Consider the following 135,678-nt stretch of genomic DNA (forward strand, 5'->3'; position numbering starts at 1 on the left):
TTCTTACTGTAACGGTAACGATAGCCGCGCTCCATTCAAGAGGTAGCGCACGTTGCTATGGTAATAGTCATTCCTTCTGTTAACCTTTCAGTTTCAACTACTACCAAAAATATTTTCCCACCAGATTCGACATTAAAACTAATATGAAACTCCTACCACATAACACGATACTGATCCTGTCATGGTTACAGCAGTTGGTGATTATCTGTGGGTTCATTTTTTTAACACCTTATCCACCAAGCATATTAAATACTAGATTTGTGGATATTTATATATTTTTAACAAACTAACGAGCAAGTCACATAGTCTGAAACATCCAACTTTGAAACATATAACTATATCTTATAGCAGAAGATCCAAGGTTATTTTTAAGAAGACTGAGCACACTGTTTAATAACGTTCTACCTACTTTACATTTGCCTTTTACTGACCCATTAATAACCCTCTTGACTTTCATAAATCATAAATCAGGTTTACTGCCACCAAGTGTATTAAAATACTCCACATTTGCTAACATAAATGTTTGTACAAGTTCTCTAAATTTAAGTATGGTTTATCAAACTGTGGCATTTATCAACAGTCGACTTGTTGAGATGATGATTGTGTAAAATCAGTTTAAAACTTTACTGTGTTAAACTAGAGTAACTACTGTTACTTATAAAACATCTTACTTTATTTTGCTATTGTGTCACAGTGGGGAAGTGAATGAATAATAAATATTCATGGATACATGAATCATCATATTCAAATATGGCCAAATTCATCTAGATTTTGCCTGCTTGTAAAATTGATGTGCTATTAGCATCACCATATTTTTTCTTTATTACATGAAAGTATTAGGTTGAGGAATAATTCGTGAGCGTTTTTAAATAATTTCATTCAAGCATTACATGCAAGACTATACAATACTTCAATGCATGAACACATTACACCCAAAACATTTATTATGATACTTTATTTCATGTAATACCTAGGTATATAGTATGCATTGTTTTAAACGAAATTGCAAGAAATTAAATTCGAAAAGCAGATGGTGTCGAAAATGCTCGATTTTGTCCACTTGACATTCCATTTAATGAGCTGAAAATGAAAGCAAAAGTTAAAGACATATGAAAATCAAACACACCACCTATTAGAGCAAAAAATTATCTACCAAATGATATGAAATAATTTGCGAAAGCGTTTCATTTATGAATATATTTTGTTAACTTGAAAAAATGCTCACGAATTATTCCTCAACCCAATAATTGCCATTAGAGATGATAAAATATCTAATATCTACTGTTTTATTTGGCTGTTGTTTTATGTATACTCTATTGTTTCTAGATAACAGTCAACTAGTTGCATTACTACTTATAATTTTATATTGTTTTTAAATCTAAATAAACAAGACACTTAGAAGTGTATAGATATATCTACCTGCTCAATCATTGTTATATTCCTTAAAATGTTAGGTGCTTTAATACATATGTAGGCCCAGCACAGCAAGGTGGTTATAACATTCAGTTGGTAATCTGAGGGTCATGGGCTTGAAAACCTGTTGCACCAAACATGCTTGCTCTTTCAGCCATAGGGATATTAAAATGTGATGGTCAATCCTACTATTCATTGGTAAAAGAGTAACCCAAGATTTGGTGGTGGTTGGTGATGACTAGCTCTCTTCCCTCTAGCCTTATACTGCTAAATTAGGGACAGCTAAACCAGAGAGCCCTCATATAGTTTTGTGTGAAATGAAAAAAAAATTAATACAAATGTAACTACATAGAATGGGAAAACATTAACATTTCATTTGAAATATTTTAGTAATAAGTTTTTCTTTTTAACCTTACAAATAGTACAGATTTTCATTATCAACTCTCTTTATTTCAATACAAACAAACAAGCTCTGTACAATCATGTACACAAAAACAAGTTGGCTTTCTCATATAGTTAAGGAATTACAAAGGAAAGTGTTTCATCTTTCAGCTTTTCCTACTTCAATTTTAACAGAGATGATTGTACAATAAAGAAATAGAGACAATGTAATGGAGAGATTAAAAATGTAATTTCTTGCTCTTTTTTTGTTGTTTTAGAAATATCAAAAATAGAAAGAAATTAAGCTAATTCTGACAGACTAAACTGGTTATTACACACATTCATATACAAAAGCAATGTACCAAGTCTATATTTGTATTTCCTTGGTCAATTAACTAAACAGAATAAGAAAATGTTGCTGCACAAATACATCAAAAGTGTCCACTATCAACATGGAAAAAGTTTCAGCTAAAAATACTTCTCGACTGTTGTTACTTATGAAAGTTTTAAAATACTTAGAAAAATTTAGTAACACTTTGCATGGGCTAAATTTGTGCAGAAAACAATGCAAGAATAAAACAAATTTTACAAGAAGGATAAAACATTTTCAGATTACAAACTTCTCTTGAGATAACCTCTGGTCCACAAAGCTCTAAGAAGAGGAACTTTATGTTCTATAATTACTAAAAATACTACGTTTATTGGCACAAGGAAAAGGCTGCATAGAATGGCTTACACCCACTTACAACACAAAAGTCACTTAGTTTTGGTAAGAAAAGTCCAATAATTCCTATATAATCTTTATACACACATTTTCACTTCAAACTACTGTTACTCGTGAACATATTTTGTTCCTCAGCTAATCTGGTAGTGCACTTGTATATCAAGTGCACACTAATGTCCTAGAGACCTTCTTTCTTTCAATATGTACATCACTTCTACCTGTTGCAAATCTATCACCAATGAATCATACTAGTGTACCATATTCGTGCAACAGAAAAGAATATCAAAGTTCAAAACCTATTACAGCCCTTGTACAGCAAAGTCCAAGAACAGTTACAGCCCTTGTACACAGATGTGGCACATATACATTTTACAATCTCAATAACTTAAATGATTCAGAGCCAAGGGCCTGCATCTCTTTCTATAACAAGAGAAGCATCATTACGATCCATGACTCTAAAGAAATTCATCAAATCTGTTAAAGCTGTAGCCTCTCGGTGTCTTGCTTCCCAGAGATCAAGAATGTGCTCTGTTGGGCTTGTTTTAGTTGCAAAGTAATTGATGTATCTAAAAATAGAGAAGTAATTTTATTTTTGGATAATTATAACAAAAAAATTCATATCTTTGAATCTGTTCATGTAAATTTTAACCCACCACTTACTTCACTGAAATTACCTGATGTGTAAACTGCCCAAAACAATATGGTTTCATTAATTAGATACAATGCATTTCTCTTAATATAAACTTTTTGTTCATGTATATTTACATGTAATATATTTTGATGTTTTTAGTATTACTGTAAATATATTTTTAAGCTGAATAGAGACATATTCAACAATGAAATAAAATCTTAAACACAGAATGATATGATGAATTACACTTGTAGTTCAGGAAACTTCAATAAATACTATCTAACTTGCTTTTCAATTTGTAGAAACAATTTACACTTGAACAGCATTATACATAAACTGCAGCTCCCAGGTGCATTCCTGAATGTCAGTTTTCCAGTAACTACTAACTCATTTAGTTCCCTCTGTATTTAGTTGCTTGAATAAAACAATTAAGTCATGCAAGGTATTTTGTTTAGTTTAATAGTGAGAGTACAGAAAATAAGTGTTATAATAAAACAGGAATAGTGGTGTTACACAAAAATGCTTGATTCCTTTGAAAGATCAGGAGGTGGGGAGATAAATAAGGTTAGAATTCTGAGCAAATTGTCTGTTTAAAGTTTGACTTTTAGAAAGTTTAGAACAAAAATAATGACTCAAATATACTGAAAATTATAGTTATATTTATAACTCAATATAGACTCGTTATTTGTTAGATGCAGAAGTCCCTAAATCACCATTTAAGTCTTTAAATCTTGGATAGATTTATTATTTGTCATACACAGAAGTTCCTTCCTGTGCAATGGTTCATCAAATAACACATTGTACTGTTGAGTGAGTGAGTTCATGCACATACACACATAAAAAAGTAATTTTTAAAATTTCATCACGGGAAGGGAAAATGTCTTTAAATAAGTACATATATTGGTTAAAAGTAAATGACTTCCTGTGGATACCACACTTTAATTATTCAAATATGAAACAATTATAATTACATGATTAACAGACCACTTCTTCTAGCTTTTTAACAATATTCCAATTCCATTCACCACAATTAAACTTCACAAAGTTTTTTCCCATTTAGAAACTTTCATCCACTTTCATTATTTTTTTTTAACATGTTAAATTAATAAAATATTTCAAGCTTATATATAAAACTAGTTCACCTATCAACACCCAGTTCTTGGGCAAGTCTTCTCCAATCATTTCCTTTAGTTGTGGGAGGATCAAGACAGGCACAGAGTTGCTTACGTACTTCTGAAGACAGCCTAAAAACAGATTATGGACATGAGATAGAGTAAAGGAATGTGAAATTTTTCAACTTGTTTCAAGGTTTACTTACTGTTTATACATGGAGTTGCAAAAAGCATTATTAGAGTAGCTTTTGCAACTGGTATGTATTTTAAGTAAAGAAAAAGTAACTTAAGACAAATGAACAAGAAATTATCTTTAAACAATACTGTGATGACCCATATCTGATGATTTATCAAAGCCTTTTAAGCCTAAAAGCATAACTGACACATCAATTATTTTTGGTAAGCCAATTTTTAAATGTTAACTCAAATTTCAAAAGTATTACTCAACATGTCATTCAAATCATTTAGATATGCACATGTTAATTAGAAAAACACTCAAGAAACTGCTGGTAATGTTACCACATTATATATGCATCAATTACAAGAACAGTCTCTGGAGGTTATTGCTAAATGGGCCACACTCTACATATGCTGACTGGAAAATGTCTATGAAGCCTGTTCCTTATGTTATCATATTAACATATGCAATTAACAAATTAGTCTTTGGAAACTGTGATTAATTTCAGTACATTCACCTGAACCCTTCTGCTGGAGGATCAATTGTCACTATACAGCTGTTTCCCATTCCTGAAGTTATGGTTGATCCCAGAGGAACAGAAAGGTTTACTGCCGGGCTTGGTGGTGGTTTCTGAGTAAACATAAGTCTGTTTTATAACACATGCACACAAATGGTATTTTAGAAATAACTAATAGATATTAAAGGCTGATCTGTATATTCATCCATAAATGATCACTTAACAATTATTCATCACAGTATTCTACATCTGATATTAGTATTAGCTCAGAGAAATGTATGAATTAACAACAACAAAAAAAATTTCCATGATGGTTCAAAAGAGCAGTTTAGTGTGTGTGTTTTATTATAGCAATACCACATTGGGCTATCTGCTATGTCCACCCAGGGGAATCAAACCCCTGATTTTAGCATTGTAAATCCATAGACTTACCATCAGGGGAAGTGCAATTTCCTCCTCAGTTTTTTACATCCATCTTCATTAACACATGGTTCAGAAATATGTGAATATGTTAAAATATTATGAAAAGTCTCTTCAATAAAAAATTACTTAAAATGTTTGATGTTCAACATAAAATCACAAACGATTGACAAATCATTGAAAATACGAATTGAAAATGCATACCTCTCGTAGATCAGTGTTGATGCGAAGAATCTGTCGATGGGCTTGAATTCCTCGTTGATACACAAGAACGTGAAAGCGAACAGTCTGTAGAGAGCGATCAACATGTTCGAGAGTGAAAGAACAGTGGAGATTGTTTTGTGTTGTACTCCAAACGTGTTGGAACGGTATTTCCTGGACGTAGTCAAAAAATTTAATTGGGAATAACTCTGATAAATAAAACTTAGCTCTTTAAATACCTTAATTAAAGAACCTCTGCCTCTCATTATACATACACATTTTTCTAATATATGCATGTACATCAAAAGTAAAAATAAACATTGATTCCGACTAAAATATTATACCTAATGGAAATTTCAAAATTTGTTATGCCATTAGTTTTCAGTGTATTTCATATGCCCTTTTATAAGAAAATATGCAAGTAGGAACAAAGTGGACAGATACATGTAAGATGCAATATTGGAGAGAGTGAATGAAAGAGACAAAACAATGCAAAATTATGGAGATGTTCCTGCTATATTGTATAAAAAAAAATTCACTTGAATACAATCATGAATGGATAGTTTACATTGTGAGTAGCTGCCACCTGACCAGTCACACAGTACAACACCAGCATAATACCTATAAAAGTACAGGCAGATACACTAATCCCAGTAACAGTATGTTAAAGGCACTCATGGTATCATAGTCTATAATGAAACATGTTGGATCACAAATATAAGATGTAGGCTGCATCTCACTGCTCTTCAGTCCAGACACATTATTATTCATCATGTCATTCCTGTTTGGTGCAATCATCTTTAAAGAAGACAATTATCCAAAGCATTTAGCATATGTAATGAAAGGATATAAAGAACTAAAAAAACAAGAGGAGGACTCAAACCAACACTCACAGCCATGGCCTAGTCTGCACAATGTCTTTACATTATAAATGCTGCAAAGGCTTATATGTGGGTATCCTCACCTGATGACTTAAGGCAGAAGGGTCTAAGAAATGTTTTAAGTTTGCCTGTTAGTCATAAGTAAGACTATTTATTAACACTTATAATTATTATTGTACTTTTATAAGCCCTATTGTGATTTTTTTCTTTGTTGTTAAGCACAAAGCTTCTATCATTGCTGTTCCCACTGCAGGTATCAAAACCCTGTTTTCATGATTACAAGTATTCTGATTTATTGCTAGGCCACTGCAGGGAAAGGTTAATGTACGGGAAACTGAGAAGGTTAAATAGTAACTAAGCAACGTGGCTGAGCTACAGAGAGTAATAGAGGACATATGGAACAGGATTTCACATTCATACACTGGTAAATGTAAGATATCTTAAAAACAAGATGAACTGATCTGTTTAAAGCAAATATAAAATATTAGAATGTTGTATAACTTATTTTTATTTTATATTTTCTGTAATAATGAATTGTACTAATGATAAATTTAACATGTTTTTGCAATTACTCATTGTTTGTCTCTTCTTTATCACATACATGTTTCAAAGATTATTTCCAATACTGTAATTTAAGTACTTAAGAAATCAAACAAGGTTATTACTGAACATAAGTTCCCTTTGAAAAAGTGTGCTAGCAAAAAACTGAGGCTACCGATTAGTCAGGTAAGCTCCAGCATGAATTTATTGTAAAGCTTACAGAGTTACTAGTCATGAAGCTCATATTTAAATATCAGTTTTTGGAGACATATCTCTAAAGGTTTTTCTCATATCAAACAGCACACATTATATAAAAACTGTTCTTTTATATTTTATCACAAAACAAATAATTGTTTCCAATAAAATGATTCATATTTCCAAAAAATATTACTCAGTGTACCAAATAAATATTTAGACAAGTTGAATATGATTCAACTACATAAACAAAATATAATTCTCACCTGGTAGTTGGCTCCAGGTTTGCAACGCCACCCTGGCCCAATATCCTCTAAACACAAACACAGGTTAGAGCCTCCATCTTGAAATGGCATTGATTTAGGGTTATCAATCAGTTTTCCTCCTAATTTTTTCTCTAGTTGAATCACACCCTAATCAATACCATAATTTTTAAATAAAACAATTTAAGCACTTGGATGAATTTAAGACAATAGATTTAAGCAAAAAAAAAAATTACATAACACTGAAACATCACAAAATTTTCATGTAGATGTTAAAAATGACCTGAATCATCTACAGCTACAAGCAAATCAATTTTGACATTAATATTGTCACAGAAAATGACAGTACAGTTGAAATTACCTTTATACAGCTACTCAAAAAATACTTAATACAAACAGTTTCCAAGTTCAATTTAGTAGTGCTACATTTTATATCATTACAATTTTTAATTATACTCTAAGAACTAAAGACTGCTGACAAGATCTTTCATCCAGTACAAGGACTCATCAGGCCAATTGAAGCACAACTATCCAGGGACAGTTTTAGTCATTCTGGAGCCTGGAGAGAGTTCAGTAAATGGGGTTTCATAGTCATAATAAAACTGAAAAATGAGAAGTAGACTAAAAGACATGGCAGTGGGGACCTTTACATGTGTGGGACCCCAGGCAAGCACTCAGTTTGCCCAGTGGGTAAGATAACCTATGCAAATATCATAGTTATATAATCAATTACATTAACAACAGTTGTCATGGTGCTAATGTATGTCTATAGTTACATGCAACATGTGATAAGTAAATATGTTTTCATGACAGTTATGAAGACACTGAGGTGTTTCTCAATGTAAATATCTGTCAGTTGTTCTTGTAATTACTTACTGAAGTTTGTCTGATAAATTTATTATTTTAACAAAGTTTCCAATAACCTCTTTCAAACCTAAACAAAACAATGTGGTCAATATTGTAAATCCATGATTGTTACAAGATCATGCTTTCAAAAATACTAGTGTAAACTATTTCAGAAAATTTGTAAAAAAAGATACTAAAAAGAGTAAAGTTTACAGCTTTTCTTAACTCTTAATTATTTATGATTATGTAATGGTACTAGGAATAGTCTAGAAATATTACTATGATGAAACATATCACATGTTTTTCTGATATTTCTATTCATTTTTGTGTCTTCAACAAGTCCAACTAATATAACCATCTGTTAGTGAGATGTCCAAGTTAAACTTTCTAGAAAATATATATGATGAAAAATGTTAAAATATAGTACAACATCTGCTAATAAACTGTTTATAGAAAAAATTATAAAATACAGTGTGTATAACACTTGCTTTAACTACTTTCTTAAAAATGGCAACTTTATGTTTTTCTATTGTCATGATTTTACAAATATATAAGTGCTTAAGTTTATGTTTCTCACTAAAATGTTTAAAATCAGCAAAAAATTGGTATATACACTGCTGGCCAAAATTTTCAGGCCAATGAACATACAGAAAAAATATGCATTTTGCATTGTTGGACTCAACCACTTGTTTGGGTACAGCTTTGAGAAATGAAAATAAGAAAAGGGAAAATAAAAATAAAAAACTTTTTCAGGATTTAATATGGAAAATGTGAACACTTTGAAATTATCCTAAATACTAGCTAGTCAAAAGTTTAAGACCATACCAAAAAGAAGTCCTAAACAGGGTAGAAAATGCCGTACAAGAGGTCTCAGTAGTGAGTTGCACAGCCATCACTGCGAATAACTGCAAACATTCGCTTTGGCATGGTCGATATAAACGTTTGCAAAGACTGGCTGGAATGTTAGTCCAAGTGGAGAAGATGGTTTCACAAAAATCATGCACTGTTTTGAATTGAAGTCCATTTCTATAGACTTCCTTTGCCATCCACCCTCAAACATTTTCAATGGGGTTCAGTTCGGTCGAACGTGCTGGATGGTCCAAAAGAATCACGTTATACGCCATGAAAAATCCTTTGTCCTGCAGGCATTGTGGATTGCAGCATTGTCCTGCTGAAAGATCCAGTCATTTCCACACAAGCGAGAGCCCTCAGTCAATAAGAATGCTCTCTCCAACATGCCAACATGTCTCCGGTGGGATATCCTTGTCGTGCCAGCAACGTTAGAAGCCATATGAACCATTCAGGTTAATTTTTTCTCACCAGAGAACAAAACCTTTGTCCACTTTTCTACATCCCATGTTTGGTGCTTCTCAGCAAAGTTTAACCGAACTGTTTCGTAGTGTGGAAGGAGGCGTGGCCTTTAAAGACGTTTACAGCTTTTAAAGCCTTTCTCTCGTAGATGCAGTCTTATTGTTCTTGAGCTGAATTCTGCGTCCGTAGAGGGCCTTAATCTGGTTTGACGATCGGCTGGTGTCTTGCTGGACAACCCATCGAATCATCCTGCTCAATGCCGGCGAAATTTTCTTGGGCCGACCACTTGAAATTATCTTTCCTTATCCCTCAGGGTCTTTTAAGAAATTTGCAACAGAAGTTTTACTGCGTCCAATCTCACCAGCGATTTCACGTTGAGAGAGACCTTGCTTTTGCAGCTCGACAATTCTGCCACGTTCAAACTCTGTCAACTTTTCAGGCTTTGCCATGTTTTTACCCAATGTAACACAGGAGATGTCAGTGGGGAGATGTTGACAACGCTAATGCTTGAACACAAATGACTAAATTTCGTTACGTGTTTACTGATTAACGCTTCGTTTCAGTATGGTCTTAATCTATTGACCAGCTAGTATTTAGGCTAATTTCAAAGTGTTCACATTTTCCCTATTAAATACTAAAAACAGTTTTTATTTTATTTTCATCTTTCGAAGCTCTACTCAAATAAGTAGTTGAGCCTAACAACGCAAAATGCATATTTTTCTTTATGTTCATTGGCCTTAAGATTTTGGCCAGCAGTGTGTATTAAAAAATATCCCCTCCGTCCCACTAATGGATACACTATAGTTTTTTTCATTTTCTGTAAAAAAAACCTACTAAGCAACTGGTGAATATGTTTTCAAGTAAATGATCAAAAATTTTTGTTTAAAATAAAGGGAAAAAGGGTTAATATTTATTAAAGTAAGATATAAAAATATTTCCCTTCCCTTCCTCAGGAAGACAGTTATCTTATGAAGTTTTTTGCCTTGGAAAAAACACTAACCAATGTTTGAGCAATCCCCAAACAGCTGGTAAGTGATATTAAATCTAATATATCAATACGATAACTCTAAATTTAATAACAGTTACTTTACTACAAAATTACAAGTCAACGCGAATGATGTTTATATACTAATATGGTGATGTTTGGTTTTATAGCAGATACTTACTGTAAAAAATACAAGTTAACAAAACCTTGTAACTACATAAAGAAGTATATTTTTGTTTCTTTACCTCCAGAGCTGCCCTGGTATTTTCCACGCAGTATAAACGAACATTATAATCCACAGAAGAATGCAGAGCTGGAGCAAAAGCTGCAAGTGCGAGGGACTTTAAAGCCTTATAGTTCGGACGAGATTCACCAACTAATACATATCTAACTAGCTGATCGGTCACCAGATGGCTTTGGCGAGCGTCTAGCTGGCAATAAAGAGGTGTATTGATGGTTTCCTCACTTAGTGTGACGATTTTCTGTAAACGAATAACGGTTCATTTCTACTGCCAGTTAAAACTCCGTAAATCAGAAACAACAACAACAAAAAACAAAAATAAGTTAATAATAATTTTGTCAAATACGGCAAATACTAGGGTAAAAATAAAACCATGCAACTTAACAATCAGGAAATATTTTGTAGGACAAACTGTATATGCAACTTAAATAATTTATTAGTTGTTTCTTTGTTTTTTTCAGCAAATGTGAGAAGTTCTAAATATATGTTGGTATTTCAGTCAAAAACCCATATTGCTAGCTAGTGCTTTGCATTTTTGTTTGTTTATATTTTACGGAAGGTTATTTTTGCTTGCTATATCACATACCAATTTTTATTTACATTTCTATAACTTAACAAAACTTACTCTCCCAAGCTGGGTTTTCTTCTTCTGTACTACTTTCACTACTATAAACGTGAACGTTCCAATTATCTGGATCAACAACAGCACAGTGTTGAAAGCTAATAATGACTGGTTTTTTCAAAGCGACACCTGGAGGCCCAATCTGAATCACTGGACTCAGTAGGGTTTGCTTATCTGAAAACAAAGGCTTGGTATTTTATATTTCTATAAGATAAGTATAATTTCAAACAGGTAATACTAATTTTATTTAAAACTTAAACTTACATTTATACGTACATTAAGCAATTAAAATAAATATCGACTATTGTGTGTAAGCTGTAAGGCGTCATTTTTGGTACAGAAATTACCTGTAAGCCTTGGCCGATCCTTGTCTTCTCTTAGTACTGCAACATAAATCTCTTCTTTAGCACCAGCTTTCATTGCTCGTTTTGGTATAGTTACAGTTATTCCTGAAAAAGTAAAATAAACCAGTTAAAACTTTCATCTCTAGATACACCAAAAGACCAATGATGGTTCCAAACCTTTCGGTATTTGTTATAAAAACAAAATTTAATTACCATCTAACTAGTAGTCAAACCAAAGATGGCCAAGTAATACATAATAATTTATATTTAACGTAATTATTTAAATGAATAATTCAATTGAAGCAAAACACTCATGACTGAGGTTATGTTTGTTTGCAGTTAAGGGCAAAACCACACAATTAGCACGGGTATCAAAACCCGGTTTTTGGTGTTATTATGGTCAGATATACCGTTCAGCCATTGGATGGGCTCATGACTGACACTTCCTTATTTCATGATTAAGATATAAAGAAAAACAAAACAAAACATGGTCTGACATAACACAGTTATGAAAACAATGTATCGGTACAGAAGAAGATAAAAGGATAAACACAGACCAGAGTCAGGAACAGTTATCCTTGCTCCAGCCTTAGTTACGATCTTCCATGCAATGCACTCAATATCGAGATTTGGTGGAAGTATTGCTGACGTCACAGAATTTCTTCCAGATGGAACTTCCGGTCCGAAAATTGAGTTTGCTCGTGAGCCTGAAACGACAGTTAGTACAAGTGGTTAGACACGTTTTAAGTTTTTCTTACAGGTTCAATTTCTCCTTATTTACTGAGTGTGTGTGTGTGTTTTTCTTATAGGAAAGTCACATCGGGCTATCTACTCAGCCCACCGAGGGGAATCGAGCCCTTGATTTTAGCGTTGTAATATTTACTTAGTAGCAGCGAATTTTGTTACACAAAGAACTATCTGTGCTCTGCCTACAACGGTAATCGAAACTCTGTTTCTAGCAGTAAGAGTCTGCAGAATTCCGCTATATCACTAGGGGATGTGATCTTTATTAAAACTGCTTAGATATTTACAACAACAATAAAAGCAATAAAACATAAATAACAGTTACACGACAATTTTTTTGCTGTTGGTTTTTCCTATGACGAAACTTTATTTACGTTCGTGCGACTAACGGTGTGACAGGAACACAATATAATATGCCTGGCGAAAACAGAATTTACTGTGACAACTCTATTGTAGCTTCAAAGAAATAGTAAAAAGTAAGATGAAAACTACAGTATCATTTATTAATCACCTATTTTTCAGTTTTTCTTCTAGAAGGCGTTGGTTTTTTAGGAATAAATTTCACAGTAAATAAGTTACATAAAACCGTTTACCTCATGGAGTCATACACGTTTTCAAATTATTTATTTTCAGAATGAATTCCACATAGTATATACCCTGTTCACAAACAATATTATTTATTTGTTACATCTTTAAAGGAAATCTCCTTTACATTTCTGGTCTTATCACTAATAAACACTCACTGAAGCTTTGCAAACATTGGTATACAACTAGGATTTATAATTTAGAGTTGAACTTATATTTTCCGTTATTTCATTGCAAAATGTTTCATATTATTAAGAATTATTTTGATTATCAACTTGCTCAAACAATATGTTTGTTTTGTTTGTTTGTTTGAATTTCGCGCAAAGCTGCACAAGAGCTAACTACACTACCCGTTCCTAATTTAGCAGTGTAAGACTAGAGGGAAGGCAACTAGTCATCACAACCCATCGCCAAGTCTTGGGCTACTCTTTTTACCAACGAATAGTGGGATTGGCCATCACATTATAACACCCCCACGGCTGAAAGGGCGAGCATGTTTGGTGCGACAGGGATTCGACCCCGCGACCCTCGGATTACGAGTCTAACGCCTTAACCCACCTGGCCATGCCGGGCCCAAACAATATGTAATGAAACCAGTTTTGTAAACATGCCAACAGATAAACATAGGCCTATGTGTCCATTTCTTAGCCACAGCAATTTCACATCACTTTCTCTAGATACCAAAGCAACATAAGCACCAAGGATAAACTGGATTCACTAACCCTCCTTATCTGATCACATCTTAAACCTTTTCTAGTTGGCTGAAACAGATATATATCGCCAATAATTAGCAAGATAACTTACTTGATAAAGAAGATGGTCCAGAAGCTGAGGACTCTGAGTGTGGTGGCTTTTCGACTGAGCTTGGAGTCTGCGACCGTTGCGTGTCCAGTAACGGAACACGACTTTGTGCCGGGCTTGGGGGTATGTTAGCAGGATACAGGTGAGGATAGGTCACGCATAATCCCGACTTTTCGTTGCTGTTTAAGTCACTACGACTTCCATGTCGAAGATGAGACTGATCGCTAAGGACGTTTTGTGTTAAATCTGGCTGGACAGGCACGACTTCTAGAAAAAAAATGCGTAATTTGGTGCGATCGCTCTTTTGTTAACCTTCGCTCACTTACCTGATTTAATGCGCAAAGAAAAGAAACAAAAATGACCACTATAAAATTGCGTAATCCCACATTGCGACCCAGTGTTTTGAATGTAGTAAATGTATTTATTTATATAACGAATTTATGACATAGCTACTAAGGCCATTTGCTGCCATCCCTAATTCTAAACAATCGACCAGAAGGAAGATGTCCAGTAAGCAGAACCCCACCATCCGCCATTCACGCTGAGTAATTAATTGTCACTCTTATAACGCATCTACAGTTTAAAGAGCGATGGATATTTTGTGATATCCCACGGATTCAATGTCTTCTCGCCACCCACGAAATCCATAGTTCTACCACACTACCAACCCTCACTTTCATATGTCTAAAAATATGTCTTAAAATCAAATAAACATATACACAAAATTTTTAAATATGTAAGTTGCATCTGCACACTCAAACGTAACCTTTATGATGCACAACCTTTTCAAAGTGGAAACTGTTCATATGTTGGTTTCAAAAAATGCGACACAACCTCCACATGCATAACAATCCAAACCGACAAACATGGTGTGATAACCACATAGATATTTTGCCATAAAGTAGTAAAATGTTAGAACAATGATGGATAAATAACACGTGTGTTCAATACAACCCGATTTAAGTTAATTCACCTATTGTTTGACAAACGTTTTAACTTTTAACAAAGTGACGGTTTATTTCGAATACAAGCCACTTTATCCCTAGTCTGCGATTAAAATATGGTTATTTAGCATTTTCAACTTGGAAAAGCAGTAAACAAAGGTCTAATGTCCACACCAATGTTTGTGAATGCTTAAACGAAATGACACAGTAAGCACATGAATACAACGATGTCTCTTGACACTGTGAAGTCTCCCGCTGGTACAGCGGTAAGTCTACGTATTTACAACGCTAAAATCATAGTTTCGATTCCCCTCGGTAGACTCAGTAGTTAGCCAGATGTGACTTTGCTATAAGAAAACACACACACTAGAAAACACTTTCTTGTAGTAAAGCTACACAATCTTTAGCAATCGAAAACGGTAACTACGTAAAAATCATTATTTTAGATTAAATGTATATCGGGATGTTAACTATTTTGTTAAATGTTTTAGCTCAAAGTCAGTTACAAAACTTGACGTAAGTGTGTAATAAACAGAGATGTAGGAGGCAAATTAAAATTGGGGGCGGGGCAAAATTTAGTTTACCTTGAGAAGCGAGGGAATATGTATCATAGCCTCACCCATTACAGCCCGAGTCCGAAGCTCGCATCAGGGACCTGCTAGCTTTTTGGATTCTGGGTTAAATTTTGTGCCTTCTCCTGCTTTTCTTGAGGGTTATTTTCCTAATTTTGATGCGTTTTCATGGTACAGGTTGAAAAGTGGGGGAATCCCACTTCCCACGCTGTTGTTAGATACACCAAAATATTTCTGTTTGCAAAACCAAAACAATAATGTAAATAAATCTGTGTATGGTGTTTGAACTTTTCCTACAAATGTTAAGGTTCATTAAAATGAAAACAACAAAGTTCTAAATCCGCTTTGATTATCTAGAAAAGTGGTTATAAAATTGGGGGAACATATTCTGGGGGTTCGTGAAGAAATTTAGCAGAAAAAGTTACGGCAAAGTACATATTTATTGCTAAGAATAAAGCAATTATGTTGAAAGCATATCCGACCAGAAAATGTTTTCAGTAAAGTGACAACTAAACGCGTTTGATGTATTTCTGTTTATTTAATGTTTATTTGTTATTGCTTTTTTTTTTTTTAATTTCGCGCAATGCTGCATGAGGGTTGTATGCGCTAGCCGTCCCTAATTTAGCAGTGTAAGACTAGAGGGAAGGCAGATAGTTATCACCATCCACCGCCAATTATTTTACAAACGAATAGTGGGATAGACCGTAACAGTATAACGCCCCAACGGCTGAAAGGGAGAGCATGTTTGGGGTTACGGGTATTGGAACCCCCGACCCTCAGATTATGAGCCGAGCGCCTTAATCACCTGGTCACGTCAAGCTGTATTACTTAATGTTTATCAAGCGGGGTTGGGGAAAAGTCCCTAAAAATGTTTTAAGAAATCTAATAAGCCTCAACCAACATTTAATTGAAATTTCTGTCTTCAACCATCTAAATTGTTATTATTATTATTATTTTGTCATTGCAAATTCTATGTCAGTATCTCAGAAACTAAGGCGCTCACTTCCCGGGTCAAAATGCCCGTTATTTATGCCAAATATGAAACGACAGTCACACTAGATCCCCTTTCGGTAGTTTTCCGTTCAATGTACCATTAGTCTGGACGTTTGGGTGTACTCCATTAAGGTGGAAGCTAATATCATTATCTTGAACGTAAGCCTGGCCTCTTCCGAGCACTTATCGTTAATACTAAAACCTTGCTTCTGTAAAACCAAGTTTCTGTGGCCTTCACAATCGAGCAGTTTCTAGAAAGTTTATATTTATATACGTAAAGTAACACGGCCAAATAAAAGTCGGTGCTCTGGAATGACAAATGACTCCAGTAATGTTTTTTATTATTATTATCAAGAAACAAATAAAATAACATTAACAACAAAAACACCAACAATAAAAAAATTATGGCCTACGTTATTGAATGCTAGGATTTTCCTATATTGTTATATTAACATAACGAACATGTGAACTGGTTCCGAAAAAACAAGACATGACCAAGTTTTGATCAAGTCAGTCTCATTTTAAATGTGATATCGATTATCTTCCACTGACGGGTCTGTAGTCATTATAGTCTAAACTGCGTCACAAATCTTTTAACTAAGTCTCATGATGCCAGCTAACTGCGCTGATATAGCTGCCTCAACTTTGTCATCTCGATCGCTACCAAACAGAATACGAATGATTCAGTAAAGAACGCAAAATTTGTTACAGAGGGAATACGGAAACGTAATAAACAACGCCCGATTATGTACGTTTACAACTATGGGAAAAGGGAGAGGTCATAGTAAACAACGCCTGGCAGTTTATTTGTTTACAACAATGACAATATGGTAAACATTGTTTGAACGTTTATAATACTGGAAGACAGCGGTATTCACTAGAGAACGCTGATTAAAGATAGTTTCTTACAATGGAAGGACAGGGATTTTGGTTAGCATCACGGGAACACGTATTGGAGATGTTTTACAGTAATAGGAGTTCGAAAGTATGAATTAATAACATAGGAAAACTATGGTAGAGAGGATAGGATTGTTGAGTAAAGACCATAAAATGATAACAGTAATAATATTAAATCATTTAAAACTGCACTGCAGTATAAATATATACACGTATAAGATGGCGGAGTTAGAGCAGTGAAACATGTAGGGTCTTTTCATGGCTGTTTTTAATCAATTGTTTTATAAATGAACTCCTTTTTAATTGTGTAACAATAACGTTGTCTTATGGTTTCTAACCTTAAAAACCTGACTTGTACGTGATTTTAATAAATATGATACAGATTTTAATTCACTTGTTTATTCTAGTTCACAGCATAATAACTGTTCATGATAACTGATTATAAATTTAGCGCCTAGACCACTACTTTGTTGTATTCCCACAGACCTGATAAACTCTAGTATTGGGTGAAAAGCCTCAATGATTCTGTGTATGTGCTGTGGTTGAGATTTTTATTATAACACATTCTCCTTTGCTCTCACCCATGGGCTTTTGAAATAAGAACACTTATTACCTCGATAAAACAGGAATAAACAACATAGGATAACAAGGTATTGTCCTCCATATCAAATAAACTTTCAGTAATAACTGTTAATTGGACCAAATTGTTATGTAATATGGATAAACCATATTTGTAATTTTACTTACAAGATAAGAAACAAAATAATAAGTAACGTCTGGCAGCTTACTATATTAGGAGCAAGCAACAAATTTAAATAGAGAACTTACAATCTTCACGAATAAATTTTCAGATAATTTTCCAAAGACACAAACAAAGAAACAGGATCAAAAATCAAAGGAAAAAAACGTAGGGGATTTGTAACATTTGTTCTGCATGCATGACTAACATTATTTTTTCTTCATTTGTACTCAATTTTTAATTCATTAATATTTCTATAAACCACCAATCTTTATAACTCCTATTTGGTTTGTAAAGAATTCAGGGTACATGTGGGTACATATAACTGAATTGCGATTTTTAAAGCCGTATAAATACGAGATACAAGGCCTACTTACTTATTTTGCATTGTTTATTCTTTTTTAATTTCACAAGTATAACGCAAGTGAGAAAACATGCACACGAAAGAAACAATAAAAACATGAGCATTAATTAATTCTTTCACTTTTGCAACAGCTATCATGACAACTCCAGTATCTTCTTCTAATTAAGGGCCTGTTTCTTCTTCAACAACTCATCTAAGCTGGGTTTGTTACTGAAAAACTCTCATTAAATAAAGAAACCTAAGCTGGATTTTCCAGTATTAAAAACTCTTTCAATCATTAGTTACGAAACACTTCATCAACTATTCATCTAAGTTGTTGTTGTTTTTCTTCCCATTAGGTTTTTCACCAGGAAACTTTACTTCAATTACTCATTTAAGCTGGATTCACCGCTATGAAACATTCTTTCAACCACTTATCTAAATTGGTTTTGCTACTACGAAACACTCTTTCAACCATCTGTTTAAACTGATTTTCCAAAATGAAACAATGCTTGCTCCTCATCCACCAAATTGTTTATCTTGAATGGCTTTACTGGTAATATTTTTAACGATCGTACTTTGTCCTACAAAAATGTCCCCTTGCATCCCAACAGCTCTAGATGTGACATACTTGGTACCCAAGTAGCACAGCACTTTTTACGAGATTTGATGTTGGGCATGCATGCGTCTGTTGAACATTCCCAAATGCTTTTTTGACATTTGGAAATTTTATAGTTTGTTTTCACAGAATATTAGTGCCCTTCACGATATCTAGACCTGTAATTATTGTTGTTTCCAGCTAATGGTATTAATCTATTTCCTCTGTAGCCACTTCTTATTTACATTACAATCCTCTTTCAACATTCGTTCACCTGTAAGAAAAGACCAATTGTAAATAGACTAACGGAGCAAATTCTCGTTATTCTATACTATCCAAGATTCATCATACTGTTCGAGTGATCACTTACTTCATTCATAATAACACTATCTGATTCATTCATTTCTGCAAAACATTCGTTATTTACATTACAATCCAGACACTACCAGATTACTCTCTGTCCACATAAGCAGTCTAGAGAAGACATGATTTAGTTAAAACTGTAATACCCTTACATAGATCTTGCTGATCATATGTGTTCTAAAGAATGGTTGAAAAGTTTGTAGTTGAAGATTTCTCAAGGTCTTTTTTATTCATTTTAAAGACAAATGTAGTGTAAAATTGACATGCATGACAAGTTAATATTTCTTTCTTTCTGAGCCACCAAAGTACATAACCAAGTAAGTGCCTATTTCAAAAATATTTGTATTCAAATGCAAATTCTTAACATCATGTTCCTGAATAATATAAAATTTAGTTCGGGTTTAAGAAATTCCTATGTAAGACTATCAAGTTCTGAATACAACATGGATATAATGAATGTTTCTTTTGTTTGATTTATTTTCAAGAGGGACCAGATGAACACAAAGAAACAATTAGCAATTTTCCTACACAATTTACTTCCAGATTACAAAGTCTTCTTTTAGTCTACTATACTCTTCAAATATACACTTGCCCATGCTCTGGAATCAGAGATAAAAACCAACACTAATCGTGACGTAAAAAGAAATGGTCGCACATTTCCAGAACAGCCTTTACATTTCAATAATTGTTGTATATTAGCAGAAGATAACTAAAGCCACTGAAACACATATATGTGAAAGCTTAAAGTTTATCTTCTAAACCATTGTTAATTGTATAAAGGTTGTAAGTTTTAAATGTAAATAACCACATTGATTTTTGAGTGTAGAGTTTGTTCGTTTATGTTTGTGAAATGATGTGGATCATCCGAGTATAACTAACACAGTATGAGGAAAGGATCTGATAGTTGAACAAGGAATATTGCACTGTAACAAAGAACGATCACATATTCTTGAATGTCTGACCGATATCACTGATGCACGTTTAACTCATTCTTAACATAATTTCTAGAAGCTCTCTCAGCAACAAAAGAATAGTGTTCATTGCTTTGATTGATATCATATACTAGCAGCTCCTTGTGGAAGCATAAATAATGACATGCGAAATATGATATGTATGATATTTTGCGGTTACCTAAATGATCAACACTCATAAAAGTATTACCAGTTTCATCATAAGCTAAAAAAAATCAGCCGATCGAATGACTCTCAATGGATGTAACACCACATCAGCGTAAGAATGTTTCTATAAAACACTGAATTTGCATTGTCCTCTAATGACCTCAGTCTTAATAGTGCACATGTTAAAAGGGCTCACTACGTTCTTTGGAACTGCATGAAAAGTATTTATTTCACATCACAAAGAAAGTCATCTTGTCAGCTCCATCCATCTTTAACACCATTATGAACGTTTCTGCCCATTTCCATCCGTTTCATTTAGCTATTGTGGTGAGACCTTGCTTTTCCTCTTGAGAGTATTTTTCTAAACATAAAGCACGTTCACTTGTCACGTTAAGAAGTAGATTGGACTAGTGAAAAAGAGGTCATTATTACATAGTATGGTTCAGGTATCAAACTGATAAACTGTAACTGATGCTCTATTTTTCTCTAAACACTCGTGTCGCTATCCCAAAATATTACATTTATTATATGTGGTGAGTATTTTAAAGTAGAAATTGGAGAAACTTGTTAAATATTACTTTCATTATTCGTTCCCACACGTGGTGTATCATGAAAGTTCTCATGACTACGTTGCTTGCAACTCTAAGCCTAATTCTTGATTTCAGTGAGTTAGAGCATATTGGATTTTTTATAGCTGGTTTAACCTTTCTAAGACATATTTTAATAATCAGTTCAACTTATGCCAGTTTGGAAAAACGAAATTATGATACTTACGAACATGCACATTTCAGGTTAAATGTTTATATAGAGAATACTTTATTATTTTTAAAGTAACAGTATAAGAGCTGTAACATGAAAAACATACAATGTAAAATGTTACATAATCAATGTCATTTTCATGGAGCCAATCAGGTGTTTCCTTCTATTAGACGTTAAAGCTTAATATCGTCTGTGCCAATATCAATTATAATGTTTATTTCTAAGACTGGAGGTTGTGGAAAAGTGCTGTCCTTACTTTTCTAGAATGGTCGTGGCAGCCTTAACACTAATTACAAAATCACGATTTAACTACAAATTCATTAGGACTTATTTCATTTGGTTTTCTGTTTGACATAAAGCAGAACGGGTGAAAAGCTGTCACTAAATCTATGAAAGGCTTGCTTAAAATAGATCGTCTGTTACACTTGGCAAAAGTGCGGAGTTCATCCCTTAAAGCTATCTTCAAAGATCCAATTCAACCAGAGACTAATCGCTTACACTCGTAAATGACACAGTTCACTGATTATCGACGAATGAGAAAGAACAAAAACCTTTCTTGTTTGTGTCAGTTCAGAATTTTCAATTCTAGCTTCCTTACATTATTAGGTCTAACATTTATTATAAAATTTTATAATAATTTACATGATCAAGTATCAGAATAGAATAGAAACGAAATGTAAGACTCTTTCAAGATTTTTAAACCGAAAACAGGTCAGGATATGCGCATTTTAGCCCGCCAATTAATATTTCTGTTCTTACAATGCTTTGCTTCTTCTTTGCGGGTATTTAGATTGTTTACTTTTTAAATACCCGGGAGGGTCAGGTACATAAGACCTCTTCCTCCATCCCTAGCTTTCATTTTCATGTCAGCTACTAATAAGAATTTGTTGTTGTTGTAGATTTTGGACCAGAGTATCCCACAGTACTCCGGTCCTTTTCAGGGCAATGTCCATGTATTGTTTTGATTTGCCCTTTTTTTTACTTCTATTACATTTTTATTTTTTTTATATTTCTATTCTTTTTTTTCCACTTATACACATATATATTCTTCCCTTTTTTCCATATATATTCATCGGAAAAATAAAATACTAATAATAAAATAAAAGAAAAAGAAAGGAAAGGAAAGAAAAAATAAATAATAGAAAAATAAAAATAAATAAAATAAAACTAGTTTTAAGCGTCTAGTGCGTGGTGGCCAACTTGTTTTATATTTTTTAAATATATATTTATAGGAGAGAGACACTTAGGACTATGTTCATCACGCACGTAGTATCTGTCAAGATCACACATTAAGTCATTTTTATTTAAGCCAATTCTTATTAAAATAATTTGGTGCATTATGCAAGAGTCTTACATTTCAGGCCATTTTATGAGGTAACTTGTGCATGAATGTGGATGAAGTACTACGTGGTACTTTATAGGCTGAAGTTAAAAGTGAGTTTTGTATTCTTTGTAGTTTGTGTAATTGTTTTTGTGTTATGTTTATCCAAGCAGGAGATGCGTATTCTATTATAGGTCTAATGTATGTTTTGTAGATTTTTATTATATTATTACACATGCTTAAAATTTGTTTCTTTGTTTTTGAATTTCGTGCAAAGCTAAACGAGGGCTATCTGCGCTAGCCGTCCCTAATTTAGCAGTGTGAGACTAGAGGGAAGGCAGCTAGTCATCACCACCCACCGTCAACTCTTGGGCTACTCTTTTATCAACGAATAGTGGGAGTGACCGTCACATTATATAACGCCCCCACGGCTGAAAGGGCGAGCATATTTGGTACGATGGGGATTCGAACCAACGACCCTCGGATTACAAATCGAACGCCTTAACCCCCCTGGCCATGCCGGGCCCATGCTTAAAGCTTTTAGATTTTATAAATCTTCATATATTTAAATAGTTTTCAGAATATTTGCACAAAGCTACACAAATAATTAATTGCGTATAGCCATCCCGTATTTTGAACTGACGAACTACAAAGGAAAGCAACGAGTCAACAGCACCCACCACCAAAATTTGAGCTACTCTTGTCTCATCAAATGGAGAGATCTGACCGTCTTTTTTGTGACACAACCACAGAACTAAGAAATGGAAGATCGTTTTACCAGCAAGGGACCACGAACCACGAACCATCTGATTCACTCTCCAGATTATACATTATAATGTATAATGGCCTTATACATTAGGCCACATCTGCCCCTTATTTGAAAAATATTTTTGTAGTTATGTTACAAGTGTGTTGTAAAACAGCAGTAGGGATATCACGTGCATCTTCCACGTTCCATAATCATTATGTTCAATTCGATACTGACTTTTTATAAACAAGACTTTAAGTATGACATGTAAACTTAATTAAAATTAAAGAACAAGAACTAATTAATTAACAGCTCCATTTTCTTTTCCCATGGCTTTTCCTTTAGTGCCTCTAACGCCAGGAATCATTTTAGTTCAAATTCTGCAGAAATTAAAGTGGCGATTAAGAGATTTGCTTCAAAACCGACTGCAGTACAATCGAGAAGTACATAATATATGTTGATATAAAAGGAATATTTCTTATTTTGCCACCTACTCTGCTAATGAGCGATCGATTCTCTCAGGAAGTGACTGCAATAAACTTGACTGTATGAGTGCCACAACTATACTGGTGTGTAGTACTGTCATTACAGTAGAGAAAGTTCACTAGAGCACAAGATTCAACACGAAACTAATCTCACAGGCATGTCCAACGAAAAGTACAAATCGCTTTACTTTACAATGCACTAGCTTGATATGTATACAACATGTAGAACAGCTCGTTGGATTGATCGCTTCTTCAAAAGAGAAGGCCCGAGAGGACTGAAGATGAAGGCACTCATCACTCACCATCATCTCTTCCTTCCGGACCAAGGGTCAGCAACGAATAGAAACTGCCTACTTCCGAACCCCTATGTCTGATTATAACTTTTACGACTTTATACTTTTACATTAGGATATAAAACCGAGCTGATGAAAGAGAGCTACTTCTGAACAGAGTCACCAACATCAAAGCTCTTTTCCAGAAAACGTCGGATAATCTGTAACTAAGATGTCTAACTCAGGTTTTTGATGATTGAAAAGAAGGATATTGACCTGAAGAAACAGGTAATAAACAATCACAAAACGCATTTATCATAATCAAATGTTACTGACCTGAATAAACAGGTAATAAAAAATCACAAAACGCATTTATCATAATCAAATGTTACTGACCTGAATAAACAGGTAATAAACAAGCATAAAACACAGTTATCGCAATCAAATGTTACTGACCTGAATAAACAGGTAATAAACAAACATAGTCAAATGTTATTGACCTCAATAAACAGTTAATAAACAAGCAACGCAGTTATCATAGTCAAATGTTATTGACCTGAAAAAACAGGTAATAAACAAACATAGTCAAATGTTATTGAACTGAAGAAACAGGTAATACACAAACATAGTCAAATGTTATTGACCTGAATAAACAGTTAATAAACAAGCATAAAACCCAGTTATCATAGTAGAATGTTATTGACCTGAAGAAACAGGTAATAAACAAACATAGTCAAATGTTATTGACTTGAAGAAACAGGTAATAAACAATCATAAAGTGCAGTTATCATAGTCAAATGTTATTTTCTGTTGTTGGAGTAATGTACTCTTTTTAAAATTCCACTTTTACTTCAGATAAGACGTTCCAGTTTTACACATCATAGTTCCAAGCTTCTATGTTTTGTTGTTATAGTTGTAATTAACAAAGGGATAACAGAGAGACAGGATATTTAACCATTCAACAAAGATTACTGACATAGACATCAGATTAACCGTTACTTTATTCAATTATTGCAAAGACGCAAAATACCATTGTGAAAATTCAAATTTATTTTAGTAGTTAACTCAGTTTTACAGCTCCCGTGATCCCAATAGTTGTATAATCTTATATGAATTTACAAACTTTGCAGTAATTTATTATATTACTTAACAGAAGAAAAAAGTTTTGTTTAAAGTACATCATGTTTCGCCTTTCTCGGAATAATACGACTAGTTGTTTACTATAATACTTAATATTTAAGTTATATATGGCAAAAAAAAGGCATTTAAACAAGCTCAACATACAGTGCACTGAGCTCTGGCTATCATTAACGGTGTATAGTGCCTTAAATTCGGAAAATAAAAGTACATTCTAGTGGCATAGCGGTAAGCCTGCGGACTAATAACCCTATAAAATGGGTTTCGATACCCATGGTAAGCACAGCAAAAATAGCCTATCGTGTGACTAAAAGTAGCACAAAATTTTCTTTACAAAAATATCTCTGACAGGGCCGCGTCATGATTACCTCTCGGTTCCTCAACTTCTCTTAAAAGTCATACAAATGACCTGTTTCTTAAAATTGATTTATAATAATATTTACACGTGTTTAATTGTTAGATATGTAATGATTAAACAAATCGTAGATTATTCTAAAATTCTTATTTTAGGCTAGTTTTAGTTTTTTTAATGTCGGAACAATAATTAGAGAATATTCATTGTACATTCTGAATGTTTTAGATATAAATAAAATATATCATTGTTAGAAGTGGGAAGGGCAGTTTTTAAAATCTGTATGTCTGTTTGTTGAAATTCACGCAAAACTGTTCATGGGCTATCAGTTCTAACTGTCCTTAATTTCGAAACGATAGATTAGAAAGATGTCAACAGCACCCAACGACATCTCTTGGGATAATATTTAGCAACGAGTAGTGGGATTGACGTCACTTTATAATATCCCTACCTCTCAAAAGATCGAGGATGTTCGGCGATGTATTTTGATCTCAGAATTCGCAGATTGTGATTTGAGGATCCAAACCATTAGATCGTGGCAGGCCCCAATTTTAAAATATAATATATATATACTTACATTAATTTTTTTCAAAATTTAATAAAGTAATGTTTCTCTAATGGAAATTACACGATACCTTTTTCGTTAGACCACAGCTTGACACGACTCGACACAGTAGCGCCCCCTATACCAGTTAGATTTACATTGTCTCCATCTTCTGTTTGTTTTGGATTTCGCTCAGAACTGCTCGAGGGCTATCTGCGCTAGCCATCCCTAATGCAGCAGTGAAAGACTAGAGGGAAGGCAGCTAGTCATCACCAACCACCGCCAACTCTTGGGCTACTCTTTTACCAATGAATAGTGGGATTGACCGTCACATTATAACGCCCCACGGTTGAAAGGGCGAGCATGTTTGGTGCGACCAGGATTCGAACTTGCGACTCTCGGATTACGAGTCGAGTGCCTTAACCACCTGGCTATGCCGGGCCCCCATCTTTTGACCTTAAATATTACATGCGATATTTCTGATCAGATACACACAAAAACAATTAAGTATAATCAATTCCGTTAATATAGACCAGCATTATCATATGAATTTAACATTTAAAATCGTTAACAGTAACAGTAAAAGCGATTGTTTACCAACTAATGAAATATTTTGAGACAATTAATAAAAGAAGAGACTAATAATATAAAAAAACCCATCAGTATATGAGCTAGAAAACATGTGATTACAACAGTCAGCTAACTTTTTTCTTTCAGAAATAACGCCACCTACCGGAACCATCACCGATGTGCATTGGTGGGTCCTGTTCTTTAATTCTTCGAACAACGAACACCATGCCTACAAGGACAGCTAGAAAAAATGCTATTGCTACGAACAGACCAATGTACAAGGCAATATTGGTGTCTGATTCGGCTGAATGAGCTGAAAATAAAACAAAAAAATTATGAAATTCAGAAAGAAAAAAATAATTATGAAAACAAATAGGCACACACAAAATTAAATGTCTAAAGCTTTGTTACAAACTAGCATTAAAATACATGGGTTCCACTGCGAGGCTCAAAGACCCTCCTATGATTTACGATACCCCAAACGTTAGAATGGCACAAGCTGTATTCTCCAGCGTTTAGTGCTGTGATTTCGTTTAAACTTCAGTTTGACGTAATATAACACAAAAAATAATACACCTGCATAACAACTTCCAAGTTGATTACTTCACTTAATATTTACAGAAAACACTTTCAAAACCAGGTTTATTTTGTAAGATTTGTAGCAGAGATTCTAAACACTTGTTCCAGCTACAAGATAGAGCATATAAAGTAACACCAGTAAAACTTCAAACGATGAGTGATTTTTTCTCGAGTGATTATAATTTCAATAAATACTCTGTAGAGGACGCTCGTATGATGTTTACTGATTTTAATGGGACAGAATAGTTTGTGCAATCAAAATCTCACTAAGTTACTGCTCAATGTTTGAACATATCGCTAACCAATCTAACTGTTTTGTCAATATCTTTTATACAGCCCCACCCACCTTCGCGAACGGCTTAGCGGCACGTCTGTGAACTTACACCATTAAAACCCGGGTTTCGATACTAGTGGACACAGAAAAACTTGCCCATCGTGTAGCTTTGCGCTTAATTAAAAAAAAACACAAAAGGTCGCAATAGACAAATCAAGAGCATTGTGGGAAAACATCGGTAGCTACTTTATTGGCCCGGCATTGTTGACTCGGAATTTGAGAGTCACGAGCTCGAATCCCCGTCTCACAAAAAGATGCTCGCCCTTTCAGCTTTGGGGTCGTTATAATAATAATACTATCAATCCCACTATTCGTTGATAAAAGAGTAATCTAAGACTTGGTGGTGGGTGATAATGCCTAGCTGTCTTTCACTGTTAAATTAGGGCCTGGCATGGCCAAGCGCGTAAGGCGTGCGACTCGTAATCCGAGGGTCGCGGTTTCGTGCCCGCGTCGCGCTAAACATGCTCGCCCTCCCAGCCGTGGGGGTGTATAATGTGACGGTCAATCCCACTATTCGTTGGTAAAAGAGTAGCCCAAGAGTTGGCGGTGGGTGGTGATGACTAGCTGCCTTCCCTCTAGTCTTACACTGCTAAATTAGGGACGGCTAGCACAGATAGCTCTCGAGTACCTTTGTGCGAAATTCCAAAACAAACAAACTGTTAAATTAGAGAAGGCTAGCGTAGATTGTCCTCGTGTAGCTTTGCGCGAAATTCAAAAAATAAACAAAGAACAAATACTTATACAGCTTATAACCACGAATTAAATTACTATATATAAAACCCAAAATGACTAGGTATGTAGTTAATCGTGAAATCGACGAACACGTTTCTAATCTAACAAGATTTAGAACAACGTAATGTTACACTTATGTACATAACGTATTGCCTACAGTACGACCTAAACACTAAATTATTTGCTCTACACATAAAAAGAGTGGTCGCAAGAACATTTTCAAAATATAAACCAGAAACAAGAGACAAATTGAGACTTTAAAACAAGAAAGTGACGAATATTTCCCACTTTTCTCTCCTTGACGTTAGGTGGTTTAAACACATCATTTCTCGGGTCATAACACTACAAATGTTGTGAATAAGGTTAGCTGTTCATTCATTACTATCCCTACATATCGGGTCATAACACTACGGATGTTAAGAATAAGGTTAGCTGTTCATTCATTACTATCCCCACATATCGGGTCATAACACTACGGATGTTGAGAATAAGGTTAGCTGTTCATTCATTACTATCCCCACATATCGGGTCATAACAATACGGATGTTGAGAATAAGGTTAGCTGTTCATTCATTACTATCCCCACATATCGGGTCATTACACTACGGATGTTGAGAATAAGGTTAGCTGTTCATTCATTACTATCCTCACATATCGGGTCATAACACTACAAATGTTGTGAATAAGGTTAGCTGTTCATTCATTACTATCCCTACATATCGGGTCATAACACTACGGATGTTAAGAATAAGGTTAGCTGTTCATTCATTACTATCCCCACATATCGGTTCATAACACTACGGATGTTAAGAATAAGGTTAGCTGTTCATTCATTACTATCCCCACATATCGGGTCATAACACTACGGATGTTGAGAATAAGGTTAGCTGTTCATTCATTACTATCCCCACATATCGGGTCATAACAATACGGATGTTGAGAATAAGGTTAGCTGTTCATTCATTACTATCCCCACATATCGGGTCATTACACTACGGATGTTGAGAATAAGGTTAGCTGTTCATTCATTACTATCCTCACATATCGGGTCATAACACTACAAATGTTGTGAATAAGGTTAGCTGTTCATTCATTACTATCCCTACATATCGGGTCATAACACTACAAATGTTGTGAATAAGGTTAGCTGTTCATTCATTACTATCCCTACATATCGGGTCATAACACTACGGATGTTAAGAATAAGGTTAGCTGTTCATTCATTACTATCCCCACATATCGGGTCATAACACTACGGATGTTGAGAATAAGGTTAGCTGTTCATTCATTACTATCCCCACATACCGGGTCATAACACTACGGATGTTGAGAAGAAGGTTAGCTGTTCATTCATTACTATCCCCACATATCGGGTCATAACACTACGGATGTTGAGAATAAGGTTAGCTGTTCATTCATTACTATCCCCACATATCGGGTCATAACACTACGGATGTTGAGAATAAGGTTAGCTGTTCATTCATTACTATCCCCACATATCGGGTCATAACACTACGGATGTTGAGAATAAGGTTAGCTGTTCATTCATTACTATCCCCACATATCGGGTCATAACACTACGGATGTTGAGAATAAGGTTAGCTGTTCATTCATTACTATCCCCACATATCGGGTCATAACACTACGGATGTTGAGAATAAGGTTAGCTGTTCATTCATTACTATCCCCACATATCGGGTCATAACACTACGGATGTTGAGAATAAGGTTAGCTGTTCATTCATTACTATCCCCACATATCGGGTCATAACACTACGGATGTTGAGAAGAAGGTTAGCCGTTCATTCATTACTATCCCCACATATCGGGTCATAACACTACGGATGTTGAGAATAAGGTTAGCTGTTCTTTCATTACTATCCCCACATATCGGGTCATAACACTACGGATGTTGAGAATAAGGTTAGCTGTTCTTTCATTACTATCCCCACATATCGGGTCATAACACTACGGATGTTGAGAATAAGGTTAGCTGTTCATTCATTACTATCCCCACATATCGGGTCATAACACTACGGATGTTGAGAATAAGGATAGCTGTTCATTCATTACAATCCCCATATATCGGGTCATAACACTACGGATGTTGAGAATAAGGTTAGCTGTTCATTCATTACTATCCCCACATATCGGGTCATAACACTACGGATGTTGAGAATAAGGTTAGCTGTTCATTCATTACTATCCCCACATATCGGGTCATAACACTACGGATGTTGAGAATAAGGTTAGCTGTTCATTCATTACTATCCCCACATATCGGGTCATAACACTACGGATGTTGAGAATAAGGTTAGCTGTTCTTTCATTACTATCCCCACATATCGGGTCATTACACTACGGATGTTGAGAATAACGTTAGCTGTTCATTCATTACTATCCCCACATATCGGGTCATAACACTACGGATGTTGAGAATAAGGTTAGCTGTTCATTCATTACTATCCTCACATATCGGGTCATAACACTACGGATGTTGAGAATAAGGTTAGCTGTTCATTCATTACTATCTCCACATATCGGGTCATAACACTACGGATGTTGAGAATAAGGTTAGCTGTTCATTCATTACTATCCCCACATATCGGGTCATAACACTACGGATGTTGAGAATAAGGTTAGCTGTTCATTCATTACAATCCCCACATATCGGGTCATAACACTACGGATGTTGAGAATAAGGTTAGCTGTTCATTCATTACTATCCCCACATATCGGGTCATAACACTACGGATGTTGAGAATAAGGTTAGCTGTTCTTTCATTACTATCCCCACATATCGGGTCATAACACTACGGATGTTGAGAATACGGTTAGCTGTTCTTTTATTACACTCACTATTTTCGGGTTTGTGTGAAAGTCACTGAAGATCATACTTGTCTACATGATGAGTGGGTGTTAAATACATAAACCCATTTTATTTTAAGCAGTATATTTAATTGGTTGATTTGTTTTAAAGGACACGCATTTTATTCACTGACACCAATATCACGCTCCCCCCCCCTCAACGTGCCTTCTCTGCACTTGGTTTTCTACTGAATGAAATAGCGAGGATAATTTAATTTTTGACTTGATTACGGGACTGGTAACGGCTAGACAAAAGTAACGTGTAAATTATCTCGGAACAGATCTGCTCACCCTGGCTCTGAGCGACTTGACTCACAATTGATTCGTTTGTTACAGGAAGAAGAGAAAACTTATGTATTCAGATGTATTATATTAAACATGTATATACTGTGTGTCTATATACTGTGTACGTATGTGTGTATATATGTGTACGTATGTGTATATATATGTGTACGTGTGTGTGTATATATATGTGTACGTATGTGTGTATATATGTGTACGTATGTGTGTATAAAAGTCATCTCTGAAAAAAAAAGTAATTGGAGCAGAAAAACTAATAACTGAATTTTCTATCACAGAAAAATCGTTATCCCTAATAACAGAAGAATCGTTGAAAAAAAACTTATTTAACAAGACAATAAATGTTCTTCCGAGCCAAACGTAGAGAATGGAACATCACTTCCTCGTGCGTTCTTTTCAAAATTCGTATTTTTTGCTTACACATTGCGAGAGTCATTTCGATGGAGTTTTCTTGTTAGTTTCCATATATGTTTATTTAAACATGAGGTACCGAAACTGTAAACCAAATGGAAGTAGGTCCATTGTTCTTGTAACCCTCTTCTCAGATCAGAGCAGGATGTAAGAAAGATAAGCGTATAGAAATACATCTAATTACACCCAAGTAGTTGTATAGACTCGACAAAAGGTTGAGGTTCGACAGTTTATGTCTTTCTGCACAGACTACGTTCTATAGAAATACAGCTTTCTCACTTGATTAGTTTCAGGCTTTAAGTCAAATCTTTCTGTAGTAATACTGACGAACATTGTTTGCTTCATAGTGGTTGGGAAGGGTCAGTCCTATTCTTACTTCTACTTTCTACTCATTGGTAAGAAGGGAGTCACGATTGGATTCCATTATCTGAATCAATAACAACCGTCATAAATGTATTACTGTGATAAACGGTACAAATTGGACACTGGAAACTCTGCGTGAAAGCTGACTGCTCAAGTGGGAGGGTAAGGTGGGGGGAGGAAAGACAGAGAATGGTTGATGAAACGTCAGAGATAGGATATCCAAACTCCTACGTATTTTTTTCAAGATTAGACATTAAAGATGATGTTCTTTTAAACAATATTATATAAAGACTATCATAATGGAGGGATAAAAAAAGGAAGGGCTCTTGTTTTTAATCCCATATTGAGAGATCAGATTTCATACATGAAACATGTAATATATACATGAAGAGAAAAAGAAAAGAAATGAATGACAAATGGTGAGTATAAATGATCATTTAAATAAAAAAACTCAATTTTAAAGGAACATTTTGAATGCATAATTTGTTAGTAGGCTTAGGATAATGAAAATACGTGTACTTAAATGTATTGGTAGTTTGACATATTAAACCTTACTGTGCAAGTCGGACGTATGACAGATACATTTAATGGTCTATTGGATTTATTATTTTTTTTAATAGCCGAAAAGTTCGAAATAACAGTTGATAAGTTCACCACTATTTAAACTGATTGCTCTATCCGTGCGTTTAGAATGTCTTAGAGTTCAATCAAACGGCATCTATAAAAAAGATACAAAAAGTACAGCAATAAGTGCTTCGAAATGTATATACCAACATCGAAAAAAGTTGGTAATACACGGTTAGCTATATTTTTATACGAAATACAAAATCAATAGAACCTCAACAATTAAACTCAAGCATGCATTTTACTATGACGAAATAATATATGTAGACTGTTTCCTCGTGCAAGTTCCATTCGAAATTGAGAAAGCCTCAAAAACTTCTATCACCTAGATTATTACATTAGAAAATGGTCACCAATGCGAGAAAACGGGTTAGAATGTTCTCTTGATAAAAGACCCATTACATTGTTGTATCTTACATATAAACAGGACGGGCTGCTGCTTGACACAAATTCGATTGTAGCCGAGCATGCTTAATCTGTTTAGAAAGAAGTATCACCAGGAAACCGAATTAAAACGCTTTCACAACAGGTTATGAGCAACTCTGTAAATATTTCCTTACCTAATGCTGTCTCAATGGAAATCTGGGTTTTTACATTGGATCCGTTAGTGACGACGTTTAGACAATGACTAATACGTTCAAATGAAATACATTTGTCCTTGTTTGAGTATTGTAGTGTTCAGTGTAATTTATTTTAATTTTCAAAATGCTTTAATGTAATACAGAGTGCGCGTGCGTCAATCACATCACCAATAAGCACGTGCAGTCTATATACTGTAGAATATACAGTTAGAACAAAAATTACTCTGTTGACTATAATATACTTTGAACTCTACTAAATCTAAAACGGGAGTGATTGATTTGATGTTCACTAGAGTTTCCGGTTCTTCGTAATAGTCAAAGAACCACAGTAACATTTCGATACATGAACCTAAAGGAATCAATCGGATATTTGATTAACATGTTAACATCCACAATGTTTCAAACTCAACTCATTTGGACTACAAAAGTCTTTAGGCATGTGATGCTTCATCAGGTTATTTTTGATCTCGTGTTTTTAGATTGTCATCACCTCGCACAAAGATGAATTTAAGTATAAGAGGAATGACTGGAAAACATCGCTAAAAAGCCGGTTGCATCTTGTCTATGAAGTTATGTATGTCTTCTCAGAGATGAGTCACTCTTCTCAGTTCTGAACGGATCATCAACAACGCTATATATTTCCACGATTGCTCTACCCCCCATCATTATCTTTTCCCCTTCTTCCCCATTTTCTGCATCCCAAGTCCCGCTTTAATGACAGTAGTTTCTACTTCGAACCTTGTCTCAGTAGGACAACTGCAAGCGTTGGGCTTTCCCTTCTTACATAGTTGAAAGTGTGGGATGCACAGCAACTTCCTTCGGCCTGGTAGGAGATCCTGTTATTGACGGACGATAAACTGTTGTTATTGATGCAGGACAGTACTTTACTGTCAGTACTTTCCTTAATTTAGTCTGTAAGGGCAATTCGTATGGATTATATTATTCAGTTCGTAAGCCTAATTTCAACATCAATAAAGAACTTGTAATACATTTCATTATCTCAAAAGTGACAAAATTTTGGAGGTTCCGATCTGATTTCGTAATTTTTTTGGGAACCCGTTTGTTTACCTTCGACTTCATCGAATATTTTAATATGACTTCGATCTTGTGATAGGTATGATCTAAAATCATGTTATTTGACCGCATTATTTCAATAGCCTTGTGACCTGTAAGGTATAACAAACAATATGCCTTTTTATCACCAAACCGGTATGATTTAACACCATAAGGATATCTGACAATATCTCGATAAACTTCAGTTTGGGACTGATAACTCTTAATAACATGCTCTTTGTACACGCCTTAGTGACCTGTTCTTTGTGACGTGTGAGACCTAACACAAGGGTTTTTCACTCTATTTGATCTTGTTATTTTTTTGTAATCGTAAAATGTAACGCCAGGGCTGATAAATGTATGTTAGTGACATGTGCACTGTGAACGGTAAAATCTGAGTTCTCTAAAATTTTAACACCATATAAAGAATGAAGCATACAAAACCTAGTATATAAATAATTACATCGAAAAACTCCAACATAATCGTAAGTAAGCACGTTAGACTGAACAATAACAGACAAATGAGGATAATGGACAGTTGAAACATAACTATTATTTTTCATAGATCTTATGAAAACTCCAACATCATCGTAAGTAAACACGTAAGACTGAAATATCTTAATTTTCTTCCATTTGATTTAAGAAAGCATTCTTATTTTGAAAATAAGTTTTTATCATGTGATTTATTACAGCTAAGAATGAACGACTCTTGAATTTCAACTAGATTTGGTCGTTTAGATATTTTTCAATGTACGGTCGAACTGAACAGTCAGGGGATTTTAAGTCATAACCAAGACAGAGTTAGGTCGAGGTTAATTACAATCCCTTTATAACCACCCATAGTAACCATCATTAAGCCGATGATGAATATACAAACAGACTCATCTTCCAGTTTCCAAGTCGTTAAAAATTGAATAGAATCAATAAAGACCTCGACTTCTTACCCAACGACGTTGGCATTCCACTAAAAATTCTTGTTAGCCACAAATATCAGCACAAGAAATTATGAAATGTTGAGAGAAAACCGGAGCTTTTTATGGGGAACAACTAGCAGTGAAAGTTTTATTAAAATCGTATTTAAGCATCGAAGTGATAAGCTCAGCTGCATCCGTTGGCTGTGCACCAGATCAAACAGATAAAATATTTGATGTGAATTATTTGGCATACTAAAATAATAGGGGGTATCATAAATTTTAAAGAAATGGCATGACTTTTACGTTTATGCTGAATGGTTATCGAACCTTGGGAATGATATAAGCTATACCTAGAAATCGTTGGATTTAATAGGTAAGTCTATATATATATATATATATATATATATCCGTTTAACTGAGAAAATAAATGCTTTGTTTAAAGAATATATAAGATTAGATAAATGATGGTGAGCCTATATAATTCAACTTTTTATAAGAAACGTTTTAAAACAGTCAAATGTTTTCATCAAGTTTCTGATTGGGCAAATGAAACAATAATTTTATATTGCTACACAGCTTGTATGTGGAATCGATTACTTAATTTTTTCTAACAAAAGTCGATATATGGAACCTTTACAAAATTAGACGGAACGATTAATTAGAAATATAAATATCTTCATTCCATAAAATTGAGGGCAGTTTAGCTGATCAGATCAGTATTCTGAAACACAAATCCACAAAATTGATGTTGTTTTAGCAGGAAGCTAAACAGTAAGTTATTTGCATCTGTCCATTAATGGAAATCGAACCACAGATTTTAGGGCTGTAACTCTATAAATTTACTGGTGATTTACTGGGGGTAGGGATCTCCATAGAACATATCTGTGTTATATAGATCGAGGACAAAAAATGCAAAATAGAAACTGCAATTATTTATTAACATTATTAATTACATTTTCGTACATAACATGTTATTTGCCCCCTTCAAATAAAAGGTTATGCATTTTTATACCAATTTAACTGGCTATATATAATAATATCGAAATCAGCAGAAAATTAGTAACAGAGGGTGGAAACGGAATTAGCATAATACTGTTTATTTAGTCCTAAGTTTTGTATAAACTGTTTTTGATCCCTGATTCCAGCGTACACGAGATATTGTAAAATATTATCAAGACCTTCCTGTATAACATTATCATAAAGCATTTAGTATGTAGTTTATTTCATGTGTGTGGTAAGACTTTATGGAATTAGTTTATTTCTTTAGGATATGCGCGCAAAACTAAACAAGAACTACCCCTCCATAGTTTTGAAACGATAGTCTAGGGGAATGGCCACTAGTCAACAGCACTCGTCGCCAACTTCTGGGCTACCTTAGTTGATTAGAGATTTTACTGTAGCTTTTATAATGAACCGAAGGTCCTAAAATTCCAAGTGCGATTTTGTGACAACCACTAGGCCACGCCCAGCTACGAGGCATTGAACGTGAAATGAAGAGCGAGGTGGTATTTTACTTTACAAAATACTCGACTATTCAGATTTCTTAAAATTTATTTGGTTGAAATTTAATGGTCATCCTACACCAGTTTATTAGGCCTAATTAACTTATGAGATCTTGCTATAAACTTAGACATCATAGCTCTAACAGCAATCAATATCTTCTTTTCTTAGAATATATATTTCCCACTGCTTTCTCAAAATAAACCATTGCGAATTAATGTAAATTTACTTATATAAAATAACACAACAAATTAATCTATTAATTACATGGCTCAAGTGCCCCAAATGATCGAAATGTTTTTGTTTCGATTTTTTTTTTTTTGCGTAATGAAAATAAGAAGACAACGCTGAGATGCAAAATGCTTGGTTAAATATTGTAGATCAGATAGCAGGAATAAGAAATTCCATTTTGTTTCACTCTGGGAATATAAGTAAAACTAATTCTGCATCTTATCTGTTTTCACAGTAGCAAAAAAAGGAAGAAACGCTTTGTTCCGTATAGCAAGAACATAACTGTACGAAGTTTAGATTGGCTGTACGTTGTTGGAAATTCCCGGACCTACAAGGGATTGGAATTCAGTCTCTAATGAAGTACAAGTCACCCCTCTATCAAGATGATATCTTGACACTGAGGTTTCCGCTAGAATAACTGTATATACCACTAACAAATGCACAGATTTTATCGGTAAGTCGGGGTAAAATCCCAAATGGCTGTTTACTTTGATATAACTAGAAGATTGTTCTACAGAAATTCTCCTAGGAATTTCACATGGTTGAGCAACGAGTAACAAGATTCGGCTTAACATATTTTTCTCCCTAACAGTTTCTACGAATAGAAAGTTGTCCACTGATATGTACCCATCCAAATGTAATAAACAGTACTTTTGTGTGAATACTTTAACTCGTTATGTCGCAGCTGTCCGTTGTTCCGATCTCTGTCAAATGTGTTTAGTTGACGAAAAACATGACGTCAGTGATCGGTTACATTCACTACAATGATGCGGTTCTAACTAATTAAAATCAGCTCTTTAACATTATTAGGTTTCAGAATTACGAAGAAACCTATATTTTAATAAAATCTTAATTATGTTACATAAAATTATGTTCCTTTTTATAGTATAAAGTATACACTAAAACCTTGTGCATGTCTGAGTTACAAGATCTAAATTTTTTAAAACATCCTAATACCTCATTTGTGATTTCTATGGAAGCCTTAGATAAATTTTCTGTTTTCATAAAATTACAGTATATCTTTGATTGTATCAAAATTCGAGGATTTTGATGGAAAACAACAAATCATCATTTATCTTCGTCTCATTCAGCAAACATATGATTTCTAACTAATTTTTTGCTGACAAAAACACGAAAAACGTAGAAAATGCAGTGGTTTCAATATGTAAGGGAAGAACAATAAAAAGAAATGAAGTAAAAACACGACACAAATCGGCCAACTTTAGATTATTCGTATAATTCAATTACGTAAAATTGTTTTGAAGAAATTAATTCTTCTAATAGATTATCACGTGCATAATGTTAAGATCCAACAAAATACGCAAGGCCAAAAAAAAAAATGTAATAAAACGTTATAGAGGCTAAGGAAGCCTAACGGTACACCGTAAGATTTATCTTCAAATGAAAGTTTATGGGAGGCTGTATTTTATCCTCTGGGGTAATTCATGACATAACATGATAAACGAAAATAGTTTTCTGCTTACTTGATGTTTTTGTTTCCTTTTACTTCACTATGAAAATTGATAATAAATCTAGAGACATGAAATTAACGTTCTTTTTACTACTGAAATTTTGATAAGCAGCTAGAATTTTTTCAGAAAAAAGCTGGTGTTCTGTAATGTAGAAACCGTTGATAATAAAAAAGGTCAAATCAAAAGTCAAAGAATACAATAGTAACTTTATAAGTAATGCCATTACCATAATTTCATACATGAGAACGCGAAGAAGATTTAATGGTTATTCTGAAACTGTGGCATCAGACATTATTCATAAAAAGTTCGTCGTAGCAATTCAAGAAATTACATGTGCCTTTTTAGCACACGTCGTATTTGAGGAAAATTATTACACCATGTAAGTAAATCTCAATATCACACCAACGGATGAGGACTGCTTTCGACCACAACTAACAGCATGCAGAACAAGAAAACGTTTCCAGCTTCTAGGATAAAGCTGCTAATGTTCATAAAATCACGGAATCTGTTTCACAGCTTTCCGCGCAAATCCACACAAGGATTTTCTTGGCAAAAGCCGTCCTCAGTTTTGAACTGTATTATAGGAATGATAGCCAGCGAACAACACCCACACCAAACTATTGGGATACTCTTATCTGAATTAATGGTAGAATTTGACGTTCACTCTTACGAAGAACCCATTAGCTCAAAGTGTGGGGCACGCTTCTAAGGCAGCGGAATAATAACCACGGGTCTTCGGGTTCATAGATCAGACACGCTAAAAACAGACCGCACATTCCCGAATATTTTCAAGGACAGCAACTTGAGTGTGCATATCTATCTTCTTAAAAACATGCCACCTCTCCAGAGAGCTTAGACCTCTTTTGGGGAAATAATTGAAACTCATTATAAATTGTTATAAAAGCAATGCTAAAAAAAGTCCAAGATAGATAGATATACATATTATGCATTTACTTTAACGCACTGGTACATTAAACTTATATTTGTTATATCGTAGTAAATAAATAAATTAGATACATACGAAACGTAACATTTTCACGTAACAACGAAAGTATATCAAAATTTCAAGTTTTCTCTTTTAAATATCTTCGTTGATATAGAAAAACACAGTTTTGAAATTAAACTTTGAGCTGTCTAATAAAACTGGAAGTTGAAGATACGAAAAAGTAATATAATAACAACAATGAAATTAACATATTCATGGAAGATTCTTCTAGTTTTTGGGTAAGAAATGTTTTTATCATTACAAAATATTCATATTAACAAATTGGATAAGTTTAACAAGAACCCTATAAAGCCACCATTATTTCATTCTCCTCTCACGTTATTCCACAGGCAAAATATATATATATTATGTAATTTAGTTATTTTTCAAGCAGTAGTAATATCATGAGCCAGCTGTTGTTTTACACTAGGATGACAATGCGTTACAGATTTCTGGGGACAATGATAGGATGAAAAATGTGTGTTTGTTTGTGCGTTTTCTTATAACAAAGCCACATCGGGCTATCTGCTGAGCCCACTGAGGAGAATCGAATACCTAATTTTAGCGTTGTAAATCCGTAGACTTACTGCCGTACTAACGGGGGACAGGATGAAAAGTATTGCCCTTGAAGATCTCCCGAATTAAAAAAAAAAAAATTCGTTTCTTATATTTATTATGAAGTCTGCAACAGAAATACATGAGGACTAAACATTCAGTTATTTTTATTACCAATATTAGTTTAGATTATCATTAAGTGACAACCTAAAATTTTTCATAACACATCTCTGTGTTGTTGTTTTATATGCCATTTCCGCCTTCCCATTTTATAACGTACCGTACGTCCCACTAAATTATTTTCTGATTTACCTTAATTGGCTTAACATGAAAAAGATTTTTCGTCCAAAATGATTGACTTGGTTCGTTATAGATTTCGCGTAAAGCTGACACGAGGACTTTCTACACTAGCTGTCCCTAACGTAGCATTGAAAGGCTAGAGGGAAGAGAGTCCCTAACGTAGTATTGAAAGTCATCACCACCCACCACCAACTCTTGGGCTACTCTTTTACCAAGGAATATTAGGATTGATCGGCTGAAAGGACGAGCACATTTGGGGGGATAGAGATTCGAACCCAGGACCTTCAGATTGCGAGTGGAGCGTCCTAACCGCTTGGTCGAGTCCGAGACCCATCCAAAAGGAACAGGAATCTTGTGTTGTTATTGCTAACATTCGGATATAAAGTAAGCATACAATTCATACAGCTTTCAGATGTTTGACTTCACCATTCAGTCAGGGCTAACATTTTTTTAAGACAGGTGTTTATAAAACTATGTGACGTTTTTTTCAGGACCTACCTTCTTCAGCTCGGCTACTTCCATACACCATGACGTCATCACGATCACGAACGGCTACACAAAAGACAGTTTAATACTTTAACACAAAAACTGTTATATATGTGTTATATCAAGTAGTTTCTTCGTAAATCATGTATTATTTGCATACTAGCCAATAAGGCAATGAAAATATTCAGAACAGTTTCACCGAAGGCATATTTAAAAATTTCATAACCAGTTTACCAGAAATTGCTTCTGGCGCCGCTCAGTCTGGAAGAAATACATTGATTTATTTTTTTCGTGATTTCATCCAGAAATCGTCTGGCGCCTCGTAAAGTGCAGAGTTCTATGTTCAGTGTTTGGCGTTTTATTCGGATCATATTTACCTAAACAACAAATACATTTAAAATGATGAAAAAGTAGTTTAATATAGGAAGAAACGTTTACCACATAAACAAGATTAGTGTAATAGAAAAGAATGTTTTCCTATAAAAATTCATCGAGATTACATTATGCATGCACTGCCAGTGGACGATAATACCACAGTAACTTAATTCTGTCGCGATGCAATAAATAAAAAATACGTAAAACAGGATAAAATAAAAACTGACTACACGATACATTTTACTACTTATAAAAACGTTTGTGAATACTAATAAAAAAAAGTCTGTAATTATAGGGGATAACATTATATGTAATTCTAAAATACGGGGAATTTGGGCCAAAATCTTTGTCTTCTTTTCGTTTAATGTTTAGATAAGTTGAAACCAATATCGTGATTATTGTAGAAAATTTGTGTTTAAATTTAAGACGTATCTGATAGCGGAAGAAGACCGTCTATCCCTGGAAGGGTGAACGGGTTGCATGTACATAATTGAAAGTCACTCTTGCGTAGGCATACAATGTACTGTCTTCTTTAAAAAGCTTAACGCGTATTGATATACGTTTGAAAATTCTCAAACCAACTGAATTACTGAATCGTTCCAATTCCCATCAGCAAATTTCAACATTCGAACAGTAATCTGTCTTTCAGTTTGGAATATCGCACGTGTAGCAAACAGTTCAAAGAATGACAAACGTCTTACAACCCGTTTTGTAAATCTGTAGGTATTACTTGTGTGAAATAACAATGACTTAATTTTACCCTAAGTGTTACAATAAAGTCTTTCTCTCATTATAATCTGTATTTCAAACATCTCGAACAACAAATATCAATACATTATTTCTATGATTATTTTTATTAAACCTTCGTTTGTTTAAAGTGAATATTTTTCTGCTATTTTTAGCATACCTAAGTTTCGTTGTCTACACACTTTTGTTTCATTACATGAAAGGATGATAAATAGACTGCTTATTGACCTGTAATATAAAGTAAATAACTTTTCTCACCCACGTGATACAAAAACAGCTATAGTGTTTCTCTCTCTCACACACACACACACACATTATCATATATCTGTCCTTCATGACAACTCGACAAGAACACCAAAACTAGTAGTGTTCTAATGAAATTAAGAGAGGTTCCGAGCCATACTGATGTGAAAATTAAAACCTAAGAATACACCGACATCTTAAAAAGAAATCAAAAAGGACACACAGGTACACAGAAGAAGAAAAACAACAACAACAAGATGGTTAATTTCCTTTAACAAAAGGAACATAGGATTAATGGAACAAAAGGGGTAGATAATTTATCTTATATTTATGTCTTCTCGAAACATGAACTTCAAGTCGTTTCTAAATATTTTGTCTCATCCTAAATAAAGATAATATCGTTTCATTATATTAGTGATGAATCGTATCATGTTTAAAACGGCAAACATTAATTATTGCTACAATATCAACGCTTCATTTCCAATAATTGAATCAACTGCAGGGGCGTAGATGTAAACATGCAGTCACAGAGTAATCTTGTTGCCACAATACTTGGATGTATACTTAGGCCTACTGACTATAACTTAGATCGAAAAGCTCAGAAGCACGCCTATATTAAAGATGTACATTTCGGCTACTGAAAAAGCCTACACCTAGGCCTAATTATGTAATTCGATTGGTAAGAACACGAGAATCACAAGAACAAATACACAATTTGTAGGCCTGTGATGCAATAAAACAATTCAACAGACCAAACTGTAGGGGGGATGATTGTATGCACCATACCCCTCACCTAACGAAGGGGGGATGTATACCCTCTATCCCCCCAGGATCTACGCCCCTGATCAACTGTATAACAACCTAAAACTTTCTTTTAAAATAAACATGTGGATAACTGCATCAGAAAACCACATGATATTTTCCAAACAAACATGACGCTGTTAGTTCTTGTTGTTAGGAAATCAGACAGTATGGCGGTATAATCCAATATGCGCGATGTTTTGTTGTTTTTATTGTTTGTTGTTAAAAGCTATGCTGTTCAACGTGTGTTTGTGTAACAGTTTTGTTTGTTTGTTATTATTTTGTATAGTTATGTAAGTTTTCTGAACCGAAACAGCTCATAAGTGTGTTTAAGTGCGCTTTTATTTATTTGGTTTATGTATTCACGTGTTTGTTTTGTTTTTTTTATTTTATGAATTCTCAACATCCATGTTTGTTTCTAACATCAATACATGTGTAATTTGTACATGAATACACGTGTAATTTTAACACTAAATGTTTATGTTTAACACTAAAAGCTCATGCTATGTGGTTGGCTGCAGTTTATATTAGTTATATCATTTAGAAAAAAATGAATAAACAGACAAGTTTTATTAGTCGTATGATTCAGGAAATAAACAGAAATATAGGTGTGTACTATTTTAAAATACTTCAATTTCAATTAACGTTTCTAGTAAATTTTTGGTTTTCATAATTCTTAAGAGTGGCCATTTTTGTCTACAGTTTTCTCTTTACAATCTTTGAACAATGAATTTTATTTAACATTTTCTTTACTGCATAAGTAGTTTAGGAATTCTAAGCATATAGTTTTCAGGTTAGGAAAAGCAATTAATTCTTATTAACTTTGGTTTTCAAGTTGCAAGCTGAAAAAACGTATTTTAGAGGCACTCCGACGACTAGTATTTCCAACACGAATATCCTGTCAAATGCGATCTGGTATGTATATGTAGCATTACAGGTTTATCTGGAAGTTTTTTTTAACGTGCCAACACTATCTATAAGTGTTATCTGGCTTCTATATATGTAGCATTGGGTTACTCAGCTTCTAGAACGTGAACGTTATCCATAACTGTGATTTGGGTGTAAATGTAGCATATCATCACTATTAGTGTGGTCCTCTTTCATCTAGAGTTAAATAAAGACAGCTTCTAGAACGCGAACGACATCCATAAATGTGATTTGGGTGTAAATGTAACATTGGGTTACTTTTAGTGTGGTCCTCTTTGTTCTAGAGATCAATAAAAGAGAGCTTCTAGAATGTTATCCATCAAGTGCGAATTTAAAAAAAATATATATATTAAAACATCATAAGGATGAGCTATAAAATATTATGGAAACGAAGAAAACGGTCTTTCATTCAACCAGAATGATTTACCAACACATATTTTTCAAATTGCGATAACTGACCATCAAACCAGGACATCCCGAAAGATCAGGAGAGTCGTTGAAAAGCTATTGTTGAAGAAACAAACCTCTTCATAAAAATAGATGTGGATAACTTAGTATACATGTACGTGTAGATAAACACTATATTTGGACATAAAAGAGTGATGTACTTTAAAAATAAAAACTTTCTGTATTCTCAAGATGGCTAGTATGGGTATAAAAACTTTAATTATAATAATGTACAGAATAGCTTTCAGATTAACCTTAAGATGACCTAAGAAGTTCGAAACGTTATTCTGTACTTTATTCTAATTAAAGTTTCAATATCCATACCAGCTACCTTGAGAATACATTTTTACTTCAAGTGGGTTTCTCGTCATCACGAATAAAAACTTTCTGTAATCTGTAAAAATCTATCTTGCTCACTTTTGTAACTCATTGACAATTCGTAATTATTCCGTAAATTCGTCATACATTTTCACATTTTGCATTATTTTATAACCGAGGCCATGTTTTATTACGTTCTGTGCATATGTTATTGAAATATTTCTTTTGTTGTAAACATTACACTTTCTTGCTCGTACTATTTTAAGGTAAACAACTGACAGTTCACAATGTAGGGCCTACTTACTATTCATGCTTTACTAATATATTTCAAGGTTTATTAAGTTTTAGTTTGTGTGCTTCCAGATGTCAACAATGAAGATCATACCTCTGCACATGCCTCCGGTACAGTTGCCAGTTGCCAAATCTTTGCCATTACAGTAACGTCCGCCATTTACAGGTTTGGGGTTAGAACAAGATCTCCTGCGATGGTGTTTACAATCCAGTCCACAGGTTGACCAAGATGACCAGGAAGTCCATCGCCCATCTACAGCTGAAAAACAAAAATACCATAGATATATTTCTAGTCTAAACTAAACTGAAAATTTTCATGAATGACTCGTCAGGAAAATAAGCCCATAATTTTTTATTAAATTAAGGCAAAAATAACGAATAAATATTGTGTGTTTATAAAGAAGAGAACATGTATTTTTTTTAGGGAAGGGTGGATAAGCAAATAAAATATGACTAGTTTATAATGATGTTTTGAACTTTCTCTCAGTGGGTCTTAAGCATTTCGAATAGCCAGAAACTTTTTGTACCAGCTTATACCGTATAAACCATTATATTCATTCGTTATTTCTGGTTGAGATGCATGTCACCTATTTTTGGAAAAATTAAACAAACATCCCATTAGTGTAGAAAAACTCTATCCGCCACAAAAAGTTGTCCTGTCGATTATAGAAATATTCAAATAATCAAGCATAACTATCAAACTGCCAAATTATAAAACATATTTCAAACTGAAGTTAGGCTTAACGCGTAGTCACAAAATCACAAAAAATGACATAAAACTGAATGGCTGTGAATCTATTAGAAGATATAAGAAAATAACTTAATACTAAATTATGAAATAGCTATAAATATATTAGAATACATCAGAAAGAAACAAAATGCTATATTAGTCCGTAATTATGAATTTACAAGAATACCTTAGAAAGTTTGTTTTGTTTGTTTCTGAATTTCGCACAAAGCTACTCGAGGGTTTCTGTGCTAGCCGTCCCTAATTTAGCAGTGAAAGACAAGAGGGAAGGTAGCTAGTCATCACCACCCACCTCCGACTCTTAGGCTACTCTTTTACCAACGAATAGTGGGATTGATCGAAACATTATAACGCCCCCACGGCTGAAAGGGCGAGCATGTTTAACGCGACGGGGATGCGAACCCGCGACCCTCAGATTACGAGTCGCACGCCTTAATGCGCTTGGCCATGCCGGGCCACCTTAGAAAGGAATGCAATAATATACGAATAATTAATTTGGAATCTATTAGTTACATTACAAAGGAACAAATACTTCATTACTGAATAATTGCAAATTAATTAGGAAAGATCGTAATAGTATATTACGAAACAACTAAGAATATATGAGAAGACTTTGAAAAGGAACATTATACTATGTTATATTACTACATAGGAGGGGATCTATTAGAAGGCCTTTGGAAGAAACACAATAACAAAATAAATAAGTAAAATAGGAAGAAGGAATAAAAACATAAAAAGTAGGGAAACAAGACAGAAATGGACAGGTTAACATTGCAACACTTGATGGTTTTTGACAAATCCAACCACTAAGTGGGTGTTGCATCATTCCGTCCATTCTTATTTCATCTGTGTTTAGTAACTTAGTAATTGTTCAAACTAAATGAAAAGTGTATCTAATTAAATTTGTGTGCTGTAAAATTTGTTTCCTTACTTTTTAGTACTTCCATTCCTATCTTCCTAACTTTTTATTTAATTGTTTTTACATTTGTCTCATAGCTTTTCCGACACTAAGTTTTGTGTGTGACTGGACTCTAGGCCTATCCTTTTCTTAGTACTAAATCTCAAGAATGACTTGGCTCTAGGCCTATCCTTCTCTTAGCTTCTATTACAACTATCTCTCTTTATTTGGGTTTTGTTAGTATATTTGCCATAGTTGTTTTATCATCTAGCCAGGTTGGCAGCCTTTTTTTTGGCTGAATTAATAGCTAAAGCTTGCTTCACTTATTTAGTGTACTGTTTATGACCTTATCTCTATTCTTGAAATAATAGTCTCTCAGTTGAGACAAACACCTTTTAAAACTATCAACATAAGATTTTCCTTTTCTCTCGTTTTGTTTTCTTGAAAGACATATTTTAAAAATCATCCTGTGTCAAAAGACAACCTTGGATGTCAATAGGCCACCATTAGTTTGAAAACAATGCATAGATAAATTATACTACTTATTGTTCTTGTCTTCAGAGAAGAACGCTCGAACAAAAGTGTGTCAATTTCGGAAGTGGAAGCATTAATCCTCATATTGAAAACTCATGTCTTAGGCACTGACTGCTAGGATTGCATTGTTTTGTACAACACTGTACCCTAGAGTCAGATGTATATAACTGAAAACTTCACTTTCGGAGTTTAAATCAGAAATAGAACTAAAATCTAGAAAATCCACGTTTTATCTAGCTTATATAGCTGCCAACTGATCACGTAGCGTGTGTGCATATGCAACCGTGATACGAGGGCGGATTGTTACTTGGAAACTCATAGATCATGCTTTAAATCATAGAATATGACTACCAGTATATTGTTAACTCGTTAGTAGTGTTACAAAGTGGTTGTTTTTATTGCTTGCTATTACCAATGTTACGAATAAAACTGAAAAAAATCGCGTTTAGCCAAGAGAGCGCAATTCAGTGATATGTATTGACATTTCAATAAGGTGAAGACTGAAAAGATCTATGCCTTTCCAACAACTTTAGCCAGTCATTTTGACAAATTTGTAGCTTTGTGAAATTTTAGTTTTTAATCTACGGACTTTCTCAATTACTTTGATGACTTATTACTCTGCAGTTGTTTATTTATTACTCAATAGTCTGTGTAAAGTACTTACAAAGATTTGTTTACAAAGTTGTTTGCAGTGTGTTTAAGATCTTCATTTGTATTGCACATCTGGACCAGTTTTGCTGTATGTACAACCATACTTATGATATTACTGAACAACAGAGAATCTATTAAAATATCTTTGAAAGGAATACAATAATAGACTGTTGAATAAATAAGAATTTATTAAAATGACTTGCAAAAGAACACAGTAATAGACTACTGAGTAAATGATAATCTATTGAAATACCTTAGAAAGGAACACTCTACTAGATTACAGTACAAATGTGAAAGAAAACGTGCACCATATATTGCTGAATAACATCGAAGGGACAACGAAAATAGAAAAAAGTAACAAAATAACTTATTAATCAATCGATAACTTACTCTGTACGTCCTGGAAATATTGTATATCGTTATCAAAAATATACATACACATACAAATTGACGCGCAATAAAATCATAATATAACCAATAAACTCATCATTACGGGAGAGGTATGTGTGTATGTGTGTTAGTCATATCACTTAGAGCACCGAAATAATTTCTGAGTGAGTTGGTAGACAGTTTAAGGCTTCGAAGTCCTTGACAGAATAATCAGTGGACAGTACCCGCCCTTAAAACTCATGAACAGCAAACTGGCTGCTCGTTCAAAGAATGACTAACACCATATAAAAACTGGAGAATAAAGTATGACGTCAGCGTTTAAAACGAGGTTGAATATAATTGTTAAAAAAAAAGAGAAAGAAAGCAGCAGTTAAAGGATGCACTGAAATGTTTCATTCTCTGGTAAACTGATTCTCCTCACATGGTTAGAAATACACAGATAGCACAGATGCAGCTGAAATTGAGTTACAATTGATTGTCATTACTTCCCGTTTATTAAGCTTTTCCAAATATCATTATCCGAAAGCTTCGAGATAACTGTCGTCGATATCCAAACAAACAGTAGTCTAATCAATTTTCACTGTCTGTCTGTCACTTTTATTGCCACATGATACTACTAAAGAGTGTGTGTGTATGTATGTTACCTTATAGCAAACTGCTGAGTCCACTAAGAGGAATCGAACCATGAATTTTATAGTTGTAAATCCGTAGACTTACCGCTGTACCAGCGGAGGACCACTACTGAAGAACACATGTAGAATGTTCTGGACTTGAAAAAAACAGTGTTTTATTTATAGCGTTATCTACTGGAACACCTCACAGTGTTAATTATAACTTTATGAATCTGAACAACATAATATCGTATCTGTGACGTTATAGATTTGAACAACAGATTGTTTTCTCATTTTACTTTCCAGAAATAAGACCTTTTTGTCATAATAAAGTGAAATAAGTTAAATGTGGCAACTGAAACCACTTACATATAATACGTTATCTTTTTTTTAGCTATTTTTGTTTGTAGTAAAAAAAAATGTTTGAAACTGCAACTTCGATCCAAAACTTGGGTTAATTAGTGAGTAATTCGAATAACCCGTGAGTGAAAGCAAAGAATAATGTGTTTTGACATAGTTCATAAATGTGATTTTCACTCGCCATGTTTGGGAATTGTTACCCAATACAGACAAATACAGACATAGTAGATCGTTACATTATTATTTCGTTATCTGTTAAGAAGAAGAAATAGTCGTACAAAACGGAAAAAATTCTCATAAAAATATTAAGCCTTAGCTTATAAAAAATACACTTCTAACAGTATTATGAAAAAAATGTTAAAATTTTTAATATGAGTGGTTTAAAAAATTAGTTCACTTTTAGTTAAGAGTACTATATATTTAGCGAAAGATGTTTTAGATTGGTGGCCCTCCAACTAGTTTGTAGTTTCAAATTAATGTTGTATGTAAAGTATTTTTAGTTTTCTTTTACTCACCACTGTGAGCCTATATTTATATAAAATTAGAACAATACGTAATATTAAAGCTACTAGTTTATTCTCTTAAATATTCAGTACACGAGATGTTTAATATACTAAAAATAAAAACTTTCACCTTTAAGTAACTCTTGTCAATAGTAAATTTCATCTTAAGCTAACTCGAGCAAATTATTTGCTCCTTGAGCATTTTCTAGCTTGCAGTCACCATCGGCTTTATCTGCCCTAAAACAACAACTTTGGGCCTAACTTCGTCAACAGTGGCTTTAACCTGAGCCACTCCAAGCCAACAGATGTACCATACACAATATTTACTTTCATCTTTGACCAACTCTAGTCAGCAATGGCTTTTGTTTATGGCAATGTTTTGCTATTTTTAGCTGTTGATTTCTATTAACTTTAACTTTCCTCGATAATAAGTTAACAGTGAATAAAGAAGAAAATAATATTTAAAGATTAACAATAAATTATTTTAACCGAAAATGAAAAACACGAGCTCTGTAAAGGTACATTACTACTTTGAAACCAATGCAATGAAAGAAAACTGTAAAATTGCTGTGTCTTTGAAAAGCAACAAAATATGAACTAATTTCTAATTACGGAATTTCTTGTTAGCAGAATAGTTTCTGAAAACAGTACAATACTTAAAGTTACTCACTAAATAGTAGTTATCAGACAATACACTATCCCAAGTAACTGATAAAAATTACGCTTCACTGACGTAATTTAGTTTACATCGTAACAGCTGTTACATGTAATTTAATAATATAAATAGCCTCTCTAATACCATAGTGTCTGTTGTATCCCAGCTGTCCTGATGAGGCAAGATTGTTGGGTAAAAGGCTTAATTGGCACTAGATGTAGATATAGTATAGTTGATATATTGTAATATGACTGAAATTAAAGAATTATGTGACTTGTTCGAAACTTACTACCCGCTCAAGCAACCCACGAACCAAAGTAACTATCTTACCCGTTCATGCAACCAACAAACCAAAGTAACTGTCTAGCTCCTTCAAATAACACCTTCTAATATGTTCAAGCAACACTTAACCAGAGTATTCAGCCCCTTTATACAATACCTAAACAAAGTACAGTGGAGCGCCTTTAAGCCGCGGATCAGTAAACCGCGAAATCGCTTAAGCCGCTGTAGCAAGTCTTGTGAGCGATGTGAGCGAGGATTATCGCGGCTCACCGCTAACTTAAGAACATGTAAAAACGCGGCTTATGAATTTAATCCTGGCTTTATAACTTCAAGGGGATATTTTAAAAGGATTTGCTTTAACTTAGGAAATAAATAAAATATATTACAATAGAAATCGACCGTTAATCTACCTTATACGCTCTCTATGTCAGTTTTATGGAGGCCGCCATACATTAAAGTTAATCCGTGGTAAATCTGTGAAAAAAGTGATCAATAATTAAAGTATAATTTTTAATTCGATAATCCGATATAATGATCACGCAATGGCCCGGATGAGGCTCCTCGGCGGAGCTGTTGGCGACTTCGGCTTTTCAGTCACAAAGGTTTAAGCCGCGGTTAAGCAGGTTGACCCCCAAATACCGCGGCTTAACGGCGCTCCACTGTAATATTTTAACCAAATTATCCAACCTTTTCAAACAATACATCGAACAACGTGACCATTCACCGCGCTCACGCCTAAATGTAATAGGTCGTAAACAAAAGGTCCACGCTTCTGAAATAAAATATACAAATATTAGCATATGACTTGCTGAATTGGATTTGTTTTGTTGTTTCTTAACAGTAATTTGCTCATGTTTTCCAAAGTCTTCATTATTAACGATCAGTTTAGCGACTCCACAGGGAAGTTTTTAAATAAAAAGAGAGAGAGAGAGAGAGAAATTGAAACAAGTTAATTATTAAAATCCTTAACTTGAAAGTTTTGGTTCAACAATGAATCTTTACCCACACAACAAGTTAATATTCAAAGACAAAGACACGTGTTTAGGCCATCCACATTACGTTGCGTGAGACTGACTCCCCATGAATATCTAGTCAGACTAATCGTTTTAATAAAGCAAATTAATCAGAAGATAGTCCTTATAAAATGACTCCCAGCTATAGTCAGTACAATGATACGGTGGAAGAGACACCCTGGTGGTACAAACATGTATTTATATAACGTACAAATAACTTTAACGACTAGGACGTGATAAAAACCACCAAAGTCTGCACATTCCCAGGCTTCTCACGTGCACGAGAAGGTCAATTTGGACTAAGTACCGGAACGCATAGCAGAGTTAATTCTCTGCAAGGCTTCTTAAACCTATGCGGAATGCATGAATTACAGCGTCAAAACATTCATATGACTCTTTATGAGAGTTTTCCAGCTCACAGTTTGAGCGAGGTTTGGTTCGTCTCGAATTCATGCTGCGCTACTTGATTTAAGACGGTTTATTATTCAGTTTTTAATCTCTTATCAAACTTCAATCTTTGAAAGTGAAAAGACATAGAACCATCTTTCCAAAGAGAGTTAAAAGGGGCTATAAAGCAAGCATCCTGTATAACTTGAAATGCCGAATAATGCCTCCTGGATTTATCTTGAAGTGAAGATATTATTTATTTATAAGAGTTGGCAGTGATACCTCACTCTTATAAAGAAATAATATCCGCATTTCAAGAGGTATTACTACCAATTAGAAAAATATAGCAGTTATTTCACTATATTAAATTGTAATGAATTAAATTATAATATTTTAATATATAACAGCATATAAGATTGATATAATGACAACATACGCAGCATTAATAGCCGGAACTACTTTGAGAAAAAAAAAAACAATGCGGATGAAATAAAACAGTGGTACAAAGTCTGGATATTACAATTGGTACAAATAATATATTTATGGATTTTGTCATATGGGATTATCTAAAGTCGAAAGTTTATTCTGTAAGAGTTGTAAACATGCATTATTTTAAACACCAAACTATATCTATAGCTGCATCTATCAATGCTAACGTGTTGGAAAATATTTAGAGAAACATCATGTATTTTTTACTAACATGTTTTGAAGTTATCGGTGGCCATTTTGAACAGTTATTTTAACATAAATGTGTGTGTTGTCTTACAGCAAAGCCACAGTGGGCTGTCTGCTGAGTCCACAGAGAGGAATCACATATATATATCGCCATGTGAAATAAATTGTCTAAATGCAAACCTGCAAAATGGGCTATCTGCGCTAAGCCCTTCTTAAGGTTCGAACCTCCAGTTTTAGTGTTACAGGTATTTAAGATCTATCGCTGAACTATCTGAAGTGAGTAGTACACGATAAATATCTTTATTTATACCAGTTATGAATAACGTGACTATAACTACAGAGTGTGGGTTTTGTTGTTCTTTTGTATCTGTGCTGTGCCCATGTGGCGTATCGAAACCCGTTTCTTAGCGTTATAAGCCTTCAGAGGATATTACAGCGTGTAGTGAAATAGGATAACCAATAAATGCCAAAATGATTAGGATTTCAGCAAAATAAAAGAATAAATTTTCATAATTTTTTATGCTGATTTGGTTTCATAATATGGCTGATACACACATAACAGAATATGCTTTGGGTCAGCATTTATTTTTATTTCACTAAAAACACTCACTCCAATAAAAAGATATATGTCTGTGTGTTCAACATAGATGTGTCTAATAATATTCTACTACATTCAACACTAAAAGTTCGCTTTACATAAAACTTTATTTAGCTACTTAGCATTTTGCATTACCAATAAACAGATTTGGAACCAGTTTTATTGTTGTCACCCATTCTCGCAGGGTTTAATTACAGAAAATTTCGACTCGAAATTATCTTATCTCTTGATTATAAAGTGACTCCATGAACAAGATGAACATTAAATGTTTGAATAGCATCGTTTCAGCAGGGAGAAAATACTTCTTTTCCAGATCAGCTACCAGTTGCGCACCAGATGTAGGCAAAATATGTGTCAGACTTGTTGCTGAAAGTCACTCCAGAACACGAGTGGTCCATTGTAGCTGAAACAGGTAATTTCATTAAAACATTGTTGTAATCCAACAGTGTACAAAACGATATAGAACTATTGCCACAGGTTTCTCCTCCAGAACATAATCAAGCAGAAGACATACTTTCGAAAGTCGTACGAAAGGTCTGTAGCATGAAACAAGAAAAATTTGTCGTCAAGTTGAAAGAATGACATGTCATGTTAGGTGTCTGTAAAAGTCGGACAATTTATTGTCATTTCGCTAGTGATACAAGTAATGGTATAAAGTAGGTCGTAAAGATATTTCCAAAAGATTTATACTGGTTTCGACTTATAGTTTTAATGTCTATTTAAGTGTCCACTGGCTCTGCATAGTGACTTATCAATCTAATGTCCTGATAACACTGTATTGCAAGAAAATATCATCTTTGTACAGCACCGATGCTAATAACAAATGGAGCTGTACATTAGTGACATCCCTCAGGAAAAAAAAACATTCTGTCACATATCCAAATGAATATCATCTTTGTACAGTACAGATGCTAATAACGAGTGAAACCATAATTTACTGAAGTGTTTTCCAAACCTTAAGCCACAACAAACGCCAGACAGGAGGATAGTCACATAGTCGTTGTTGTTTTGAATTAAGAACAAAGCTACTTAATGGGCTATCTGTGCTCTGGCCAACACGGTTTTTGTAAGTCCGCAGACATACCGCTGAGCCACTGGGGGTCCGTCACATAGTCAGTGTAATAATACACATAATGTACAGAAAAAGATGCACAGGATCTTATGGATTTTATTAATATTGTCCATTAAGCATAATTGTACAGCAATAATTAAATTTTGGGTCCGGCATGGCCAGGTGATAAAAGCGTTTGACTCGTAATTTGAGAGTTGCGGATTGAATCCCCTCACAACAAATGTGTTCGCCCTTTCAACCAATCTCACTATTCGTTGGTAAAAGAGTAGCAGAAGAGTTGGCGGTGAGCGGTAATGACTAGCTACCTTCCCTCTAGTATTACACTGCTAAATTAGGGATGGGTAGCTGAGATACCCCTCATGTAGCTTTGTGGAAAATTCAAAACAAACAAACGCTCAAATTTGCATATGTACCTGGAAATAAACAAGTTCATGATTGTTCAATATGAGGGATTGAACTGCTTGTGACCACACAGTTGGTCAGGGATGTCCAGCTCGATGTTGGTGAGCTTAATACGAAGATGAGACTCCACGTTAATAAGTCGATTTCAGGGGTAGGAGCCAATACTTCTTAAAGCGGGGATTCCCTTTTGTTTTCTGCCTTTTTCGAGGGCCACCGGTGGTACATGTACCAGATACATGTGTTATTAGCATCCATTAAAGTAAAACATCATTCTTCACATCCACGTGGACCCACACGTTCCTCGGCAAGATTAAAATAAAAATTCATGCTGTAACATTCACAGACATCTCTTCCCATAGATCTCTGCGCCTCTGGGCTGCTTCCCATGACTCTCGGAAGTCATCGCCAGTTCACGGTTGAAAGACTTTTGAAAGCGCGTAAAGAGGAGAGGGTGCAAAATGAAAGGCACTGGTTGTTAACAATTGAATTAAGTTACACATGAAGAATACATAAAAAAACATGAAAAATTACTATACAATCCAGTGAAAGCATCCTCCATAAAACCCACTCATTATGTTGAACGGATGAGTACAAAAAATACAAATAAAATTTAGATTAATTTGCAAGTTACAAATTGAATTTTATGGTCGTGTATTTCTTATTACAATATTAAATAAAATAATTAACTTGGTTTTGATTTTCTAAATTAACAAAAGCGTCCGCTCAGCATATATTGTATAACAGAAAGGATTAAATTAAAAATGAGTAATTGGACAGCTATAGTTTGAACACAAGAACAAAAAATCGGCATACTATTAGGGCTAAGATTGGATAATGGAGTACATGCTGTTATCCTTATGCATATGGTTAATGAAGAATGCTATAATCACTTTAACTCTAGCTTCTTCAATAAATGTTTTAGTTTACTGATTTTAGAACATGTATTGTTTTATCCAAAACTGAAATATTTTCGGGAAAAAATATTTGGTGCTTTTATATTTAATTTTGAAGTCACGTTATCGAAACACGTGCTTCCATGAATGTTAAAGAAATTTTTTCTTGCGTGTGCATTTCTGCTGAATTCTGAAGTCGTATGTGTTTGTTTTAAAGCAAATTCGCTGTTGTCTTAATCTTGTAAGACCGTAAAGTTACTACTGCCCTACTGGGAGGCAATTTTGAAGTTACGTGTCGTATGTTTTAAAAAGATACTTTATCCGTAGATATATTCTGAAACTTAAACTTATTGCTACCTGTATAAACTCTTGGGTGGCACAAGGTTTAAAGCTACATTATATTGCCATGATCTTTCCATGGTGTAATAATTCTTCTGTGTACTATATGTATGTGTTTTTTTTTTTAACTGAACACAAAGCTACACAATGAGATATCTGTGTTCTGCCCCCCACGGGTATCGAAATACGGTTTCTAGCACTGCCAATCCGCAGATATGCCGCTGTGCCAGTGGGTGGGAGATATATGCATGTTTAAACTCTGTACTGAGTTAATTGGAGAATACAGTTACGCTGTAGTCTAGACAGTATCTCACGAGTTTGTCATCAGTGAATCACTTCACCAATTTATATATAACCTGTATTGCTTCTGTAAAACGAATCTCAGCTTGTGAGCAAGTTGTTCCTTCCATGACAAATGTCTCATCGAAATAATTCCTTCTCGCAAAGGAAAGCGAAAGTAACAAACTCATTTTACGTTGTGGCGGACAATAAACCTATCAACATCCGCGTTTCGTAAAAGTGAGGAGTCCGAAAACATCCTTAGAAAAACAGCTGAAATCCAACAGAGTAAAATTTATTCAACGAAGAAGAAAAACTGAAAAGAACACAACATATTATAAAGTGCATAATTCTGCATACAACGAAACAGACAGAACTTTTCATATCAAGCTCACTTACTTGTATAGGAGTCTAATCTGTTTATACCCTGTTTTTGATTGTCAATACGTGTTAATTACACACAGGCAGTCAGGCTTAGAAATCTCGCATGAAAAAACTAGATAACATAGAACACTAAAATTAAAAATAAAGCTTTAAAATCAAATCCAGGTCAGCGTTGCTGACATATCAGAAATTACTTCGTTTTCCATCAGCAATCAAATAAAGAAATTCAACAAATTCCAAGCATCCTTTCTCGGATCGGAGTTAAAAGAGTGTATATGGACAGAAACTCGTTGACGATGTTTATGAAGGTACTTTTTCACGTTTGACTACCGCAACGTCGCAAGATGAGTCACTTTAAGTGCTGGCTTTCTCCAGAGTTTCCGAGCCAACATATCCTGCCAAAGAAGAAAGCTTTCGACTTACGCCTACACTCGTGCGTAAGCAGCATTTAAACTGTCAATAAAGGAGGAAGGGGGAATGACAAGATCTGGGATCAAGAGTCACTATCATACTTAGCAATTCAAGTAATATCTCAGTGAATTACATACAAAAAATGTTGTTTTCATAAAATATATATATACATACACACATACAATAGCACTATCTTTATGCAAAGTGTAAATGTCCACCATTTTGTATGCGTTGATATTTAGCTGAAAATGTTGTCATAAAATTCAATGTCTAGAGGGATAATTCGTTATGTTAAAACGATTATAAATATACGCAAATGGATACGTCACGTAATCGCCACAACAAATGTAAAGTTGCGTTGGCTAAGAGCTACTTACATGTGTCGTGTTGACATTGGTCATAAAAATGTGGTTATTTTTGGTAAGAGTATCTGACAGATCTTCCATAAATAAATTATTCTTTCAATAAGATCATAAAGAAGTCTTCAGATTGGAATTTAGAATTTTCAATAAAATGAAATTTATTGCACTTGGTGGAAAACAAAGGAATATGGATAAACTTTAGAGTCTATACAGAAATATAATTACCGTAAGTCTTACCTTGCCGTTATACGCAAATTGCAGCTTCCTTCAGCCGGTGAGAGTCCACGAAACAAAAGGTCAGTGGTAAAACTGCCCAATTGCTCCAGGCAACAGCGTGCAACATAATTAAGAATGATCAATCTTTGGTATTGAGGCCAAAGAAAATGGGTTTATCAGGGTAATTATTGCAGTCATATCTCACGTCAACAGTCGCATATTTCAAGAGGCTGGAGAATGAAATGGGTGTTCATGATACTCCATATGGCGACATGTTGGTCAAGTTGCGGATTGCAGTGCTTATTAATTTCTTTGCGATAAGACTACTGAAACGGACGCTGGGAAACCGTCATCTTCGCACACAAAACAGATTATGGATAGTATGCAAGAGAGAATGAGGTGCTTTGGGCATGGCAGAATTACAATGAAACTTATTGCAATGGAAGTACTCTGTAAGGGCATTGCCAAGGTCGTCAGATAGCACAACTGGAGGTGACAACAGGGACTGTTACAACAAGAAAAGGCTACAGGATCATTTCAATATAACAAACTGAACCCTTTGTATTTCAATGAGATGCCACGAATAGTAATTATTCGTCCTATTATGAAATGACACTAACGTTGGTAAAGATAACAGTGGTGTACATACATACGCTAAACTTAAAAACATAAAAAAACAGCTTTTATCATTGTTTATGTATATAAAAAAAATCGTATAGCTTCCTTTCTACCTGTCTATTCATCCAAAACTACCCCTTAACAACTTCCTGGTTATTTGTCAAAAATTACATTATAATTTCCTGTCCACCTATCGAAACGTTTTCTATATCGCCATCCAAACATTCACACAATCTGATTTCCCATGTCGTTATCCAAAAATGCACAATCCATTTGTTTATTGATATTTCGCGCAAAGCTACACGATGATTATCTCTGCTAGACGTCCTTAATTTAGCAGTGCAAGACTAGAGGGAAGACAACTGGTCATTACGACCTTTACAACTCTTAGGATACTCCTTTATCAACGAAAGGGCACAAGAATGTTTGGTATGACGGAGATTCAAACTCGCAACCTTCACATTAAGGGTCGAACGCCCTAGTCACTTGGTCATGCTGGACCAACACACAAAGTGATACTTTCTTATGTAGCTATCCAAGCTTTCGTACAGCCTAGCAGTTTATCTTGACCTATCTGTTTATCTAAATATACATAGAGCTTGGAAGTTTCAAGCCTATTGAAACTTCGCAGATAAGCTGAGCATTTGATAAAGAAAATATACAAGTTGCAACATCAAGTACTGAAAATATACAATTTGCAACATCAAGTACTGAAAATATACAATTTGCAACATCAAGTACTGAAAATATACAATTTGCAACATCAAGTACTGAAAATATACAATTTGCAATATCAAGTACTTGAAGGGACAGTGTTTAAATGGCAGGTAATTAGGTCTCAAGGTTCGTGTTCAATTGTTATCCTTCCAACACAATGCCAACCAGGACTTACATGAGGAATAGAAATTCTGATATTTAGAGAAATATGTTTTATTTTAAGCGTTCAGCTTAAAACTATTCATTTTTGGCAAGTCAGAGAGAGAACGCTTTGATTAATTTTTGCAACCGGCATTATCAGAATTATTTCAACCAATATTTTAACACCTGTGATAAACTCCCATATATTACACCACGAGACATTATTGCCAATACCAATGCACCAGCCTCCCCAATGTCATAGCGGTATGTCTGCGGACTTACAATGCCAAAACCCGGGTTTCAATACCTGTGGTGAGCAAAGTGCAGATAACCCATTGGGAAGCTTTGTACTTAACTACAAACAAACAAACGAATGTTAAGAGTAAAAATTTATCATTATTGTATCAACAGCTTGTTTATTTGGGTTTTTATTCCTAAAAAATTGTTCCATTTGCAACAAAGAAAAACTTATGTTCTATATGGTTAAAAAAAACATTCTGAATGGTGATACTGATCATTTCTAGGGCGTTAATGCTTTGCTATTCCACAGTTTTGCTCATTAATCTGAAATTCCCGAGTAATTTATACAAAAGTACTGTTAGTGCTTTTAGTTCCTTGTATGTATAATACTGGTATGTTTTGCTCATCCTTATGATGTTTTTGGTGCTACTGTTTGAAAAGAAATTGAATTTTGTTAGCTAAGAGGCTTAACTGCCTTCAGTTTGTTGACCGATTTTAACTCGTACATTGTATATCTGTTTCGGTATTATCTAGCCAAATGTTATTTACCAATAAGTTTGGTCCCCTTGCAGGTCAACGGTAAGTCTACGATCTTACAACACCAAAACCAGGGTTCGATTCCCCGAGGTAGGCAGCGCAGATAGCTCACATGACTTTCTTTGATTTGTTTTGGAATTTCGCACAAAGCTACTCGAGGGCTATCTGTGCTAGCCGTCCCTAATTTAGCAGTGTAAGACTAGAGGGAAGGCAGCTAGTCACCACCATCCACCGCCAACTCTTGGGCTACTCTTTTACCAACGAATAGTGGGATTGACCGTCACATTATAACGCCCCCACGGCTGAAAGGGCGAGCATGTTTGGCGCGATGGGTATGCGAACCCGCGACCCTCAGATTACGAGTCGCACGCCTTAACGCGCTTGGCCATGCCGGGCCCAGTGTCTTTATACAGGTCACTGATACTTTTCTTCTGCGTTGAAAGAAAACTTATAAAACGTTTCACTGAAAATACTAATATAGACCCTGATACATGTAAAACAAATGTGCAAAAAGTTGCCTTACTGAAAATTTTTACAATTTTATCTGTAATAACATCACATTAGCATAAGTACATTTTTAAACACTACATTATCAATCTACTCCTTAAAAATGTTTATAAATTGGAAGAAATCTGTATAACAATAATAATATTCCAAACACACAATATTTGTCATACTCCGCCAACAACGCGTTTAGCTCAATTCAAAATTCTCCTGGTCGTCGACTTGGATACAACAGACACAGCAATGGTTGGAACAGTTTCTATAAGCCAGTAACAAACAGTTATTACAGTTAACTGGTATGTTATCTTTTACTTCCAATAGCTTTGTCTTAATTTAAATTCTTAATATATTTCGGGTTTTCCTATAAATATTAATCCAAAGAATTTGTTGTTTTTTTTTTTTGAAAAACGATGGGTCTTTTGTGCTCACCTCATCACGGTTATCAAAACCAGTATTTAGCATGATGACTCAAAAACCTGTAAACTTTCTGTTGAGAAAATGGAAGGCCAAACGATAGGAGGGGAATTGTCACTGGTATTAAAAAAGTTCACACAGCGTAAGTTCAACACAGCTACTTTCTTTAAGATACTAGATGTTATGAATGTCAGTATTTTATGTTGTACTGTAAAATTTACGTAATATTGCAGGAAATCGAGTTGCCGGTACTTTATCATAATGTTACAGTTGTTTTTTTCAGTCACGTTTTGTTTTCATAGACTATTTATTGGATTATCATTTCGAAAATCAGTCTTTTAATCGACTATGGATATTGAGGATATTTATGTCCTTGTTGGTTCATTAACATCAAGTTGTCTCACAAAATAAGCGCAGATAACCCTCCTGTAGCTATGCGCGAAGTTCAGAAACGAACTTACAAAATACGTTAATATACTGAGCAATAAAAATAATCTAGGGCAATACATAAGTTTCAGGATGAAAGCTCACTGCCAAAAAGACCTTTGGAAATATATTATTTTAGATTACTGAAAGTGCTAATTACAATTATGTAGAAAAAGTAAAATTTAGAATTAAAACTATTTCCATGTCGAATTTTCCCGTAAAACTACTCGAAAACTATCTGTGCTAGTCGTCCCTAAAATAACCTCCCAGTAGCACAGCAGTATGTCTGCCGACTCACACTGCTAAAAACCAGATTTCGATACCCGTGTTGGGCAGAGCACAATAGCCTTTGTGTAGCTATGTGCTTAATTCCAATCAAACAGAAAATTCAATTTAGAAATGTTAGACTAGAGTCTACACCACCAACCGCCAACTCTTAGGTTACGAGTTACCAATGGAAAGAGGGAATGGCCGTCACATTATAATGCCCTCATGGCTGAAAGGGTGAGCATGTTCGTAGGCGAGATTCAATCACACAGAAATAAAAATGCTAGTTTTGCAGTGTCCAAATATTTACCGGATGAAACTTTAAATCTCTTTCTCGTTGTATCACTAGAAAACAAACAGTTTGCTTATTACTTAGTGTAAAGATGCACACTTAGACATCAGCACTGGAGAAATCGAACCACTAATTTAACCGTTATAGCCTCTTTGGCTAAGATAAAAGGGGCGAGAGCGATCGGAAAACATGAAGACTAAGAAAACCTCATATTTTATACAAACAAAAATACAATGTATAATACTTTATACAAACAAAAATACAAACTATAATACTTTATACAAACAAAAATACAAACTATAATACTTTACACAAACAAAAATACAAAATATAATACTTTATACAAACAAAAATACAATGTATAATCAACTCGCCCACAACCGCATTCCCCTTCCCCCAAAAAAAATGATTAATACTTCGTAATTTTGTTTTGTAACGCAAAATTACACAACGGGATATCCTAGTTATACCCACAGTAAATATTGAACTCTTAATTATAAACCAACAAACTTACTACTGAGCCACCAGAGGGCATAGTAGGTTAATAAATACTCGAAATGCTTATGTATTAACGCTTTTTTAATTTACCTTTATAACATTGTTTCTTAGATATTTTTTATAACTCAAAATGTGCCCCAGTGGGACAGCGGTAATTTCATTGAGTTGAAAAACTAAAATCCGGAGTTGTATTTCCACACTTAGGTAAAGTGCAGATAGAAAGAATATTGTGTATATTTGCACTAAACACACACAGACACACAAACAAACACTATTCAAATTAATAAGAGTGAGATAACATTTCAAACAATAGATTCTTGAAAACAAACAAAATAAAAGGTCAAAAAATGAGAAAAATAAAACCAAGAATTTGTTTTAGGAAGATTTAGGTAATGTTTAGGATTCGGCCTGTAATCAACATCGGTCAGTGAACTCAAAAATTTATTCTAAATAGCGATGACAGTATTGAGTTATATATAGCGGAACGATCGAACTGATCTTACCACGAGACTGCAACGTACGTTATGAATATTCGCATTGGGATCTGCTTGCTCGCATGCTGCAGACAGAATGAACGAAACGTCACCATTAGATATTGATTCCTAGAAGTTTACGCTAAAGTTAGCCATAGAAATAGACTGGAATTAATTTACGATTACGCTAGTGATAGAGAATGGATCGGTTTGTAATGTAGTCAGTCATAGAAACAGACTGGAATTAATTTACGATTACGCTAGTGACATAGAGTGGATCAGTTTGCAATATAGTTAGCCACAGAAAGAGACTAGAATTAATTTACGATTACACTAGTGACAAAGAGTGGACCAGTTTGCAATATATTAGCCATAGAAAGAGACAAGAATTAATTTACGATTACGCTAGTGACAAAGAGTGGATCAGTTTGCCATATAGTTAGCCATAGAAAGAGACTGGAATTAATTTATGATTACGCTAGTGACAAAGAGTGGATCAGTTTGCAATATAGTTAGCCATAGAAACAGACTGGAATTATTTTACGATTGCGCTAGTGGTAGATTAATTTGTGTTGGAGATAGTGACAGAACAACTGGCAGACAAGAAACTGTCGGGAGTGACTGTCATCGTAGTTAATTATACTTAAAACATTTAACTAGGAGAAATAAAATGATGTAATAAAACAAACATTTCTTTTCTTTTCCAGCACAATAATCCTTAACATGCCCACTACAAGCCTCTTCTCATAATTGTGCACACAAAACGCCTCAACTAAAAGCGAAGACCTGCGTCAGGTACGAAGGCTGTGTCATTTGATTAAAGTTTACAAAGGACAAGTAACACTTGACAAGAACTATTTTTAAAACGTTATCCACAACTTAAGTTGTTTCCTTCTTGCTATTTTATGATTTCCAAACAAATACGAACATGCCACGCCTTCCTCCTCTTTTCGTTGTTGTTTTTTTAAATTCAGTTCGTGAATATGCTTAAAGAGTAAAAACTTATGATAAACATATAAAACTGTATCGACAGTTGTTAATACACGGTTGTAGCGTATCTATCATAAGACAATATAATAGTCAATTCTCTAGTTAAATTCACACCAGTTTATCAATGATATTACCACGTGTTTATCATTTGTTAATAGGATTTCAAAGACTCGCAAAACAAACAAGTAAAAACAAACGGTAAACTAAATATAAATTATGCTTAAACAACCACAGTTTCAAATACATCTAACATATGTAGTGGTACTGAATAAAATGATTCATTTTCTTGTCGTACCATAGATATCAATGTTACAGATAGAAGGTGCACGTTCAGATGCAACCAAGGCACTCAGTTGTCGTGGTCACATCATTACCACCCACTTACTTATAGTTCGTTTCAAAATCAACTGTATGGGGGTAAGAGGCATTAAACACATCTCAGAATATTTATGTTATTTCGTGCCAGTTAAATACCAAAAATGCTGAACCATTAATGTTCGTGTGGAAATTTACAAACTGAAGGTTCAATATTTAAATGGACACTATAAATTTTTAGTCTAATATCTCTATACACGCTACAACAGTTAAACCATTAATGTTTGTACGGACACATCAGATGTTGAGCCATTAGCACAAGGATATTAGTATATGCAGAGAAACAAATTCATTAAGTATAAAAGCAGAAGAAGAGTATGGCATCATACTTTAAGGTAGTACACGATAACAGTGAGTCAAGTCTATAAAATTATAGCTTAAAAACAAAGTATCTGCTGCTAAGTGTGTTCCTCACATAATGATAACTAGGTGACATTTTAATATTTATTCAGCTTTCCCCTACTTGACCGTAAAATCATTCAATTAAAGAGATGGTAGAACTATCTTATGTTACACTAATTTTAACTGAAGACGCAATAGGTTCAGCAGGGAGTTCCACTTGCGTGAAACATCCTTACCTTCAGTTACTGGAACCTTTCTTATATCTCATCCAGTGAACTGTAACTGTTCTTAATTATGTCATCTAATAAAATGTAACCTTTGTTAATTACACATCAAATCAAATGTAACCTTTGTTAAATATATCATCTAATAAAATGTAACCTTTTTCAGTTGCATTAACCAATAATCTGTAGCCTTACATAAAAATAATCACTTACCTTTATCGTCCTCCCTAACGTCTTTGTGCAGCATTAAATCAAAGAAACAATTTTATTTCAGAGATGACTGAAGTTCAAAGTTTAAGGCAGAAATCACATTATATATACGTGCAATATCAAGACAAACTTAGATACATTGTTTTGTTTCAATATAATGTAACATCTTTCAGTATGTTTCCATAATGCAGCGTGTTTTTGGAAGCTATGAATGAACATCTATCACAAGTTCTCTCGGAAAAGGTATTGGGTATAGAAACGTTTTTACCAATAGTTTTCAAGGGTAGCTTTCTATTGAAATTGGTTATTTTTACCTGTTACTGTACATAAAACAATATTATACATACAGCTTTATTTATTTTACTCGTTCTAAACTGTAAAAATCCACTAATTAAACACAACTTTATAAAAATAGCATTAAAGATTAATTAAGATGACAAAAATTATTTACGATAAACTATTAGTGTGTCTAAATAAGGTATACATGAAATTAACGTAACCGTAAATATATGGAAAAACGATCAAACTATAACAGTTGGGAGCGAACGAAATCTTTAAAAAATTAAAACACAGAAAAAAATATTAATGTAATAATTACGAGAATTATAAATATAAACTTTTTGAAATACAATATCCTATTAATTGTTGAAGTAAAAATGAGTAAAATTTGCAAGTAAATCTATACTACTTTCAATAACAAAGGAAAACATTGACTGCTCAGAAATGAAGAATATAACAGAGGAACCAGCAAGCCACATGACAAAAGTAAGTGTTACGACAACTATAGGAATGAACGTACCATATCATATAGATAAAAGGAACGACAACTGAAAGCGAGAACAATAATATGGGTAGAAGTTACCCAGAGTTAACTGAATAATATGACAGGAGTATGAACAGTACAACTGAAACTATCCAGCAATACCAGATAAGTAAGGTAGCGTCCACTTGGAACCATCATGTAATATGACGGTGGTAATACGGTGGAATGGTAAACTCGCCTGCAAACTAGCCAATCATGCATAATTATGAGATAACAGCCTTAATAAAAATCAAATAAAGAAAAATGTTAAAAATTATATTTGTGTATCCGAAAAAGTTTGTGTGTGTGTTTTCTTATAGAAAAGCCACATCGGGCTATCTACTAAGCCCACCGAAAGGAATCGAACCCCTGATTTTAGCGTTGTAAACCTGCATACTTACCTCTCTACTAGCGGGGAGCAAAAGTTTGTATTTACATGACCTTAAGTGATTTTTATGTACATTTCATACGACTTTAAAACAAGATAGTGTATTTTGTAGTTGGCACGAAAATGTCCGAAATTGAACTTCCGAAAGATGTATTTGTCTTAAAGAAGTGACATAAGTGATGTTTTCTAAATGTTTGATTTATTTATGTTGGAGCTGATTATCGTGATCAAGTCAGCATATAATAATATAACACTTTCAGTGATGTCGAGAAACCCACTTGTTGAGAAATTTATATGCAAAAACGGCTCGTTTGGGTTGAGAAAATATTTTACATAGAAGAGCGAACAACGTTTCGACCTTCTTCGGTCATCGTCAGGTTCACAAAGAAAGAGGTAACTGACCGGAAGCTGACCACATGTTTGAAAGGGGTTGTGTAACTGAGTGTCGGAATCATGTAAGACAGGATAAACAGAATATGTCAGAATGTTTGTGGTCAGCTTCCGGTCAGTTACCTCTTTCTTTGTGAACCTGACGATGACCGAAGAAGATCGAAACGTTGTTCGCTCTTCTATGTAAAATATTTTCTCAACCCAAACGAGCCGTTTTTGCATATAAATATAACACTTTATTCTTTTTACAAGAATCAACTCACGAAAACGAATATAATTAATATAACTAATTAATACAATATTCGTCTTTGGGTGGGTTGATTTATTGTATCACTGCTTGATTTAAAAAAAAAAAAGTAAAATAAAAAACAAAATTTAACAGGCCAGACTCGAGGTGGCGCTGTTGGATAGAAGTTTCTTAACGATCTCAGTTTCGCTCGGGATTTTTCTTTCATTGAAGCTTCAACCGCCATTTCCAAACACTGCGCGACGTTATTTGATGAAGAACAAAAAAAAAAGTAAATCCTTGTACAAGCAAAATTTCATTTTTTTTCTAATGTCATAATTCATTCATAATATTCGTACTATTATTGATATGTGTTTTATTAACCGAACTGCTTCAGTTCATAAATTTTCGCGGCATACAATATCATCCCGAATAGAAAAAAAAAAGTCAAAGAAGAAAAATAAATTATTCCTATCGTGTATTTACAGTTTATTTTAATAATATTGTTTTCAAACAATTAATGCCCTCAACAATGTCTAACGTAAACAAAACCTTTACGGCAAACCAAAATATGTTTGAATACTTCCCTGTTGTGGCCCAGATTAAGGTTAGTGGATTTTAAAGCTCACCAAACAACTTAATGCTTCAGAAGAAATTTACTTTTTGACTCGAGTATCTTTCTAAGTCTCACCTGTAATGAATCAGCTGCAGGACAGATTTTGATTTACGATTCATCCTTTAAACTCATGTGCCTTGTTCATGTTGTTTATTACTTTATGTGATTGCATTTCAGCGTTTTTTAGACCTATCTGCATTTCAAACGTAAACGCCCAGGCTGAACAGACGCCGAAAGCTCGAGTGAAATTGTTGGTATTACGGTGACGTATCCTTATTGTCTCTGACATGGTTTTAATCATTACAACTGTCCTGTCAGAATCTACGGTCATGACACAAACTCTGCTGAAAACAATTAGTTTGTGCGATATGATGTTAACTATCACCAGTGTGTTTGTCATGATTTAACGCTTTACTACTGTCCTGTACGTATCTGCGAGAATGACACAAACACTGTTAAAAATAGTTAAAAGGTCGCTACAAATTAAGTTAACTCTCACTACTGTCATTGCTGTAATTTAGCGCGTTACAATCATTTTGTCAGGGTCTTCAGTGATGACACAAACACTGCAACAAACAACTAGGTCGTGAAATATGAGGTTATCTGCGTGTGTAACCGCGATTTAAACCATATGCCCTATCAGTATCTGCAGCGATGACACAAACTCGGCTGAAAATAGCTAGTTCATGTCGCCAGTACTTCATTCCACCTGTACATAACGTTAGCATGCACGAGATGTCGACGAGCTGGCCTTTGAACTTCCCAGAGAACTAAGGAAAATCTGATAAGGAGATGACATATAATGCCGGTGGTCGCCTGGAACTGTTTGACTCTGTTCGTTCCCACAAACTCTGACCGTGCTTTCGAGATTAGTTAAGAAACAAAAAGGAAAATCGTGCTTAGACTGTACCATGAGAAGGGAAGGGGTCAAAACTAACATGAAAGAACTATCTGAGAAAAATAATACTCTCGCCATCGTTATAAAACCTGACACACTATTAAGATTATGAGGATCTTACTATAAGCCTTCGAGGGGGGGGGGGTAAAGGAAATCTGGCCTACGCGTCTGAATTCTGATCACTGCCCATTGCAAGGTTGTCTTTTCACACCGTCACTAGCGTCTCATAATTATACAGGGTGTTCGGAAAGTCACTGTGCACTTATATATTTATTATATATTTAACAGACATAGAATATAGAATACAGGAGGTAAATGTGAATGACAGTTATAAACAATGTTGAAAGTGACCCCCGTTGGCATCAATACAGGCTTGGATCCTTCTTATATTGTTTCTAAACACTGCTATCAGTTGCTGGCTTGAAATAGACTGAATAAAATATGATTACAAAACTGCACAGTGACTTTCCGAATACCCTGTATATGGCTCGTATTTAATAAGAGAACCTTAATCGGAACTTCTGCTTTTTTTAATTTTGCGTAAAGCTATACCAGGGCTATCTGCGTTAGCCGTTCCTAAATTAGTAGTATAACGATAGAGGGAAGGCAGCTAGTCATCACCACCCACCGCTAACTCTTGGGCTACTCTTTTACCAACAAACAGTGGGACTGACCGTAAATTATAACGCCCACACGGCTGACAGGTCGAGCATGTTTGGTGTGACGGAGATTCGAACCCGTGACCCTCAGATTACGAGTGAAACGCCCTATCCGAATGTCCAAGTAAAATGTTGTATGGAATGTTAAAACCCTAAACTGGATCATACAAATGTCCAAATTTAACATCATATTTAATGATAGAAACCTTAAATAGAATCATCCAAGTAACCAAATAAAATACCCTCTTTAATGTTGGAAGTTTAAATTAGATCTACTGAAATGTTATTTCACCAGAGGTGAAATTGAGTGTGTGTGTGTGTGTGTGTGTGTCTGCGTTTTCTTATAGCAAAGCCACATTGGACTATCTGCTGAGTCTACCGAACTCCTGATTTTATCGTTGTAAATCCGAAAACTTACTGCTGTACCAGCGGGGGACAGGAGAAATTGAATAAAGCCTCTATGACGTAAAAGCCTAATGCAGTCTTTGATTGTCCGTACCATTTGCTGTTGGTTGTAGTTTCGTCTATTAAAGGCTCATCAGCGCATCTTCGGTCAGCAAACCAAAGAAATACCATTAGGTCTCTTTATAATTGTGAAGTGTACATAATATCTGTATATAATTGATTTAGGTATTAATACGTGAATAACGTTATGTCATAACGCTATTAAGATGCCTGAAATAATTTAGGTTAGTATATATGGTGAAGTAAAACGAACTCGAAGCCTCATAGAGTTCGGATTTATGTAAATATTCGAATATAACCAATCCTTATGCATAATTATAACATAGTCAACAACGTGCACAAATATTCGATTAATTAAAGCCGTAGTGTAAAATCATTAATTACGAAAGTTGTTTAGAAGCAACTGATTATTGAGTGACGATGACATAGCAGCTAGTATTATCGATTAACAATATCCATTACTAAGTGTGGTTTCTTATCGCTCGAAATTGACCGCAGTTACAATGTTTCAATTAGAGGACATGTATTTGTGATCTGGTAAAAGCTGGAATAGGGATCACGTAACCTTATATCTGCTTATTTTTTGCTTAATAATTACGCTATTAAGAAGATAAGTACTGACATTTCAGTTATATAAATTCAGACGTAATGACTAATATTCAAAATGATCACCACCAGAATGAAGTTTCTAATGGCTCATTTATTACATGTAAAATTGAGTATATATTAATTCCATAATCTTTTCGGCATAAAATCCACATTGAAATCTGGAATAGTTTCGAAATATCGAATTACTATAGCAGTTTGTCCAGATTTCTTCTAATGTAACAAGATCCAGATCCGATCAGTTCGATAAACTAACTTTTCAAGACTGGCTTGTAATTTAACAAAACCCCAAGTGAATGTGTAGCTGTCCTTCCAGACTAACATTAGGTTTGATTAAATTATAGACAGTTTAAGAACAGCCTTGTTTTATGGTCGAATACAGTCTAACCAAGTAATATGAATCTTTTTTGTTCCGAAGTCCTGACACGAATACTATAGAAGAATGAGGTACACCTACCGGGACAAAGTGTGGTACAGTCAGTCTTCTGGACGCTTTCGCCAGCACATTGTTCTCCGTCATTCAGTGGAGCAGGGTTGGTACACAGTCGCTTTCGGGTTTGTGTTCCTCGGCCACATCGGTTACTACACTCGCTCCAAGGTGACCAGCTTGACCAACCGCCATTCACTAAAATTAGACGATGGTCTTAAGCAAGCAAGTAGAAATTATACTTAATTCTAAGAGATTACGAGTGAAAGCAAAGAAAACTGTGCAGTAGTATATGATCTAAACTACGTCTGCCATATACAATGCCGATGAGACCTTTCGTACAGAGTTCATCAGACAGATTAACCACCAGACACCAAATAAATATGCTTAAACTCACAGACGCCGAAAAAATTGTAAAAGTGTGTGTTATGGGGGTGTGCGACCATTTGGGATATCTGACAATGACGTGGTTTAATATTGCAAAATTTAACATATTTAACATAAGTGTACATTTTGTAAACCAAAACCGGGGACACATTTTTAAAAACTTTATAATTTATACCTTTAGATGCTACAATTCCAGATACAGACAGTATCGAAGAAATTTGCTGTATTAGTACCAGTTGAATTGTGGGACGAGTGTACGTGTTTTAGTTTTATGTTATAGTTTCGTATCATACAGATGATGAGGAATTTTCAGTACTTTGTTGTTTTGGTTTTTTTGCCTTCATTGGAAATTGTTGCAGAAACTCTTATTTGAACTTTGGTCAGTGTTCATGTCTCCTTCTTTTAAAAGATGGTGGGTGGTGTCTCCTTGGTTCTCTTCCCCACCGTCTCAGAAACCTATGCTTAAATTACAAAAGACTAAAATGAATTATCTAATAAAAGCTGAGGAATTAAACAGCTACTTATAAGCACGAGTTTGTTTGTTTTCAGAATTTCGCACAAAGCCAGCCGTCCCTAATTTTGAACTTTTTGGATACTGAAAAGACATGCATTCGTCATCACCCACTATCACCTCTTCTCAGAACGATTAATGGGAATTAATCGTCTCCCCTTATAACGCACCCCCGCCCCTAAGTGTGGTTTACTATCTAAACATATTGCAGTAACGGGACGCGAACATTGACCAAAAGATCGTAAGTCTAGCATGCTAATATCTGGGTCACACTGGGCAAATAGCAGCGGTCTCAAACTAAAGACAGTTAATATTACACAGAAACAAATATTCTAAATTTTACAGAAAAACGACCATGATGGACAATGTAATGTGATCAGAAAGACATCTGATACAGGGTTTGCGAAGACATTATGGATATAAAGGGACTGTATATATATCTACGGGAAGCTTTCATTCATTTTCGGGAGGGAGTTTAAGCAGATCAAGGGGAGGTCTGGAAGGTCTGTGATTGCCATGTTTTTCTTGTTATCTATTGTTGTTGGTTTTGTTTTTAATACTCACAAAGAACGTGAAATAACAGTATTTTATGTTTAATGAAAGTTTTCTTAAACTTTATGGCACTTCGAGAGATATTTAGATTGTCTTACACAACTCATAGTTTACTTTATAAATGTTCTACACATTCTCTAATAACTAAAACTAGTAACTTAATTTTTTTAATTAAAACGCTAACTTCTTAAAATTTTATGAAAAACAAACACTTTCGTAACATACCATATATCGATTTTTGCAAGACTACTAAGGACTTCTAAAAAAATCTCTTCTAATCGAAATCCTAATACTTCATTAACTGCATTTAATTAACATTTAGGAATGAACTACTAGCAGATTTATTGGTGTTAATATTACACAGAAACAAATATTCTAAATTTTTATCCTGAAGTAAATACTATTTAAAAGAAAAAACGACCATGCGATTAGTGCGTTCGACTCGCAATGTAAAGATTACGAATTCGAATTCCTCCCCAAATACGCTCTCTGTAGGAGCCGTGGGAGCGTTATGATGTTATAGTGAATTCCACTATTTGTTGGTAAAAGAGTAATCCAACAGTTGCTGGTGGGGGATGATGTGTAGCTGCTTTTTCTTTAGTGTTTCACTACTAAATTAGGGTCAGCTAGCATAGATGAACTTCATGTAGCTTTGCGTGGAATTCATAGCATATCAAACAAGAAAATTAACATTTATAGAACGACACGAAGGATCAGTTATTAAAGCAAGACCTATACAACATATTAAACATAACTGCACAAGCCTTATATAACCTACCTGAAATATATTAGCTGCTGAAAATGTTTACAATATCTGGGCTTGGATTATATACTTGCATATAGAGAAGTTTCGACTATGTACCCGTTTTCCCAGATAACATCTTTTGATTGATTTAAATCAAACTCGACATGCACCTTTAGGGCTACTCAGGGAGTGCTATAAAGCGGTAGGTGTTCATACTGTCCCCATGTCGTTGCCCCCGGTGACCTATCTGTTTGTGTGTCCGATGATTACAACGTTTGCCCAATCTCTGAATGCACTCTTGCGGTCTATGGTTTTTGGCCAATCTGAGAAAACCTTGGCATGTATCCTCCGGGAATTTGAGTGATAGAGTTTGGAACTGACCCATGTATTACCGCTAGGAGCTCCTATGTATTACCCTCTCCCTAACAAATTTCGAAGGTAATTTTAGGCCACCCCGAGATGATGACATGGGGTAAAAGCGTTCGGATCTGAACCCCATGCCACGCCTTCTGGGGCCCAATTTTTTTTCTCGAACTATTCTATTGATCTCTACCAAACTTAGAGCAGCTCTTTACTGAAAACGTATGTATGACGACCGGAATTAAAATGTGGCTTGCATTCGTCCTTTCCGTTCTTTGAACCGTTACGTCATCTAATTATATATATTATCTTTCAGGAAAGTTCAGGCTCAGATTCATTCGCGTATTATTTCACGTTTTTCACTTATTAGTATTTATTCGGGTGTTTCTAATCAATTTACTATCATTCAAAGTTGTATATGTTCTACTATCAAATTTCAGTGAGATGACTTTGTCAGTTCTTACATTTTCATACATGTTCCACAGTTAATTTAAATTTGTGTTTAATGTAAATAAATATTAAAGGTTTAATGTAATGTTTCTTTATTATATCGTTTCAGTTAAAAAATAAAAATAACAGATTGGTTTTTAATTACGAACTTGAAATTCAGTAATCGTTTCTAGTAGTTTTTAATGATGATAAGAAGACTCATAAAATAAACGTTAGTTGTATAATGGATGTTGCAGCTGTATTAGCAAAAACTCGTATTAATGAAGGACTAAGCTCCATTACAGACATCCAATATTTAATTTATTTTTGAAAACTGTTTTAATTTCAAGCATCAATAATATGTTTGCATTATAAATTAATATAAAAAATCGATTTACCTTCTTGTCAGATTTAAAATGTTTATGTGATTTTGTGTCTTCCACCTTCTTTAAACATACGTAAATAAAATCTCTGTGATAAGTGCTAGTGTTAGTGAATAGAAAACTTTAGGTGTAATATATAGGATAGGAGTAATATAATATTGCATAATTAAAAATTACAATGGTAATTAACTATCATTGCAAGACACGAATTAATTAAAATATGCCAATTTTTCATTGTGAAATTAAAAGGCAAGTGACGAATTTCAATGGATAAGTAACAGTTAAGTGGATGGTAACATTGTATAGTATGTTATAGATAACTGACAATGATTATGATTCACTATAAGAGCTAGCTGTACCAGTCGATGCTAATTTTAAACTGATAGACTAATAAAGAAGGCAGCTAGTTAGTCAACAGGATCCACCAACAACTTTAGGCTAGTCTAATCTAATAATGTGGTTTAACGCACCAAAAACATCAAAGTATATAGCAAATTTTGCGTTAAGGGGACGCGAGCCACGAATTCATAGGTTCACGGTCCGCCACGCTACTCACCAGGCCACGTCCGACAAGGATCACTTTTAAATCTCTAATATGCGTTTTGAGTTGCTTATGAGTCACTAAGCATTGATCACGCTCATAAATACTAGGAATATAAAAAGTAAAACTACAAAAAAGTGACTCCTATATCTATGTTTAGTCAACGAATGTTGGTTTTTTCCAAACCTTCAAAGTATGCTACATTATAGAGATTGTATGAAATAATTCAGTCGAAGCTTTAATTGCAAAAATACACCAAGATATTATTCAAAACTGAAAAGAGAAGAAAAACATCCCATTACGGTATCAAACTCTTTCATACTAAAAGTTGTCATTTACAAGTAAAACCTTATATCTTTTGCAAAACATATAACAGAGAAGAAAAGTGAATAACTTAACATTAAGACCCCTTCTTTGCTCAATGTAAAAATATATCTATCTCCTAGTGAAACCAATTCTGACAGTTGAGACACTGATGGTGATAAACAAGAATAACAAGCCTTCGAAACTTGTTTTGAATGTTAGTAGATCATAAAGAGACAGTTCCAATGAAAATGATGGTATTGAGAGAAAATAATGTAAGAAATAACAGTTATTATTTAATAAATATGACTATGCTCTTGCCCGAGATGGTTTCACATATATCTACAAACCATAGTTGATTATATTGAATCAGAAACAATACTTGAAATTAATAACCTAGAATCTGGGGGATATACATATAACTTAAAGTAACGCATTTTAATCATCAGCTTATTGTCTACAAAACCACTACAACAGCCAAGCAAAAATGCAACAGGTAAATATGAATATGCTGATGTGGAAACTAATAAAGATAGTGTTAGGAAATACAGTATATAATAATTCGACTACTTTCGAAAATTTGATTAGTGCAAGATAATGAGAGTTATGTATTTTGGAGTTACGATGTCCTTAAGATGCAACTTGAAGCCCAAAAACTCAGGCGTAGGATTAAACAAGCCTCCAAACAGTCTCTAAAGTGTAACTTTAGACCCAATAACCCAGGTGTAGGATGAAATACGACATCATTGTCTAACGAAAATATATTCGGCTTTTCAACTGAACCCCCCTTCACCAACGTCACAACGATGAGTCTACGGATTTATAAGGTTAAAAATCGAAGCTTTAATACTCATGGTAGGCATAAATATGCCTCTGTGTAGCTGTGTGTTTAACTGCAAACAAAACAAAGATTGTGAGTTGACATAAAATATATAGATGACCATACCAAAGGACAAAGCGTTGGCATACTTACAAAGCTTTAACCTATACCAGTCCGACAAACATGGATAGGATCTGATTTGACTCTTTGTCTGCTTATATCTAACGAGTTGAAAGCGATTTCTCCATGAACAGTCTGGTTTCATCAGGGTCAAAACTGTTGTGTCCGGTGAAGACCATTATTAAGACATTAAGTGCTCATCCTAGACAATTACATCTTTGCCCTCGGATTGTGCAACAGACGACTGATAAACATATTTGTAAAACGGATTCAACGTCAAGGTTTCCATCAATATATCTACGCTGGCAGAAGAACACATTCTTTAATTTCATTAGAAGAGACATCACCTGTCCTATCCGATATCAAGGTAAAAAGAAAAGCTTGGCAAGCATATTAACTACTTATAACATGTCTATAAGCAAACACAAGCACTACATAAATATAATTGTTTTCCCACTGCTTATGAAATTCCCGCTAGTGTTTGACTTCTCGCTGATAAATAGAGCTGTTGAGAAAATTAATGCGGCAAACTATTTGCTATGAGAAATATATTTTGATTGTTCGTTTTTTAATCTAGTGCAAAGCTACACGAGGGCTATCTGAGCTAGCCGTCCCTAATTTAGTAATGTAACACTAGAGGGAAGACAGCTGGTCATGAACACTCACCGCGAACAATAAGATAGAGCGTCACATTATAACGCCCCCACAGCTGAAAGGGCGTGGATGTTTGGTGTGACGGAGTTTCTAACCCACAACCCTCTGATTACTGGGCCAAGAGAAATGGATTATTAATCTAAGTGTTAAAAGCGTTTATAAGTAGTATTATTCGACAATTAAATGCGTATGAATAATAAAAGTATTGACTACAGCGTCTGTGGTCAGACTGTGAGGAAAGCGCACCACGTCCTACGTTCTGTGATTAAATGTAATTTAAGCAAACCACAAACATACATGTAAAGAATAAGAAATCTCTGATTGCACCTTCAATAATTTTAATTTACGCTGGCAAATATATCAGAGTGATGTGTATGCTATATCTTTATATGCCAATAAATAAGCAATTAATTGTTTTAATAAACCCTTCTAGACTTATATATAATATAAGTATAAAGTCCGATCTTACAAAATTGTAGTCCATAAGTATGTCGACACATGAAATGTTTTTTCTCGATATTCCTTTTCCTATTTTCTACTTTAGTGGAACTTTTCTACTGATTTCTAACATATACTATTTGTTATGTTCGTTAACAAAGCCGGTTACTAATTAGTATGTGTATATATATGTATGTGTGTTCTTATAACAAAGCCATATCGGGCTATCTGTTGAGTCAAGCGAAGGGAATCAAACCCCTCAGTTTAGCATTGTAAATCCCTAAACTTACCGCTGTACCAGCGGGGGGGCAATCTAATTAATACTCACTTAAATTTCACGCACAGGTTTTCTTCAATATATAGTACAGAGGCTTACGGTTAACTTTTAAATTAAAAGATTCGAAATAAATCATTCAAGCAACTCTTCCAAAAACAACCAAACTTAAATAATTCAAATAAATTAATTTTAACAGCTATTAAATGTTTTAGTAAATTGCTATATAATTTTTAATATCAAATGGGATAAAATTCTAACTTTTCTAAGTTAAAAAATACATAATTATTTATCAGGACTACCCAGCAATAACATAATCTCAAAAGTCTCAAATCCTCACAACGCCCAATGCGTTAATCTAAACAATAAATCCAGTCTGGGTAACAATGTTTCTAGTTTGTCGTTCTAAACTCAAACTAAGGAGCAGCTATATTCCTAAACTGTGGCTCCAAACACATTTGTACAGAGCAAAGGCTGTGATCCTCAATTCTACCCAACTCTAAAACTAAATAGGCAGTGCTCTAATGACAATGAGATAAAGTAAGGGGCTCCAAACACTCACCAGTTGTACCTAACGTAAAAGTGATAAGGTAAAAACTAACAGCTCAGACAAACCAGTAGTTTTAGTTCCTTTCCAATGTCGTCTCCAACTCTAAAACTGTACAAGTTGAGCCCTAACAACACACTCACCATAATGTTGATTAACAAAGACATTATTTTTACCTTTAGTCTCCTCTCCCTCTACATTTACTTACTGCGCATGTCTAAAGAGGAAAAAGAGGGAGAAAGCCCAACATTTTCAATTGCCTTATTTTCAATCCCTTCTCTACAGGCGGTCGCTTTGAATTACTCAAGGCAACCTACTATATCACCCTTAAATGAACCTAGTTAAATCACTAAACTTTTTCTTGGTTCTTTATGACTTTCACTAAAAAGACGTTTGTTTCAGTGCCGCTGTTTGAAGTCTAGCAAATAACACTTGCCTCCTCTGTCCTTAAGTCAAGATAACTTGATTTATTTGGTTCTATAGTTGTGCGTTTTGTGTTCTTAGCTAATGATTTTTATTTTTACCAAGTTCTCAATTCTCTCTATTTTAAACCAAATTCTGGTCGTGCGAAGCAAACACGTGATAAGCATCGTCACAATGTATTATTTTCTTCGTTTACTTTGAGTTACAGGGCTAAGCTATCTGTAAACTGTTTTATTTTTCTTCAGATATGCTGGATTCCTTCTACAAGATTAACGTGATGAAGTGACGTCGTAAAGTGTCCAGTAATAAAGTTTCGATCTCTCAACTCATTCTACTGCACGTGACCCAAGTAATCAAACTTGAAATAAAATAATTTACTCAAACATCAGCTTTCGTTCCATCCCATCCTTCTTAATTAACTACAGCCAAATCTCTGTCCAAAGTTTTAAAATATCTCCATCTAATTGCAGATCCAGTTTTGATAAACAAAAGTTAACAGTTTTCGTGTCAAAAACGACTTCAGAAATTGTATTTTTATTAAACTCATAAACTATTTTCTTTTTTGTTCTGATTCATACATAGCCAGATGGTTAAGGCACTCGACTCGTAATGTGAGGGTCGCGGATTCGAATCCCCGTCGCACCAAATATGCTTGTCCTTTCAGCCGTGGGGGCCTTATAATGTGACGGTCAATCCTACTGTTCGTTGGTAAAAGAGTAGCCCAAGAGTTGGCGGTGAGTGGTAATGACTACCCGCCTTCCCTCTAGTCTTACACTGCTAAATTAGGGGCGGCTAGCGCAGATAGCCCTCGTGTAGCTTTGCGCGAAATTCAAAAACAAAAAAATCTTTTGTTTGAAATGTTCAGGTTCATGAAAACATATTTTTAAGTTGAAAAATAAATAGTTTTCGTTAAAATTTTCCAACAAAAACTTTAGTTTTAGTAATTAACTTCTACGATACAATTACTTTTCTCAGCGCCAAGATTCAAAGAAATGCATTTTTGTTTTGAAATGACATCTGGATTTTAAGGTGTTTTTTTAATTTTTTAATATCATCGTGAATTTGATTTTGAAAAATAACGTAGAATGCGTGTTCGTTATTGTATTAAAAATATCACTATAAGCAGATGCTAATTTATTTCTGTCCCAAATCACAGTACATTAGATTTTGGAACATCATTACCCTTTAGAAACTTTGTGTATTATAGTACAACCAAGATGGTGCAGTCTGTTTGCAATTAACACGAACAATGGGTGCACTTAATCTGTTTGCTGTTTGTCATAAAAAGCACCCAGTATTCGTGTTTGTACAAAATTAGTTTTCCACATTTGTTAACCGTCGCTGAGCGTTTCAAATTAAACATGGCCAATTCACTGAAAGCGGGAAAACGGGAAGAAAGAAAATACCCCAACGGAGAACAGAAAAGCAGCTCGCAACGGAAACCGTACATGCTGTACTATGCGTATACATTCCTTTTTATAAACCACAAAGTTTTACATCAATGACAGGAAACTCATTAAGCCAGTACTTACTAAAGGTATGCAAACACACATCACTAAGGCACTAACTGGCTCACCCCCACTGTGCGATAGTCGAGCACTGTTTGGAGTTATGCTCCCCAGATTGTTGAACCCTCCAAAATAAACCCTTCTAATATTTATGTATTGCTCGAAACACTACAATATTAGTTACTACTGTTACTCCCTTACTTCACAGCTCTTGTTACTGCATGAACAAATCAACTGACGAAATTGCAAATATTCTCTTTTCACGTTATTTCCTCAGAGTTCTCTCAAGAAGATTTTTCCCTCACAAACTGAGTCTCACTTTCAATAAGTACACTAATATTGAATGTGAATTTTGCTGGAAACAATGACTGTAGTCAGTTATCATTTGTTTTTATGTTGCAATACGTAATGTAAAGTTACAGATCTTAAGAAACGAATATTGTCGCTGTCAGAATAACTTCTGCTTTTATAACAATAATTACTTATAAATATTATATGCACAGTTATTTCAGCTCGTGTTAATAATAATAACTTGTCGTTGACAGTTGTACAACTATATACAATCGTTATAACAATAATTACTTGTCTTTATCAGTTACGCAGTGTTATTATAACAATTACTATTTGTCATTATCGAGTTTATGTAAGTTGTGCTATCTAAGTAATATTGCTATCAGTCCTACAAAACAGCGAAAGAGCCACAATATTAAAGGTCTATATATGTACATAAAAAACAAAGACAGGTTACAAATGGTAAATTGTCAAAGGATTTCTACAGTAAAGAATATTCTGACTGTAATTTGTCTAACTGTTGACAAATTTATAGTTTAATGTACTTACAGGCCCGAATACAATTACTTAAAACTCCTATTAGAAATACCAAAACTTGGCTCAATAGTCACATGAGATCAACTAGATCTTTTAAACTGTAACGTAATATCTAACGAACAGTTTAACTGCATTGTAAAAACTACACGACGTTTTAACCGCCACATAAACTCTAGTGGGCCTATTTTAAAACTGTCATGTAAGATCTAACTTCATACAGAATGGCGAAAAACAACTTATTTGTGCTTACTAACATGGAAAAAGAATCTGCTATCTACGTCGTGGCTACCACAGTTATCAAATCTAGATTTTTAGTGTTGTAAAGCCCACAAGCGTACCTACCGGCAGGTAAGGGAGATTTGTTTGTTTAGAATTAACCACAAAACTACACAATGGGCTATCTTTGTTCTGCTCAGTATGGGTATTGAAACCTGGTTTCTAGCGTTGTTAGTCTGCAGACATACTGCTATGCCATTGGGGGCGAGGGAGGTAAACAAAAATGAGCGAGGTTGTTATATGGACAACATTGTACAAAACAATTTAATGTATATTTGTGGGTTCTGGTGTTTGAAGCGTTGACCGCTGCGCATAAGTAATATATTTTCAGGTAGAACTAATTAACTTTATTTGAATAAGCTGCGTTTCTGCTTTAACATTTTTATTGGTAACACCTTTCTTTTAGTACAATACGAGGATTAGGTGTGAAGGCGTCTCTGGTAATAAATACTAGTTGTTACGTTGCGAAAGAAAACTGTATAGTAGATGGGACCAGATGATAAAGCTGACTTACTGATGGCCATAAAACCAAGGTATGTAGAGAACCTGTCGTACGCACACTTATACTCAGGAAAGTGTACTGTTATTATTATTATTATGTGTGTGTGTGTGTGCGCGCGCGCATTTAGTTTCAAATTAAAATAACCGAACAGTTCATTTTGTTTTCTTTGCGTTAATTCCAAAGCTACAAAAAGAACAATCTAAAATATGCTCACTGCGAGTATCGAACCACAAATTTTAGCATTATACACACTAAGAAAGCTTGCCGCTGAGCCACGGGAGTCAGAAGTGGAATGATTTGAGGAAAATAATATAGAAATAGGTATATAGTAATCCACAGATAATTATTTTCGCCAATAAATTAATCCTGGGTAGAAGCGTCTTTGCAGTTTCAAACTACTCTTTGTACCCCATTAAGTAAATTTTAATATCTAAAAAAAATTTAAAAATAACACAATACAAAATTACCTTCTTATTTTAAACTGTTGTAAAAGTGGTAGGGTCCATATAACAGTGGCAAATTCACTGTATATAAGATGTAACCTATTTTCTAGAGCCTAATATGTAAAAACAAACATCAAACCTTAAACAATTAGGACCTAATAAAACTCCCTTTCGTGGTTACAGACAAGCAAGGGGAAAAGGCCGAAAATAAATACAAACGAATTAACCTTTTAAATTACCATTCGAAATATTATAACAATACTCACCTGTATAAACAGTGTAATAAAACCACTGTCAGAAGAATATAGTCCCTCTTTGGGTCAGCAGTAATTTACGGACGCATAACGCAAATGGTCGAGGTTTGAGTCACCGTGATGGATGAATGATACAGCAGATAGCTCAGTGGAGCTTTGCTCTAATTCAAATACCTATACCCAAAATACTATATATATGTAATGCCAATAGAGATTAAATATAACAGACTAAGCGTTTGTACCGCTTTGAGGGTCCATCTTCTAGATATCTCTTCCGCTAGGGTGAAATTTTACCTTTCACACATTGTATTCCGTACCTTATTTGGACTCGCTTTTCATTATATCTGCAACTGGATTTTAGTTTTTTTTTTTTTTTTTTAGTCCAGTTGTACGCAGATTTTATGGACAGATAATCTGAGGGTCGCGGGATAGAATCCCCGTCGCAACAAACATGCTCGCCCTTTCAGCCGTGGGTCCGTTATAATGTTATAATCAATCCCACTATTCGTTGGTAAAAGAGTAACCCAAAGTTGGTGGTGGGTGGTGATGACTAGCTGCCTTCCCTTTCACTACTTTCACTACTAAATTAGGGACGGCTAGCACAGATAGCCCTCGTGAAGCTTTACATGAAATTCAAAATAATAAAAAATAGTTAATAAACTGTATATTTAAGAAATCGTACACAATACCATTAATTGTAAGCTATTTCAATTTTATAAGATAAACGTGTCCAGTTAAATGTGCATGGTATTTTGTGTTTATATACACACACACACACACATACATATATATTATATTTTAACCACATTTTTTAGTTATAAATAACGTCAAACACTTTAAAAGTTTCTGTGTACGAAACCAGGTTACTGGAGTCGAGAGGATCTTGCATCTATGGGCATTTTGTAACCCTAAAAATCATGCGTGCGATTCAGTTCATCTGCACGGTCCTTCAGTTTAAACACACTTTATTACATTCGTAATAAAAACGCCCCAACTTGCTGTGTGAAAGGAAAGAAGATGAGTTTCAGTTACTAAACAAACAGAAATTTCGATCACGCGGATTCGAGTTAATATGAACAAAGGGGCTACGGGGAGAATAAAAGGGGTTCATTGAAAGAGCGTAGAACTTCAATTCAGTTGTTTTTATCTTATGCTGCTGGACATTATTCTTAAAACTAAACTTTTCCACGTCCACCATAAAAGCCACTTTTGCCGTTCTACAAAAACCGGTCGTTGTTAGTAACCTTTTAACACGGCAGCGAGGCACATTTTCTCGGGGCGTTCAGAACAGGCAGTCAGCCGGCGGGATTTGTTTAGGTTGATGGATGGTTTTCCGTCTACTTGACACAACAGCGGGGTGTCCGTTGTCGGAACAAAACTAACATTCAAACAGGATTGTACTTGAGGAAATTGGGGTATTTCGCGTATGTATGGGTAACAAGCTTAAACATAAGGTCTATTTTATCTTGAAGAATAGTATATCACTTTGCATATATATTAGGTAATAAGAATATGTTGATGATGTCATATCCCGTCATCATTCTAAGTATCTGAAAATATAACGTACAGGACTAAATAATGCAGTCGATAAAGCTTGGCGCAGGCACATATTGTTAAAAATACACAATACCTAGCCACAAAACATTAATTAAACTAGTAAACTTCACAGCCTTTTGTTTCTTTAAATATTCAGCATAACGACTAGTAACCATTAAAACAAAATCTGGGAGTCTTTGCCCTCAATCATGAAAAGTATTCCTAAATATTGCTTGTTTGTTTTGTTTTTTTAATTTTGTGCAAAGCTACAAAAAAGGACCATCTGCGCTAGGGACTAATTTAGCAATGTAAGACTAGAGGAAAGGCAGGTAGTCATCACCACCCACCGCCAACTCTTGGGCTACTCTTTTACCAACGAATAGTGGGGTTGACCGTCACATTATACACCCCCACGGCTGAAAGGGCGAGCATGTTTGCTGCGACGGGGGTTCGAACCCGCGACCCTCAGATAACTAGTCGAACACCTTAACCCACCTGGCCATAACGGACCATAAAAATATTAATTACATACGAAAACTGCAAGAAACATTTTTAGATATCGTACAAATTCGAAATCGCCTCATCAGCTTCAAAATTCAGAGTTCTTCAACAGAAAAAGTCTTCGGCGAGTCTAGGGTTCGAGATTCGAATTCCCTCTGTAGACAGAACCACTGAGTACCTTTTCGCTAAAACAAAGAAAAAAACACACGGAGCAGACCCACACCCTTTTGAATAGCTTTCTTTACTTATGAATTAAGACGCGTGATTCAATAAATTATTTCTGAAATTCTGAACTGTGAAATAATGGCATTTATTAATAAATGTCCTTATGAACATTTACGTGATCAACTTATGGGATTAGAGGGTTATTTAAGGGTTTGTTTATCGAAAATATAATCATATCAGTGTCGCACTTTAATGAAACCTAGGGTCAAAAAATAGGGCAAGTCACACTGAAATTGGTACTTACGCGAAAAATCATGTCGTAAACAAAATTAGATTTTCAATACATAACACCTTATCTTCAGGGTAATCTAAATGATGTACATTTGTTTTGAACATTCAATAAACACTTCAGAAAATTATTTGAAAAACACATCTTGTAAGCTAATAAGGATTTTTTTTCGGAATATTTGATTTATTGTGAGGCTAATGAAACAAGTTTGTCTGAGCATTTTACTCGCTAGAAATATATTTAATTAACTGAAATTATGTTAGTTTCACGTAGCTGTGTTTGTATTTTACAAACTTCTTGTGCACAGTAAGTTACAAAATAAAATATTATTAATACAAGAAAAATAATAAGTAACATTTACAAGAGAGTGGGTATCTGTTGGCTGAACGCAAGAATTTTTTGTTTGAGCCCTGTTATTCGTTAGTAACATATTTTGTGTGCTAGGTAGTTAATAATTGGTCAATTAATCCAGATTTTTAACGTACGAAAGAACTGTTCTAATTGAATGTGTGCGTGTGTTTTCTTATTGCAAAGCCACATCGGACCATCTGCTGAGCCCACCGAGGGGAATCGAACCCCTGATTTTAGCGTTGTAAATCCGTAGACATACCACTGTATTAGCGGGGGCGTTCTAACTGCATTAGTGTACTCTGTCTGTTAAAATAGTAAATAATTAAATAAATAATCAACGTTCAATTATTTAGTCTTAAATGATACATTCGCACAAATTTTCAATGGCATAGGAAATATACTGAGAAACGTAGAATAATTAGGGTTAATCACAAAGTTGGAATAAATAAAGATGGACGTGGATTTAAATATTTTCCAGTTTTGTGTATTTTTCATTTCTAATGTTTTGAACTAATCATCACAACCCACCGCCAACTTTCAGGCTACTCTTTCACCAACGAATAGTGGAATTGAACGTCACATTATAATGCTCCCACGACCGAAAGGGCGAGTATGTTAAGTGGGACGGTGATTCTAACCTGCGATCCGCAGATTGCAAGTCGAACTCCCTAAATATCCGCCACACTGGGTCATTATTCAGTCAGTTAGATATGAATAGTCTAAGAATTAACAGTTGGTATTGGGTCTAGCTTACCTTTCTCTAGCCTGTCAGTTTAAAATTTAGGATAACCGCATGCAGGTAGCCCTAGTGCAGCTCTTCACTGAGTGCATAAAAACAAACACTCGTTCAACTGAAGCCTTTACAGTTTTATACAGTTCTAATTAAATTGTAATTTTACACGATCTTCGTTTACTTAAGCATACCATTGCACTAGTACTACTTCAGAAGGAAATTAAAAGGCACAAGTAATACGAATAAAAAAAAAGAAGAAAGAACTCCGAGATTTTAAGTAAAACAAATAGTTTGTACTTCGAGGTTTCGGGCATTGAAATGTGTTAAATTGTTTTTCTCTGTCTAAAAACAAACTTTCCGTATGATAATATATTAACAAACAGAAATAGGTGCTTTTACTAAAGAGTGGTTTTCCACATTTACTAAGTGCTTATTTTTTTTTTTTAACTACGAAGGAGTTTTTTGTATTTTAACCCCAGTCTTTCAACACGTCCATGCTGAAATCCACTCAAGTCTGAACTTGTGTTTACTCATGTTAGCATCGATTTACGTCAAGCAACTTTCAAAAGGCGTAGGTAGCATAGTGATATGCATATTCAACAAAGTAAACCACACGTTTTTACAACTATTTACAAGCTTTAAAGTTGTATTGTACGAATGATTCCTTCCTTCGTATCTGTTATGACTTTTTTCTAACGGATATATTATTTCAAGGCTTAATAACCAAATTCCCCAACCCAAGAACATTTTCATTTTTCCTTTTAACAAATCAATAATTCTTTCTTTATCTTCCTTGTTTCATAAGTAATCATTTTTTCTTGCTTTACTAGTACATAATTTCTGTCAAAGTTTAGACTTGTACTTTACTCTAATTTAGAATCCCCTTAAGACACATAATTAAAATGTAATGAAAATACTGGAACATAATATATAAAATAATATAAATACAAAAACAGCAAATTAAGAACGAATACTAATAGAATATTCTGGTGTACAATATTAAAACAATAACAGCATATCATAACAAGATGGGAGACAATAAATAATAGACTAATTCTAATGTACACTATTAAAGTATATTGTCACAACAGAATGTAACTAATAGAATAGGTGCAGTACTAGAACATAAAAAAGTATAATCATATCATAAAAAGTTGGGAGAAAGTAGCTTACGGAATACTCTGATACCCAATATTGAAGTGTAACATCAATTACAATAAGACAGGTTAGGTTTTATTTGGTTTCGCGCTAAGCTGCACGAGAGCTATCTGCGCTAGCCGTTTATAATTTAGCAGTGTAAGACTAGGGGTAAGGCAGCTTGTCACCACCACCCACCGCTAACAGTTGGGCTACTCTTTTACCAACGAATAGTGGGATTGACCGTCACATTATAACGTCTCCACTGCTAAAAGGGGCGAGCATGTTTGGTGTGATGTGGATTCGAACTCGCGACCCTCGGATTACGAGTCGAGTACCTTAACCACCTGACCATGTCGGGCCGACAGGATAGGAGACAGTAAATAAGTAGTAGTAATTACAGTGCTGTTAACTGTAATAACACAGCAATTTTTTAACCTTCTATGCGACTCGTACTTGTAAGGAACACTGTCACCGAGAAAGTCACGAGTGAGACATCACCATTTTATAGAAATGTTTCTAAAAATAGATAGGCCTTATCGGTAATTTTTGGTTTCAGACTAACAAGGGAAACTACGTGAATAACAAGTTAATGAAAAACATATTACTTTACAGCTCTGTCGATGACGTTTTCAATCAATGTTTGCAACCTAATGTGACTTTACAATAAGTTCTTGGGACGACAACTTATCGCATACACTCAGGAGCTAAAGAGATGTTTTCAAGAGAATAACGTGAAAGGAAGGCATCACGTAAATATTTTATATTTTGTATCGTTCGTTTGCAAATAAGAGTACTTTATGTGAATTCATTTTGCAAATAGATAAAATAACATTCAATTACCAATTCATCAACATGATATCTGTTAGTCAGTTCAATAAAATAATAATAGTCAGTGCAGTAAAGAAAAACCAAAGGTTAATTCCATGTAACAAATATTAAATGGTCTGTCCCATAACAAATAATAACGTTCTATTGGTTAACACTAGAGCGTCATACGATTTTTCATCTGATAAATGGTCTTCAGTTGGTGATTCTTTTGGTCTAGGTGAAAGATAAGATTTCGACGTTGGGAGAATTGATGAAGATTCATCACCTGTCCTAAAAAAAAATGTATTGAATATAACGTTTACATATCAAGTTTACATTTCTAGGCTTTCTGGTTTTCCCCTACATGAGGAATTGTTTCAATAAAAATATCCAATAATCTAACAGAACAAATGAGTTGTTCTTATTCATTTAATGGTACAAATTACTCTTCTAAACCCCTCCTTCTTCAAAATATTTTATTTTTAAATTGTGAGCTTGTGTAAAAAGAAATGCAAACAATAAGTTCGGGAACTGAAAAGAATGTCACACTATTTTCATTTGTTTTTGAAACGTGAAAAGTTATCTTGGAATAGCTGTATTCATACATACTGTGGCCAAAGTAAACAAGACAGTTGGGAATACAAGGAGTAACACTGGATCGGCTTGTACCTACCATACACTGTCAAAACTGCAGTTTCGCTGAAACGCTGGCTTGCCACATTTTCAGCCTTACACGTGTAGTTCCCCATGTCGGCTAACCGCGCTTGACTGATCAATAGGTTTCCCTCATTTGAAATTATAAAGTTTGTTTCCTTGCTGGTGTCAAGTATCTCGCCGTTTCGTACCCAGACAATTTTAGGAGGAGGAACACCCTCTGGTGGCAAACACTGGAGCGAAATCTGGCCTTCTATTTGAATGCTGGTGCTCAATGGTTGGTTGAAGAAGTGCTTCTTTAGGTCTAGGTGAAAAATGACCAGACTGCGATGTAGGGAGGACTTTTAAAATTCAACAGTGACGTAATACACTCGAAATAATCGATAATTCATTATTAGAAAATATATATATATAAATTGAATAGAATGATTACATCAAGTTTCCATTCTTAAAGGAAGATTTTAAAAATGTCTTTGGTTTTCTAACACGAAACATCATGTAAATAACATTGGTTAGTGGAACATAAAAACAGAGCAGCTTACAAAGAGCGGAAGGGGGGGGAGTTATGCAAAACACCAACACCAGAGAGATTGCATTCAGTGCAGTCCGAAGGGCAAGACACTGACACCACTAGGATAATCCTTTTAAAGATGTTGTAAAGTGAATGGAACATGAAGACATAACAGAAAGTCTGTATAAGCACGCGAGAGACACCTTTAGATGTGTCTAAACTAGCAGAAAGCTGCTTCATGTTAGTTTCAGAAATAGTAATATGTATATGCGTGTAATATATAAAATATCTTATAATTAAACATAAAATAAACTGTTGGCTTTTTACGCTTGCAATACTTACTCTGTACGTAAACCAAGATCTGTCAACTGTTGTAACAAAGTAAGTCAATGTCAGAAGTTTCCTTGACATAATAAAATTCGTTTCTATAAATATTATTATAATCCCTGATTTTGAAGCTAGTGCACATTCATAATTGAATAATACTATGCGCTTATTGCGAGTTGTATATAACTTATAACAAAATAAATAATTTCCCCTTTCAAAATTAAGATAATTTCACTTAAGAGCTTTATTAACGAAACCCTGATTATCTAATTCAAATACTTGCTCTCAGAATATGTACCTGAAACGGAAATAATGTCTTAGGGGAAAATAAACAAAGAAACCTGATGTTTGATTGTTTTTATACCTTTTAAGGGCATGTTTTTATTACAGGCAAACAAAAAGCAGGCATCAGTAGAAAAGCTTTTTTTGTCAGTGAGGTTCTTTTTGGTCTGTTGATAAATATGACCTGTGTGTGTGTGTGTGTGTGTGTCCTGTTATATTTTCTTGTTAACAGAAACGAATTACCATCTTTTGAAAAGTTTACATTCGCCTTCGACCTTTTAACAACAAAATCAATTTGCATTTTCCTCATTCCAAATGGAAGTAACTTCTAAAGTTTTATTGAAATAATCTCTTCAGAACTCTAGTTATCGTTAGGAAAATAAATGCTTACAACAAGGATGGACAGATAATCTCATTGTAATACAGCCGTTCCATCACCAACCCTTTACTACGAAAATGAAACCTACTTACATCATAAACACAAGTTACTCTTATAACCGTATTACAGATTTAATAAATGTTATCCGAATTTTCAATGGAAAACTTCATTCCAAATCCTTGGTTATAGGTCGAAATGTTAGCGTAAAATAGCACAGTCTCATTCCATTTCCCATCTGTAGGTCTCCTGTACACATTGTAAAGCAGAAGGGAAAATTGAAATACTTATTCAATCCAAAAAAATTCAGGTTAAGGAACAAATAGAGAATTTGTTGAAGCGCTTACACAGTTAAAGATCAAAGAATACACTAACTGCTTATCATGTTAAAGAATAAGTGGTAAAGTTGATAATGGGTCCACTTTTAAGTACAGTATGTTTTTAATTAAAGATTCAAGGAAGTAAATAAACCCTCACATAAACTGCAATCACTTTATTATGTGTATTTACTCCAAGTAAAGATCTCAAAAGAAAATACACAAAAAGAGAGAACAGTTTTTTTATGTATTTTGTTCCAACTTGTTGGTAGTGTTTACCACAAACAGAACAAAAAGGAAAAAGTTTAGCAAACATTAGAAGATTTATTCTGCGAGAATGATCTTCACTTATTGCCCGAATTCCTTCAAAGAGATCTCGACCAATCCGGATAAACTGATCAGGATTTATTGACAGAAGAAACAATTTTATTAAAGAGGAACATCGGCTGTCTTCACACAAGAACTACTCGACTGTTAATCTTGGTCTCAATTCAGTGAGAGAAACAAGAAAGATGAAAGCCACAGAGGAAAACAATACTTCACTTCTTCAGGAAATTGGCTCGTTGAAAGTGGCTATGTTCGACAGTGAAAGACCATTTATCGAGTGAGGCCGAGAAAAGGAATGCAAGAGATGAAGATAAAGGCAAGTGTCCGGAGTGCCATGTCCGACATTCCCATCAATACCGTCCTACAAAGACTAGTAGTTAGAAAGTCCTGATCTCAGTGCAGTTTGTTCTGTTAGCACACTGCAAACTGTGTTTGTTTGAACGATTACAGAGCGTTGGAGTTATACGATTATTACCACTTTTGAATTTAACGAACACGTGCTGTCAGTGACAAATTTCACACACGTTTCTTTGCCACAGCCCACACTACAATATACACCAAATTACATTTTTAATCCTTTATACAATTAGTTTATACCCCACTAGTACAGCGCAAGTCTACGGATTTACAACGCTAAAAACAGGGGTTCGATACCCCTCGATGGACTCAGCAGAGAGCCTGATGTGGCTTTGCTGTATGAAAACACACAACCAGTTTCCATATTTTGTGTTGACTTGTAGACTGCTCAGGATTCTTCCAAACTGGAAACACATACAATTTGAAGACCATTCATCGCAGTATATTAAAACCACGTTCAACGTTAGATAGATTTACATTTACATACCAGTCCACAAGACAGTTTCCGATAGAGATAGAAAGTCAAGAGAATTATTTCTGTTACAACTTAAAATTAAATACAAGATTCTAGGATGTTATTCTAAACAGAAAACAATTTAATTGTAAAACAAAATGATAAACATACAATCAAGAAATGTTTTTTTTTTAATTTCTTCTTTTAAACGCGGTACAACGAAGCTAATAGATAAAGACATCAAAAAACAAAACCTTTACAAATGGCATTAAAACTGCATTAGACATACAAATTTTTCCCTTCTTCAAAACAATAAGAAAAGACATTTGATGTTTTGAACAGGGGTAGCCATCCCTAATTTAGAACTGTTGACCGGAAGGAAGGCAATCAGTTATTTCCACTCGCACTTTAATAGGCAGCTTCTGTAAACATAAAAGTGGAATAAACTACAACATCATAAAAACCCCACAGCTGGAAAAGAAGATAACATTCAGAAACAAATCGCACTTGTTACCTTTAACCTACCAGCATGCAGCCCAGCACAAAACCTAATAACCATAACCAGGCTGAAGAAGCAATGAAAAAGGACCAGTTTTTCTTAAGTTTAGAAAATAAAACACCATAGCCTGTTGCAGGACACCATTAAGTACATTTTATTTTGTACCGGAATAGTACGTTTCAAAGTACAATATATATATATATATTAAAGAATTAAGAAATAAGCACATAAAACACAAAACTAATCAAAAATAAACTCGAAATCTGCTAAAACAAACAAAACCAATATAATAAAATATATTGATCTGTACGAAAAACACTTTACTCTTATGAATGCTGTTTACAAAAGTGACTGAAGGAATCTTTATAAGCAACCTATAAATAAAGTCGAGTGACCAGCAGTAATTTTTTCATGAGTATCGGGTATTATCTCTAACTTAGGAAACACTATTTTGATAAGCACGTACATTCTGGAGTCTCAGAGGAACTTGGTTTTGCGATTGTTCTAGAAGCATTTAAAATGTCAGCAGTTTGTGCCTGCAAATAATTAACTTGGTAATACTTCAGTATAGTAGCATAGTGTAATTATGAAGTATTGTAAGACAGGTATGGATATAGAAGAAGACTGTGGTAAAATCAGATACTAACATTTCAACATGATGAAACAATGCAATAGCGAAGTAAAACTTTGTAATATCACTTCAAGAAATTAGAACACCGTATTAAACTGTTATCATTTTAATATAATAAAACAGTACAGTATTTTAGTAATACTTGATAATATATCAGTGTTATGGCTTTGTTACATAGCTCGAAAGTTGCTGTATTTTATCAGTAAAACAAAAATTAAAAATCTGCGATGATAACAAATGATACTGATACTTTGCCATTATATTTACACAGCTTTACTGTAACACAGTTACTTAAAAATATTGTTCTTTTATACAATAGAATCCCCGTCACACCAAACATGCTCATCCTTTCAGCCGTGAGGGCGTTATAATATGACGGTCACTTCCACTATTCGTTGGCAAAATAGTAGCCCAAGAGTTGGCGGTAGATGGTGATGACTCGCTTCCTTTCCTCTAGTCTTATACTGCTAAATTAGGGACTGGTAGTGCAGATAGCCCTTGTGTAGCTTTGCGCGAAATTAGAAACAAACCAAAACCAAACTAACTATACAATATATCAAAACGTAAACTGATTGATATTCGTAAGTTCAGGAGTCATCAAGAGCACCGGTATTCACTGACCCTTGTCTGTCCTGAATGCTGCTAAATAGAAGCTATGTCTAATATACGTGTGTATAAGGCTATACAGTCCTCCAAGGCATCGCAAAATGTTCTAATGAACTTAGGATCTAATTAACCTCTTTTAAATGTCGATTTATTAGTTTGTATCATTGTGGATAGAGGCTGGTAGAAGCTGGAAGCCAGATATATATATATAACTTGACTTACTTAGGTTCACACAACATAGAAATTGGATATATAAAACTCCTACTTTATATACAGAGACACAACCAGTTTACGATGACTTGACCTTTGAGGTCTCTTCTTTATTCATTAAAACTTAGTGAACCAATCATCAGTATGCATCTCAGCCAAACGTAGGCAACTGTCTCAAACCATAAACGTGCCATCACGTCGCCACTAAAGAAAAGGAATACATAATGGAACCTACTTATTATAATTTTCATGACCAAAGAATTCACAGGATCTGAGGTTGTAAACTGTTAATCTTAAGTTACAGCTGCTGTTAAGTAGATACACCACTGCAATTATCTGTAATAACCTTTACATTAACCAAGTGTATGTTTCTTGTATCGTAAGTGCTTTATCATGGAAGTCTTCAAAATAATACCGAGTGCTTTCACAATACTTGTTTTGTAAGTCTGTAAACTTACAGTGTCTGTTTCTCACAACACATTATTAATAAAATCACAATTATTCTTTTAAATTATGTGGATTTTAACCAACAGGTGGCAGGAAGAAATTAGATTTATTATTGGGAGAGTCAATCAGAATCTTTATACGGTGGATATTAGACATACACTGAGATATAGTTAAAGAGAGCTGAAGATAACATATTATGATCAAATGCACCCACGTGAATTGCCTCCACCCATGCTTACTACCGATAAATATAGTGCTGCAGCAGCGATTTTCACTAAGAATGAAGATAATTATGGATAACTAACACGGTTCTGTAGCGATTTGCTAACTATACAACAGCTTTAGGACCTTTACAACATCAGCGATGCCATACAGAACTTTGTCTGCAGACGTTAGAATTCAATTTCTAAACAAGTGATGAAAGCCCTTTGATCGAAAACCAGTGATTCTTCAGTCTGTCATTTCATTCTCAGTATGTCAGCGGCAAGTTTACAGGCTTAGATGCTAAAATTCAGACCTCGATTAGCCACGGTGAAGAAGGGTACATTTACACAATACATACGTTTGCATTAAAACAAGCAAAACCTTTCATTTTTTACAAATCAATAGAAATATTGAAACTGGTCGTCAAACGAAAAAGTTAATTTTGTTATTACATATCTACATAGACAGTTTCGATTATACATTATAGTAGCAAGAACACTGGATTGTACCCACAGCCACTGTTGAGATCAGCGTGGACCATGAAAAACTCCATTTCACACACATACAGACGGGTTTGTATTTAACTTCGCTTTTGATCATTATCAGAAATAAGAGCACATAGTACCGCCGTTCTTTAGTTAATAGAACAAAGTTCCCTGTGGAAGTACAATTCCTTCAAAAATAAAAAAGGCCTCTCACGAATATGTCCTTAAAATTTCGCTTTTCAACAGCCTCTCCACGTTGTTCATGGAACAGATCATTGGCCAAATATTCTTAAATTAAGTCTTTGAATCGTGAAACTGCACGAGGTTGACAATCACTTGCAACAATGCCGTCTATAAATGTCAAGTCTTCTCCATCCAGAGTGGCGCTTCTGTCAAACACATGGTCTTTATCTTCACTTCTTTACAAGTTCCACTGAAATCAATAAACTGCATAATGCGGCTCTGGAAAACAAGACGTCTATGATGAAAAGTTGAGTAAAGCTCATTTCCTGTCTCGTGCGATATAAGGACGAGCAAGAAGAGTTTCCGTTTCGAATCTGTCTCTCAGCCAAAATATCATAAAGAGAACCACAGTCTGCTGGTGCATCCTTTTCAGAGCGATTATATCGACTCAAATAAAACTTTGAGATTCGTGCTAAGAAGAAAGAGATACAATTACTTTTATTGATATCTGAAGTCAGAACGAGTCTTCCTGTACGTTATTTCAACTTTTAAGTTCAAAATGTAATGCGTTATTTCCACGAGAAATTTGCTTGTACTCATCTGATTTCTTTAAATAAATCTACATGACTAAAGGTTTGTTTAACATTGTTGTTGTTTTTTTAAATTTGAAACGATAACTTATTTTTTTATATCTTATACAGATAATTGATTAAGCAAGTCTGGTAGTTAACACAAGTAAGCTATAATTACTTATTTTATTTATTGGAATTTTACAGTATTTACTGACACTGAAATATGACAGATTTTGAAAGAACTTAAAATTTATACCTTCTCAACACAGTAGTGTTTCATTGTTGAAAGTTCTCCAGTAGCTCAGTACTATGTCTGCAGACTTACAACACTAGAAACCGGGTTTCGATACCCATGGTGGGCAGAGCACACACGTAAGTTTTTTAACTTAACTTTCAAACAAACATTATTGGAAAAATACTACTTCCGATCAAAATAGGTTATAATTAGAGTCAAACTCAAGATTTATCGCCCCCTTTCAGTATGTCAGCTGCAATTTTGTGGACTTATAATGCTAAAATTCCACGTTCAATTCCACGCGGTGAATAGAGCAGATAGTCCATTTTTTGCGATAAAAATCATTCTGGCCATCAGCAAAATTTATTGAATACAATTATTTTACGTTTCTACGTATACACATTTGAATGAATGATTTTCTTTCTTTCTTTCTTTTAATTAAAATTAAAAGTACAATATGTGATGTAGAAACGTAATGCATTCTTTGATTGGTCGTACCGTCTGTTGTGGATTGCAGATTCGCCTATTCAAAGTAAATCAGTTCAGCTTTGGTCAGCAAGCCAAAGAAATAGTTAGGCTTCTTATAATACACGTGTATATAATATTTGTGAGATTTTTGAGGCATTTTAAACTTAGTATATAGTAATCTACAGTAATTTAGGTGTGGGGAATAACATTATAGCGTTGAACTAAAGTTATTATTCGATATTTATTATACAAAAGACGAACTATTTCACAGGTGTATTACAGATTTCTTTTCACCAAAGGTAAAATTGAAAATATAGTATATGAAGTAGAGGCCAATACATTCTTTGTTTCGTCATAAAATACCAGAGTAATAACGAAGTAAAACGTGGTAACATTTCATTTCAATATCATAAATATTCGAGAGCATTTGAAACAAATAAACCGAGAAAGAAGTATTAGTCACGTTATTTTATAGTGCATAGTTTGTTTGTAGTTAAGTGCAAATCTATGCAATGGACCATCTGTGCTCTACCACCACGGGTATCGAAACCCGGTTACTAGTGTTGTAAGTTCGCATACATACCGCTACAGTGGACTACAGTGCATGAAGCGTACTACAATGGAAATATTTATTTAGCTACAACTTACTACGTCATACATAGATAGTCCTTGAACGTATTTCTAATACACTTAGACAATTATTTTAGTAGAAATTTACCTAAATTGTAATTAATGGGAATAACAAAGGTGCATAAACATACCGTGTACGAAATTTAAAAAGACTGAATCCTCTTCTAAAGAACATTTTATTTCCTGGAGCTGTTTGTTACCAGCATAAGTGAAGAACATTTTATTCACTGGAGCTGTTTGTAACCAGCATAAGGGAAGAACATTTTATTCCCTAGAGCTGTTTGTAACCAGCATAAGGGAAGAACATTTTATTCCCTAGAGCTGTTTGTAACCAGCATAAGGGAAGAACATTTTATTCCCTAGAGCTGTTTGTAACCAGCATAAGGGAAGAACATTTTATTCCCTAGAGCTGTTTGTAACCAGCATAAAGGAAGAACATTTTATTCCCTGAAGCTGTTTGTAACCAGCATAAGGGAAGAACATTTTATTCCCTAGAGCTGTTTGTAACCAGTGTAAGCCAATAAACAAATCACTGAGAAACAGATTTGAGAGCTGGTGGATAAACAGTGTTAGCAGAAAGGGTAATTTACAAAAGTAACTACAGAGCGAAAATGTTAACATTAATATGGCACTAACTAAGCTAATTCAACAATTTATTACATGGTACAAGTGCTTTGTCTGATTAAGCGTTTAATGTTTCAAGAAAGGAAACAGTTGAGCAACATTATCAAATACGTCACTTTCCATGAGAAATGTAATCTAAATTTGTTATGGAAAAATTACTCGTTTTTGAAAATACTCCAAGCAAGAAGGTTTTCGTGTTATAATAGTCGATTATCTATCGGTTATAAAAATAATGATATTGTAAATGGTAAAATGAAATGCACACGTAACTAATAGTTATTTTGAAATAAGATATTTAACCATTCGATAACAAATGAGAATCTAAAATTCTGGTTGTGGTAGAAGATAAATCAGCCATTCCATCTCAAAGTGATTACAAAACAGATGTGAAACTTGCAAACAAAGGGAATTCAATTATTCCCTCTCAGAGTGATTACAAAATAATTAAAAATTGTAGACAAACGGAAGTCAACAATCTGCTTCGGTGATTATAAAAGTGACACATCGAGCAATCTGACTCAAAAATATTACAACATAACAGCGATCATCTAGTAAAAAAGAACGGAACATCAATCAGACTTCCTCACGAACCAATGGTTGTTTGAACTCAACTATAGAACTCTAACCTGAAAAAGAGGGCTAGACCCTGCAGATATGATTTGGTTTACAAATCATTAATTTCGAAACATGACAGTATTCAACCATCTTTCAGCGACATCTTATGGAATACGTTTTTCTTTGTTTGTTTGTTTTTAACCGAGATGTTTGTATTGTTGTTTAGCCAGAGGGAGTTTATGTAACGTGATAAACGTAGTTTATCGACTAGAGGCTCTTTGAAAGTATTAGAAACGATTTGAGTACGCAATATATAACAGACAAATTAAGCTGGGATAAGGTTAGTTAGCCAGTTTGTTCCTAACTGTTACTAGTTTCGTTCAGTCTCGTAAACGTTGGGTTTGATTTTCTGCTGAGAATTAGAAGACCGGGAAATTGCCGTACGTGTGAGGAAAGTTAACAAATAACAGTGGCGGCGCCAAAGGGGGCTTGAGTCCCCCTCAGCCCCCTCCTCAATATTGTTACCAACATATATTTATAAAATATAGAAAACAATCGTCGTTGTTGCTTAACAATTAACATCAAAGAGACATAGATCTGTAGGGCTCAACGTCTTCATTAAGACGGAAGTATGTGTCATGCATCCCATAGCAACGTACTGAATGCACTGAAACTCATGCGCTGTATTGCCACTCCCTGTGTAATGCCATTCTATCTTGAGCTTTGACGAAGATTAGACAACCACGTTGATTTCAAGTTACAACAGACCATTAGGGATTTTACTTGATAAACCAAAGGTTTCATAGGTATTTACCCATTAATTTCATTTATCTTTTATTGAAAAGTAAAACATAGCATGCATGTATAAGTGTATTGTGTATAAGTCAAAACTATGAAGCATTTAGCCGGTGTTGTGTCCTCTGTGATCATTTTGCATTGTGTATCAGCCATCCAAAATTGTACTGATGATTGTGGCATACACTTAAAATTGTGACTTACAATCCAATTAATGTTATAACCTTACATGTTAACTGACCAAATAATATTTCTAAACAATTCTAGAATGAATTTTGAAATTGTCATTGGGCTATTTAGAAGTGCCTAATTTAATGTAATGTAGTAGTTACATTATTGTAACACGTGCTTGTCACACTTATGATAATAAGAACAATATCACAATCATAGTTTGGCCTGTATGAATAATGTATACATATACGCATATTTTCATAAACAGATTATTTCTAATTTGTAATAATGAATTATTAATCATTATGAGTTTCCAATGAAAACTGCATTGAAAGCACAGTTCAAAACAACACACCTTTCTGAACTGTACCTTGGTATTTACATTATTATAATTTACCATCTATACTTCATATTGATGGCATTTTGGGAAACCCCCTTCACAGTTTACCTCAGCCTCCCCCCCCCCCCCCAACGAAAATATACTGGCACCGCCACTGGCAAATAAGTGACATTTTTATATTAATGTCTGCTTCAAATTAAATCTATGAACAATCATTTGTTAAGCTAACTTGTAGAAAATAGTAGTCGATGAAAGTTTTGTTTGTTTTTGAATTTCGCGCAAAGCTACTCGAGGGCTATCTGTGCTAGCCGTCCATAACTGAGTAGTGTGAGACTAGAGGGAAGACAGCTAGTCATCACCACCCACTGCCAACCCTTGGGCTACTCTTTTACCAACGAATAGTGAGATTGACCGTCACATTATAACGCCCCCACGGCTGAAAGGGCGAGCATGTTTAATGCGGCCGGGATTCGAACTCGCGACCCTCAGATTACGAGTCGAACGCCTCAACCCACCTGGCCATGCCTTGCCAAGGTCGAATAAAGAAACGCTTTCGTTATCATTAATTATGTGAATTGGATTTTGCATTATTTTCTACCAAATAATGAAAAAAGAACCCACCCAACAACAAAAACAGTTATTATAATTAACTTTGTAAACATTATGGATCGTACAAGCTATTTCCTTTAACATTAAGCACACAAAAATTATTTCCCGCAAATAGACAATTTTTATATGTATAAAATCCATTTATCGAGTAAAATTACCGAGTATATAGATTTTGAACATGATGATTAGAAGTTGGAAACATGAGATGGAGATAAATGGGTAGATAGAGGTATTCACAAAACACAGACATCATCAATGTGAACATACATATGTACTAGCCGCTGTGTATGTTTTTAATGTTATCACAAAGTGGAACAAAGCTTCACAACGACGAGGAAAGTGATTATATAAAACTACTATTGCTGTCTATATAAACTTACTGGAAAGCAGACGTGGCGTCAGCACATGATGATCGATGGTTCTCTGTATTTGTACAATAATCCTAGAAACATCACAAATGTAGATGTCATTTTAGTACTTTTTAAAGACTTCTACAAAAAGTTCTAATAATTGTGTCAAGCTCTGTAAATTACAGTGACTATTAACATCATGATTTCGAAATTAAAAATGGCTATCTCTTAAAAACTAGAAAATAGTGATGCAGTCAGCCATTATAATTTTTTTAATTTATTTAAACAGAAATTTAGCAAAAGATTAAACGGAACAAGCAAGGTTAGCGAAGCTTTTTTCTGGTGTGCTATGATTAAAATGTCTGTTTTCGATCCGTAAGAACAGCACAAAATTATATCCACAAGGAACAGTAGCATTGTGAATGTGCTAAGTAGAGCCATAAGATAAAGCATTGTGACTTTATTCTGGGTCAACCTTTGTGAAATATAACTTTTAAAGCCGATCATAAAATTTTACTTTAAATTCAAGAAAGCAAACTGAGCAAATATATGTGATAAACATGACATTTTTAGCCCGTTGAAACTTAGTCAAACCCAATCCTAGTTGAAGACAAGCGTAATTAATGATACGGTGATAAATTTTTAAAAAATCATAATACAGCGTAAAATTGTGCTTTCGAAAATTACACACGTTGTGAAAAATAACACTTCACTAACTTATCCAATCGACACCTTAATAGTTGTCAAGTGATCTGACTGATATCAGTCTAATCAAAAATAGACTAGGAGTGAAAACAATTTGCAACCTATAAAAGACTGAACATGCGACTTAAGGAAATGAAACCAACACTAGCTGCCAAACTGGTAGCTAGACTTATAGCATTCACGAAAATTTTGCAGTAAATATTAATTCATTTGTTTCGGGTTCAACTTAGGTGGGTAAAACAAAATACACGGCCTAACTAATTAATTAATAATTATTTGCTATAAAATTCCTATCAATGCTACAAGTGTAGTTACCTGATTTGCTGCAAATTTTGATTTCATTCCTTTAAGTTGCACACTCAATCCTTTTTTTGATGGCACCTTTTTTCACACATGCGGTTTGGTTTGAATTTCGCGCAAAGCTACACGAGGACTATCTGCGCTAGCCGTCCCTAATTTTGCAGTGTAAGACTAAAGGGAAGGCAGCTAATCATCACCATCCACGGCCAACTCTTGGGTTACTCTTTTACCAACGAATAGTGGGATTAACCGCCACATTATAACGCCCCAAGGCTGAAAGTACGAGTATGTTTGGTGCGATTGAGATTCGAACTCGCGACCCTCAGATTACGAGTCGATATGGCCTTATCCACCTGGCCATGCCGGGCTTTACACATATGATATCAAATAAAAAAAACAAAAACACCTCGACTTTTTGTCAGTAAACACCAACAAACCAAAACGAATAAGAAAGTGAAACATGACAGTAACAACGTTAGTTTTAGGATCATAGCCCTATCATTCGGAACAGGTCAATACTTTACAGAACTAACCAGATTATTTAAAATGTATAGTGGTAGCTTCCTTCTCAAAAACAGTGTTAATAACTGTCTTTATAGTAACACCAAAGAATTAGAATAACGGTTTCTTGTTACCAACACCTCAGGCATTCGATACAGCCGTAAAGAGCATTATTATTTATGCTACTTAAGTTAATTTCGTATGAGGCTAAATGCTCTTTAATTACGATAATTTCATAAAATTTAACTATACAGTTTCCTTTCACTATATAGTTTTGCTGCTATAAATAAACTGTATTTAATCCGAATTACCAAACACAATAAAAAGGCCGATTTACACTTAAGCAAAGCTGTAGTAAAAATATTAGGTCGATAGTTCATGCGACTCTTGGCGTAGGCGTGCGCAGAAATTTTCGTTAAATTTGAGCGCTTTCTCTTTAATAACTTTACACATGCGGCCGATATTTACACCAAGTGCGCGTACCGAATTCGAAAAAAATATCATTGAAGTTAAGCATGTTTTTCTACGAAATACGATTCCTGCCAGGGTATGTCTACGGCCTTAAAACATTAAAAGCTAGTGTTCGATATCCGTTGTTGGCAGAGAATAGCTAGGCCGTTGTGTAGCTTTGTGTTTGTTTTCCAACAATAAAGTTACGAGATAAATTATCGGTACTTCTAGTACAAAGAAAAAAACACCAAAAAGATTATCAAAATTGAAGATGTTATTTCTTTAAAATTTGGAGTGTAAAGTAAGAGTCCAGTGGAGCACATCCGTTCAAAATATGCCATAGTTTATGTTAACACAGTTCGAGATAAAGTTTGCGGGAAATCGCTAAACTATAACTTCCGTCAATAAAACAGTATGTGTCCTATGTGCCCTGGTATTGTTCGAAATGCATCTTCGGCACCGAATATAGCAGATAGCGTGAATGACATACTATTAAACGCTCTTCTTTACTTTTACTCAGATGTTCATGGGTAATGATTAATACGCTACAGGATTAACAAATATTATATGTCGCTACTATTTACAAAAGAAAATGTTATATCGGCAGTCTTTATAGTTAATATAGTTATGTGAATAAAAGAACAAATAAAAGTCTTCAGATAGACAGGTGCGTCTTCCAAAGTCTACAAGAACTTTCAGGCCAGATGGGTTAAGGCGTTCGACTCGTAATCCGAGGGCCAAAGGTTCGAATCCTAGTCACACCAAACATGCTCGCTCTTTCAGCTGTGGGAGCGTTATAATATTACGGTCAATTCCACTATTCTTTGGCGGTGGGTGGCGATGACCAGCTGCCTTCCCCCTAGTCTTACATTACTAAATTAGGGACGGCTAGCGCAGATAGCTCTCGTGTAGTTTTGCGCGAAATTCAAAAACAAACAAACAATAACTTTCTTGGTGAGCAAGCAAACTACGAAGTATGACCTTAACTATTTATTTTGTTTAAAAGAAATGTAATTTAGTAAAAACTTCGAAAAATGCCAAATTAACTCACACTAACTGAAAAGTTTTCAACTTCAAAAAGCATTTACTTCATTATTACTTTCGAAACAAAGACGAATCAACTCGTCGATGACGTCACCAGCCTGCTTAATAAAAACTCGTACGTTCTTTAAATCCATTGATGCATTCTTCCATTTTTTATAGTTTTCCTGGGTTCGGCGTGAAGATAAGGGGGCGTTTCTTTTTTTCATATATATAAGAATATCATTTACAGTAGTAAAGTAACTCAATAAATCATACAAGCCATAACCTACCAGGCTAATACAATTATGTCTTACGAAGTAAAGCGAAACAAGGAGAAAATATTTCCGCCCAAACCACTTCCAACTTCCATTTCCAAGAACGTCAAACTAGGAGAAGTTCTGCAGATGACGACCGCTCCACCCCGAGCCAAGATTAATGCCACGGCTAGGCATTCTTTCACCTACACAACGATTCAACAATCCAGATATTAAACTATATTCAAGCTTTATGGGTAAATAATCAATCTGTGGTCGCGTGTCATCCGCAGCTTCTTCCCCCGGGTAAAGGGGATGACACGAAACTGGTATCCCCCCTCTCTAGTACACTGCTTCCATTTCACAAAATCATGCCCTTAGGTTGTTCTAGTTTTGATTGGATTGAGTAAAACGTTACAATTGTGGATTGTAATAGATTTACCTGAGGGGTTTAAGAATCAATTACAAGTTGACATACGTTGCATGTCATCAGGTGGACTGGTTGAGGCAGATTTAAAAGTATTTTAAGCTGGTTGATTAAACCAGTAAATTTTTGGTTTAAAAATGGTGATTCAAGTATTTCTTCTGAAAGATCTGATAGCTTAAGTATTACAAAAAGAAAACGTCTTTGCTTGGAAAAAAAATACGCATAAATAAATAAGTACATATATATTGTGTATATCGTCATGCGCACACAGATGTGAACGTGCAAAGGAATGGCTCAATCTTCTGATGTAGGACAAGATTTACAGGAAGTTTGTTCGTTCATTTGATACATTTATGTGTAAATAGACAGCTCAGGCAATGAGTTAAGCTCATTAATATGTTTTTCACCAAACGGGTCTTTGATGGAATAGATCTATAGGAGACAAGGGGAAGATGGAGATAGCACGAATGTGGGCAAGTCTGGGGTCGGAAAGACAGCGGCTGCAGCAGCAGTAGGGGATATGAATGATTAGTGAATTAATGGCCTGTAACACATTATTCATTAGAAAACTGATAACAGCTAACTGGTGGAGAAACCTGGAAACTGGGGGAATTTTCAAGAAGATTATATATATCCGTGTGTGTGTATATATACAACATACATACAAGTTTCTGAACCATAAGTTGACCCATCGTTACGATTGGTTCACCCAAGAGCTCATATACAAAATCAAAAACTACTCTCAAATATCTTTCAACTCTAAAAGAAGACCAAATTACATTTCCTCGCAGTGCAACTCAAAAGTGTGTGCGTTGATAAAACGTTTCTATGGTAAATGTTTATGCATACACTATTTTATGTTGATGATAAAAATATGTTTGATCTTGTAAACTCGTATTTTTTAAGAGTTGTTTAATGTAACGATTATGAACAACATAATATTTATGTTTATACACTGATTCAGTTATGTTTTCATATTCAGAAAAATAAATTCCCTTGTTGGTTGCAAAATTGAATAACATAGGAAATAGTTGTTGTAATATTCAAGAACATGACAAACATTACATATCAAAATCAGAACTAGGATCTAATTCCACAAAGGAAATAATTTTAAGGGTAACTTGTGATATTTGTTTCTGACGCTCCACAAATGGTTTTATAAAAATATATAAAAGTATTTCATTAAATCAGTGTACTTAATGTGAGGACAGAATATCCACAATATGTTTCTGGACTTTTATCCAAAATGATTTACTTTAAGAATTTTCTGTTAAGATATGTGCGGTTGTTACATTTTATTTACAGAAGAAACACAAAAAATAACATTTTGATGTAGCAGTAAAACAAAGTTCGTTGGAAGTCACAAGAAGTGCTTGCTATTTAACATCTTCTAGTCCTTAGATTTTTCAAAGCTTATTATTTTTTATATAACTTATCCAAAAGTCTTTATAAAGCCTTAAACTTCCTAATTCATTTTTGTTTCCTAAATTAAAGGAACTGAGAACGCCTCATTCTTTTTTTTCCCCATCTATTCACGACTACTTAGCAAGACGATGTTATTGTGATTTAATAACCTTATTATAATGAAGTAGAAAAGTACAATAACAGAAACATGTGTCGTTGTTAACATACTTTATGTAATAACAAGTGCATAAACTTTATAAGAAATTATATGAGAATTACCTGCGATCTATTGCTCATGGATCCTTCAGTAACGAGTTACTGTAGTTCCAATACTGAATATAAGTGTCTACTTTCGGTGTAGATAGTGATTAAGTCAGCATATTGCCAATTTGGTTGTTAGGTTTCAAAAGTAAAACGAGTTAAAAAGCCAAAAGTAAAATAAAATAAAATAAAAAATAGGAAAGACATATTGAACTAATGAAAAATATTAGTAAAAACTAAAAACTTCTTTAAACCTGAAAACTAATTTAGTTCTTTCAGAAACAAAACGACAGGCTCACTTACACAGAAAGTAACATTGAAGACAATGAAGATTTTTTATTCCCCGTAGACAAGTGAGCGTGACTGTATGCGATTTTTTTTTTTTTCATTACCGTAAAGTTGAACAAGACGGGGGAAAGAAACTCCTTTCATATGGAAATGCATTTCTTGTTTCATGAAAATCAAGAGAATAAAAAATCACTGGGATGACAGATAAGCACCACCCCCATTCCCTTTATCTCCTCAAGCTCGTTGAGATTAGCTTTGACATAAAATAGTCTTTCTTTGTGAATCAACGGTAGCCACCTCCTTGCTTTTGGTGGGATACCGCAGTGCACGAAAAAAGGCCGATTGACACGTCTCGACGGCGGTAAATTGGAGCGCCAATTACGAAGATGAAACGAACGCCGTTTGCACTCAGACTAAAGTGAAACTGACAAGGAAATTTAAGAAGGCTCAACAACAGGATTAGACAGGTAGACAGGTGGCATCACAGGCTAAGCTCTTCTCTGCTTCGTGTTAGAGTTGCTAGTAAAAGCTGGGAATAAGAACAAATTCTTGAACCGAACATACCTGACAAGAAACGTAAATATGACAGTCTCTGCTTGATATTGTACTGATATAGATAAAACTACATAGATCGACATACAATAGCTATCTATCCACATCTTTCTACGTGAAAACTCTCAGCTTACACCACTAACTTCTAACGACACAGAACAGTCTCTTGTAACAACACCAACACTTAATCACTAGCTTCTAAAAATATGGAATTTTCTCCCACAGCAATCAACAACTAGCATTGACATCATGCTGTAGCTCCTAGAAGAGAGAACAGTTCCAGTTTTGTTTTGATATATGTTGTAAGAATAAAAGTAATTAAAGACTAACATTTAGGTCCTAAAGCTCACCGTTGAGCTAGGTAGGAACACGTTAGTTAGAAAATATCACTCACTTACTGCACATTGAACGTTTAATTCTCAGATACATCTCGTAGATTAACCGAGAAAATTTAATAAAAAATTGGTATATTGCCTTTTAAAAAGTTTGATATATTATAAGTTGTGATATGCAAGATTTTAAAACATACATACACGTAGTAATACGACTACAATAAATACTGCCATATTACACAGAAAATAACTTTAAATAACTACTTTAAAATGTTTGCATTATAACTATTATAGGAAAAAAAATTCTACATTGTACTAACATTCTGTTAACGTTAATATTTCCCCTTGTTCTGTTCAAATATTTAACATCTCTGCTAAAATTAGTAAAGTGGTAAATATTAAAGACGTCTAATTACTAGTACGTTTGAAAATTTTGGACATGAAATATGATTAGATTTTTGATAATATATTTTAGACATTATTACAGTGGATTGTTTAAAAACAAACAGAAAACAAAACAGTTTATAGTTCAAATATGAAGAGCGAGAAAAGTAGTGCAGGTTTTTTTAAATATTCGCGGAAAGTTACACAAGGGCTATTTGCCTTGGCCGTCCTAATTTTGAACTGATAAGACTAGATGCAAATCAGCTGGTGAACAGCATCCACCACCAAATATTGGGCTACTTCAACTGAATAATGGGCTATAACCATCACACCCCTGGTCTTAAAGTGCAAAGCGCTATTTTGTAAGAACTAGACTCGAACCTTGGGCCTTGGATTCACAGTCGGGTACACTAAAATTTAGGCCACACCCGGCTCATTAGTACAATGAATCAAATTCCTACAAGATATAAACTGTCACACAGTAACATTCTTAGCAATTACATTTCAAGGGAAGTTTGCAATATGGTGTATATTAGTAACATCAAAGTTTACAAGATACAACTTTAGAAAGTATTTCTTAAACCAGTAGATATGTTACTAAATTAAGAAATACTCACTTCACTTACAACAGGTTTTTGGGTTCTCAACGAAAAAAGTCGTTTACTTACATGCTATTGTAACGACGGCTCGCCTACTTTCTATCTGGCCTGTAGACGACCAGGCGAAACACACACATCCATACTTGTCAGGCCTCTTGTAAGCCTCTACCTCCTTGCGAGATACGTCGACGGAAACCTCAACTTGTCTCACACCGTTCATGGGATCCACGAACTGCTGACTGCTGTGTTGGCGACTGTGGGCTAGTTCATCATTACACTTGAAATACACCTGAAGAGCAAAGCGGGCCTTACAGTGAAGGGTAGCTGGCTTGTTTCTTACCACAAACGTATCCTTCGGTTCTTCCACGAACACGGGAGCGGATGACGGGTCTGGGTCTTCCGTGGGTGGAGGATGTAACAGAAACCCCTAAAAAAAAGTTATGTAAAAGTTAACATTTCAAAGCAGAACATTTCATTTCCTATAACAATCTACCATCTAGCCTGCGCTAGCCATCCCTAATTTAGAGATGTAAGCCTAAACGGAAGCCAGTCAGTAATCACCAACCAGCATCAACACTTTTACCAATGAATAGTGGGATTGGCCAAGCAGTATAACGCTCACATGGCTGAAAGGGCGAGCACGTTTGGTGCGACGGGGATTTAATCCCGAGACCCTGAAGTTACAAGTCGAACGCCCTAACCAGCTGGCTATGCTGGGCAAATTTTGTTGAGAATACGTTGCTTATAGAAGATGTGTCAATAATCAAATGAGCTAATGTGTTTTCAGTTTAATTAAAATTACGTCTTGTGTCTTTTTAATTATATAATTCGGTTTAAACATATTTGCTTTAAATTTTGAAGGTAAGCAAAATCAGTTGTATTTTAGACAAAAAATTAATATGGTAAAAATTATATTATACTTAACGACGCCATTTAAAACTACTTAATATCCAGAAAATTTAAAATCATTAGTAACTGCTGTCTACTGTTCAAATATTACAACGCATACAATGATTACTAATAAAACTTTGTAATTAAGACTATTTTATGGTTTAACAATAAAACAATTAGTTTCTATCTGATTACTTGAACAGCCAAAGAGATGTTTCGTTCAGTTACTTTAAAACACTGGTTCATCAATACTTAAAAATTAAAAACAAGTTTAAAAACTTCATGGTTTAAGGTAAACAAAACATAAATTTAAACAACAATATAAAGCTGTAATCTTGCTGGATTTGATTAGTGTTATTTGGAAAAAGTAATGATGTTACTTGCAGTTTGTTAGAAAGAAAAGAAAATAATTTCATGGCAGGTGCCTAGTTTTAAAAGGAAAGAAACTTTCCTCAACTTGGGTGTTCAGAATATCAATTCCTCAACTTGGGTGTTCAAGGATATCAATCCCCCCTTCCCTGCTCGCGAAGATTAGGTTTAATTAAAGTGAGCTTTTTATAAGTTTAAGATAAGTCCCGATTTAAATTTTCCATTGAATGGTGAAAGCAGAGACGACGAAACAAAATATCGAGACTGGCATCCCGGATTTCGACAATTGTCGACAAACATTGACAACCCATAATCAGGGTCACAGGTTGGCGGGGATCTATAAATCCAGTGTCTTGTCTGGGATCAATTAGTTTGTTAGAATCGAGCATTGAAGTTTTTTAAAGCAATTTATTGTTTTGCAGATGGTTTCTTCAACAATCATTGGGTACTAACTAAAATCAATGTCACACATATTGTCTTTCTTGGACACTGGTATTCAGCAATCTGTCAAGTTCGTAAGAAAGGATAACCAGTCACACAAAAAGTATGTTTTTTTTAGAGGTTTTACGCCTACAAAGAACACACTTATGAAGTAACAAACATAAATAAGAGGTTTATAGAATCAGTGTTTTAGCACCTGATATTTCAGACACCTACCTCGGAGGAACGGTTTACAATTATCTGAGAAACAAGTCCAAGATTATCTAGAACATGGAAGATTGATGGAGGAACAGTTCAAATTTATCAAGGAAACACAGGGATATTTGGAAAAGCAGACCATGTTTTTGGAAATCTGTGAATACTTGGAAGAGGGATAAGGTAGTCTGTGCAGATGGTATATCAACAAATGCTTCAACTGAAGCGTATAGCACAAATGAGAAGAAAATACAGGAGGTATAGAAAGGAAGCAAACAATTAAGTATACATTTTTAAGGGGTAAAGTTATTCCACGTTCACTCAGAGATCTGAAATTAATTTAGAAGGACAGTAAGGTATTCCAAACTTATAAGAACAACTCAGATTATTTGAGAGAGTGTGGTTATTTAATAACCACTGTAAAATAAACAAAAAAGTGAAAGAGTATTTTACAGTTAGCTGCACAGCATATGATAAGTGAATCACAAATACATATTGAGAAAATTAGTCCGAGCTGCAAATTTACTGTGTTGTAAGAAAAAGAAGTTAGATCATAGAAAAAGACACATGAAAAAAAAATGGAAAATATAATTTTATTTTAAATTAAACCAATTCCCGAATTTGTTGTATACTTGTCTCACATTTAGAACTGATAAGATTTGTAAGACATCTTTGTATGCACAATGTTCATTAATCACTTGTTCCTTGTATACAACTCAAAGCGGTACAATTCTTGAAACATATTCTGTTTTTAAAAATCTATAAAAAGAATTGAAACCATTCTGTTGGATAATACAAAATTGCGCAACTTAAGTGTCATTATTTAGTCTATTTTGTGACTTACAATTTAATCATTGTTTAGTTTTAAGAGAGGAGTGTTGAAGATGTAGTGTTTTACAAATGACAATTATGACAAATTTCGTTACTTAACTTTATACGAGTCGTATGTTGCCTTTGCACATATATTGTTGTCTGGGTTTACTAATATTTTTGACGTCACATTTATTCCAATCTTCGATATTTTCTCGCCACCTTAAAGAGTATTGTTACCTTATAACGCCGCTCGTGTAATCTGATGAGTATTCGAGGCCTCAGTGAAGATATATATATATATATATAGGTGACTCGCAAGCGCAAGTAGAAAGTAGAGAAAAGTTAAGTGCAGTTCACTCCGAAAATCAGCGAAACAAACGTGATGTCGACGTGCGAGTGATTAGCTACAACAGGCGATATTTTAAAGTGCGCTTCACAGTTTGATAGAGAAAAGGAGAATAGTATATCTTGTCAAAGTAATTATATCTGCCTATATGGACTTTGACGAAACGAAGACAATTACCGCATTACTTCGAATTTTAAAAAGCACCTTTTTCAAATTTTTCCGAACTGAAAATTAGGGTGTGTCTTAAATTCGAGGTATTATTTTTCACTCTTCAAAGGCCCGGCATGGCCAAGCGTGTTAAGGCCTGCAACTCGTAATCTGAGGGTCGCGAGTTCGCATTCCCGTTGTGCCAAACATGGTCGCCCTTTCAGCCGTGGGAGCGTTATAATGTTACGATCAATCCCACTCTTCGTTGGTAAAAGAGTAGCCCAAAAGTTGGCGGTGGGTGGTGATGACTAGCTTCCTTCCCTCTAGTCTTATACTGCTAAATTAGGGACGGCTAGCACAGATAGCCCTCGTGTAGCTTTGCGCGAAATTAAAAAACAAACAAACAAACATCACTGTTCAAAAGTCTCGAAAACATCATTTTCCTCAAACAACAAATATTTTCGAAAATATCCTGCATTAACAAACAGATTGGACTATATTTTAAAAAGAACTTAGCTTAAAAGGACTAAAAACACGTACAAAACGTCAAATTTGCCGATGTCAGCGCCTCTAACAGTGTCAGTCTTTGTCTGACTTTCCTGTTGTTCAGACGCTGTTTTATTATGTTTTTTATTTTTATTACATTTTTACCCATGGAAAAGCGTTTTGCGTACGATGTCGAATTTAAAAGTTATTTTGTGCGCTGAACAGATTGGGAATTATGCAGTCGGTAAAAAATATACAGTGAGCGAGGGAAATGTACGTCGTTGGCGTGGTATGAAAACCAAGAGTTCTTCTTGCAAAAAAAGTACAAAGTCATTTTCTGGCCCCCAAAAAAAGGAAGACATCTTGAAATTGAAGCCGCCATTTTAACTTATTTCACAGAGTTACGAAATAAAGGACCCCGTTTAACAAGAGAAGTCTTAATGTTAAGAGCAAAAGAATGTGTAGAAAATAGTGGTATTTCTTTCAAGACTAGTCATGGCTGGTGTGAGAAATTTATGAAATGAAAAGGTTTATTATTACGGCGAAGGACAACAATTAGTCAAAAATTGCCGTCAGATCTTGAAGATGCGGAAGATGGAACGCAAGATGACATTCTTTAGAACAAAAGCGAATCAAACGATGAAGATGCTTCAACTTCAGAATATAACACTGAATCAGAAGAAACATCAGAGTAACATTCTGATTAAATAAAGAAAGCAGGAAAAAACATTATTATGATGAAAATTTAAAATTTCCTGTATATTTTGTTATATTTCATTTTAAATACATTATTAACATTTTTTATTCGTTAATAAATTATTTTAAAACACTTACTCCTTTCCAATCATCATCCAATTTTTTTCCTGAAAATCCCTTTTTAAAGGTAGAGTGAGTCTTAAAATAGAGGGAGTCTTACCTTCCAACTAATACGGTAGTTGAAGTTCAGGATACAACTATAGTAATGCAGGAGGTAACGTGTTGAATTATTCAGTTATGCTACTGTGATAAGAGTAAAATAAAATAGTTTGCCTTGTCAACTGTCTAAAGTATTTGAATCAACCGAAGAGGTTTGGTTTTGGATTTTGAATTTCGCGCAAAGCTACACGAGGGCTATCTGCGCGAGAAGAAAAGTGATGTTTTATAGTGCAAATTTTTTTATACATAGCTGGGCTTGTTTTGAATATATTATTTTGAAAACCAAGAGAAGTGGATGCTGTTCATTTTTCGTTGAATTTGTCGCCAACAAGTCACAGTCACCTACTGTAGACGAATCCTTATACCACATGTACATAAAGCCTTGACACATACTCAAATATTTTTCAGGCAAAAATTGTTAGGTTTTCTATTTGACAGCTGTAAAAGGTGTCTAATTTTTGAATCAAAGTTTTTTTCTCTATATGGACCGAACATTTGTTACAGGCTTTTGAGGCCTATGCAAACTCTTTAGACAATTACATTAAAGGATAAATCTCCTTTAACATATTGTTCATGTAGGTTTTATTTTTTAGTTTTCATGTCATTAACGTTGTTCCTGTACCTGAAAACATAGTATTTTCAGTGTTTAGTAAAGAATGTTTAATTGCCAGAATATTTTTTTTTGTATTTTGATCATTTTTATGTGTTTAAGCTGTCTTTGGGTTATACATATTTTAAATTAAATTAAACATAACATCATCGTCAAGAGTTTTGAAATATTTTCATTATTATGTTGCAAGTTAAATTTAAGTTGCAAAAAATTGTGTTATTTTCCTCAAATACTATATTTTAGGCTTGAGTATTCAAGCATGGAGTCATGTCATGTTTTTATTTTGTATATTGAGACATCATCTGTCTTTGTATCACAGATAGAAAAATGGACTTTTGTTTCTTGGAAAAAACAAATGACCCACCCTTCATTTGAAAACACAGAAATTTTGCCCCACCATATTTCTACAGTCCCATACTTGTTAAATAATATGAATTTTTGCATTTTTGGAAGAAATGAATGTTAGATCGTTTAAATTGGTATATGCTCACATTAGAAGAATGTGCAGTAGTTACAATAGTTTAGGAATCTAGAGATACTTAGAAAACGAGATAGTACATTCACACGAGAATCTTTGCATACTTGAAAGAGCAGAAAGTATACCACTTATCTGAAAATATCCTCAGTCTTGAAAGAGGACTAGGCAGGCAAACTTATTTGGTAATTTGGATATAATTGGAAAAAAAGAAGTAATCACATTTACGTGAGCATTTGTGTATTTTTAAGAGGCAGAAGGTAGCTACACTTTCCTGGGTATCTGATTATTTATAAGAGGGGGAATACACTTACTCTTACCTGGGAAAGAACCCATATTTTAAATAAGACGGGAATAATCATACTTGTATATGAAATTGTACACATTTCGAAGAATAGGAAAAACAGTAGCATTTTTCTGAAAATGTGGATATATTTAGGAGAAAAGGACAATAGTCTTTCATGTCTGGACAGCTTTTAATTCAAAAGAGGGGGTTGCGGAAATATTTATTTTGAAATTATATTTATATAAGGGGAAGATCTAGCATATCTGTACATATTTGCAAGAGCAGAAAAGGTGATCACACTTATCTGAGAACCTGCTATTTGCAAAGGGAAACAGAAAGTAGAACGTAGTTAGATTTATTTTTGGGAATTCATAAATAGTTAAAAAGAAGGGAATTTAACTGCACTTACTTGGAGCTTTGAGTATTTTGAATGTATTCATATTTTAACAAATGAAAAGTGGGTTCCATTAATCTGGGAGCCTGCGTATACTTGAGAAAGGTGACGATATATTAATATGGACAATGTCCACATTTGAGAAAAAAAAAAGGCGGAAAAAAGACAAATTTATTAAACGTTTTTGGAAAATAATAGAGACTATACATTTACCCGTGAATCTGTGCGTTGTTTTTTGAAGAGGACAAGGCAGTCACACTTAAATTAAAACCTTTACTTTTGGAGGAGAAGAGAAGTGTAATTACACACCTCCGTTTCACACTTAGATCAGAGAAAGATAGCAACATTTACCTGTTCTATTTGGAAGAGGAGAGGGTAATCAAATTTGTACAAATTTAGATTAGTAAAATGATATCAATGTTACCTAGGAATCCATGCATAGTTGGAAGAAGTAGGAAGGTAATCAAAGGTATGTATGAAAACATGTGGCTTTTGTATGTTTAGTGAAAACTTCACAAGCTGATAATTGTTACAACTAACATAAGAACCGAACAAATAATGTCATGTGATTTAACAATTCGTCAAAAGACCTTTATGTTTCTCGGGTTGCTATGGGTTATAAAGAGTAAAATAACAGTGGACAGTCAATCCTGAAAGAAGAAACTGGTTTCTATTATGTTAATTAACTGTGTTGTACATATATTGCACCATAGTAATTGTTTTTGTCTGTTATAACAGAATGTAAAGAAATAGAGAAAATCATTGAATGAAATCACCCTTATTCTAAGATAGGTACATAAGGAACCTCATACGTAATTACCGTGGCTCGTTGTTATATTGATGATGCTTCTCAGTAGATGTATATGTAACTGATGCATTTTAGGGCCCTTGTAAACAACCATGTCATGGCTGCACTAACAATTTGTTCAATAACTGATTTTAAAAAAAGGCCCACAGTGGGTCAGCAGTGATAGTTTGTATTTACTACTCTTAAAATCCTAAGTTTGATTCCCCGCAGTGAACAGACAGTGGAAATCGCCCAATGCCCAGTTTTGCTATGCAAACAACAGTTAGGAATAAAATTGAAAAAAAAAAAAAAATGGGATACGGAACTCATCGATAAAACTAGAATTAACTTAACATCCTAAAGGTGAATTTTCAACAAATTTAATAATTGCCTTACAAACTGCACTTTGGTTAGGTATAATTCCTGTGTGGTTGCCTTATTTCTAAACACTTTAGTTTTTGAGTAAAAAATGAAAAAAAATATGCGAGTCCTCAAACTCAAGTTCCTCTCGGTCGTTCGTCTGTTTCCATGACGTTTTACAACTATGACGTAATAGTTGCCAAACACGCCTCGTTACACTCCGACCATTTTCTTCCTTTCAGTGCTGGTGTTTTATGTAAATATATCGGTGCTTTTTTCGGATTACATACTTTGTGAGACTATTTTTTGTCTTGATATTGCTACTTTATGTTTGTTTTATGATAACGTGGTTTACTGCCTTGCTTATGTTTGTAAAACGGCTCAGCATCGGGCAAAAGCTTCTTTTCGTTTGCGTGCAAGAAGAAACCGGCAAGGTGGTGACAGTGGGTGCGAATGGACAACAGGAAGAACTGGACTCCTTCACACCATGCAAAGCTTTGTCAAGATCACTTTCAACGCTCATGTTTTGTGTCGGATCCCACTGTTTTGGATTCCGTGGGTTTCAAGCCAGGCAGGCTGAGACTGAAAAAACATCGGCAGTAGACAGGATCGTCCCCACTATCTTTCCTCGTATAAAGCTGAGAACTGATCTCAGCCTGCAGCGTACAGGTTCCACCCCTCTGAAGCCATCTCTTGCCATCACGAAAAGAACAAACTTAAAGGTATGTGTGCAGTATAAAGCGATAAACAATAACTAATATAATATAATAATTTAAAAAGTACAAATGTTTGAAGAATGTAACTGGACATACACATTTCACATTCATAAGCGTGTTTTGCATTTGTGGCACCTGAAAGTCAGTGAAACCTTGATTTACTAGCGTAGGCAGTAAACAAATCTATCCCAAATAGAGTATATTCCAAGTTTAAAAGCTGATAGATCATTCTGTAGATGTTTTGGCATCATTTTTGCACATGGAAAAGTTTGAAGAATACCATTTTTGAAATTTAACATTTCAAAATAAATTGAAATAAGACTATGTCTTGAACATGTTGAGGTAATCAAGTACATGTTATGTTTCTCCGTTTCTCCGTATGCACTGGCCATGTTTATTTACATTCAACGCGCTGGCGTTGGCGGTTTATTTGGCAACTATTACGTCACACTACTCTTTCTAGCGGCAAACGTAAAAACTAAAACGTTCGGATTGCCGCTCGGAAAGGGCTCTTTCTGTACAAAGTTCTATGTTTCATTTATTAGCACATATGTTTTATAAAAAAAATGTGAGCCCGCAAAATTAATCAATATGAGTAGTTCTTTTGACTGCAAAGTTTTCTTTTTTCTGTAAAATTCACCTTTAAACAGACGATTCAAATATATCTGTCTAATTTATGATATTAATCTTATAAATTGATCAAGATCAGAATTTCAGAAGTAACAGCCAGTACTTAATGCCACGTGTTTTAACCAAAAAATCTTTCTGTGTCTGTCTTACTTTGTTGCATTGTTTAAAATGACATTACTCATGTTTATTTTTGAGCAATTTTGTGCTTTAACATTTGTTCCAACTGCACCTTAATGAAATTTATTTTTCTCGCGTATTTTGCTTTTATATAAATGCGCAGATTTTGAATTTGTTTAGAACAAGTTACTGCATAAGTGACGCAAGATGTTTTCCTCCACAGGTCACCACTACCTGGACCATGTAAATGTTACTGTTGCTATAGGCTTAGAGCGTCGTATTTCAACCTTGCTAGTTAATCTAAATTTCAACTGCTTTCCGGCGTAACAATGATCAGCATTGATTTTCATTGCGATCCGCTCAAAACGACAGGTGACGTAAGTCCTTGCAACACACATACTCTCAATCAATACTTTACCTGAAGTTCATGAACGCATATGTTAGTTAACAGTGGACCATGCAAGAAAACTGTAATCGCGAACAAAACTAATTTAACGTTTCCTTTAATTATTCCCTCCAAGTTTTACTCTTGAAGTTGGACACGAGTATATTCAAAGTCATATCCCCTAACTGCGAGTCAATACGCAAAACATGTCAAACATTTTAAGGTCCTGTCTTGATCTAAGCTGTAACATATTTACTGTTATACATTTATTTTAATATCTTCGTTTGTTTCAGTATAGTTCTTTTTATGCCTGTTTTATAAATGTGTAGAATATTCTTGAGAGCAAGAATCAACAATATGTTGTTTATTAATGTGTTTTTGGGCATTGTTGAAGGTTTGAGAATCTCGCGCCATTTGTATAAAAGCGAGCTAGCCGAGAGACAGAATATTATTATTTGTCAGATACAGTCAGCTTCGGAAGCTGTGATTGTGATTAACGTTTGTTAATCGGAAAACTACAGAATTTCACCAGCAATTTTTATAGACTTCGAATATTATAAGCCGTTTAACTTCAGTGAGTTAACTTGAGACGTTAAAATTTCTACAAGGACATCAGATATTGTCGTCAGTGAAAACTTACGGGTGCTTCAAGCTGGCTAGCCGTCAAAAGAAGTGAAAAGGTGTATCGACAAAATATTAATTTGCTTTCCGTAAACGTCGATAAATAATTCAGTTCCAGACTAGATATGAGACTTAGTACTGTTTGTAAGTTTGTATTTTTTTGTATATAAACAATCATTTGTAATAACTATTAGTAGTAACCGTTATTATAAACTGTATTGTTTTTTTGTTCGTATACTAAAATATATTTGTGTTAAGAAAGAAAACTGTGTGTATCTATCTTGACAAATATATCATAAATTTGTTATATATGAAATTCGATTAACTTCTTGACTTCTAAATTAAAAAATAAAATTCCTAGCAGTTTGACATCGTAATACGTAATGTACGTAACATAATAAATCGGAGACTCGTCCGAGATGAATTACAATACCTAACAAAACATACTGTAATTATTGCCAATGTCTTAAACACCAGACCTTCTTTTTTATACAACCGCTTCGCTTGCACGTGTTTGTCCGATATCAAACCAACTTCAATACAATTAAGCGCTATTGTAACTATGCCAATCTGGGCATTTGCTAGTTTTGTTACACTTTCGAGTCGTAAGTCTTGAAGTACAGACCCACGAGATATAATGAATATTCTATTATAATATATAATTCTTAACAGAAGAGGTTTTACTCCAAACATGGTTGCAGTTTGCTTATTTACTAAATAGAAATTTAACAATCACCTTGAAAGTAACTAAACATTAAAAATGAGATGTTAGCTCAACTTTGTTTTTTATTAATAACCTGTTTTAAATAGGCGATAATCTGAATTAACTACAAGTTACAGTTCATACATTAACTAGCAAATAAACTTGAAGAAGCAAAGTTTGTGTATTTACTAATACATAAACACTATGTTGACCTTACTAAATTTGATTTCTGAATACTTTTTAGAAAAGAATTTGAAATCATTTAGTACGTGTACATCAGTGGTAACAAGCTGAAACTATTCCATTTTCTATAACAATGGAAAAATTTAATGATGTAATACAATGCAATACCCGGATGTGCGAAACAATCACATTTTAGGAAAGATCGTCGAGTGTTGTAACTGTGGCAATATTATTTGAAAAGCATGGATGTAATTACATGCAACAGTAATGGTATCTGAGGATCCGTTTAATTAGTGTATCCGCTATCACAATGAGATCTCTGCAGATTTCGTAACTGTAAGAGCAATATAAGAATTCTGACATTGTTTACTAAAGATTTAACAACTTTCCTTAATCAGTAAACCAACTTGTATTCGTTAATCTTTCTCAAGTGCACAACTACTGACAATAGAAATGTCACGTATCGCAAGAAATCGCTGTTGTCATGGTTAAGACGGTGGAATTATGGGTAATTTTCCTAGTCATCCTACACATATTTACCTCACGCAAAACCAACGTTATTAACGTTCGGCATAATAAATAGGCACTGTTCTGGTACCCCTTTCGGCAAGATAAGTTTCAGTTCTACCCCCTCCCTAAAGCTCATGAATTTGTCATTATTTTTGCCCCTTACAGTCCTAACTCTCAAGTCTCTCACACGCTCGCTTGAGCCCCGGGGTTTTAGTCGAGAACGGTGCAGGTGTGCATCGGCCCGTCCCCTGGGTTGTCAGCCGCATTTCGTCGATAAAGCGGCAGCCTTGTTCAAGCCAGTGACCCGCCATAACCTTTTAGAGCACCCTAGCCTTCTAATATAACAAGATGTGTGCGGAGTCTCAGATTTATCGTCTTAGAGAGCTTATGTAGCAACTCAGGAGAGTTTAGAAAGTTCATTATTTAGAAGCATAAAAATATTTAAAAATTTGACATGGCACATTTTTACAACCGTTTTACTTAGTGAAATAAAACATTTATTTTGAAAACAATTGGCTGTTCCTTTAACTAGCGATTACTTTTCGAGAGTAGTTTCAATGTTTTATCTTTCTTTACCCAAAAATGTCGAATTTAAATTTTGCAACAAAGTAATAACGTTATTTTGACAGATGCTATTATGCAATGTTACAACAAAAACGACTACATAACACTTTTAATTGTCAAAATTAAACAATTTCCATGTCACGCCATCAAAACATAATACGTACGGTTAAGTTACATGGATATTTCCATCATGTAATCAGTTTCTTTTAAAATGACACAAACAGAGGGAAAGATATATTTTTGTGAGAAAGGCTTCTCTTCTAGACACACGCGAATAACTTAACGGCTATCAGACAAAGACAACGAGGTGGGCGTGCCCTGACAAGAGTTGACACATCTAGCGCGGATCACGTAGCCTTGAGCGAAATCTTTATCACTATATTTTATAGAGCTTAGAAAATTTAGTATGCTTAGTTTGTTGCTCAACATCTAAAGCTAAAAGTTGTAACTTGTATTAAGGTTCGAGACGCACTTTTCTCATATTCATTATTTATAATGACATTTTTTCATACTCTATTCCCGTCTTTACATCTATATTTGTATACAGAAGGCCTACTTGGGCTACAAACAAGGTAATTTTAAAAATACTTGCAAGTTAAACGCAATTAGTCCAATTTTTTATGTTTCAAGACAAAAAATGTTTATGTAACTGGCTCATTTGAAACAATGGTCAATAAATAACTATATTTTCCCAATGTCGGTTACTAGTTAGTTTGCACTATACGTTCGTGTCAGCCACTGATAACAAGGCCTATCACCAATCTAAAAACCTTCGTTAAAATGGAGAGGAAAAATATTTAAAAAATTACTGAAAATTACATCTTATAAAAGAAGACTGAACAAACAATTAAAGGTAAAAACCTACAACAGGAAGGACGACCTTCACCTACCGTCTTCCAACTCTTCCGCTGCCTGGCCTGCTCTGAGTTCCCTCGAACAAAACAACAAAACCAAGCCCCAAAGCACCATTGTGAAGTTTCTCATGCTGACTGTAGTTTCTGCCAAAAGTCACGCTCCACTCATTCACTGTCAGTCAATTTCAAAAACCAGAAATAATCAGACGAATGTTGTGCATTGTTCACGTGCTACTATAACGTCAAGGTCAAAGACAAAATATCTCAAATGTCCAGACAATCTAGCTGCGTGAACCGCAAGATTCTAGCCACGATCAAAATAAATATACACACGTCATCGGACTAGATCTGTTTTAACTTATATTATCCAATTCCCTAACTGACAGTCAAAATTATCATATTATTTTAATCAGTTACGCTTACAAATAGCATTCAAAAACACCACATCTTCCAAACATGCCCGTAGAGACTCAGAAAAAACTGCATCAACAGAACTACTTCTCTGGTTTTCCCGCTCTCTAGAACTCAACTGACTGAGACTCGGGTAAGTGTAGTCGCTATAGCTAGCTTAGGCGCGTAAAAGGGAAGATAGGGGAGGGAGACAGGGCAGATTACAACCAGTCAGTGGCAAGCCGCGCATGCTGCGCACTTTAACTCCTGCGTGCGTGTAGAGAAGCATTTGTAAGCAACAATAATTAATATTAGACAGCAGCAGGTCTTCTAGTATTGGAATCCGAGACTCTCATCTCCATCATCTGTTTATGATGGACGAATGCATTCTTACACAGGATAGACCGGACCCTTCACAATGGCCCACAAAAAACAAATGAGGTTGTCTTCCACATTGTTATCAAAGTATACGAGTACCTGGTATTTGCGATACTTTTCTAAAGCATGACAAAAGAATTTTGATTTTACTATTCAAAAATATAGATTAATATGTCCAAAGCTTTGTAACTAACGCACGTAAATGAAAACCAGGACTTCTTATATGACGATATTTTTTTTTATAAATCGTTTTAAAACTTTGTAGGGCAATAAATAGTGCGACTCGTAATCTGAGGGTCGCGGGTTCGCATCCCCGTCGCGCCAAACATGCTCGCCCTTTCAGCCGTGGAGGCGTTATAATGTGACCGTCAATCCCACTATTCGTTGGTAAAAGAGTAGCCCAAGAGTTGGCGGTAGGTGGTGATGACTAGCTGCCTTCCCTCTAGTCTTACACTGCTAAATTAGGGACGGTTAGCGCAGATAGCCCTCGAGTAGCTTTGCGCGAAATTCAAAACAAACAAACAAACAAGTTTAATCATACAGAATGGCAAATTAATATTATTTATATCTTCACTCTGATATATTATCGTTTTTTGTTTTTTTTTGGTGGATATTATTCAGGCCTGCAATGGTTTGATTGTCTTGAAATTGTTGCATATTCTATAGTGGTTCCTGTACGCTGAATCCCAAAACTATATCCATTTTTCTCCATTACGTAAGGATTTTTCACAAAATGTCATATGACCTTTTACCAAATCATTTCCATTGAAATCGGGTCACACTTTGTTATGCTTAAAATGTTAACAACCACTGATTATTGATTTCCCTAAACCAATCGCGACGTGAGAGTCTTATCGAACGTTTTAGAACCCAAACGTAATAATAAAAAAAAAAATTTCATTTTGGTAAACGAAATAATAATTTGATCCAAGTAAAAGTTTTTTTTGTCTTTTATGTTTATAAAAAAAATCCTTACGTGATAGAAAAAAAATAAATATTATTTTTGAAATATGAGTAGTTGAATTATGGAAAATCCGAAACTAAAACCAAAACAATTTTTATGTATTCCAAATTTGCAATATTGTGTTATTATTAAACCTTTTTTGTCAAGTGATTTTAGGTAACTGAAAGATTATGTATATTAAAACAATAAAACATATTTTCACTATTCCTTCACGTAGTGCACTTATATAATATCATACCAAACTGAAAATTATGAGGATATAGCTGATATGCACGAAATATTTAATAGAAATGATATGTATTACGTGTATACGGGTATACCCATTCATAATATTCATGTAATACAGTTAAGAGTGATATGTAAAAATGATTAACACGTTATTAGAATAGAGCCTTTTTTTTTTTTTCGGGGGGAGGAAGAATACATTGTTCTGCTTTCACCCACTTAATGTTTCCTATTTGAGAAGGGGGATTTATACGCACGGGCACCCAGAGAAATATTTTCAAGGTGGGAAAAACATGTATATAAAAAATGAGCTTTTACAGCGGCTTTGTTTGGTTTTTGTTTGTTTCTTTTTTAATTTCGCTAAGCTACTCGAGGGTTATCTGCGCATGACCAGGTGGGTTAAGGTGGGTTGAACTCGTAATCCGAGGGTCGTGGATTCGAATCCCCGTGGCATCAAACATGCTCGCCCTTTCAGCCGTTGGGGCGCTATAACGTTACGGTCAATCCCACTATTCGTTGGTAAAAGAGTAGCCCAATGGTTGGCGGTGGGTGGTGATGATTAGCTGCTTTCCATCTAGTCTTACACTGCAAAATTAGGGACGGCTAGCGCAGATAGCCCTCGAGTAGCTTTGCGCGAAATTCAAAAGAATCCAAATCCAATCCAATTATTTAAAAGTTTAGGGTAGCTACGTTATTAGGTTTACACCATAATACGTGCAATTATTTGTATAAATGTTAAGGAAAAGTCCTTTCCTGCGGACGCCCGTGATTATCTAAGTCCAAAACATTAGCTTTCAGATGACGTGAATTTTAGTTATAACCGTTTAATTGAAAAAAGTAATTATACAACTAACATGGTAAACAGTACTTATCTCGTGAACTTTTCTCGAACCTAAATAAAAAGTAACAAAGTATGAACCATTTTTTTACTGTTCAAGATACACTTTTTGTAAAAAACACGAAGAAATCAGCGATTCATTCTGGTATGTTTGACCTAAGTATCACGAAACTAAAGAACTGAGACTTTCTTGTTTATTCCAGTTTAAAAAATGGCTATAGAACTTTGCAATGTACGATGTTATCTATAGAACTTTACAATGTACAATGTTATCTTCATTTACCCTTTAGTTTCCGTATGATTTTTTGTCCCTAACTTTATTATTCTTTCCAACAAATGTTAATTAGTTGACCAACTTTAAGTGCTGAGAAACATTTATAAAGAAGAATGATTACTTCGATGGTTTTCTTTTCGTGTGATCTGTAGAAACTAACATCATTAATCCATTTAAGCGTTATGTGTGTCTTTACTTGTTGAATATTACCTTAACTAATGACCATTCCTGTAACATCATCTAATCATTTCTTACGTCGTACCTAATTTTGTCGACGGGAAAAGTTATACTCATTTGTGCCGGTGACTTTGAAATGTGACTTTTTTAAAAATTCCTATTCTCCTAAAGCTGAACCACCTCTTTATTGAACAATGTAAGTCTAACGAACTTGTCCTGTTAAAACTCACGACTAAATTTAAATGGTTCGAAACTTACACTTTTTATTTTATCTCTCGAGTGCATGAGCGTAGATGTGGTACACGTGCGAACATTTAACAAGCAGTAAAAGAGGAGTGTATTCCAAGAAAAATGTGATACTCAACCTTTCTAACAAAAGAATTCGTCTATTATTTAAAACCCTTCACTTGACTATTTGATTGTGCTGCTTCCATAATCATTACGAAAATGTAGATAGAAAAATACAGAAATGATTTGTTAATATTAAAAACATTTTAGATGTAAGGTTGATTATCGTACATTCAATTAGTTATTCCAGCCTGAATAAGGAGAACAAATCTCTAAGTACACAATAGTTATAGTGTTAAGTATAAATTTTGTTTCATTTTTGTGCAAAGCTACTCAAGAAACAACCTACACTATGTTCAGGAGAGGGAATCGAGCGTCGGATTTTAGCAGCGTAGATCCGTAAACTTACCACTGACCCACTAGCGGACGAGATATAAATCTAAGGTAGGCCTTCAAGTAACTAAATACGAACCGACAGCATTAATATATATATTCCGTAAAATAAAACAATGTGATTCCCAAATTAATTAATATATTTTGCAAATACCAGTTTACTACTGTAGCAAAAAAGCAGCGACCACGAAATTCTAAATTATGAAACGTGATTGTCTGAATTACATCAAAAGAAATACAGGTGTTAATCTGTGTAAAGTTTTCTACCATCACATATTGCTATTACTGTAGCATCAAAGCTTTTTATTTTCTATTTAAAATATTTCGTCTGTTGATAAAATTAAAAAGAACATTTTACCAACAATTTAAAGGTCATCTGATAATTCGGGTTAAACACTAATGCGTGTCAATAAACAGAACTTTCTATAACAACGTCATTAAAAAAAAAAAGCAACTGTTTTACATGAAACGAATTTTTGTACGTTTTACTCAATAACACATTTGTTCCATTTTTTCAACAAATACAAGGTATTGGTTGTGTTAGTTAGCGAATCGAAAGTCTAAGCTGTTTCTGAAGAGATTCCAACCATCATTATACTCGAATCGACGACCCAAACAGTTTCTGAAATGGTTGTGTTAATAATAACCGCATTCTAATCGACAGTCTTCTGTAGATAAGTTGACATTCCTAACTAATCATGATACAAGTCTTTTAAACAATATACTCAAAAAACCAACACTAACTATTACTTGAATGGACAGTCATAATTAGTTACGGAATGGTACATTTGTTTGATATACTCGGATGGATAGTTCTAGCTTCTCATGGTATAATACTGCTCAGTGGACTTTAATCAGTGGTTCCAACTTCTCGTGGACTGGCTCTTTTTGCTAACATACTTGAATGGATAGTGATAACTCATAATGGAATAAAAATGTTAGTTCATATCCTTGAAGTGAAAGCTTTAAGTGGTCATAGAATAATTAATTTTGCCGTTATACTGAAGTCAATAGCTCTAACTGATCATGAAGTTTTTCTGTCAATCTATGTGTTGGAATAATCAGTTTTAACAAGCTATGAAGTGTTTTTTTTTCAAAACTATACTTCAACAGAAAGTCGGAACTATTCGTAGAACCCCCCGCTAGTACAGCGGTAAGTCTACGGATTTACAAGGCTAAAATCAGGCGTTCGATTCCCCTCGGTGGGCTCAGCAGATAGCCCGATGTGACTTTGTTATAAGAAAACATACACACACTGTTCGTAGAATGTTTCTATTTGTCAGCATATTTTAATCAGAAACCCTGGTTGATCTTGTCGTGGTTGTATCAGTTAATATACTGGAAACGACAGTTCTAACCGGTCATTGAATATATTTATTAGTAACTGCGTTCGAACTGACTATTTTAATTACTCGTGGAGTGGTCCTGTTTCTAAATACTTTCTCGTTGTAGGTCATATTTGTCATGGACTTGGAGTAGTCCTGTTTGTTAATGCTCTCCAGTTGTCTGTACTATTTGTTATGAATTATGGAGTAGTCCTGTTTGTTATGGACTTTAGTGGCGCTGTTTGTAATCACTCTCCAGTTGTCGATCTTAGTTGTTATGGACTATGGAGTGATCCTATTTGTTAATACTCTCAAGTTGTCTATGAAGAGGTCCTGTTTGTTAATACTCTCCAGTTTCCAGTCCTATTTGTTATGGAGTGATCCTGATTGTTAATGCTCTCCATTTGTCAATCCTATTTGTTACTGACTATGGAATGGTCCTTTTATTAATACTCTCCAGTTGTCGATCTTGGTTATTATGGACTACGGAGTGGTTCCGTTTGTTAATACTCTTCAGTTGTTGGTCCTGTTTCCCAGAAAGGCTTGTATGGGTATTAACACTTTTATTGATAAGTAGAGAACAACGTTTTGACCTTCCTATGTCATCTTCAGGTTAACAAAGAGAGTTTTTATATCAAGTAGGTTTCTCGTCATCAAGAAGTGGTCCTGTTTGTTAGGGATGAAAGAGTAGTTTTCTTTGCTCACATCGATATTCGTAACTTGTGTGTGTTTTTCTTATAGCAAAGCCACCTCGAGCCATCTGCTAAGCCCACCGAGGGGAATCGAACCCCTGATTTTAGCGTTGTAAATCCCTAGACTTACCGCTGTACTAGTGGGGGGCCCGTAACTTGTAACCGAATGTTTCTGTAATTAAATATGTTCGATTCAGCATTACTATCCAATCATTGAGTGATTTTAATGCTTACAAAACTCAAAACAACACTCCTAACTGGTAACGAGTTTGTTGCATTGCTTCACTATGAATTGACAGTAAACCTTGATCATAGAGTGGTATGGTAAACGTACAAAAGCTGAGACCCTTGATGATCATGGAGTAATTGTTTTTGAAGATATATTCGAACCGACCGTCGTAACTGATCATTAAGTGGTCACGTTAGTAATTATTCTCGAATTGACAATCCTAGTTAATTATAAAATGGTTACCTTCATTAAATGTAGTTTAGTGAATAGTCTTAACTGGTCGTAAAGAGATTATGTTAAAAAATATGGTCGACTAGCAAGTCCCAACTGGTTACTAAGTGATTGTTTTGTAAAATAGCTGAGTGCAGAACCCGAAGGCTATTAAAACTTCCAAGCGCCCTGTAAAAACAATAGGAAATGGCCATCAATGGATTTTCCAAGGCAAACAACGCAATCGAAGGATATCACAAGGTGTTCGCACCATTTCTAAGTGTAACTCGTCCTACAATTTGGAAATTCGTGTAGAGATATAAGACTAGAAGGAAGGCAACTAGTCATAACCATCCACCGCCAACTCTTGGGCTACTCTGTTATCAACGAACAGTGGGATTGACCGTCACATTATAAAGCCTCCACGACTGAAAGAGCGACCATGTTTAACGTGACACGAACCTGATCCCTCAACCCTAAGATTGCGAGTCGAGCATCCTAACTACCTGGGCATGTCGGGCCTATCTAGAGTCTCAAGAACAAAACGCCAAGGCTTCAACGACCTCAATTGAATAATATATTGTGGAAGAACAAAAAATACAAAGAGGAAAGAATTACCGGGACAAAACAAAAATGACTAAAACCATCGTCAAGTAACATAAACAAATAAATACTGAATAATGTAGTCGCGGGAACTTACGTAACTTTAGCCTCCAGATTCGTTTTTTCAATTCTTAGATCAATTTTCATATGAATTATTTTGTATTTACTTTGGGGAATAAAAATAATAATTTATTACAGTACCAAATGAAACCACATTTTCGTTTGGAATGCAAAGAGGCTGTTATGATAATAAAGTATTTCGTAATTCATTGCGCTACTTTTGTGTATGTGCATTTTTTTTTATCCTTTTACTTGTGCCTTTTTAACCGTATACCTCATAGTTGGTTGTTGAGCAGTTCTATTAACCACTGTACCCTATATCCTAAAAAATAGCTTTAAAAAGTCTAGGATGGTTCTGTAAGTCAGTGTACTCTAATCGACCTCTGGTTAATAGGTGTTTTATTAGTGACTGTATTTTAAACTGAGTCTTAGCCGATCATGAAATGCTTCGACTGGTCAGTGTACTTGAATTGTCAAACCTAACCGATCATGGATTGGTTCATTTGCTTCATGTTCTCTATCTGACAGTATCGACTGATCATGAAGTGTCTCTTTTAGTTAGTATATCTAATTTGTTAGTCCTAACTGCTCATTGAGTTCCTCTGTTAGCCTGCGTTTTTAGAATGGACAGCCCTAAGTAGTCAATGATACAAAAAACTAACGTACCACGGGTGGAATAGTACTAGAGAATTACAACGATAAAATTCAGGATATCATTCCCTGCAGTAAACACATTAAACAGTCATATCTTAATTTACTTTAAAACAAACAAAAATGAATTATAACACCTAAGTGCTCAGGAATGCTTTTTTCCTTTGTTTCGTAGCATACTCGAACCGACAGACATAACGGGTCATGGGTTTGTTCTGTAAGTAATAACTACTTCCATATCTGCAAACTGCATTGATGAATGTATTTCAATGGGCACTGAAAGTCTTAAATGATCGTGGACTGAGTCTGTTTCAAATGGCCCTAACTGCTCATCGTATGGTTTCTTTAATAAATATTCACAAACTGATAAACAGTGCTGCTCATAAACGGGGTATGTTGGTCAATATACCAAAATCTAAAGCTTCAAGTTATCATGAAATGTTTCTTTTAGTCAATATAGCCGAAACAATAATTGTAATTGATCATGGAGTATAGAATAGCTGTGTTGAACTATCCGAGTTGTCATATTTCAAATTACAGTTCATTTGTTATCCATATCTAAATATCAGCCATTTTATATTTTGGTATATGTATTTTTGATGAAACTCTTATGACTTATGTTTCTACTTTCGTGTAAAATATATTTTAGGTCACATAGCATTCTCCTGTTTTTTGGCTATCGTATGTAAATAATAATGCCTATATGATATGCAAAAAAGAGAAATAGTGTTAAATTTTCGGAAAGGGGAATGATATCTTTGGCCCTGAAGAGATAAATCTCTACAGCTTTATCGTAAGTAAAAATTTATCACCCACAAGTGACTCACAATGATCTCCTATCACCCACAAGTGACCCACAATGATCTTTTTTTCCCTTCTCCTCCCTCTTTTCTAGTTCAATCTAGTTTTAATTCGAATTCCTTAGTCTCTACGAAAGCCTAATCCAGCTTTGATGACAGAGAAAGCCAAACGGTCCTTGCTACCAGAGATTGTTCTTGAATCATGCAAACGGCTCGTCAAATTCTCATCATGGTCAATCTTCTCTTAAAGGAAAAAAAAGCCCTAAATACACTTTACTGTCTCTCATTAAACACAAGAAACCTGAATGTCCAGCGAACGTATTTTGGGTCTTCAAGATCGAGGATTAATCTGTAACATATCTCTAACAGTTAAACAACAGAACGACTAAATCGGCTTATAATCAATCTTTAAACCTGTTTCTGGTCCAATGTCTTTAACAAAAGTTCTTGATTATGCTATTAGCAGTAGAGTACAGTAAGACAACTTTGTTTCTTAACAGATTTTAAGAAAAAAACTTTCTTTGCAAAGGACAACGAAATAGCATCTGAAATTACCTGGTGGAATAAAAACTACATTCATGTTAATACGTATATACATCGTCTGCAACAAACTGAAATGTTAGAAAACATTTATTAGTTCTGTTCTATCGCATCATATATTTTAGGTTTCTTTGTATGCTCTGTGATTTCAATGTATTTTTGATTATATATATATTTTAGAGAAAATTAATACTGATAAAGTAAACAAAATCGAAAGGAAAGACTGCGATAAAAATAGCAAATCCAAACCTCTTATTAATTATATTAGTTTGTTATAATCTACAAACAAGCCAAAACAAAAAAAATGTATTAAAAATAATAAACAAAAAACGTTGCAGTAATTTAAAAGGTCCCAGGATACAAGCTATAATGTGGAATATAAAATGTACCCTAAGTTTTTTGTTATTGAGCCCTGGATTTGAGTTTTGTAAGTCCATATATTTACTGCTGGCCTATCGGGGATATAATAGAAAACCACCCAAACAACTCTGTCACGTCTATTATCTTTTTTCGGGCATATTTTCATCTTGTGAATTGTGAAATATATTTTCATAGATTTTGTTGTTTTTTTATTTTGTTCAGTGAATTTTATAACTTTGAAATGAGATCGAAATCTTAGTACATAAACGTGAGCCCCCCAGTGGCTCAGCGGTATGTCTGGGGACTAACAACGTTAAAAACCGGGTTTCAATACCCGTGGTGGGCAGAGCACAGATAGCCCATTGCGTAGCTTTGTGCTTAATTCAAAACAACAACATAAATGTGAAATCCATTAAATTAGTAATGTAAAACTCTGTTTATGGCCTTCACAGTTGTGGTCAGTGTATTTTGTTCCTTGTTGCTGTTCTGTTGAATTATTTCAATACAATAAAAGAAATACACAAAATTAATCTCGTCCTCTTCCCCAGATGCTCCTTCCTATCTGTCTGCAGAAATGTGTCCTCAGACTTGAGTGACTTATTTATGGAGTGGCTCAGTTCTTAAACCTAAGTACAAACGACAAGGTGTCAAGCAATGCCAGTCTCAACTTCGCTTCATGCGACCTTTCAGGTCACGTAAACATCGTTTGAACGATCACAGCTTTATTCACGTATTTACTGCAATCTCCAGAATATTTCTGATACGTTTGAATTTAACATAATTTCAATGTTCTTGTCTTAATAACTTTTCTTTTGACTCGTCGAGGCAACACATGACAGTTTTAATAGACAAAGTCACAAAGAGCTGGGCTAGAAGTTTACAGTCCACAACAAAAGAAAGAATAAGGTATACACATGTATACCTGACTTACGTTTATCTGTCTTTAACAAAACGACGCGAGCACAGTATATTTCGATTTGTGGTACCAAAGGGGAAGAACCAAAACTTAGCACGTTGAATATCACATAACGTCATAGAGGTCAAGGTCGAAGCTGAAGTGGATTTATTTGAACTTAATTCATGAGGCACAGCTTTTCATTACAATAAAGTTATGTTCAGTTGTGATTTACACATATATTATTATTAACATAGAGTTTGCCAGAAGGAAAAAACGACATATCCTGTATACACCAATTGTAAAACTTAAGTTCATTAAAATATACATAATTCTGGGAATATATTGACAAGATACAGGATATAGTTTTTGACATTTAGGTTTTAATCAATACACATTGTTTGAAATTAAATACGAAGCTACACAATGGGCTATCTGTGGTCTGCCCATTACGAATATCGAAGCAGTTTAAGTCCACAAACGTACCGCTATACCACTGGTGGGTTACACATCGAGTGTTTGACAATTGCAGGAAAACGTATTATTTGTGTATCTCGATATTTAGTTAATGGTACAAACAATAACGTATTCAGTCCATTATATACTTCTATGAACGTGATCGAGGAAACATTTTTCAACAGAACAGAATCACAACCACATAAATATCTTATAATGCAACTGAAAGAATAAAAATAATACAGATAAAATAAACAAATAAAATGTTTCTCAGCAACGTAAGCATGACGCTGTTTCTAAATAACATATCTTGCAATCAAACGAAGGAAACGCCTAAACCAACTAACGGACATTGGCGATCTATGTAATTCACAGTAACATCATGGATCTATAGGTGCCAAAAACATTCACTGAGTGTTAAAAACGAATGATTAGATAATCAAGTGTGAAACATGTTGATAAACTATGGGAAATGGCAGGATAGGGGTAAAACGAAATGGATGCAGTTTATATTATAGAACTCTACACTTAACTGATTATTTCGAAACTCACGCACATTAAAAAATTCCTCTTCTGTATTCCTTTTTCATTCTTTCCAAAAGGTGATTATAATGTTAATGTATTATTATTAACCGTTATTAAACGCGAGGTTAGAACGCGCCACTGTGATTCCAATTCGGAGCTGTGTCTATTCCCCATCATCCACGTAATAACACGTAGCCACTTCCAAAGTAGTTATTATGTAGTTCAAACTACATGGAAACTAGCAGGGGCAGCTATAATGCACCTGGTGTAAGGGCACCAGGGGAGATGCTGATTCTTCCCTCTCCTAAAGTGGTCTTATCATGATTCAAGACGTTCATTCGTCTCTGTCGGAATGAAAGAATGGGTGGGGGCGCTTTGCGTCTGCTATAAAACGTAAATTATAGTTATTGTAAACGTACGAGTTAATGATGAAGCAACAACGCCATGGTACTGGCACTTCCCGTTGAATCCACAGCCTTTCCACTTGCCGTGCAGATCATCCTGTTCTCTGTGAAACAAAGTCATTGTTACCTCTTGGTTATTCACATCATATGCGTGAAAGTACTGGTTCTACTACTAACAGCGGCTGCTCTTGAAAGAATATAACATTTATTGTAATAAATAATACCAGTATGAAAAAGCAGTTAGCAGAGATTCAAACCTCTTAAAAATATTATAGCGTTTATGTAACGAAAAGTGAACTTCTGTTAAACTTTATATATAGATACGGTGTAACATATTTGAAGGTGCAGTGGTAGTAGTGATTTCATGGGGTAGGAGTTGTAGAATTATTGAAATCAAAAACTGTTACGCCTATTTTGTTTTTTAAGAAATAGTTACCTCCACCAGCACCAAAAAAAAAGTATTGCCTATTAATTCTTATAAAAACCAATATTAAAAAATACTGACTAATATTTCATATAACCACTGACCGTTATTACATATGTATACAAACAATCAAATTAATGAAGATAAAAAATGTTTGCCATTTGTTACAGATTCGCAAAAGAATCCGAAAACGTTTAGTAATTTAAAAAAAAGAAATATGTTAATTTTTCTCGAAAAAAAGAACGTTATAACAATCGTTTATTATCGCGGTTTTGTTTGCTTTGAATTTCGCGTAAAGCTTCACGAGGGTTATCTGCGCTGTGTAAAACTAGAGGGAAGGCAGCTTGTCATCACCACCCACCGCTAACTTTTGGGCTACTCTTTTACCAACGAATATTAAGATTGCCCGTCACATGGTAAAGTCCCCGCAGCTGAACTGAAAGGACGAACATGTTTTGTGCGATGGGGATTTGAACTCGCGATCCTTAGATTACGAGTCGAGTACGTTAACCATTTGGTTATGCAGAGCCTATTATCGTGGAATCATATAATTGTATCACCATTAATTCTAAGGAACTAAACTTTAGATAATACTAACAAAAGTTCCCGTAACTTGCACAAAATTAATTTTGCTGACCTGACAAGATTGACAGGGACCGTGTTCGTGTGTGTCACTCACTGACAGTAGTAGGGAGAGAAACTTAAATGGCTTTCAACCTCGTAAACATGTGAAAATGAAAAAATCTGGTAGCGTTAAACATTTCCAAGAAGTCCTGATATTTGCATGATCATTATAGCTTGAGAGTTGGAAAGGATTCGTTACAAACAGGAAAACTGTCGCAAGGCGTTTTATAGCATGGAGACTTGTTTAGAACAAGTTTAGAGATTAACTGTAAATGTAAATTACAAGATTGTCTGTGGGCGTTCGGGTAAATTAAAGGATTGATTGGAGGTGTTTTTCATAAGTTAAAAAATTGAATTCGGATATTTGGTTTTAGTTAAATGTGGTCTTTGGAAGTTTTGTAAAATTGGTTGTAGATGTTTGATACAAGCTAAAATATTGAATGTAAATCTTTGGTTTAGGTTAAAAGGCTATCTGTAGAAGTCTTGTACAAGTTAAAAGGCTGAATGTAGATATTTGATTCTAGTTAAAATTATAAGATTGGTTGTATATTTGGTGCAAGTTAAAAGAATCATTGAAAAACATCCTGGTACGAAAACCATAGAAGGAAAAATAGAGTAAAAAACAGTATATTACACTTTGTATTCGTGAAAATTAATGTTCTCTCCCTATTAGATTTAATTAGAAGTTTGAAAGCAAAAAACCCAAGGAAGAAAGGAAGATCTTTATATTATGCCCCTTCAAGAGAATGAACATCTCGTGCACCACGTGCTAGATTTCCTGTGACAGTCAACTTTTCGTTAATGTATCGGTTCTGCATTACATTATAACTAGCTTTTCCCGTGTGGGCTTGGTTTTCTAGTCTGCAAGTTCCTCCCATTCATTACCCGCCATCCTGCCACGAGTCCACGTGCTGCACGTGTAACGTGCGATTTTAGCTGACTCGCATCGTGACAGCTGCGATGTCTACAGTTCGAGCCTACCAGATGAGAAAGTAAGACTTGATGAACTTTCGCCAACACACGTGGCATTTTTTGAACGTTTCCTGTCCCTGAGGTGATAATTGGACATAGGATAACCATATCGACGCTCACACATATATATATCACTGTACAATATCCCAAGTTAAAGTAAAATTTAAACAAAATGTCAGTTTCTGCTCAGATGTTAGTGATCTTTAAACTTGTGTACCTGTAAGTCAAAAGGAACTCTCTATAAGTTCACCCATATACATTAATGTGTATTTTTACAGCATAGAAAAACCATTTAGAATCTCCTCACTGCTACACAATATATACTGTTTGAAAGCTACGCCCAAAGTTCATCCGACACAGATCCGGTTGTCAGACGAACGGTGTATAAATCTCTGAAGGTCAGGAAGGGATTATTAATGTTCATAACTTAATGGTTTATGCCTTTTGTTAAAGCGTCATACGATCTGGAAAAGTTCACTTATAACGTTTGGTGACCTAAAAGTAATGCGGCATTAAAAGATTGGATGATGCAGACCAACCAAAATTACCTTTTTTTTTATAACACCAACAAGAACACAAACCAGAATTTTTAGAGTTCGTCTGTTTAAGGGTTTTTCTTATTCCTTATACTGACAGATGTAATCAACAAACAGCTGTTTCTAAACCTGTTGATGAATTTAAACTACGTGTGTGTGAGAGCGCGCAAAAAAACAAACATGTATCTTCTGAAACTACAGATGGCACTCTTTTTAACTAAAGAGATTGTTGGATGTATTATGAAACTATTTGTCCCTGTGGGAATAACCAGAAAGTGACATTCGACCTGTAGAATATTTCGTTTCTGTTGTTTGTTTGATTTTTAACTTCCATGTGGAAAGCTAGGCTCCGAACATTTTGTTCTTTTTATCGGTCAGTAAATAGTAACGGTTCTTGTAGGTTACAGGATAGCCGTCGTTCTTGTAGGTTACAGGACAGCCGTCGTTCTTGTAGGTTACAGGACAGCCGTCGTTCTTGTTGTCGGCCAAAGAACTGTCGTTATGACTCTTGTCGGTCGGTAAATAGTCATCGAGCTTGTTTGTGGATCGAAAGATAATAGTCGTTTCTTGTCGATAGATAAATAGTCGTCATGGTTGTTGTCGGTTAGGGACATTGCTGGACACTGAATAGTTATTGTGTGTGTTGTCAGACAGTAGATAATAGAATATCTGTTGTTGGTCAATATTTGACTTCAGTGGAATGGCGTTGCTTTGATTGACGGTCAGCTTGGTTTGGTTTGTTTTGAATTTCGCGCAAAGCTACACGAGGGCTATCTGCGCTAGCCATCCCTAATTTTTAAGTGTAAGATTAGAGGGAAGGCAGCTAGTCACCACCATCCACTGCCAATTCTTGGGCTACTCTTTCACCAACGAATAGTGGGACTCACTGTCACATTATGAAGCCTTTAAGGCTGAAAGGGCGAGTATGGCTGTTGTGACAGGGATTCAAACCCGTGACCCTCAGATTACAAATCGAGTCCTCTGACCACTTTGCCATGCTTGACCTACATATGTATTAAAGCGCCTAAAATTTTAAGGAATATAAAAATGATTCACTATGTAGGCTATAAACAAAGATGAGCACAAAAACAAACAAAATTTAACCATCAGCCTTCGTTTCTTTAGAAATTTGTTTGTTTGTTTTTGAATTTTGTCCAAAGTCACACGAAGACTATCTGCGCTAGCTGTCCCAAATTTATCAGTTTAAGACTAGAGGGAAGGCAGCTAGTCATCACCACCCACCGCTAACTGTTGGGCTACTCTTTTACCAACGAATAGTGGGACTCGCTGTCACATTATAAAGCCTCCACTGCTGAAAGGATGCGCATGTTTGATGTGACGGGGATTCGAACCCGCGAACCTCAGATTAGGAGTCGAGTGCCTTAACCACCTGGCCATCCTGGGTCTCAGTGAATAGTCAACGTATTTTTTTTGTGGGTTAGTGAAAGCAGTTTTGCTTCTTTACTGACCAGTTACTAGTTATTGCGTACTTTTATTGGTCAATAAAAAGTCACGTTGGTTCGGTCAATAAATATTCGTTCTGTATGCTTTTAGTCAGTTAATAGTTTTCATATTATTTGAAGGTTAACGAATA

General features: G+C 34.6%; 1 pseudogene across 1 annotated transcript; it reads right to left on the reverse strand.

Moving 5' to 3' along the window:
- Positions 1 to 1,841: 1,841 nt before the first annotated feature.
- LOC143228377 (netrin receptor UNC5C-like) lies at positions 1,842 to 118,744 on the reverse strand (annotated as a pseudogene). The gene is made up of 18 exons (XR_013015323.1): positions 118,606 to 118,744; positions 116,286 to 116,449; positions 107,123 to 107,480; positions 88,028 to 88,312; positions 70,565 to 70,732; positions 45,221 to 45,385; positions 40,990 to 41,043; positions 26,854 to 27,003; positions 13,939 to 14,202; positions 12,363 to 12,512; positions 11,809 to 11,910; positions 11,451 to 11,635; positions 10,844 to 11,080; positions 7,460 to 7,606; positions 5,581 to 5,751; positions 4,957 to 5,069; positions 4,292 to 4,393; positions 1,842 to 3,084 (listed from the first exon to the last, which is right to left on the reverse strand). The product of XR_013015323.1 is annotated as a netrin receptor UNC5C-like (transcript).
- Between the last annotated feature and the right edge of the window lie 16,934 nt (positions 118,745 to 135,678).

Source organism: Tachypleus tridentatus, chromosome 10 (genome assembly GCF_004210375.1).
Source record: "Tachypleus tridentatus isolate NWPU-2018 chromosome 10, ASM421037v1, whole genome shotgun sequence".
NCBI classification, from domain to species: Eukaryota; Metazoa; Arthropoda; class Merostomata; order Xiphosura; family Limulidae; genus Tachypleus; species Tachypleus tridentatus.